A 139,319-nucleotide genomic window follows, 5' to 3' on the forward strand; every position below is an offset into this window, starting at 1 on the left:
TATATATTTAATGTCTTATAACTTCCGAATTCAAACTCAAATATTTGAATGTCTTATAACTTCCTTATTCAAACTTAAGGTAAAGAAATTCTTACTATTATATAAAAGTTTACCATCTTTATCTTGTTTAGGATTAGTGATATATTGACACCACTCTTTCCAAAATGTAACTACTTAACAATTTTTTTTATCAATACAACTACATGTTATCTTATTGTTTATTTATATTTATTATTATATTAATAAAAGTGGTTAACAATTCCTTTTATTAATACAACTACATCTATCCTATTGTTTATTTATATTTATGATTATGATTATTATATTAATAAAAAGGTTGTTAATTACTTGTATTTTGAAAAGCTGATGCCTTAGATATACTTTTCCTATTGTTTAGTGGCATCTTGGTCTACAGACTAATACACAGATTAAGGAGGGTATGCTGGTGGCGATGAGCCAAATCTCAATGGAATGTTTTGGTTTAGGAAAGGTGTCATGGGTTGATGGAGAAATTATCACAATCTATCATTATGTTTTGGCGCAACCAGAGTTTTTTACAAGCATGCTGATAATCAACTTACACCAATGTAACACAATCAGTACCTAAAAGTCTTCAAATGTTAATGCAAGGAATATCATCTTTACGTAGTTGCGAAGGAAAGGTGCAAGTGCAACTTCTCCCATTCAAATCATGTTGTACAAGCAATACTTTGGCTTTATTTTATAAAAAAAAAAACTAATACATTTAAAAAAAAAAAAAACTCCATGATTATATGAATTTGTCCACAACTAAATAGTAACAAGCAAAAAAGTAAAAATAGTTTCTTTTGTACAGAGATTTGACTATTGATTGCGAAGGGTACATGGCTGATGGCTAAACCATTCTGACAAGAATTTCCATCAGAAAAACGAACAAAGAGCATCCAAACGAATGCAAATTCCTTACGGACATTACATGACGAATTTCATCATGTTGAGGGAGTCCAGAAAGTTGTTGTGGAAAGGATCGGAGATGTGATCAATGAGGTTCTGAACAGGACCTTTACCCGTCAGTGCTGCTTGCACGTAAAAGCCTAACCAGGCAACCATTGCCAAGCGTCCATTTTTAATTTCTTTTACCTTCAGCTCTTCAAAGGCTTCGGGATCGTTGGACAGATTCAAGGGATCAAACAAAGCTCCTCCAGGATAATTTATATCACCGGGCAGGTATATCCCTAGAGGCTCCAATGCCTCAGTCCCACAATATCTAGCGTATTCCGGTCCAACCTGTTTAGAATCTCTAATTATTATAAATCTCCATTAACATTAGCATACATGTAGTATCATCTAGTGTCTGGAGAGTAACACCACAATCCATTTCTAAGATAAGTGTATCCAAGAAAAACAAACTTGATAACCTAACAAAAAACTTGTCTAAACTTGGACAAATATGACAAAATAGGTACAACCAAAAACAGGGAGAGAAACACAACATAACAGTTCATTTGGAAACACAAGAAGAAACCGGAAGAAAAATATTCTTTGACAATGTCACTCCTTTCAAATTGATTGTTGATCTCATTGAAGGAAACGAAAATAGATAAAAGTTCATATTGATCTTGTTAAATATAAGTTCATCAATAATGTGATAATATATGAACCCATAAGATGTAACACAACTTGGACCAAAATGTTAGAATGAAAGTAGAAAAAATAGAGCTACATCTTGTTACATTACAGTTTTCCGTGGAAAAGACCCAACATGTTTGTAGTCACAGTTTAACATTTGTAGTCTACTCAGTTAGACCAAGGACCATTTTCTTCGACTTTGACAATTTTGGTGACACGAGAGATCATGAAAAGGCTTTGGAGATGGAGTTGCAACATAGGACACAAAAGGACTTGTTTATATATAGTAGGCCATTGGATTCATATCTTATGTCATTCAGTCGACCATACCACATTCCTATATAATAAAAGAGTCAACATCAAATGTTACCAAACAATTTAATGATAAGGCTAGTCGACTTAAAGAAATTACATTCAAGAGACAAATAAGAATGAAGAGGACAATCTTCAAGTTTAATGAAGGGAAAGAGAGACTTGGCAACTCCTTTGAAAGCAACTTTAAACTCATTTCCTAAGGTAATGAGGCAATTTTTTGAGAATACATAGATATTATTAGATATTATTTGATATTATGATATATTATAGATATTGTTAGATATTTCTATCTATGTAATGGGCTTAGCCCATATTTTTAGAGTCCCTAAGATATTTGGTTCTACATATTACTACAACACAACTGAAAATCATGCTTCTACCATTAAGCACTGATTTTTGGGTAATACTTTCCTTTTTATTGATGATCATGGTATCCTTGATCAAGGAACCAAATCTAAACAAAAGAAAACCACAACATGTAATGTTTCCATTGAGTTTCACAATAGTGATAGTAGGAGCTTCAAAAAAAGGAAGAACAAGACCTATAAATGGCATTTCCATAACCAAAGAAATAAAAACTAAGTAAAGGATCACAGATCTCAGATCCAATATCCAAAGAAGATTACGGTGACAAGATAGGGATAGAAACGGGACCATGAAGCACCAACAAGAGTATTGGTGGTGTTGCATATAAATTTGGATGACAAAAAGACAACGCACTAACTACACACATGTGACAAAACTGCACAAAGAGGTAGTGCGTACATGCACATGAAAGAGTTCTTGCCTCCAAAACTCTTAAGATTGGGTCTCACTCAATAAGGTGCACTGGATTTGGGATTTGCCAAAGAAAATGGTGGCCAATGACGATAGACAACAATGGACGTGACCAGAAGAGGAAGAAAGATAGTGGACTTGAACCCATTCCAATATCAAGTTAAAGACTAAGATTAAGATGAACAACTTTTCACTCAGCTAAACTAATTGTGTGTGTGTGTATAACAATAGTCTAGATATGATTTACAGAGATAGAACAAGGTTACAACCTAGGACACCTACAACCTACTCAAGAGAGATAAATATAGAAAATAGACAACGAAAAACAACTTTATGACAAATATCACAAGAGCTTTTCTAACATTTCATTACGTTATGTCTCTTGACATATGAAGGATTCCAGGCCATATTTTGTAGAATTAAAATGAGAAGGCTCATCCAATACTACCTAGTTGACAATCTGAAATCATATATGTTACACTACTTCACCGCTTAATACTCTGTATGTAGTTCAAAAACCACCAGATGAAAAATATCACAAGAAAAAAAATATAAGAGCTGAGACATAATTGTTAACATAGCTCACAAAAGTAGATAGGGGATACAAGCATTACCATAAGGAGTGCTTGGCAAATAGCAATGACGACCACTCCCTGACTTCCAGCAAAGTGGAGGCCTTGGATGCCAAGGTAATCCAGAGTATCTCCCTATTGAAAATTAAAATATTCATAAGCAAGGAAGTGTCCATGACCTTTATTACAATTATCTTGGGCATAGTAATAACACAGTCATATATGAGAGCCTCCACTTATACTACTACTACTACCACCACCACTATCACTGTCATCATCATCAATAGCAAAACACATTGTCAATGTGGTAAGGGAGAAAAACATGATCAAAAAACCTATTACAAGATACAAAATATGCTAAAAGCTATAATCAACATCTTTTAACTTCAATGAAATTTATCATATTGTATGTCTAATGTATTCTTAGCAATAAAATCATTCTATTCTACCCTAATATTTGAGAGAGAACAAATTGTATCAACATTTTCAATTAATTAATAACACAAACTTCTAAATGATAAAGCCCAACAAATTAACAAGCATAATTGTACAGAAGACGGTTCAAGAGACAGGACATCCGAACCTTGAGCTTTGAATAACCAACACGCCACCATACAGGTTCTACAAAGTGAAAGGCTCCCAATAGGTCTAATATTTCTGGAATCAGAGCTCCAATAGACGCAAGCATAGCCCACCGAGCATGCAATATCTCAAAACTTAATGATGAAAGAGGTTAAGATGATCATATATAAAGCTTCACACAATATAGAAATATCATGAATAAATAATTTTGTGTTATACAATATGTTTTTTCTGTTAATTTGAAAACAGTCACTTCAAATTATAGATGAACTATTTAAAAGAAACAATAAATTATTGTCCAAACTATACCGTAATAATTAACAATTTTTATTTTATACATAAGTAAATAAAAAAATCAAACATTTTATCATATGAAAAAATACCAGACATGACAAAAAGCAAAAACACATGCATAATGGCTTCCATTAAAATATTAAAAATATATAACATACTTGAAGTATTTCTGCAGAGCCACAGGATCCTTGCCTAGCCCCGCAATGTCGAAGCCATAATCCCCAGGCAAGTCCCCAGTAAGATATGATGGGTATTCATACAATATAGGACCAAGCCAACGAGGCCGATCCTCTCCATACCAAGAGCTGAAAAATAGTTAAACATATTAATGAATGTTTAACGAAATTAGATTAAAATTGGACACACAAGTGTTAGTTGGAATAATAATCATACAATGAAATGATAATTTGAAACTCTCTTTTCTCTTATGTATTTTCTAGTACAACTCTTAAATAACAAAGTCAGAGATTAGTTAAACTAGTGCTCAAGGTATTCAAGAGATCCTGACCTCTCCCCATTCTCTATTCTCTGAGTACAAACCTTTCCCATAAGATAAGATCCCCCTCTTCACAATCCCTTTTTCTTATTTATATGCAACATGCCTTCTTCAAACTATCTACATAACTAACTCACTAATATAAGATATAACTAAAAATGGGTAAATGACTAGCCTATTGTAACCAGCTACTGATGGGGATGACCTAAGTACTCCTCCATTCCCCTAAATATTCACCTTGTCCTTGAGGTCCTGGTTGAAGCTTGATGATCAAGTCAATCCCCACCTTGCAGCCCAAAATAGCTCTACCCATCCTGGATCAAACACAAACAAGTAAGTGCTTCCAATCTCTTCAAGTGCTCTATTGTTTATTATGTTATTAACCCCATAGCAAAGCATCACTGCCATGTCTAACGAGAACCTGAGGCTCCATTGAGAATTTAACTATTGTAAATGGCAAAATGTGATCATCAAAGTCCTTCACTATCTTTTGCTAATTCTGACCTTTAAATTGTTGGAGTCAAGGTGAGTTTGAATCTCAAATTCGATAGCAATGGACAAGAAGAGTCGCATATAAGGAGAAAAGACAAGCAAACTTATTGTCTTAAGGTTTTTTTATTGAAGGTGATGTCATAGTTTTTTAATCATTTGGTGCCAAATCTCTCCGATTTCTCCCCTGGAAGAACCCAACATAATTGTTAGGAAAGGAGCAGTTTGTCTCTTAGTACTCGGACAAGGACCCAACTGCTCACATGTTCAGTTCCACTCTCACCTCCTCCTTTAGCCTTTTCAAGCACCCTATATTCTTGCACTGTACCTTCTTACTTAAGATCCAACAACATATTCTAAGGATTATGGATGACTAAAAATGACTAATTATAATGTTCCTAAACATTTATCCAAGTCGAATTCGGAACTCAAGAATCCCACCACTTAAACCATGATATTTCTCAACATGGTTAATTGGCATCAATTCCAGTGAACAACTGTACCCTCATCTCCTATCCTCCATTCTCCGACTTGTCTAATGCACTCCTTCCAACTGTACATTTGTCGAGGATCGGGTGAGATTTTCAAGAAGGTCTCCAGTCTTTATCATTCTCGCTTCTGACATCACACTACAAGATTGTCAAAACTACCACTCCCTTTCTACTATTCTCATGTCTTCTCTTTTCCATGGTTATAATCTTCTCTCTGGCCTCATTTCTTTGCTGAAATATGTACTGCTCCCTCTAGATCAAGACAGCTCTATATATGTTGGTTGATAGAACTGGATCAGGATAGAGTTCCATTTCGGCATGATTGATTTAGTTCTCACTTTTTTGTTTAAAAATTGTTTCCTAATACAATTCTATGTTATTCATCAATCAGTTTCTCATTCCAAATCTATTAAGTTTTTGAAATTTGTCTCTAAAACAAATGTTTTAAAACAAAAAAACACCACCAAGGGTTAGGATCACATGGTGGGAATTGTTTTAACTTAGCCAAATGTTTCAACCTCTAGTCCTGAGTCCGCAGTCTCCGGAATTTTCTTTACATAATACAAAATTTTCATTTTGAGTTGTGGTCACAGTTGAAACGCATACGATGGATAGTGTTGCTTACCGGGGATTACCTCTCCTTTCGAGCTTTGTTGGCTAATTCCTTGAATTTAGACGAGTTTTCTACAGCAAATTTCTTTTTCTCCTCCATTTTCCTCTGAAGCAACTCTCCTAGCGGACTATTAGCTATGGCTTTCACGGCAGTGAAAGGAATAGCTGAGAATAGTAAAACTCCGGCAAGCTTAAACGGAACATATTCTCGAATGAATCATAGGAAGAAAGAATGAAAGCAGTAACAGTGGAAAATAGAAAGTACGAAATGGAATAGCACGGACCTCTTGCCACGAAGCATTGCAGGAGAAAGAAGGCTGCTCTGTTTTGGAGCTGTTTCTTCGTTTCGGGGCAAAACTTACTGATCTGAAAAAGTCAGAGGAAGAAGAGGAAACTGACAAAGGATGAAGCGAAACCATGACCCCTCACTTCAAATGCCCTTACCCTTCTATATCCTCACACCTTAGTACTAATATCCTCTCCTCTCTCACTCATGTCTTACACAGAAAAATAACAGTTGTAAATAATATTATACCAATATAGATTTTGGAGTAATTACATAAATATTAAGATTATTTTAAACTATACTTTAAAATTATAAACAATGAAAATGCAATATTTTAAAACAAATTAAGTAGTTATTTGAAATTTTAAAAAACTAAAATTTTGATATAATTTTAAAAAAACTGAAGGATGCATTAATTTCAGTTAGTATGGTTTTTAATTCACCTTTTCAATACATTCAAATTTATTAAACAAATCTAGTCTAGTAATAATGAAAATGCAATATTTTAAAACAAATTAAGTAGTTATTTGAAATTTTAAAAAACTAAAATTTTGATATAATTTTAAAAAAAACGAAGGATGCATTAATTTAAGTTAGTATGGTTTTTAATTCACCTTTTCAATACATTCAAATTTATTAAACAAATCTAGTAATAACACGAGTTATTAATCTGCTTTTATTTTAAAAATTATTAAAAAATAGAATTAAAAAATATTATTCTGAAAGAAATGCACTTTTAAATAAACTATTTTTAGTGCCATTTTTTAATAAAACTTGTTCTTAATTAAATAAAAAAAACCACATTCTTAAATAACAACATTATTTATTATAAACTTGAAATCTCTCTATTTATAACACAACACTTTCTTTTGATTCTCATTACACACATTCAAAAATTATTTTATCTATTCAAAGTCAATGATCCAATATGCCAATTTTCTTGTAAGTTTCTTTTACTTTTCTATAATTCAAATAATCTAATAGGTTAAACATTTACAAAATTAAAAATAAAACACTCATTAATTTCATTTAACAATTTTAATAAAATACCCAATAAAATATCAGAATGTCAAATATTCATGAAAAAATTAATTAGTACTACTTGAATAAAAAAAATCAAATATAAAATTTCAAATATTAACATATATTTATTATCTAGTTACATTAATATTAATATTAGATAAAAAAAAATGTCGCAAATGTAATATATTTTTAAGCCTCTATATAGGTACTAGTCATTTTTTTAAGATATGAACCTACATAATTTATAACATTAATAAAGGAGATGGTATATACAAATTTTATTATTTTATTTTATAATTAATATTTTTTAGATTAAAATAACTATTTATAATAAAAAAAAACTACTTACAATAATCTAAGACATTAATAGGGGAATTTTATTTGTGTATTAAATTCTAATGTTATTTCACTCTTTAAGTGAATTTTTTTTAATAACTACCTAAAAAAAAGACTACATGTAATAAAATTATAAAAATTATTTATATTTATTTTTATAATTACTTTTTGTGATTTTTTTATAATTTATTAATAGTTTTATTTTAATAATTATTTATATCATCTTTATATAGAGAGGATGTATTATTTGGTTTTAATTGGAAAATTGTAATACTTTCATTAGGTAGATGTTTTATCAAAGAAGATAGCATAAAATACAAGTCAAATCTTTTACATACATTAGGTAGATTAGGTAGATGTATTATAAAAATCCTTTATTTTATAAAAGGCATCATTTGTTTATTCGTTGTGTTATGAAGAATAATATTACCATTACGAAATAAACTTTAAGTCTAACTCAATCCTATAAAACGGCTCATATCGATTTTTTATATTTAAATTATACATTTTTATATTTTAGTAAAAATAGACTATTATTTTATCATCTAAAAAAAAATAAACAACATAACATATTAATATTAATTCACTCATAATTCTTAATTGTATAGTTATTAAATATTTATAAGATCTTATTAATCAAAACTTTGATTACATATAAAAACACTATAATTAGTCTTTTTTTAATCCACGAGATTAAAAATTAAAGTATTTTATTCTCATTTTTTACTACAAAATAAAAGACATTATTTTAATAAAAATAATTCTTGAAAAGAAAATTTGTAGATAGCTTCCTCATCGATGGATCATTTCAATGAAAAATACAACGGTTTCACACACTCTCATAAACAATAAATTTATACAAAATTTAGAAGAAGAAAAAAAAGTGTTATCAAAATGTATATATGTTGTGTTTGTATGACCATCTAACAAATTTGTCTTTATATAGATATTTAGATATATAATTGTTATTATGTAACCTTCATGAGATATAATTTTTGTGAACTTGATTTGTGATTTTTTAAAGTTTTGAACATATATATAATTTATTTTCATTGCTGGTGTGATGGTAGATTAACCTTATGCAAGATAGCTTTCGACAATTTCCACCAAATGATTGATAAAACTGAAAATATAGAAGGGATCAGATATGAAAAAACATTGATTAACATCACACTAGAGAGAAATTGATAAGTAGAGGAAGATCCACCACTTTAAATTAAAAATTTTAATATAAGAATTAAAATTTATAAAGAATAACTAAAAGAGAATTTTCACTTTGAAAAATTATTCAAATTTCAAAATGTTCAAACTTTTAGTAAAAAATTCTAAAAAAAACCATTATATATTATGGATTTACATAAAACTATTAGTATTTGTCATAATAGAAGAACATATATACTTTTAAGGCAGGGACAATTTTGTATTTTATAGGACATAAATGTTAATTTTAAAGTCATGTCCAAGGCAACATATTTTCACAATAACTAAATTTATTAAAGATTTAGAACAAGACATAAGACTAAAATCTTATATGCAAACACTAAACACATCATTATGATGAAAGGACTACTAAAAACTAGAAATAAATCATCCTAGATTTAATTATTTAACAAATGATGTATAACTTCTTTGAATTTATGTCAATTGTAAAATAGATATAGAAAATTCAAAATTAATTAGCATAAAGTGTTATTTATAATAGTTAATTTTCTCTTTTTAAGATTGTACAATTTTATTATTAAGGGATCTCATTATAAGTATTGGACAACTAAATCTCTATTTATTTTTTTGTTCTTCTAGAATGCTTATTAAGAAGTTAAAAGGAAAAAAGAAAAAAATAATTATGATAAATAAAAGATTAAGAAATTGTTTTTCATGTATACTTTTAGATAAAAATAGTTTATTTGAACTATGTTCACACTATAATTTAATCAAAAATCACATTCTAGTATAAGGTTGTTAGTTTTTACAATAACCACTTTAAATGTTGTATAAAAGACAATTTCATACTGGTTGATAACATAGAAGTTTTTACAACATGTAAATATTAATTAAATCATAATTTTTATTATATTATTGTTCATGTTTGCCTTTTAATTTATTAATATTGGTTAGTATAAGTTGTAGCTACTTGTATCTCTTAACTAAGGTTCGGATCGTAATTACACTATTAAAAAAGCGTTTACATTTTAATTTTCAAAGTTGGATTTAAAAAACTAAGTCGTATTGAGGAGTTTTTGAACTTTTTAAATTCAAATATATTCAGTAAATAATTTTCATTTTATCTTAAAAATTGTATTATGTTAATCAAATTTAAAATAGTAATTTAATACATAAAATATTTAATATAGCATTTTTATATGACATTTGCAGTAACCTAGAATATGAATGGATATATTTTGTGGAAAGAAAAGAAAAAATATAAAAATATTGATATTCCTAATTTGATGTTGAGGAGAAGGGGAAGGGGAGCGGGATTTGAATTTCAAAAAAACAAGTGTCCGTTGCACAACGACTAAATTTATGATTTGAAATTTATTGTTATTCATTATATATATTCGAAAATGGGGGAAGGGGTTTTGTATTGTTTGAATTGAAATTGATTTGAATTGAGTTAAGGAGGAGACGAAGAGAAATGGAGAAAGCAGGAGGAGTACTGTCGGCGAAAGAGGCATTCGAGAAGCTTGAAAAGGTTGGAGAAGGAACGTACGGAAAGGTGTACAGGGCAAGAGAAAAGGCCACTGGGAACATCGTTGCCCTCAAGAAGACTCGCCTCCATGAGGACGAAGAAGGTGTTCCTCCCACCACCCTCCGCGAGGTTTCCATTCTGCGGATGCTCTCGCGCGATCCCCATGTTGTCAGGTACCCTTTCATCTTCATCTTCTTCTTCTTCTTTCTCTTCTGCAATTTTTCTGTTGTTTCTTTCTTTCTTTTGTTTGCTTATTCCTAATTCCACACACACACACAGGTTAATGGATGTCAAACAAGGTCTGAACAAGGAAGGCAAGACAGTGCTCTACTTGGTATTTGAGTACATGGATACCGATCTCAAGAAATTCATTCGCTCTTTCCGTCAAACTGGAGAATCAATTCCACCTCCAACCATCAAAGTAATACATATTTTTAATTTTTCAGATCTCCCTCGATATTATTCCCTTTTCTTTTTTTAATCAATTTTGTGAATTGTCAATTTGGTCACAGAGCTTGATGTACCAACTTTGCAAGGGCGTTGCTTACTGCCACGGCCATGGGATCTTGCACAGGTTGCTAACCCCTTATCCTTGTTTCCTTTCATTTTTCTCGCATTTGCAAATGTGTGAGTATATATATACGTATATTAAAAGTTGAAAGTAAATCAATGTTTATTAAGGGACTTGAAGCCTCACAATCTCTTGATGGACCGGAAAACAATGATGCTTAAAATAGCTGATCTTGGACTCGCTCGAGCATTCACTGTACCAATTAAGAAATATACGCATGAGGTAAAGAGACACGAAAAATAGCATCTTCTCTAACAGATAATATTTTTTTTTCTCTATGGCTTCGTTTATCATTTGTATGTCAATATCTCTGTTTTCAGATACTTACCCTGTGGTATAGAGCCCCTGAAGTTCTTTTGGGAGCCACCCATTACTCAATGGCTGTGGATATCTGGTCTGTTGCCTGCATTTTTGGTAAGGATATATTGTTCAACTTGTTGTTTGTATGTCAGGTAGAGGGTTTACTAATCTTATTTGTGTCTCAATTGTAGCCGAACTTGTCACCAAGCAAGCACTCTTTCCTGGTGATTCCGAGCTTCAACAACTCCTTCATATATTCAGGTGAAGCGTTTGACAATAATATACCTGGCGGTTTTTGTGTGTCTTTGTCTACTCTGTTTGCTTAATTTTGCATTTAATTCTACCCTTTTATGCAGGCTGTTGGGCACTCCTAATGAAGAAGTGTGGCCAGACGTGAGTAAACTAATGAACTGGCATGAATACCCCCAATGGAATCCTCAAAGTCTGTCAACGGCTGTTCCGAGTTTGGATGAGCTTGGAATCGATCTGCTATCTGTTAGTTATCTTTGGCTAACTCTTTTTTAGTAGTTCCTGTTGAATTTCATTTCATTGTATTTTTCTCCTTTTCTTTTCAGCAAATGTTGAAGTATGAACCTTCCAAGAGGATTTCTGCGAAGAAAGCAATGGAACACCCCTACTTTGATGACCTGGACAAGAGGCACCTTTAGGGAGAACAAATTGTTTGAAGATTTGGATGGTAGAAATTTAGGACCAACAATTTGCTCCTTGTATGCTTCTCTCGAGCGTTTGTACCCCATGGTGCGTTTTCGGACAAATACTTTTTGCTCGTGGAATGGGATTTATATGTAGTAGTATTGCTTCTAATGTTTTCTAGACATTCTAATGAAAATATCAAGATATCTTATTATGATGAAATTCTCCGTCTTTTTTATGCCAAATCCCTGATCTGGAGAAGGCCACTATTATCCTCATATAAGGATGGTCATTTAGAACTTGACATTTTAAAATGACGTATCGGCATCTAAAACTCCTCTTTGGAAAAGTTTCCATAAACAATTTTCTATCGGAAGTTAAAATTTAGGGAAAGTTAAAGAAATATTTATACCTCTTAACTTTTTTTTATTCTTTTATTCTTTTCTTAATAAAAATAATAATAAGTAACCGAGAGACATTTTATTTTTCTTATTTAGCTTTTAGTCTTGTTTTTTAAAAAAAGGACAACGTAATATTATATATATTAGCCCCCACTGGATTGTTAAGGTTTCTTCTAAAGGAGAAAAAAAAATAATGCTGACAACATTGCTGCATCACTTACTACTTTTTTTTAATACTTATTTTTATAACGGTAATATATTAATTAATAAAATTATGAAATTTTTCTCCCTCCCAGCTAATTAATTACTGTATATTTTTACTATTAAAAAATTATCAAATTTTATTCAGTTATCATCAAATGTGACAATATTAGTCCATCTTGTCTTCATTTCCCACATCCCACTGTCTCCATTTTCCACATCCCACCAACATGTACAAAACTTCTTCCCCTATCGAATCATCACCTCCCACAAACATTTTCATCTCCTGACGTGCATCCCTCCCGTTACCTCTTTTTAAAAAAATTCAACTTTCACTAACCATCGCTACAAAATGTTATATTCCTATTACTACTCAACAATATCGGTGTATTAAAAAGTTTCTCCATCAGATTCTTCATCACGTGCTTATTTGACACGCATCCTGCTGCTCATAATGTATCCTCGTGTTGTGAAGTCACATATCTTCTAGTCGACTGGGAAAGAAAACGTGTGACTTAGTACTTACGGTTATTCCATATAAATATAATTATTGTTAAAAAATACTACCTTGGGAATGTCGAACTTGTGTTAAAATCACAAATAATAATATTGCATTGCAACTTTAGATGTCACCTAAAATAGTACTTAAGAAGAGGTTCAGGAAATGTTTGAGAGTTTAATCATATCATCATTCATAAATTAGAAATGTAATTGAAAGAAAAAAATTATGTGATAAAAAAATATATTGTGTTATCTATTTGATGAGTTGTGTTTACAAAAGGTATAACATGAATTGAGGAAAAAGTGTTGTACTAAAGTCATTTGCATGTATCCATGAGTTCGTGAAATGGACCGCAAAGATGGATTTACGATTTCTAACAACTACGATGGATGAGGCACAATTTGGGAACAAGGTTGATGGAAGTTGAACAATCCAAGTCTACACTAATATTGTTGACATTCTTCGTTAGTTTGGGTTAGTGGGGATTTCTAAAAAAATGTAAAATAAAGGCAAAACGAAACAATAAAACACAAGGTCCATGGTCTATTTTGTGGATTTACAAAACAAAACAATAAAATGTTTGAGATGCCTTGACTAAGGTAATGTATGCACCTTTAGTAAATACTTTCATCATCCACATTTAAGTATATCTTTATGTACTTTAACATCTTCATTTTCAGGCAAAACCCTAGGTCACTAAATAAAGGGATAATTACATAAAACACTACAACTTGATGGAGGAATTGCGAGGAGTTGATCGTGTAATATGACATAAAGTAAAGACAGTCTGACGAGTCAGATGCCACATCCACAAACAAAGTTTCAATATGGATTTTAATGATGATAACATGAAATACATCATGGAGCAACCTGCATTTGATGTTGAATGAGAGGAAGTTCCGCAACATCTTTTAAGCATGCCCCCACAACATCATTTGGAGAGATTACTTAACATTGTCACTAATAGTGGTTGAGTGCCTCATTTGTACATTTTGTATTGAATGTTAGTTTTTTCACTTTATGACAATGTAATATTATATATGATTGTGTCACGTGACATGTAGTTGAAAATGAATGTTCATTGTTTTATTTTATAAAGTGCATATTGTATTGTCTACATTGTTACTAATTTTATTTAAAATGTTATGTAGTATTGTGAAATATGAAATGATTGATGTTTATCTTAAGTTTTGTAACAATACAAAGACAAGTGTGAAGTTGTGTAAAGAAAATGCCCTAACAGCTGATGATGGAGTCCCTACTATACAACTCCTGATTATTGAGGACATTCTAAATCAAACACGTTTTTTCGACAAGTGTGATAAGATGATTGAGTATGGGAAGAAGTTTTACACTAAGATAGTTTTGACACCTAAAATCATGAATTTTCCCTTGTTTGAATAGTTGGGTTTTACTTTATGTATCATTTGCATTTTGAAGGTTCAAAACAATTTCTCAAGCTAAAAGTTCCGTATTGGGATGTGATTAAAATGTTTTATTCCAATATGAAGATTACAAAAGTTGGTAACCTACGTACTAAGGTTAATAAGAATAAGATTAAAATCACACGCTCATATACGATCGTGATATGACATTGAGTTTCATGATTAGATGAGAAATGTGCGGTCGAAATATAAGGAACGTAGGTAGTTTGAATATTAATGACAAACTATTACATTGTGCGTTCGTGCACATATTGAGTCCGCAAACCAACAATTTTGTTCAATTATTGCATGAAGACATTTTTATGTTACGAACCATAAAAAACAATATAGTGATTAATTGATCTTATTACATCATGCAACAAATGATCAAATATAGAGACAACAACATGTATTTTCCATTAGACATTAAAATTACACAGATCATTACTCACTATGTCATGAACTTATTCATCGATGCTTTTGGAACTAACCTGATCACACTATTTTGGACAAAAAATCTTTAACAAGTTGAATATCTTTCAAGTGAACAACGTTTGACAATATGTAGGATGAACTATAATGATGAGCAAGATTCCCAAGTACCGAACGACCATGTTGAAGACATTGCATTTCAACCCCCAATCCCCCATTATAGTCAAATGTTTTCATAAATTTAGGAGGTTATTTGGAAGTAATAATAATAATTAAATATTTTAAACATCAATGTGAAAAAAAGTTTTTAAAAGATTCATCAAAGAATTGACCACTATAACAAATGCTTTATGACTTTTATAACTTTCTCGAATGATAGCTATGAAAGCATGATTATTTTTTTTCCCTGTCTAATTATTGTAATTTAACTATTTTTGTCCATTTTATTGTATTTGACTGTGTTATAATTTTAATTATAATTTCAGTTTATTTTATAAAGTTTGACCATATTTACAAATTTCACTTAAATCTTTTATAATTATAAATATGTTAATATTATTTAATTTTTTCCAAATATATTTTCAACAATTTTACATGTATTGTCAAATATTTTGTATTTTTTTTTCAATTGAATTTTTAGATTATATATTTTAATCACATACGATTTTCATATAAAAATAAGTAAATTACATTTATTTTAACTACAAAAACAAAATTATTTTCTTAAGAAAAATTATTAATCATATCTATCATAAACTTTTTTTTTTTATTTTTACTTTTTTTTCTTTAATCAAGATAATCTCACTTTCATCTCCATTGAATTATTCCGCTTTTCCTTAATAGAAACAAAGCCTAGAAAATAAAAGAACTAATATTTTCTAAACCATGAACTTAGCTGCCTAATGCTGAACCTATTTCCCGCCAAAGACTGAAACCTGTTTCCCGCCTAAACTTAAACAGTCCAGAAGTAGAGAGGCAATACAAACATCTCGTCTCATATCGTGAAATCTGAAGTGAATGACAAAGAAAAAAAATGGTCTCTGCAACAAACCCTAACCCTAAATCTAAAAATGTTTACCACATCGGAGGTCTGGAAGTAGAATTTCCTTACCAACCATATGGGTCTCAGTTTGCGTTTATGGGTAGAGTAATCTCTACCCTCAATCAAGCTCAGAGAGAAGGCCACTGTCACGCGTTGCTCGAGTCTCCAACCGGCACCGGCAAGTCCCTTTCGCTTCTTTGTTCATCTCTCGCTTGGCAGCACCACTATAAATCTAAACAAGACCACCTCAAGCCCGCGCCGGAGGCAACCACCGATCCTCTGGCTTATGGCGGCGGATTTGTTCTCGAGGATATTTCACCATCTTCTGGTGTGCCAATTACCTATTCTAATGGCCGTATTTCTTTTGTTTATTTTTCGTTCTCCTCACCAAATTCTCCTTATCACCAGAAAACCCGGACCGTACGCAAACTGAGGCCAACAATAAGAAGCAGAAGAAAAAGGAAGCACCGACTATTTATTATGCTTCGTATGTTTTTTTAACTCTATCATTTGATCCCCTTTTGCTTGTTGCATTAGTAACTCATTTATAAAATTATTATTTTTTTCTTTAATTATTATCTTAGTTTCAATCAACCAGCATTGCTATATATTTCAGACATGTTTAGATTAGATTGGATGGTTCCATTCCAGAGTTTCCACGTCACACAGGTATCATCACTTAACTGGCTAATTTTTTGTTCTATTGTACAAGGAGAACGCACTCACAGATTTCTCAAGTGGTTCACGAATTGCGTAAAACTGCATACAGGGTACCAATGGCTGTGTTGGTAGGTTGAATCCATTTATTATTTAGCTTTTATTTATTTATCTTAACTCGTTCAATTTTGTTGACATCTTTTCTCCTAAGTAATTCACCTTTTGTTTTGCGTTTTTAACCTACATTAATGGAGCTAACGCAAAACATCATATCTTTTTGATATCATTCTGAAGAATTTTATTATTCAGCATTTCTCCAGACTGAAGCATTTTTAATTTCCTTTGTTATTTTTCTAATAATTTTTTAATATTTCATAATAAGCTTTTCTTTTTGTTTGTGAAGCATACTTATGTTTGTTTTGAAACATTGCTGATGAGATACTAATCAATACCCAACTTCTATGATAAAGATTTCAATTTAGCAAAGGTTTTAGTAAAAAGTATGCATTTTCACGATATGCAAAAAGATGTTACATTCAGCGAAGGCACGTGGATTTGAATATTTTCCCTCACTTATTTTGCCAGGCGTCGCGGAAACATTACTGCACAAATAAAAATATAATTGGCAAAGAGAATATCAATGAAGAATGGTGCTTTTTACCTTGACATTTTTTACTCTATGAGAGTCTCTTTTCTCTATTCAATCTTCACACTGATGTTTTTCATAAAATTTTGTCAGTAAACTATTATTGAAAGATCAGGCAACAGGGTGTCCAGAATTCAAGTGAGTGTATGCTCATCCAGGCATGCTTCCTCTCTATCTTTTATGTTGCTCTTCTTGAAGTAACTTAAATGAGAAACTTACAATCCATGTAGAAATGCTCATAAAGTCAAAGGTCATCCATCCCTTCAGAAAGGAGGATGCAATGAAGTGCATGACATAGAAGATATTGTAAAAGTAGGACAATTGGTCAAAGGTTTGACTTTTTCTGTTATTTTGGTATTTTATTTATTTCTTTACATGTCTATGGCAAGCTTTGTAATGTACAACTCTTCTGCTGTCTCCACTTTCAGGGTGCTCTTATTATGCTGCTCGTTCTATGTCAGATGATGCACAGCTGGTATTTTGTCCATATAACTACATCATTAATCCAGTCATCCGGGCAGCAATGGATGTGGATATCAAAGGAGCCATAGTGATTCTTGATGAAGCTCAGTGAGTTGCTGTTCTCTTTCTTTCTATTTGGTTGCCAGATCAATCAGACAGTTCTACGAGTCCAGTTAAATTGAGCTGGCTTTATTTTATTTTTTAAGATAGTACATAGATTCTAGTTGTCTATCATCTGTTGTATTGTAAATGTACAGTTGAAAGACAAATTTGTATAATTTGGTTGTAATATAATCCTGTTTTTCTCCATGAAATGGTCCTCACATACTTGCACTCTGCAGCAATATAGAGGACATTGCTCGTGATGCAGGAAGTGTGGATATTGAAGAGGATGTTTTGGATAGTATGCTATGAAACCTTACTCTTTTATTTTCATTGTCACTAATAATTGAGGCTTACTTTGATGGTCACTACTAATGATGCTTAACTAAATGATCATACCTTTGAAAGAACTACAAATGGAACTCCAGCAACTTTGCTCAATCAATGCTGCAATTTACCAACCGCTATATGAAATGACACAGGTAATAGGATTAGATATTGGGTTTGAAATGTTTGACTTATAAATTTATCCTCACTGACTGTATATCTTCAACGTGTGCTGTATTTGTGTAGGGCCTTACTAGTTGGATGGAACAGAAGAAACATAAGCTTGAAAAACGTGATTTTCACCACTATGTATCGTGGTAAGTTAAGGATTTTGCCATTTTGTATACCCCTATTTATTATTAGTTTGTGAATACAGTTTTTGCTTTGTAATTTGATTGTCGAGGTTCTAAAATTGTTATGCTTTTGATTTGATATAAGCATGCTTTATAGAGTGATATGCGACTGGTAGTTGATTGGGATTTCAATAATCACACTGAATCAACGGGTATTGGTAAAGGGAGACTCTACTTGGGTTGGGATAATGCTGTTAACTGTAATCTTGTTGCATGTTACATAATTTCTACTCTTAATAAGGTACATGAACTTTTTTTTTCCATAGTGAATCTTCATTTTTTTATTCTGATCAGGAGATTATCTATTATTATTTTTTTTCATTCTTTTGAACCCATTTCACGTGTTAATAAGAATTGGTCTTCTATCTCGTCAACTTTGAAAATTCTGGTTGATTGCCTCCATTCACGTATGACATCTACTAGTGGAGAGCTGAAGTGTTGCTTTAAGCTCTATGAACTTTTTGTGGTTATATTATTTTTCCTATGTTGCAGTTGAATTGAATTGATATTTTTAAAAATTATTTAACTGTTGCGTCCTTTGTTGGCTAGAGCCTCAATAAAACCCATAACTTGTGAACTAATCTGGGATTTAATAACATAAGCTTCCTATTTGTATAGTTGGACTGGTGATAATGCTTTAGGAGAGCTTGAAGAAGCAAATATTTCGAAGCAGTGTTTCCCTATCTTGCTAGAATGTGCTACCAAGGTATCTAATTTGTTGGCATTTGTATTTATTCTTATGATTGCATGCTATTCATCAACTTGATAATTTGTTCAAGGCAATCAAAGTTGCTACAGACTTGGAGACAAATGAACCGCATATAAGTGGCACGGCAGTGATAACATTGGAAGGTTTGGAGTTATGGTTTTAATATTTGTGGAACTGTATTCAGTTATCGACTTAGCTCAAAATATTCGTGCCTACCAATGATATATATTGATCTCATTTCAGGCTTATTCTCGTCTCTAACTTATTTCTTCTCAAGAAATGGATCTCACATGTTGGATTACCAGCTTGCTCTTCAGCGACGTGTTAGAAAAGATACTGGTAAGTGGTTCCCATTTTACAGTAACAATAATATGCAGTAGAACTGTGAATGGCATGGTTGCTATCCATACACAAGCGAATGGGAAATGGTTTGGAAACCTTTTGGTTATATAATTGAATTTTTTGGAGTCTCTAATTTGAAATATTATAGAATCTAAATGAACAAATTAAAATTGTTTATGCGGAGAAAACAATTTAAAGATTTACCTTAAACATGAAAGATTAAATTGTTTTAAATTTTTGGATAAATGGTTGGTGTTGGAGTGCTACAGATTGTTACTGTTTTCAGTAAGGAGACATGAAATGAGATACAAGATAGTGTGTATTTATTTTGTGAACTGAAGATAAATGAGGATCCTTTTCCCTGTAAGATTGGGCGACCAATTACAGGTCAATTAATCAATGACATTATAAAAGGTTCCAATAGGTAGTATATAACTATATATTTTATGTTCATGCTGGAGTTGTCACTGCATTACTACAATTAACTTTCAACTGTTCTGCCAGGAAGAGCTACTGGAAACTGGACGTGCGCTTTTAGTTTATGGTGTTTGAATCCAGCGGTTGTGTTTAGAGATGTTGCTGATCTTTCTTTATCAATCATCTTGACTTCAGGGTAAGCATAATGTGTAGCTAATGACCAACGAAGGCCTGGTTTATACTTGTTCATGACAGATTTTTTTTTGTATTTTTTTCACCTGATTAAAAAATGCATCTCAAAATGTATTTCCGAACAGTGCGTGCCTATTAATCAGTGCAATTTCCAGAGTCTGGGGTCTACGGAAGAGCAAGTGGGCTGGTTGGGATTTTATAGTCTGACCTCATCATCTAGACTGATGATTTAAGGCAGGGAAAAGCGGGTCTTTTAAGCCTGATTTCATATAAGCATATAGTTATGACCGGGCCTGTATTCTTTTGGATATGGGTGGGACGCAGTGACCCAGTCCTTTTTTTTTTAGTTTTTGGCAGAATTAACATGAATTTCCAGACTAATTTTCTTAGAAGCATCTCTGTTGGAATACATGTTCCTTATTCCAGTGATGTATTCATGTCTCAAATGTTATGTTAAAATCTCCTAAATTAACTTGGCATCTTATTTGAAAAACTCTGTGCTTTGTCAAGTTCCCTCCTATTCAGTTCTTCACATTTCATTATAATGTCTGTACTGTAGATATGTCCAAATATATGTCTGGGTTATAGAAATAGCCTTTTCACTGTTATATTTTGTAATTTTTTTTTGTTGAAATACAGTTCAATAGAGGCATTGCTACCATAACCATTCTTATTAAAGGTAAACTGATAAGGACTTGAATTTAATGGTGTGCCTAAATTCCACATTAATTAATGTGGGATGTTTGATGGAGTATTTAGGTATTTGCTTCTCTCTACATAATAGTTAGCTTTTGAGTGTGGGTTCCAAGTTCTTGGGTACTTATCATAAACTTTCACCTAATAATTCATAATTATATGTATGTGTGTCAATGTCGTACAAGTTTTTATTGCTAAAATGAGGGGGAGTCTGCAGTTCTTATTTTTAATTTCCATGACACTCTGCATGTGGGGACCAAGAATTGTTGAGAAATGAGCTTTGTTCTCATTGCATCTAAACTTCCTCACATCCTTGTAGTATTATTTACATACTTATTTTGGTGTTTCAGAACACTGTCACCAATGGCATCCTTTACTTCTGAGCTTGGAGTTCATTTTGAAACTAGTCTAGAAGCTCCTCATGTAATTGATGTTGACTCACAGGTCTTGACTACTTCTCCACTTGTCCTTTTATCCCTATAAGTGTTTGTTCAACAAGTTATAACTTATAACCTCTTGAGTGTAGGTGTGGCCGGCTGTAATCTCCACTGGTCCTGGCAATTATCCTTTGAATGCAAGTTATAAAACTGCAGATGGATATGCATTCCAGGTATGCTTTCCCTACTCATATTTTTCAGCACATGTGTTATTCCTGCATTTAGAATACGTCTGGTTATAGTAAGCTATGATTTAGGATGCAGTTGGAAAATCTTTAGAGGAAATCTTCAAGATTGTTCCAGGTGGATGCCTTGTGTTCTTTCCAAGTTATAAATTGATGGACAAATTACGCAACCGTTGGTCTGAAACAGGTCAATGGTCTAGACTAAATGCAGAAAAGCCTCTTTTTGTCGGTGGGTTATCCTTATTTTCCAAATGCCTATTGTGCATGATCAAGATGAGTTTCTCTTGATATGTTTGCTTTTACCTTTTGCTATCTTTTTTTTTCTGCTAAGTGCAAATGTTTAAGTAGAGATGACATTACTCTTGTATTTATATCTATGGAAAGCATTACTTGTAAATGTGTGATGAATATACATGGGTACTCTTATTTATAATGAAGAAAAGATAAAGTAATAAGGAACAAAATCAATACCTAACATAATAAGAAATATTTGATAAGATAATTTCTTATCAAATCATATCATATCTTCGTATTTAATGTAATCAAATCATATTTCTAACACTACCGTTGAAGTAATATAATATTAGAAATCTGATTACTTGTAATTGTGTGATCTCTTATTTATATATCTAATAATAATGGGAAATATTTGATCTTATCTCCTTGTTTGTAATCAAATAATAAATGATATCTCTAACATTATCTAAAGATGACTTTGTTGTCCTTGCAATTTTTTTGATTGTATTAAGAATTTGAATTATGTTTGTGGTTGATTTGTAGAACCAAGAGGAGGAAGCCAAGATGATTTTGAACTTGCATTAAAGGGGTATTATGATTCAATTCATCATGAAAAAAGACCTGCGCGGGGAAGGAAAAGAAGGATTAAGACAATAGATCTAAATCATGTTCACGCAGTTGATTCCCTACAGAATTCTAGGAAAGGAGGAGCAGCTTTACTTGGTGTTTGCCGAGGAAAGGTGTGTCAGAATTTTACTATTATCTAATTATTTTAGATGCTGCTTTTTTCTGGTAACATTTGGCATTTTCTTATATTCCAAAATTTCATTAAATGGTTTATTAAGCCATATGTACCTTGTTCTCTTACATTCAAAACATCAACAAAATACTACCAGGAACTACAGTTTTACCATTATAGAACTTCCTAAGAGTTAATTTTCCTCCAACCAAATTTTGTGGTAATAAGCTAACTTTGTTTGCCTTGGATTTATAATCTTTCTATATTACAATTCAATCCTTGCCCATCACCAACAAGCTTACAATGATAGTTCTTCTATGTCTCTTTTGTAATTTAATTGATTATATTTTAATTCGTGTGTTTACATTTCATTAAGTTCAATTTGGAAATGACATTATAAGTAATTAGGGAGTGTAAATAAACAATTAGTTGTGTTAGATTTCATCATAAAACCAATTGGCTTCAAGTAAAGTTGTTCAACATGTATATGAGTAGCACCTTAAGAATTGAGTAGGTGATGTGAGACTTCTTAATACCTCCCTCCACAGATATCTACCAGAAAAGGCTATCCTGTTAGAATAGGTGATTTACCAAGATTGGTAGAGGCTCTACCATACCACGTTGAAAGAGAAAAAGAATGGAAAGGATGCTGAAAATAGTGTATTCAGGCTACACAACAAAGTTCATTTTATCTAAGTTGATGACAATAAATACATGAAATGATATGGCCATAAATCATATTCTACTAAATATCATTCTAATAAGACATTCCTGTAATTATAAAGATCGTAATTAAATAAGGAAGCAAATAAAAAATATAAAAGTAGAATACATCTCAAGAGATTGTCTAAGATACTGTAAAATGTACAGATAACATCTTTAGATATTTCTTATATTTTATAGCATTGCTGTTATTTAAAATGTTTTAATCTGTGTAGATGATAACTGCCTTAAGATACAAGAATTCAATTTTCCTTTAGCATAGTTATTTGTGTATGTGACCTCATAATTATAAGCTTATGTTGCAGGTTTCTGAAGGAATTGATTTCTCCGATGATAAAGCTAGAGTAGTTGTATCCTTATTTCTAATTATAATTGACTGTTTCATCATTCTGTGGGGAGGAGATCTTATCTACGATGTGGCTATGATATATTTTGTGAGAATTGAAAGTAGGTATGCTCTCAGATTATCAAGATAAAGATTAAAAAATATGATTGTGAAATTTAACAGCTTCAAGGTAGCCTTTAGTTTGGGTGCTCTTTACTTTGGTTTTCTTAATATGTTATGGTAAGTGTAAAAGGGTTGGGATACCCCTTTGTATCCCCTTAATTTTATTTCATTCTTTGCTTACCAAAAAAAAAAAAGGTAGCCTTTAGTTACAATGACTTTGATCACACAGACATTCCAACGTCTAATAACCAATGTAAATGTTAACTATAGATTGTACGTCCTTCACAATCCTAGATCATTGTTGGTATTCCATTTCCAAATATGTAAGACTCCTTTCTTTTCTCCTATTAGTTTTGAAGGAATCATGCTACGGGAATAAAATTTTCTGATTACCTGATTTATTAAACTATCAGAAATGATATTCAAGTTGCACTGAAGAAGAAATATAATGACACCTACAAATCAGTCAAAAATCTATTGAGTGGAAATGAATGGTACTGCCACCAAGCATTCCGAGCTTTAAATCAAGCATCTGGTAAGGCTTAAGTCCATTTAAACCCAAAGCTGATTGTTTTTCAAATTTTTATTCTGATTTCCTTTTATTTTCTGTAGGGCGCTGTATACGTCATAAATTTGATTATGGAGCAATTATCCTATTGGGTATGAACTGCGTTCTACTTTGGTTCTCTTCCTCTTTATACGTTGTTCTTCTCCTTTTAGATTTAGAATTTAAAAAAACTGAGTTTTATATTTGAAAGGGGGAGGGTGGAGTTTATTCGGTTTTCCAGAGTATGCAAAATATTACACTGATGGTTGATGTGCAAGAGTTTACAGCTTTAAAGCTATTGTCTTTTTCATGAGTTGGTTTGGAACTAATCCTTTAAGCTTGCTTTGAATGCTGGTAGATGCTAGCATTGGAAAAGATTTTCCTATGGAATGTAAAACTTATCATGAGTCATCACAGTTATTCCCATCTGGCAACCATAAAACCAGGCAGTTCTGTTTTATTATGAGCTACCTATTTTTTTAGACTATAATAATCTGGTGTTTTCCAATTGTGTTCTGGATTGCTAGGCAGTTTATTATTGGATTAGGGTTTATGTTAACATTGTTCTTTTTATAACTATCAACTCTACACTTCCAACCTGATTTTCTATCATAATTGGTGCAATTATTCTTATGGAGTTAGATGAACGTTTTCAAGAAGAAAGAAATAGGGCATTCATTTCAAAGTGGCTAAGAAGACCGTTGAAAGTATATGACAGCTTTGATTTGTCATTGAAGGGATTAAAATCTTTCTTTGAGAATGTGAAGGTACATTGCATGTTAGTTTATTATAATCTACCTCGATCTCCTTCGAGGTTTAGTGGAAAAAAGATTACTAATGCATGGTCAACTTGCTGCAGGAACATTATGGCATAAATACAGTGCATGCCACACAGAGTTTGGATATAAATGGGGATGATGTCCATAAGAAGGATCAGAATGCAGGTTCTACAAGAAAAAAAAATCAGAAGCTGAAAAGGTCTGATAATGGAGGCGGGAAAGAAACAACAATGATCAAGAATAGCATTTCTTCTACGGCCCTAACCTCTCAAGATCTTGTCAAGTGTCAGCCATCAGCTCAAAACAATAGTGACACTTACAGTTGTAAATATCTCCCACAGTACTTTACTAAGACAGACCCAAGGTATCTCTATTTCCATCATTTTGTTGTAATTTGTATAATTTTTATTTTTTAGTAACTAAACGTCTAAACTTAACGATAAACACATCTGATTTTGAAGAATTGGGACAGTTAAATCCTTCTTTGACCTCCAAAATCAAATTTCATGGATATTAATTTCCTTTATTCCGTGTTTAGGTTGTGTTCTTTTTCTTACATATTTTGGTTTGGCCTCCCATGTTTTCATTTCTTTTCTCTTTTATGTTATCTTTTATGATATGTTTTGGTTTGGTTCCCAGGTTCAGTATTCCTTTATTTTCTTTTTATGTTATTTTTCATGTAATGAGTGCATTTTGAGTAGATGTCAAAATTCATAATGATGTCTAGCATGAGTTTTTTTTTTTAAAAAAGGAAATGCAGAACACAGCTGATTCTGTGATTGTTTATTTAACAAATAACATTTGCCTTTCGTCATGTCAGCTAATCTTCCTGCATATGTAGCAATCTAAAAGTAGATAATTTAAATAAGCCTTTCCCTTATGCTTGAACATCTTTCTATTTTGTTTTGGGTGGGTTCATTCAGGGTTTTCAATTCTGTAATACAGGATCACCTTAATATCTTCAGCGTCAGATACATCTGGGCATTCATTTCTTGCCATAAAATAGCAATCTCTAAACATAAATATAATTTTCAATTATTTTTACATTATGAAGCAACCTCAGTGTAGTTACTTGTTGAAAAAAATGTAATTCTTGCAGGTTCACTATCGAATCATCTGCTGCAATAATGCACGAGGAAACTTCCATTGTCAAGGAAACCCCTTGTATAGATGTTGACTATGATCCCGGTAGCCCTCATTACTCCAAGGATGACAACTCTGGTTCCTTCATAATTGAGGCCCCAGCTCAAATTCCAGATCACTTGTCAAGTCTTTCAATGTCTTCAACTAATGGAAGCAACAATTCTTCAAGGGCCCAGTCTTCAATTACAATTACTCCTAAAAAGAATGTAATTACAAATGATATTCCAGAAATGGAAAGTGTTAATTCTTACCATCATAAAAGGATGAGGGCCACACCGTATATAAACCTTGTTGAAGAAGAAAACTTTATTGCACCTTGTGCCAGTCCTCCTCTTACGCGGTACAGAAAGAGCGCTGTAGTTGTTAGAGAGATAACTCATGGAAGTGAATATGATTTGGAGAGGAATTTGAAGTCAAATTCTCCACCATTACTGACAAACAATATACCCGGTTCATGTTCACCAATTGCCCCTCCACTAGACCAAAGATTATTGATACTTTGTTCACTCTGCAAAAGTCCATTGGGCCGACCTGAGAACCGCCTATATCTTACGTGCTCGTTGATTTCATCATCAAAAGTTCATTTAAGATCCCTTTTGAAACAGCGGCTGAAAACTTGCACTACTGATACTTCAAAGAGTATCCCAGTTATCATGACTGATTCTGCATTTGTTGATCAACGAATTTGCAATAGAATACCCAAAAGCGCACCGGAACACAGTATTTGGTGTCCAGAAGATGGGTGTGTTTTCAGCACTATTTTCTGTCCCTTTTGCAGTAATGTCAGCAATTTGCTCGGAGTTCAAATCATGGCTACCGACTCATCAAATGTTCAGTTACTTGACAAGGTAACTTTCCACCAGGGTCAGGCAACCTTGTTTCATTTATGCATGAATATTAACATCCTTATTTGCATTGTACATGCTGTTCCAGTTCCAGCTGTGTCAATTTTCTCTGCTAGTTTTCTTTGTATTTTTTTCTGACATTTCTTCTCCAGATATTGTTTTACTTTGATTCATTGGAAGTGAAGAGCAGTGAGGAATCAGGGAACATTGCTTCAGGAAAAGGGGTAAGATTAAGTCATATGGCTTGTTAGTCTTTTCCATGAAGCAAACACCTGTTAAATATTTTTTTTTAAAATTTTTGCTTTTTTCGTGACAGTGACACTCTGTTTTCTAGCATAATACCAAAAGCAAATGTTTTATGACGGGAAAAATATATAAAACTGAAATTTAAAACTTCCCCAAACACTATCTTTTGTGTGTACTTTTGAAATTGTTCTTCATGCATGTTGAACTAAAATTTATAAACAAGCTATATTTATTAAAACATCTCCTAAATTGCTACAGGATCTGTCGCCAGTTAATGACTCTGACGAGGATAAAATTACCGTGTTAAATTTGATTGAAAAATATTCTTATCTTCCCCGGCCAGGGAATGCAGAAGTCTGGAAGACTAGAAAATCAAAGGTAAGAATTCAAGTAATGCTTCAAGCATTTTTTGTTGAAAAGTGTACTTTTGTCTTAGAGCTGTCTTGTTTGAAAATAATGCAGCAAAGTCTAAGAGGCTTGAGCTGTGCAGCAAACCAAAGCTGAAAGATTGGATCTGTGACGCAGTTTTGGTAACCGTGTTAAGCACACAATTTGACATGAGTACGCTGGTTTTTCAAAAATTGAATCAAAGAGTATGTTTTGGTTGACATCAATCACATTTAATGTAATTAAATTTACTACGTGAATATATTTTTATATGTTTCTTATTTGATAGAATTCACAGAAGAAATAATTGAGAAATAGTGTATATTCTTATTACTCAAAAACAGTCAATACATTGATTATATAGACAATCTAAGCGGTGCTGAAAACATGCACCGCATACACAGAATGATTACTGTCAAAAGCATAGCTGAAACCAAATTTTTTTCTTATATCATCATTCTTTTGCATTTAAATGAGTAGATACCAAAAGTTGGGAAACCAGTCATTCTGGACCTTTCATTTCTCCCCCACTAACATTTTAGAATCAAATACTTAATTGATCCCAATCAGTAGTTTTTTCAATTTTTTTCTTCAGCATGTTGAAGTATCTACAATTTATATAAGTAGTTCTTTTGCTATAGGTAGGTGCTGATTGAGCTAATTTTCTATCTCTGTATTGTTTTTAGCACGAAATACTTTTATTGATGGTGGTTTCATTACTTCCAGGATTAATTGGTAATATTTTCCGGTCTTCAAAGTCTGCCGCCATCGCTCACTACCCGCAAATTACAATGACACTAAGTAGGAACTAGTGTGTTGGTAGTATCGGAATATCTCAGAGTTGCCGCCACGATAACAATGACCCGAATTGTAGTGTGGTGCTTCTGTACAGCAAGTTACAAAAAATTGCTTTCCCTTTTGTAAATTCTGGAAGATGATTTCAAGTTACGTATGTTGAGTTCTTCTGTAAAGCATTTCCAACAATACCATCCTGTCTGTACGTGGAACTATGTTCGAATATTTAATTGCAGTGTGTATGTTTTAGCATCTACAACACCAAGAGATGCTCATCTTTTCTTAGAATTATGTAGAGAATCTATATGAACATGATTTAGATAAATTCGGAATAATTCTCTTCCTTGCCATGATGAATTGAATCATAATACCCTTTAAATGCAAGTTCAATATCACCAAGGCTTCCTCCTCTTGGTTTTACAAACTAAGAACCAACATAATTCAAATTCTTAATAAAACCAAAAAATATTTTGCCAGGACAACATAATCATCTAGATATAATTACCAGAGTAATGGTCCTCTATACTTACATCAGGCCATACCTACATTCAAAAGATAACCGTGTTGGACAAGTAGTTTCAGTTCAGGTCCTAAAGGAATAATGAACTTTAAGGATAATGGGTAAGGTAATTACTTTTTGATCAAATTTATATAAAATGATAAATTCGTTCTCAAATAAAACGAGTGTTAGATCAAAATATATTTTGGTTTTTTTGGAACATATTTTTAGATTTGAATTATCGAAATTATCGATTTTTTTTTTTTTGGATTTTTTTTAAAATATATTTTTATTTTATAATTTATTATTTTTAGAACGTACTTTTTGAATTCCAAATTTCGATTTTGGAATGAAGGATAATTTTATAAATTTAAAAGGTTATCGAGTGCAATAAGGAAGAATTTGCCAACAATCCAAGATCGGGAAAATCAACATCAATTCGATGAGGAGCATTTAGACTAGTTTCAAGTGAACTCCAAGCTCCAAAGTAAAGTAGGTAATTAATGACTGTTCTAATATGCTGAAGTACCTAAATGATACTACAAGGATGCTAGGATGTAAAGAGGCTATATTATAACCATTCTTCTAACTTTAAAATTATTTTTTTCCTGAGTATTGATTAAAAAATGATTAACCATAACAATTAAATAATAGTCATTAATTTGAATGTCTTATAATTTTGAGGTTCTCATTCAGTTATTCAAAATATAAATGTAAGAGTAAATATAAAGTATTCAGTGAAACAAATTTATGGTATTAGAATGAGCACGATCGTGTTGCATTTGAGTATGTTTGTGCTGATTTTTATAGAACAACATTTTTTATATATTGGACACTATTTAACTAAATTGGTTTTACCACTTCATATATGACTAAATTAGAGAGAAGGGTTACACTTTTGATTAGGTAATAATTTTGCGTTCTTCCTAAATTTAAGCAATGAAAATGCAAAATGATTCGACATTTTGTATATACTTTGTCTTAGCTTTCATAGAAATTGTATATACTTTGTCTTAGCTTTCATAGAAATTGTAAATACTTTGTCTTAGCTTTCATACAAGACAAAAGAAAAATGGGTAAAATATGTTTTTCAAACTAATAAAATCTTTTAAATTTTTAAGATTTTGTAGCTTTTCTAAATACATTATTGACAGAGTTGAAGTATATTAATGACTTTTAGATAATTTTTTTTTATCCTTTTAAGTTACAAACTTTTTGTCTCTAAATTTTTTAATATTTTAGATCCTTCAAAATTATAAATATATTATACTTATTGATGGACTTAAACTTCATTAGTGACCGTCCATAATTTACTTAATTAATTATAAAACTCCAAATATTCCATAATATGGTACAGGTTTTAATTTATACCCAACTCCAGATTGTTACAATCTTTAGAATTGTACAAATATAAAATGTTTCTACCAAATGTAACCTAAAAGAACTATTGATTGTAATAAATGTAAAGTGATATTGTAAAAGCATTATTCTTACTGTAACGAATTATATTATATATATACTCCAAACTCTAAATTTAAGTTGTGAAGAAAAACATCAAAGTTTCCAATCAGTGTAAAACCATTATTTTTAGTGTAACGAATTATATTATATATACTCCAAACTTGAAATTTTAAGTTGTGAAGATAAACATCAAGAGTTTCCAATCAGTTGTTTATCTGTTCTCTTTACTAATGTATTTCGATTTGACAAGAGTGTAATTTGAAAATTTTGGTCTAAAAGTGACAAAATATTCTACACACACTTACCATGTTGAAAACAAAGTAATAAAAATAACTAAATCTGCTTACAAATTTGATAAGAAACTAAAATCAAAATTAGTTATATTTCAACGGATAAAAATATTTACGTTACATTGTTATTGTCATTTTGTCCTTCATTTCCAAAATTTAGACCAATTTAAGATCCACAACATTTGTAATCTTTCTTTCTTTCTTCCATACTTCTATTCTTTTACATGTTGTGGTCATTTGAGTAAGTCTTTTTATGCTGACTTTTTTCTTAAATATATTTTTGGTCTCTAATAAATAACTATCTTTTTTCTCCCAGATAAATTTTTATTTTGTTTTGTCCTTAAAGTGTTATTTAAATTAGTTTATTTTACTGTGCAGAACATATTTAGATTAGTTTTAGGCCTCTGCCTTAATCTTTACCTTATCCAAAAATCAAGTGGAAGAATGTTAATGGTTTCTTTCCAAAAAGTTTAACCCAATGATAGAGAAGTTAAAGAAATTAAAGCCCAATGGCAAGTACATTCCAAAACGAACAAAGAAAATCCTGAGTGATTCTCTAGCGTCTAGAAAATTTCCTAGCACTTAGATAGTTGAATTTATTGGTAATTGTAGTTCCATTTTGACATGCAGTCAGACAGAAAGAGAATTGATTTCCTAACATGTACTGTAATCGTACAAGTAATCTGCAAAAGGGATGAGACTCAATACTTATGTCCTCGCTCTTTTCAAAAGGAGGCGCAACGAAAACATCCCAAGAGCAAAAGTTTGCCAAAACCATCCTCTTGCATTGGCAGGATCCACCCTTTGAGCCAGGTACCATGCATAAATGGCCTCAGCAATATGTGCAGTTGTAGCCAGAAGAAACACCAGCCTTGTCACCCACATTGATCGAAAGACAAATAGACATATAGCTCTGAGAAGAAACACGATTCCTTTGTCAGGTAAGAAAGCACCGCAAAAGAGTGAGATCATTCCAATGACACAAAACAACCACGCGTAGATCGTTGGTCCATCCAAAGTCGCTCTTTTCCTCTGTTGCCAGTAAGATATGGTCAAAGCCATCCCCTCACGCGAGGTCACCATGGGAACATAGCCAATCTCCTCTCTGGCTTTAAGATAAGAGAAATAATGAGTGACGCCCACCTGTCGAAAAAACAAACACGGAAGTAGATAATACATACAACATTCCCAAATCATCACATACAAAGTTGATCTATGCAACCTGAGGAGGTTCCAACTATTAAGCTAGCTAGAATTAGAGAAAAGGACAGACTAACTGACAGACCTTGTGTACTTCAGAGGGAAGGATGAATGGTTGTGGAAGCCACCACCGATTGAGCCATGGATATAGGATTGTATAAACAGCCCAGCAAATCCTCCCAAGAACAAGAGCCCGATCCACCGGTAGGGAAGTCTTTGGTAGTTCATAATCCAAACTCCTAAGTAGAGGCTGTAGGAATTCAAAAGAATTGACCGGTGAACCTGAAAAAAGAAGACTCACTCAGCCAACAATCAGAATAGTTATATATATATCTGTTAGGAGAAAAACTAAGAAAGAAAGAAAGAAAAGAATCATGGATTACCATCAGATATAAAGTAGGCCTGGCCAGCAGCTACAGGGCGTTTTGCCTGGCTACGATTGTCATCCAAAAGTCCCATGCTGGCCAATATAAGAGCAAGGACAAGGTTGTCCACAAAAAGCCAATCTGATTTTACAGTTTGGTCGCCAATTCTGAACAAAAGGAGACCCAACTTTGCCATGGTTACGATCCTTGGAAGGTGCCCGTCTTCTGCAGGTCCATAGATTGCAGCTGGACGAATAGCACAAGTGTAAAGACGATTTCCCGAGTGGTTCCTGGAGGAGGAAAAAGTAGTTACTAATTAGTAAGCATAAATACGTGTAGGAACGAGCTCAAAAGAATTACATACATACTTGAGAGCGCGGGCATTGTTCTTTAGAACGAACTGCTCAGCAATTGATTTACTACGGCCATATGGATCGGCATGGTGATCAATTGGGAAATAAGGTAATGCCTCATTTCCATTGATGATCTGTTGACCACCGAAGACAACATTGTAAGTGCTACAGTAGACAAGCCTTGTGATGCCGAGGTCGATACAAGCGTCGAGAACATGGCAGGTCCCATTTATGTTGACTTCATCAACACGACCAAACTGGAGCATCTCTTTACCCGACATTCCAAAGGCCGCAAGGTGGAAAACACAATCGGCACCGCGGAGGGCCCTTTCCACGTCTTCTTTGCGGCCAACATCACCTTGGAGAAATAGAGAATTGAAGAATTAGGTTTAGCTAAGCTAAACTTGAAATTGAAATTGAAATTGAAATTGAAGCTAAGCTAACCTTGGATGAAGCGGACTCCCTTGTCACGGAGAGCAGGGGAAAAGGGAGAAGAGGAGCGGAGGTCAAAGGCTCGCACCTCTCTTGCACCTCTTCGAATGATCTCCAAGCAGAGAGCAGACCCCACGAATCCGAGTCCACCCGTCACCACGAAGGTCTTCCCCTCTATCCCTTCGTTCTCGCTCAAGTGCATTCTTCTCTTCTTCTCTTTCTCAGATTCTAGATTCTTTAGATTCCCCTTCCCCCAATTTATCACATCTATTCTATACACAGGTGAAGCTCACTTCTTTCTTAATTAATAAACCCTAATTACCAAATTATCAAATTATTATTATTTATTTAATTATTATCTTAGTTTCACTCAACCAGCATTGCTATATACTTCAGACATGTTGAGATTAGATTGGATGGTTCCATTCCAGAGTTTGTTCTACTGTACAAGGAGAACGCACTCACAGATATCTTAAGTGCTTCACGAATTGCGTAAAACTGCATACAGGGTACACCAATGGCTGTGTTGGTAGGTTCAATCCATTTATTATTTAGCTGTTATTTATTTATCTTAACTCGTTTTCTCCTAAGTAATTCACCTTTTGTTTTGCGTTTTTAACTTGTATTAATGGGGCTAATGCAAAATATCATATCTTTTGACATCATTCTGAACAATGTTATTATTCAGCATTTCTCCAGACTGAAGCATTTTTAATTTCCTTTGTTTTTTTTCTAATAACTTTTTAATATTTCATAATAAGCTTTTCTTTTTGTTTGTGAAGCATATTAATTATATGTTAGTTTTAAAACATTGCTGATGACATACTAATCAACAACCAACTTATATGATAAGAATTTTAATTATTTTAGATTTTTATGTAAGTAGAAAATAAAATCATTTAAGATTTATATTTATCTAAGATTTTTAAATTTTTTAAAAAAATTAAATTTTTTATTTTATTTTATTTTATTTAAATAAGACATAAAATAATTTAGAATTTATATTTAATTTGAATGATTTAGAAATTTTATTTATTTCATAATTTTGTTTAAATAAAATATTAAATAATTTAAATTTATATTTATTAAGATTTTGAATAATTTAAAATTTTATTTATTTCAAAATTTTATTTAAGTAACATATTATTTAAAAAATTTGAGTAAATCTCTGTGTACGTGAATGGTGGGTGAGTGAGGTGGCAAAATGAGAAAGGGAAAAAATGAGAATGAGGGGGTACGAGGTAATAGTGGGGTGTCTAAGTGGAAAAGCTAAATAGGTTGTGGGGTGTAAAAAGTGAATCAGGTCGTGGAGAGGAAGCATGAGATGGGTTTTTTTTCTTTTGTGTTTTTTTAATTTCTTTTTGTACCTCTTTTATTATTAGATGTACGGAAAATTTTATTATTTGTTATTTTATTTATTTATTTATTTACTTTAATTTATAAGATTTTTCTTCTCTCTTTTTTCATTTTTTTCACAAATTAATTTAATGCAAAATTTTATTTATCCAAATCGGGGTGTTGACAGTTGACCCTTTACTTAGGTTTTATTAGATAATGTGAAAATGTTGTTTTCGTATTATCGTATTAAAAATTAAGTAAAGATAGAAATACTGATTTTGTTCGGGTCTCAAAAACAAAAGAAGTGAAGGTGGTGAAGACTTACGCATGAAGAAGTGAGATGTCAAAATCCCGGTTCAAGATGTTAGAACCTTGAGAAACAGATCCAAAGTGTCAAAATTTTATTGTGGAACCAAGTTGTTAAAACCTTGGTTAAGGTGTCGAAACCTTACTACAAATTTTAACCATTCATGCGAAAAGAGTCTCTATTTAAAAGATATAATAGGTTCAAGGTGTCGAAACCTTGACCATCAGAACCATGATATCAAAACCATGGTGTAAGGTGTCAAAACCTTGGTGGTAAATCTTGCTATGGATTCTAACCATTCTTGCCGAGAAGCCTCCAAAATATACAATAAGTTTAAGCTGTTAAAACCTTGATCAACAGAACCAAGGTGTTAAAACCTTGGCCAACAGAACCAAGGTGTTAAAACCTTTGAGTAAAGTGTTAAAACCTTGTTGTGGATTCTGTTCATTCCTCCAAAGAGGCATTTATCCAAAAGATAAGATATAATTATTGGGGTTGATGACCAAAGTTGAGCATGATAATGCAGATGAACACCATGTTGAAGCTAGCTTTTGGGTATGAGAGATGTAGATGCATGAATGCGCAAGACTCTCATGGAAGGTATTTTTTTTTTCTTTTGTGATATATATTTGTATTTATATTTTATTTTATACAAATACGGCATTCAAAAGGCAAGGTGTCAAAACATTAGTGCAAGCAACAAGGTGTTGAAACCTTAGCGCTAGGTGTCCAAACCTTGTCAAATGAATGCGACGGGATGGAGAATCTTAAAACTATAATAATAATAATAATATATTAAATTAAATTATTGAACTAAAACACAAATTAAATTATTTAATATAAAATTAATAAAAAAATTGTAGAGTGGAATAAAAAATTTATAAGGTAGTGAACGAATGAAGTTCTTATTGAAAATCTTGTAAATTTTAAAATCACATAGGTGTGAGTGGGAGGATTGCGGAGATGATGAGCATGAAAGAAGAAAGCAAAAAAGTGGATGAAAGAGAGGTTATACCGCTGCTCACCCCATACAAGATGGGAAATTTTAATCTCTCCCACAGGTACCCTTCACCTTCTTTTCTGTAGTGATGTGCGTGCATAAGCATGTTAATCATAACTTTGCTCCTGTGTGTGTAGGATTGTGTTGGCACCGTTATCACGATCCAGGTCTTACAACTTCGTCCCTCAGCCGCATGCTGTTCTCTATTATTCTCAGAGAGCAACTAAGGGTGGCTTCTTAATTGGGGAGGCCTCCGGGGTGTCTATTACAGCTCAGGGGTACATATTCTTCACTACCTAATTTCTTTTCCCATGTTTTCTACAGTGATGGTTCTGAACCATACAAACTTTATCTTGTATTCTACGGTACTTGTTCTGACACATATGCGTGGTTGGATTGGATTTGACCAAAACCAAAGGTACCCTAACACACCTGGGATTTGGACAAGAGAACAGGTGGAAGCTTGGAAACCCATTGTGAGCGCTGTTCATGAAAAGGGAGCTATTTTCTTTTGTCAACTTTGGCATGCTGGAAGAGTCTCTAGCTGCGGTATACCTTCCACTCTTCTACACATCAGTTAAAACTTTCATTAAATTAATCACGAGACCTAAATATTTAGTAAAAATCACGCACACGAAATACTTAATTTCAAACACTATGTATATATTGATGATTATAACATGCTAATTTTTTTACTAAAAGTTAAATGAGAAAATTTTTGCTAAAAAATATTATTCCCAAATCTACCTTTACAAGCATAACTGTAAGTCTATGTGACGTTGATTATGAGTTTATTTGTAAGTGTATGTATACAACTGTAGAATACCAACCAGATGGCGAAGCCCCGATATCAAGCACAGATAAGCGACTTCGTAAGGATATTGCCAACAATAAAGCAACAGCTGATAGATACGCAACTCCTCGTCGGGTGAGAACCGATGAAGTCCCCAACCTTGTCAATGACTTCGTAATTGCTGCTAAAAATGCCATCGAAGCAGGTAATTGTGATCGTGTGAGGGTGAAGGATGTTGTTGCAGGGCTTTTTCACAATTTGAAGAATTGTAATATTTGACTCTTGAGCATAATCATCTTATGAATAGCACAAAAAATCATACGCTAAGATACGTGTAGTTGGATTGGCTTAGATGATCGCTTATTGTATACTGATCAATGATTATGAAGTATTATAGTTTATGATTTTTTTTTATCATTAGACTATCTAGCTTATGTTTCTTCCAGGGATCATTGTCTTAATACTCTTAATGGTTTCTTGTGTTCTCTTTTTGATATTGTTGAGGGTGATGGTGGTGCATATACGTACAGGTTTTGATGGAGTGGAGATTCACGGAGCGAACGGGTACTTACTGGATCAGTTCCTGAAGGATGAGGTGAACGACAGAGATGACGAATACGGAGGTAGCTTAGAAAATCGTTGCCGCTTCCCACTGCTAGTGGTGAAGGCAGTGGCTGATGAGATTGGAGCTGACAAGGTTGGGATTAGGCTCTCGCCATTCGCTGATTATAACGATTGTGGAGACTCTGAGCCTCAGGCATTGGGGCGATACATGGCTGAATCACTGAATGAAATGGACATTCTGTATATTCACTTGATTGAGCCTAGGATGGTAACACAATTCCAGAAGTTTGACACCAATTGGTCCCTAACACCAATGAGGGAGGCCTTCAAGGGGACTTTTATTGTGGCTGGTGGTTACGATAGGAGTGAGGGAAATCAGGCTATATCTACCGCTGCCGCCGATTTGGTCGCTTATGGACGCCTCTTTCTGGCCAATCCAGATCTCCTCACAAGATTTGAAGTCGATGCTGAGTTGAACCAACCCGATGCCACCACCTTTTACACGCATCATCCTGTTCTTGGATATACCGATTATCCTTTTCTTCATCATATATAACCTATATATTGTTTACTGTTATTTGTCTTCCACTATAATCATCCCTTTACATACAATTACTTAAGGGTTAGGTGTGTTTTATTGAAAGTTCTAAGTTTACTGTTCTACTGCTTTTCTTTTTCTCTCATTACCATCATTCTCTTTTCTCTTCACTCTCTCTATCCCATTTCTCCAAAACCGTCCCAGTTTATTACTATTCCCATTTGCATCATCATTTTAATCCTCTTATTTTTCGTCCTCCTCCACATATTTTTATATGGAATAATTTTGTATCTTTTTTATATTATTAACCATCTTATTTATAAAGGTGATTGTTATAATGTGAATATATTTTTTTATTATTGATCATTAATTTTAATTGTCGAAAGAATTATTAACTGATAAAAATAATTTATTGATATGAAAAGAATCATTCATTGATACCGATCAATGCATATAGATCAATTCAAATTATAAAGTGTAACGTGATAATTCTTCATTAACACGTAATATCATTGAAGATATTTATAATTATGATGACTCCGCTTTTACTATTCTCCGGGATACGTCCATCGAGTGCTTTCCTTATATATCATTTTACCCCAATCTTAAGTACGAGAAGACTTTTCAAAATTTAAAGAAACTGAGATGTACCTGTATGGATATTGGGGACTGAGTAATGTTGATCCACGTCGATACAAGGTGTCTTCTTTACTCTTGGTTGTCCTATTCTTCAAGTCTTCTTTCTCTTCGCGTGCTTCGGTCGGCCGGCGGGGGTACCTGCGATTGCACTCCGACGCTCAAGTCAGCGATGGTGCTCAAGTGTGAATTCTCTGATAGTATGGAAAACGTACCTTTCCCCCTTTTCAGAAGTCCCTTTAGTAGGTTGACCTGGGCCTTGGCCATGTGGGCCAATCAGTTGATGGTTAGAGACATGCTTAGTGGTCTTTGGGTCGTGCCTGGTGGTTTCCTGAAAACCAGGGGAGTGGTCTAGAGAACGTGTTTTTACTTCGTCAATGGTTGTCATAACTGCTCTTTTCTACACGTGTTTTTACTTCGTCAATGGTTGTCATTCGGTCGTCCGGCTAGAGGTCACGGAAGGACGAAGAGTCGTATAAGACGCAGGGTTTTGTGATAATTTTACCATGAGTACCTGGGTCGTCCGTGCCGACCGGTACACTTGCCCCCCAGGCTCGAGGTCATGGAAGGACGAAGAGTCGTATGAGACGCAGGGTTTTTGTGATAATTTTACCATGAGTACCCTGGGGTCGTCCAGTGCCGACCGGTACACTTGCCCCCCAGGCTCGAGGTCATGGAAGGACGAAGAGTCGTATGAGACGCAGGGGTTTTTGTGATAATTTTACCATGAGTACCCTGGGGTCGTCCAGTGCCGACCGGTACACTTGCCCCCCAGGCTCGAGGTCATGGAAGGACGAAGAGTCGTATGAGACGCAGGGGTTTTTGTGATAATTTAACCATGAGTACCCTGGGGTCGTCCGGTGCACAAAATCTATTCTATAATGCCGCTGGAAGCACAAAATTTCCATTCTATTGGACGGAGAATCCCACCTCTCTTGACCATCGGCTTTGGGAATCTTTGTCTCCCATCGACCAAGAAATTTTGATGGTCGTGAATCAACTACCGTGTAGGCTCCCTACGCGGGAACTGATAGCTCTTTATGGGTCGTCCAAGCAGTAGGCGGAACTAAAAGGTGAGCACCTTCTTCTTGCGGTCGTTCGGCTAATAGCGTATCTGTTTCTTACTTTCGTGTTTATGTTACAGAGATTGTTGTGAGCATAGATCCGGGTTTGAAGAAGTATATGATTCGGAGAGCCGTAGTTATATAATCTCGACCGAATGAACGGTTAATTAATAAATTGATTGAATTTCTGACCAAGGTTGGTGAATAATTGTAATGATATAATTCTGATGCCGGACGAGGCATAAATAATTCGGATTACCTTAAAGTAATAAGATAATTCTGATGCCGGACGAGGCATAAATAATTCGGATTACCTTAAAGTAATAAGATAATTCTGATGCCGGACGAGGCATAAATAATTCTGATTACATTAAAGTAATAAGATAATTCTGATGCCGGACGGGGCATAAATAATTCTGAATAATTCTGATGCCGAACGAGGCATAAATAATTTTGATTTCTGACCAAGGTTGGTGAATAACGTTCAAGTTATAATTCGGATAACTTTCGTTATGTATTCCGACCGAATGAACGGTGAATTAATTGAATTTCTGACCAAGATTGGTGAATAACGTTTAAGTTATAATTCGGATAACTTTCGTTATGTATTCCGACCGAATGAACGGTGAATTAACTGAATTTCTGACCAAGATTGGTGATTTAAAGTGCCTCGTTAAAACCTTCTCGGTAGAAAACCCTCCTTAGGGATAAAACTACCGAGCGAGGAAAGAGTGCACTAAGTTTATTCATCAACTGTAATAGAATTTGAGATGCGTGGCATTCCACGTTCTCGGTGCAGATTTTCCTGACAAATATTCTAAGTAATAAGCTCCTCCTGTTGCTGTGTCGGAGATGCGGAACGGACCTTCCCAATTGCTTGAAAACTTTCCTCCGTCCTTCCGGGCGTCGCTGCGCATGCGCCAAACTAGATCTCCTTTCTGATAGCTTCGTGGCTTCACTTTGGAGTTGTACCTTCGTGCTGCTCGTATCTTGCATGCTTCTTCCCTTATCTTGCATTTGTCCCTTAATTCATTGATGAGGTCGAGGCCGACTAGTAGACTTTCCTTGTTTAAGTCTAGGTCTAACGTCTGTCGGCGTAGTGAAGGCTCGCCGATTTCGACCGGAATCATGGCTTCTGTGCCGTACGTCAGGCTATAAGGTGTTTCTTGAGTTGTTGACTGGGGAGTACAACGATAAGCCCACAGAACCTCTAACAATTCTTCAGTCCAATTTCCCTTGGACGGGCCAAGTCTCTTCTTTAACTCATTGAGAATAACTTTGTTGGCGGCTTCCGCCTGACCGTTGGTTTGAGGGTGTTCGACCGAACTCGTTATATGTTTGATGTGAAGTTTCTCATAGAATTCAGCTAGCCCACGGTCGGTGAACTGTCGACCGTTGTCTGTGATAATGATCTGAGGTAGGCCGAACCTGCAGACAATGTTTTTCCACACAAAGCTTTGTACGTTCCGGGCGGTGATGGCTGTTAGTGGTTCAGCCTCAATCCATTTGGTAAAGTAATCTGTACCCACCAGTAGGAACTTGCATTGCCCTTTTCCGGGTGTGAAAGGTCCGATAATATCCATTCCCCATTTCACGAACGGCCAAGGGGATAGGATGTAGTGCAAATGCTCTGGTTTTTGGTGCAATAGGGTGCCGAACTCTTGACATTTCACGCACTTTTGAACGTATTCAGTGCAGTCTCCTTGTAAGGTCGGCCAGTAGTATCCTGCTCTCAGAATTTTGGCGGACATAGTCCGCGCTCCTGAATGGGTTCCGCATATCCCTTCGTGTAACTCGGTCATTACATAAGTGACTTGTTCTGGACCAAGGCATTTTAGGAGGGGACGGGAATACCCTCTCCTGTAAAGATCTTCGCCAATCAGTATGTATCGGGCGGCTTGTAACTTCATCGTTTTCTCCAAATGTGGATCGCATACACCATCGGTAAGATATTGTTTTATGGGAGTCATCCAGTTAGGTTGGGTGTCAGTCGCCATGCATTCTTCGGTACCAACACTTGGTTTAGCCAGGGTCACGTGTATGGCCGACCGGTGGGCGCCTTTCTTTTTTAGGGTAGCCAATCTCGATAGAGCGTCCGCCCTAGTATTATTTTCCCTCCGTACGTGTTGGAAGGAGATTTCTTTGAACCTGTTTAGAAGATTTTTTACGAAATGAAAATACTGTTGGAGTAATGTTTCTCTTACCTCATACTCCCCTGTAAGCTGTCCGACGACTAGACGGGAGTCGCTTTTACAAGTTATATTTGTTACCTCCAATTCAATCGCCAGATGCAAACCTGCGATTATAGCTTCGTATTCGGCTTGATTATTGGAAGTTTTAAATTCAAATTTCATGGCTTGTTCGACAACAATCTCCCCTGGTCCTTCAAGTACAACTCCTGCTCCGGACGAACGACTGTTAGATGACCCATCTACGTAGTGTCCATCGGGGAGTCCGTTCGGTCAGATAGGGAGTGAGTTCTGCTGTGAAGTCGGCGAGGGCTTGGGACTTGATGGCTCCCCTGGGTTGGTATTCGATGTGGAATTCTGACAGTTCGACTGCCCAACCTATCATTCGTCCGGCGATGTCAGGTTTGGTGAGAATCTTCATAATGGGATAGTTAGTCCTAACAATGACCTTGTGATTTTGGAAATACATCCGCATCCGTCGTGCGGTGATGACCAAAGCGAAGGCAACTTTTTCGACCATTTGGTACCGGGTTTCTGCGTCATGTAAGACTCGACTTACAAAATATACCGGTCGTTCTTCCGCTTTAATTTCTTGTACCAGAGCGGAACTCACCGCTTCATTGGAGACGGCGAGGTAGACCACAATGGGTTCCCGTGCGTTCGGTTTCTGGATGACCGGTGGAGATGCCAGAAATGCTTTTAACTGTTGGAAATTTTGTTCACATTCATCTGTCCATTCAAATTTACTTGTCTTCTTCAGAAGTTTTATGATGGGTCTCGTTCGTTCGGCAAGCTTAGGTACGAATCGAGACAACGAAGTGAGACGGCCGACTAGTCTCTGGATCTCTTTGAGTCCGTTGGGACTTCGCATTTCGGTGATTGCCTTGCATTTTTCTGGATTAGCCTCTATACCCCGATGTGTGAGCATGAAGCCTAAAAACTTCCCCCCTTCTACGCCGAACGCGCACTTCTCCGGGTTTAAACGTATGCGGTATTGACGCAAGGCTTGAAAAACCTCTTTTAAGTCAGAAACATGTTGTTCGCAAGAGTCTGATTTGACGACGATGTCGTCAACGTATACTTCTACATTCCGACCGATCATGTCGTGGAATACGTGATCCATGAGTCGTTGGTATGTGGCTCCTGCATTCTTGAGGCCGAACGGCATGACTTCATAGAAGAAATTATCAGAATCTGTTCTAAACGCGGTTTTTTCTCGATCACGGTGGTACATTTGTATTTGATTGTAACCTGAATAAGCATCAAGGAAACTTAGGATTTGATGACCGGCTGCACCGTCGACCAGCCGGTCGATAGTAGGTAGAGGATACGAGTCCTTTGGGCACGCTTTGTTAAGGTCTGTGTAGTCTACGCACATTCTCCATTTTCCATTCGTCTTTTTTACCATCACTACATTGGCTAGCCATGTCGTATAGTGGGCCTTTTGAATAAAACCAGCTTGAATTAGCTTGTCGGTTTCTTCTCGTGCGGCTTTCCGCCGTTCTTCACCTAGTTTCCTTTTCTTTTGAGCGATCGGCCTGGCCTCCGTATAAACAGACAATCGATGGGTAATCACATCTGATTTTACCCCTGGCATGTCTGCAGCCGTCCAGGCGAAAAGATCAGCGTTCTTTGTTAATGTTTTACCGATCGTCTCTCGGTCGTCTGGTTTGAGGGATGTTCCCATGTATGTTTTCCGGTCTTTGTCCCGAAGGAATATGGGTTGAAGATCTTCTCCTGCTTCCATTCGGGGATCATCCAGTCGAGGATCTAGATCGACTAAAGCGACCAAGTGTCTTCTAGATTCTCTTCCTCTGGAGCGTCTTTCTGTTGACCGACCTCTTCGCTCTGTGGTCCGTTCGGCAGACGTGGTATAAAGCCTTCGGGTCGGCTCCACCTTCAGGCTAGCTACATAACACTCTCGTGCTGTCTTCTGGTCTATATGTACGGTTGCTATGTCTCCATTGACCGAGGGGAACTTCATAGCTAAATGAGGAGTTGAGACAATGGCTTTCAATCTGTTGATAGATGGTCGACCGAGCAAAATATTGTACGATGTATTGGCATTAACGAGTAGATATCGTATGTTGATGGTCTTGCTGAGGTAATCATCCCCGAACGGACTTTCGCTTCTTTTTCTTCTGCTTGAACGATAGTGGTTGTCACGGGTCCGGTCGTCTCTTCGTCCCGAACGTTCGCGGGGATCATGATCACGCTGGGGTGACCTGGGTGCAGTGATGGTGGTTTTCACGAACTTGCGCAGATGACCGGCCTGGACGAGCTCTTCAATTTTATCTTTCAGTGCTTGGCATCCTTCGGTCGTGTGGCCATAGTTACGATGGTATTGGCAACGTTTACTGGTGTCGGCATTGGGAGGGGTTTGTGATGGCCTCAATGTCAGAATCAATTCAATCTGCAGTGCTTCGTCGAGAACCTTACCCCTTGGTACAATCAAGGGAGTGTAGTTGTGGAAACGGGGTCCCCTATTGGGGCGATGTCGTTCTCGGTCGGTCGGTATTGTGGGGGGACGAATTCCTTTGCTATTGTCCGTGTTCTCAGCATAAGTTTTTCGATGGTAGTCAATATGTTCTTCTATCTGCATGAACTTTGTTGCTCTTGTTCTTAATTCATCCATATTGCACGGAGGTCGTTTGATAAGGCTTTCAGTGAACCTTCCTGGTAGTATGGCCGAGACCAAATGATGCATGGCTATTTCTGGATTAAGATTACGAATGTTCATACACACTTTGCTAAATCTGTTCATGAATGTTCTCAATGATTCTCCCCTTTCTTGTTTGACATTTAGAAGAGACATGGAGGATGTCCGATGAGGTCTACTTGTGGCGTATTGCGTGGTGAACTTCAATTCCAAAGCGTCGAAGCTTGCAATGGAATTGGGTGGAAGGTCCGAAAACCATCCAAGGGGGCCTTCCCTGAGAGAGGTGGGGAAGACTTTACACCATACCGTTCGGTCGGTTGTGTAAAGGGTCATTTGAGTTCTAAATATATTCAGATGTTCGTCTGGGTCTGTGGAACCGTCATAAAGGTTTATCGTTAGGCCCCTCCACTTGTCAGGGAGAGGAGTGGCTATGATGTCATCAGTGAACGGATGGCCTTTCGGGTTTGCTACCTCGTTTGGGGTTACTGGCTTTGCACTCTGACGGGTGTGTTGAACGAGTGACGTGTGAGGTATAGCCTGGGCTATTGTTCTTGTTCCTGATTGGAACGGTGATGGAGAAGGTGCACGTGAATGCCCTTCGCGTTCAGATTGCTCAAGTCTATCCAACAATCTCTTGTTCTGTTCTTTCAATTATGCTATCTCCTCTGCGTGTTGTTGACGCTCTTCTTCTCGTCTTTTCCTTTCTTCATCCTGGCGAAGTTGATCGATGACTCCTTTTTGGAGTAACTCCTGCATCTGAATCTGGAGGGTTTGGAGTATGGTCCTATGCTCTTCGGAGATATCATTGTTGTTGTTTGCCGTTGAGTCCATCTTCAAGCGTTGGGATCCTTGGGTCTGGGAATAATGATTACTCGGGCCCCACGGTGGGCGCCAATTGTACCTGTATGGATATTGGGGACTGAGTAATGTTGATCCACGTCGATACAAGGTGTCTTCTTTACTCTTGGTTGTCCTATTCTTCAAGTCTTCTTTCTCTTCGCGTGCTTCGGTCGGCCGGCGGGGGTACCTGCGATTGCACTCCGACGCTCAAGTCAGCGATGGTGCTCAAGTGTGAATTCTCTGATAGTATGGAAAACGTACCTTTCCCCCTTTTCAGAAGTCCCTTTAGTAGGTTGACCTGGGCCTTGGCCATGTGGGCCAATCAGTTGATGGTTAGAGACATGCTTAGTGGTCTTTGGGTCGTGCCTGGTGGTTTCCTGAAAACCAGGGGAGTGGTCTAGAGAACGTGTTTTTACTTCGTCAATGGTTGTCATAACTGCTCTTTTCTACACGTGTAACCACGTTCTGGATTAAATTAGATTTAATCGACATAAACCATTCGGTCGTCCGGCTAGAGGTCATGGAAGGACGAAGAGTCGTATAAGACGCAGGGTTTTGTGATGATTTTACCATGAGTATACTGCGGTCGTCCGGTGCCGACCGGTACACTTGCCATTAGTTCCAGTTACAAACTTGGACAACTCATTAACAAAATGTCTTTTATCTTGTTTTTAAAAACAGAAAACAGTTATTAATAGTAAGAAACAAACATTATTGTAACAAGTCCTTAAAAGATACTGGTTTAGTAATATATTAATTTAATAGTTAAATTACATTACCTATTAATAATTATATATGTCAACCTTTAGATACAATTATCAAGGTACAACTTTTAGAGGATATTTCATTATATTTTGAAAAATACATCATCTGTTAAAATAATTAAAGTTATTGATAAAATATCAAATTATATGGAAAATTTAATCAGTTAATATTATATATATATATTTAGAGAGAGAGAGAAAGGTAGGCGTGGTTATTTTGCTAAAGAAAGGAGAAAATGGTTATTTAGGAGTTAATATGGAAATAGTTAGGGTGTTGCAGTTGGCATGGGGCAAAATTAGTGTTCCAAAATTGGTGTGAAGGGAAGCATATATAGAATTTTGTATTTGATGAGTTATGAATGAAGGAGGCAGAGAGAGAGATTGATGTGATTTAAGATTGAAAGAGAGGGAGGGATGAAGTTGATGTGATTCAAGGGAGAGAGGGATGAGCTGCTTTTGTTCTGGGACTCGGGGGAAGGATGTGGGCATTGAGAGTTTAGGGTCAAACTCAAAGACAAAGCCGAAGAAAGCGTCTGCAACGAGTTACAGTTTTCGCGAGCTTGCAACGGCGGCGAGGGGTTTTAAGGAAGAGAACTTGATCGGGGAAGGAGGTTTCGGAAAGGTCTACAAGGCTCGTATCTCAACAAGCCAACTTGTTGCCATAAAACAGTTACGTCTAGATGGTGAAAGTCATCAGGGTAATAGGGAATTTGTGACGGAGGTTCTTATGTTGAGCCTCCTTCACCATTCAAATCTAGTTAAATTGTTTGGCTACTGCACCCATGGGGATCAGAGGCTTTTGGTTTATGAATACATGGCCATGGGAAGCCTGGAACAGTATCTCTCACAGAAAAACCCACTGGGTTGGAGGAATCGACTGAAGATTGGAGTGGGGGCTGCAAGGGGGCTCCAGTATCTACACTGTGTAGCGAATCCTCCTGTTATCTATCGGGACTTGAAATCAGCCAACATCTTGTTAGACAACAATTTGCACCCTAAACTCTCTGACTTTGGGCTGGCAAAGCTAGGACCTGTCGGAGACAATACCCATGTTTCCACCAGAGTCATGGGAACATATGGGTACTGTGCCCCCGAGTATGCCATGAGTGGAAAACTAACTCTTAAATCTGATATATACTGCTTTGGTGTCGTCTTGCTCGAGTTGATCACCGGACGCAAGGCAATGGATGTCACTAGAAAACAACGGGAGCAAAGCTTGGTTGCATGGGTAAATAAATATATATAACATAATATCATCATTATTATATCTATTATTCATCATCCTCACATATGACATATGGTGGTGTTTTTGATTCCAGGCTCGGCCATATTTGAGCGACCGGAGAAAGGTTTCGCAGATTGTTGACCCTCTTTTGGAAGGAAGGTACCCCTTACGTTGTTTGCAGAATGCAGTTGCTATCACTGCAATGTGCCTCCAGGAGCAACCCAATCTTCGTCCTTCCATAACTGACATTGTTGTTGCATTGGAGTACCTCGCCTCTGAAAGCTCTGAAGTCGTCAGGCACCGTGCTCGCACCCCACCACGCCAATCACACTCACACTCCGACACCCAATCCGACTCAACTAACTAGAATTCAATATCTTTTCATCTCTGTAATATATTCATCTTTTTTTTTTTCTAAATATTTTTATTAACTTTCTTTTTTATTTTAGTCCCTGTCCATATTTTCTTCTTCTTCTTCTACTTGTACCATGTCAATTATTTGCTTTTAATTTCTAACACTTCACTCTAAAATGACTAATCCAAAATCAAATAACTATTATTAAAAATAAAAGGTATTTCATGGACTAAAATAAAATAAAAAATAAATTTTACCAACATCATTTAATAAATTACCAAAAATATATATATTACGAAAATTAAAACATTTAAACCTGGGAACTAATTTTTGTCCACGTGATTTTAAACTAATTAATTTCCAAACACGGAAGGAACAGTAGACCAAACCCCTCCAGGAAAATATATTTTGAACTAAACATTCATATATATATATATATATATATATATATATAAATTTATGTGATAACATTATTTTTATATATTAAATCGGAGTCTTTTATTCTTGATTAATATGCTATTTTCTCAGTCTCGTTCTTCACTCTAATGCATTAAATATATGGTCAATTTTTCTCTCTCAATACTCTTTTTCATATTCTTATTCAATCCTAATTTATTTAGTTGCTGATATCGTAAGGTTTTATATCTATAAATTTATAATTTATAAAAGTCAAGTTTAACCCAAAATATCTAATTAATAACGTATTTCTTCAATCTATTTTTACATAAGAAAATAAATCATTCATTCTTGATATGGGGAATATAATCTACGCCCGAACTGGAAAAAGTTTTTATATTTATTCAATAAAAATATTATGTATAAGTTTATTAATTTTTTATTAAAATTATCATAAAAATTTGGACATCATACTTTTTTTGGTTGATAATATGTTTTTAATATATATAGCGAAATTATATTCTTTTATAAAATTGTTTCTTACTATAATTTTTTCTTTATTTTTTATTGATGGTGATATTTTTATTTCATATATAGAGAGATACTAAAATTATATTTTAATCTCTTGTATTTTAATTTAATTTGATTTTTTTCCTTGATAATGACATTAATTTTATCTCTTACCATTTAACTTCACTCGTATGAACTCGTATGATTTTACAAGCCAAATATAATAATAAGGAACTAGTTATAAAGAAGTGAAATAGACACGTGAGTTAAAAACTTTATATAACGAGAAGATCAATGAACGATTTTACAAAATCAACAAAAGCAAGTCATACAAGTTTTTCAAAGAGATTAGAAGCCAAGAAGTCTTGTGAAATAGTGGGTGGTTCCACCTGATCACAATGGACTTTGTATTATTAAGTTGAAACAAGTCAAGAAGTCGAGTTCTTGAAACAAGCAATATACAATATAATACTGTAATAACTAGTCCTCTCAAACTATTACACTGCCACAAACTTCTTAATTGTTCCTGCATTTGCAACTCTTAGAAGCTCTGGTCGTCACCACCAATCTTAGATGCTTGGCTTCAAATTCAGGTGAGATGCTATCTTTTGTCCAAGAGAACGATCAGCCTGCGCAGCAATACCATCCATGAAATATCACGTGAGCAACCAAAGGCGGATTTAGACTCTTTTCAGTTCAAGGGGCACATCACATATAATGTGGTCCCTACGGGTTAGTGTCCACAATGGAATGGGAATGGGCCAAGGAAGAAGAGGGAGGGGTATGATTACTGGGAAGGGCACAAGAAAGTGTAGGATCAAACCAATTACACTCTCTTTAATGCCCAATCGCATGACTAAATGTCACATGAAATGTGCCAATAAGGGAGAAATTGGGCACATTGTTCAGAGTGGCAATAAGGGTGTGTGAGAAACTCACCTGAGACCAGTATGATATCCAGATGCTGCGGATTTCATGGGTGACACGTGGTTCAGACAAAGCATCAACCCATCGGCGGAGAAATCTTTCTTGCCTGAAATCAGAAAATAGCAAAGAAAAGCCCATCAGTAGACAAAGCCAAAAGTACCTCATATTGATCATACCAGTAATTTATGAAAGGAACCTGTCAGAGGCCCAGGATCGGTATCTCTCTCCAGGTTGCTTAAAGTTGTTCTCCTTCTCAATCATACACTGGAAAAAGCAAGATGTTAAGACAGTTATTCACTAATTAAAGCGAGTTTTAACAGTTTAATTCTAAATCTTATAATTTGTTGAATAGAAACGTAATCATTAAACCCTTCTAGGCACAAGCTATGTAATACAAAAATCCTAACCTTTATACTTAAGAAAAACTAACCTTTTCACGCTTCCCATCTAGGATACGCGGAGGAACGGGGATCCTTTCTGCATGCCGAACAGGATCATACCTTGAAGGGAAGTAATTGACCTATAAACCAGTAGCGGTCAATTGTTATGGAGGGAAATGCAAGCAAGAAAAGAATAAGTTTAAATATCACGGTGGAATAATTTACCTCTTCATCTCTGTGCATGAAATTCATGAAACCTTCATGGTGATTGTTGTGATGGGCACATTTGGGTGCATTAGCAGGAATCTGCAGATAATTGGGACCAAGCCTGTGTCTCTGACTATCGGCATAGGAGAATATCCGAGTCTGAAGCAATTTATCATCGGAATAGTATACACCAGGTACAATAATGGCAGGGCAAAATGCAAGTTGTTCGTTCTCGGCAAAGAAGTTATCTATGTTCTTATTCAAGACCATGCGGCCAACGGGCTGGAGGGGCAAAACATCCTCAGGCCAGATCTTAGTTACATCAAGTGGATCAAAGTCAAATTTGTCTTCTTGTTCAGGATCCAATGTTTGGATATAAAGTTTCCACTCAGGATAGTTTCCAGCAGCAATTGAATCGTGAAGGTCTTGGGTGGCATGACTGTGGTTGGATCCTCCAACCCTCACGGCCTCCTCGTCCAAGAGACACTTTTCACCACAGGTGGCTTTCCAATGGAATTTGACATAATGAGGCTTGCCAGCTTTGCTGATGAGGGTGTATGTGTTGACACCAAAACCATCCATGTGCCTGTAATCCTGGGGGATACCCACGTCATCGAACAAGAAGGAGAACATGTGAAGGCTTTCGGGGTGGTGGGAGAAGAAATCGAGGATCCTCCAATTCTCCTGGATGTGGGACTTGGGATTGGGTTTGAGGGCGTGGACCATGTCGGGGAACTTGAGGCCATCACGGACGAAGAAGACGGGGAAGTTGTTTCCGACGAGGTCAAAGTTACCCTCTCTGGTGTAAAATTTGACGGCAAATCCTCTGGGGTCCCTCAAGGTTTCAGGGCTGCCACGCTCGTGGATGACGGTGGAGAAGCGGACGATGAGGGGAGTCTGAACTCCAGGGGCGCGAAGGAAGTCAGCACAGGTGAGGTGAGAGATGTCATGTGTGACTTCAAAAAAACCCTTTGCACTGGCTCCCCTCGCATGCACCACTCGCTCCGGGATCCTTTCCCTGTCGAAGTTTGCAAGCTTCTCCACCAGATGATAATCCTCCAGAAGAATTGGACCTTGGCAAACAATTTTCGATTATTAATTCACTCAACACAATTCAACTGAACTGAATTGGATGAAAAGTGTATATACCTCTTGATCCAACCGTGAGAGACGAGTTATTGTTCCAGATTGGGGCACCGGAATTAGTGGTCCAGAAGGGAGAATTGAAGGCGGTTGATGGGCGATTCTGCATGGAATAGGAAAATAAAAAAGTTCAGATTTGAATGAGAATAAAATGTAAAATGAAAGAAAGGAAAACCTTGTAGGGATCCATGGCTGCCGAGAGGAAAAAGGATCAGATGAAGATGAAGATGAGAGTGGTAAACCAGGAGCATGTGTGTGTGGCACTAGCCATGGCTTATTGGTTGGGACTCTATTTTATTTTCCTTGTTTCCAGCTCCAGTACTAAATCATCATTAATTAATGGTCTCCGCATAAGATGGATAAATCATAAAATAAATGTTAATAAAAATAATAATTACATTTTACGAGTCTATGGGCACAATTTTATACGCCCACCCGCTTTTCCCTCTTTCCACTTCACCCACTTTTCTTTTCTATCTATTGTCTCCGCATTACAAGGATTTATAATATTCATAAAAAATAATAACATTAATATGTATGGTTATTATTATCACTGTTATCATCATGATGATAACTCGTTTTTGTAGAAAATAATTACACTGAACATATCATAAGTATAAACGATAATCTTGTAAATAAGAAATTTAAGACCTATATGTTTTATGGAAGGAATAATTAAAATTATTAATTATAATCAATAAAAATCAAGTACATGTTAACACAGTTAGAATCATGATACAGATAAATATTTTAGATAACTATATATCATTTTTTTATTTTTTTAATTAATATATTTCATCTGCTATTATTACTTGAAAAAAACAATAAATCATAATTTCTCATTATAAAAAAATATAATGAATGATGTTTCTCTTATTTAACATATTATTTACAAAATTTAAAGAAAAAATATATATTTAACAACATTTGTTTAAAAAATATATTTATTTAGTGTAAATTTGTTTAGAGAATATACTTTCGATACTTATATTGTACAATTACAATGTTTTGATTTAGATGTTGACAATTAATTATATATTTAGATATATACAATCTCTTGAAATTTGTCTATAATTTTGTTTTGGTTTCTCCCTTCTTGCTTAAATATTTGTCATAGTAGATAAGAACAATTGTGTTTTGAGTTTTTTCCAACATTTTTATCCATTTTTGTCATGATTATGTGAAACTTGAATTCACCATTTAATATTTCAGAGACTTTGTTAAATTAGATACACACACATATCTAATTTTCACAATCTGAAATCATTTATTCAATTTTCACAATCTCAATTCACTTGTACTAGTGAATTCCCATACTTACATAAGTTGTGATGATTGAATTTTCCATCCATCATATGCTCCATTAAAGAAAAATACTTAATAATAAGTTTATTATAATATTAACTACCAACACAAACACAAATTAGACAATAGAGAAAGACACTAAAATTGATTGGTTGAGGATAAACGAACAAAGAAATAAAAAATAATCAGACACAAAATTTATTATGAACCAAATATTATAAGTCGAAGTTTTCATTTTCAACTTAATCTATTAGTTAAACTGACAACTTTTTGTTAATTATTATAATTGTCATTACACATTCCTAAATAAAGTAATATACACTAGTAAAAAAAACACATTTTACATTATTTCAGACTTATTACACCTGTAAATACCAACGATATAAAAAATAGATCATATTTTACATTGGTTTTTTAATCGGGTAAAATATACAAATATTATACCGGTTTAAATAGTAATCGCTGTAAAATAAAATAAAAATTATGTTACAAAAAGTGAAGTTTTTACATAAAGATATTACACTGGTTCTATAGAACCATTACTATTATATGTGTCAGAATAGAGATATTATACTTGTTTATAATATGTGTCCAAATAAAAATATTACACTGGTTAACCACTATAATATCTGTCATAATAACTGTTATAATATATTATTTTTTTATAAATAATTTGGATTAATTTTATTAATTTTCCAACTTATAACATTAAACAAAATATTAGAATACGAGAAAATAATTTTTTGTATTTATTTAAAACATAGGAATAATAAAACTTGTTAAAATGAAGAGTTAAAAAAATAAAGTAAATCATAATCCATAATCAAACTAATGAAAATACAATGGCAGAACTTATATAAAATAATTAAAAAACAAATAAACAAAGAGAATATAAAAAGCTTTGTGTACTAACCACTTTCTAGATGAGCAGTGTCCTTTTCTTTTAATAGTATATATCATACCAATAAGACAGTTAATGGATTAAAAGTTTAATATAACTTAAATTTATAAGAAAATTTAAATTATATTTTATAATAGTGTAATTTTAATAAATTTGATTTAGTAATAGTAATAAAAATGTGTTAATAGTTTAATTTAGGAAAAGATGAAATGATCGAGATCTGACAGGGCATCAAAAGTGGGGGTGTGAGGGAATGATCGACAACGCAGTGACAGAGCCACAGCCAGAGGCAGGGTGATTGCGCGACGGTGCCATAGCTCCATAACAAAAATCCATGGCGATTGAGCAGTACGGAAGGTAATTTTGTTTTAACAAACTAACAATTAAAGTTTTGATGTGAAATATGAATGGTGAGGCTGAGACCGAGCAATTAGCTGACGAGGATGGTCCTACTCATTTCCAATCAGGCAAAGATACGCACAACATGACAATCAGTGTTGTTTACGAAATCATTTATGTTCATTTTCCTTACGAGGATCTTAGTCAGCATAGATATTTCATGCTTTTAGTTTGTATTTGTTTGGATAAGGATGTGGCGTAGGATTGAGAATGGGATCCATTCATCCACCCAACAACTCCTTCTATTTCTATTTTCCTTGTTTCTTATGCCTTTATTATTTGTTTGGGGTCAAGTCTGAAAACTTCTAGTAGCCTGTTTCTGGCAATTTATCTTTTATTCAGACAGTGATGTTTGTTTTGTAGTTAACTGTTCTCGTTCCTTCTCACACTCCAACATTACATTACCCATCCATTCCCAAATTTTGCATATTGGTTGCTACTTTGCTGTGTCGAAGAATAAACATGTCGGCTAAGTTTCTCACCGTGCCGCCATTTGAGTGCGCCTGGAGAGAGGATTTGAAATTTCGGGAAGCGGGTCGGGGTTGTGTAGCCTTTGAAGCATTCGCCTGCAATGATGTTACACTGGTTTTCCGGGAGAATGTGGGAAGCCAGGGCTACCATTATAAAAGAGATAGCAGTCCTCACTACACAATCATATTGGGGAGTCACAGGAATCGCCGACTCAGAATTGAGGTCAATGGAAAAGCTGTTGTCGACATCGCAGGGGTTGGCCTTTGCTGCTCCTCCTCCTTTCAGAGTTACTGGATAAGCATCTACGATGGCTTGATTAGCATAGGCCATGGCAAATACCCTTTCCAGGATGTTGTTTTCCAGTGGCTGGATTCTTGTCCCAATTGTAATGTTCAGTATATTGGCCTCAGCAGCTGGGACAAACATGTTAAGTATAGAAATGTTAATGTCTTGTCTTTAACACATACTCATATGCCCCTTTCGAAGCATGTTGTTTTTGGTGATTATCAAGTGGAGGATGAGCTTGATGCCGCAGACTCTTACAATTACAAACACATGGATTATGACAAATGGGGGCTCAAAAATTTTCTTGAGAGTTGGGACTTGTCTGATGTGTTATTCATAGTTGGTGAAGAGGAGAAGCCTGTTCCTTCTCACAAGGCAATTTTAGCTGCATCTGGAAACTTTCCTGTATGCTCCTCCTCATTTGTCATCAACATACCCACAGTACCGTATCCGCTTTTCCATGCACTGCTTCACTACATCTACGTTGGCTGGACCCAGGTAGAGGTTCACACCTTATTAGTTTTGTATTTGCTATTGTTGATGTTAAACGTGGAAATTGAGATCATCAGTTTTCTGTGTACATTCATATTTATTTTTTTATCACCATGGTAAGTTTTTGACTGTCAAACTGGTTATCTCACTTCTTTCTTGGTGATTTTAATTTAATTTGATATGTTGTACCCGTCAAATTGCTGTTCATATTTATATTCTTAAGGTAGTTGTGTCTTTGTATCATGTAGATTCCACAGGAACAACTTGGTTCTTTGAGGGCTTTAAGTATACAGTTTGAAGTGATGCCACTGGTGAAGCAGTGTGAAGAGACTATGGAACGGTTCAAGCTAGATAAGACGTTGTTGGGCACGGACAAGAATGTGGAGCTGACGTATCCATCTATCCGACCTCATTGTTCAACTTTGCCCTCACTTCCTATCAGCATTCATCAACTGAGACAATTGAAATTAACAGGCCAGTTCAGTGATGTAAGCATCTACATTGAGAGTTATGGGCTCATTGCACGAGCACATAAAATTGTTCTGAGCTTATGGAGTATCCCCTTTGCTCGGGTGAGCCAATTTCACAATCTTGTCAGATTTAATGTTAGATGCACCCTCTGGTGGGGGTGTTTTTTTAAGATTCTCAGAAGTAAGATTTTACCTAGGGATTAAGTTTCTACTTTTATGGAGGAAGTATTAACTTAGTTAAACTTAATTATAAGAGAGTTAAGTTTGTAAGTGAAGAACTATATACTCAGCGAAACCTTGAAAGAGTGTTTCCAAATTCCAAGTCTCCTAATTTTTTTTCTACAGTGGAGGTATATCTTCTGGTAACAACTTGACTTTCTGAGGTCGAAGGAATGACTAACAAATACAATCTGGTTAATAAAACGATTTTCAATTTTTAGCACTGAATCAAGTTATTCAACATGCCCTGTTACAAATTTAATTCTGTGAGGTTAATTAATGTACACCTCAATACTGTTGTAAATTTATTCATTGTCCAGTGTGTTCTACGTGTGTCTTTGCAATGCAATTTAAACAAGTATTTGTCTTATCTTTATGCATCATAAATTTCTCTCTATGTAAGTAACATCTATGCTATGTTTTACGTAGTGGTTATGTATTTTTGCAACTGTCAATGTGAGCTATTAGTTAAAGATCCTGTTACTTTATCAGATGTTCACAAATGGAATGAGTGAAAGCATGTCATCGGAGGTTACTTTAAGGGATGTGCCACCAGAAGCTTTCAGGGCTATGCTTGACTGTTTATACGATGGGCAATTGCATGACAATGTTATAGATTCTGGTGCTTTGTTGCTCCAACTCCTTTTATTAGCTGATCAATTTGGAGTGACTTTTCTTCAACAAGAATGCTGCAAAATGCTTTTAGAATGTCTCTCAGAGGTAGTTTGGTAATCTTCACTCAACGGAAATCAGTACTTATTTGGAAGTTAGAATCATTTATCCTGTGGATGCCACTTGAAATAACTGTTTGGAGAAGAGAGTTGCGGTTTCAGAGTTGTGAAAACGAAAGAAGAGATACATTTTATAGTAATCAATTCTAAGATATTGATACTTCTCGTCAACATATAATATGCAGGGATGAAGTTCTTCTATTGGGTGAAGGTCATACAACAAAGTTTTTCTGTTACACACAAATTGAATGGAGGAAGCAGACAAATTTGGCAACTAATAATACCGTGGCCTTTGAACCTAACCGTTGAACTTTGTTGCAGGACTCTGTATGTCCACTCCTCCAAGTGGTTTCTTCAATCCCATCATGCCGAATTATTAAAGAATCATTGCAGAGGAGAATTTCCATGAACTTTGACTATTATATCAGTGCGAGTACTGACTTTGTTTTGTTAGATGAGACAACTTTAATCAATATCATTAAGGTGTGTTTCTTGTCAAGTTGCTCATTTTTTGTTAAATTCAAGGAATACACATAATATTCTAGAGGCCATGCATCTACATTGGCTTAATCTAAAGCAGAAAATTATTGTCAGTAGCGTGGCATACAGAATAAAGGATTGAAGATCTACTTATCTATACATGCCATTGAAGTTAAAAACATGATTTTATTGACTTCCAGCATATGAAATTTTGAGGAGGCCTAAGCCATTTTATCTGAGAATTTTAGATATAATTTCTCTTCAAATCCCCTGAATACTAGATTAGATATAATTTATACATCAGCAAAATGTCTATCCCAGGGGTCTAATTTTGTAATATTAGGTCATTTGACTGATAATTTCTTGATCCATATTTGGATTTTGCAGCATCCAGATCTGACAGTAACATCTGAAGAGAAAGTCCTTAATGCAATTCTAATGTTTGGCATGAATTCTAAAGAATTATTTGGGTGGGAAGTGGTGGATCAGTTAATAGTAAATTCAAAATCTGAACTCCTTTTTGATGAGAGGCTTCAGTTAGTCCATGACTTGTTGCCGTTTGTGCGATTTCCACTACTACAATATTCCTTACTTGAGAAGGTTGGTAATCTTTGCATCGAGACATCTATGAACACCTTAAATAAATAGTATTTGCTTGTTCTAACTATAATGTTATATTGTTGTAATTAATGTGCAGTTGCAGAATAGCAACATTGGTCAGCATATCCCTGTTTTCCAAACTCTTGTAAGCTTGCTGTCTTCGAATCAATTCAGGCTGTATGTGTAATGTGATTTGTGTAAATCTTAGTTTGAATAACTATTCTGTTATGTTATTTGTTACAGGTTAATGAGGCAATCAATTTTGTTAAATGTGGGCTGGCAGGGCTAGAGAATGAAGAGAAGTAAGTTCTTCACCTTAGTTTGCTTCCTCAGCTTCTTCATTGGGGACCTTTTAACATCTAGATTGTAACCTTTCTAGAAAATAACAATAGCTTATTTGGTTGTGAAAATCATCTTTACTCTATTAAGTATTGTAGTATGAATTTGGATTCATTAATTCTGAGTTATTCTCATTTTTTTTAAACAAACTTATTGGTCCATTTCGATTATAGAGGGGATTTCTATTCAAGATTCATACAAGAATTTTGATGACAGTCTATTGGATGACACTCTCTCTCTCTCTCAAGCTTCATACTCTATCCTTCCTCTTCTTCTATCCTTGTTTTCCTCCTCCAGATAGCCGTTCTAGGGCCCTTGCTGGTGAGTTTGGAGTAGGGACAATAATGGATATGGGAAAGAAATATTAGAAGAGTGGACTATGGAAAACTGAAAATAAATATATGATATAAGTTTATGATATGAGGATGGTATTATAAGGTACTTATTAGTTTGTTGGCCACTTAGGGCTTTCTAAGTATTTCTAAACTAAATTGGCGTTCTTATCCGAAATGGGATTACTTGGATAACAACTTGGGAGTATTTGGAGTTGTTAGCTTGCTTTATAAGTTTTTGAACTTTTTAGTTGTGACTAATCACTTTTCTATTTACGTTATGAATTATTCTCAGATTTTTCTTTTCCTAGAGAAGAACACGTCTAACAATAGTTAACTTACACTACATTTCATTTTAGTGTTCGATTCCAACATAGACGGTCCAGTTACAAGGAACTCCAGTATATTTGCGATGGGGATGACCACGGAGTTCTGTACTTTGCTGGCACGTCCTATGGTGAACACCCTTGGGTTAATCCTCTCTTGGCAGAGGTAGAATTCTAGTTTATCTTTTCCCCCCTCAATTTTTATTTGGTTAAATAACTTATTATATCATATACAATCTTTATGTTTTAGTTTTCATTCCTAAAAACTACTTATTTTCGTCTCTACAATGAATACACTTTTTAGTTCCTTTTAAGTCCTCTTGTCCAAAATTGTAGGGACTAAAGCAGATTAAAAGACGTATGTGCATAATAAAACATGTTAAAAAGGTTTGTGTGTAGGAACTCAAAAGGAGTACCTTTTAGGTACAAGGACATAAAAACCTAGAGATTGTATAGTTAGAGGAACCAAATGAGAAATTAAGTCTTCTTTTCTCTAGGAGTCTTTATGCTAAGGTCTTACGAATGAACTGTTTATGCATTCCCTTTCCCTTGTGTGGCAGCAAAGAAAAATTACCATAACAGCCAGCAGCCCCCACTCAAGATACACTGATCCCAAGGTTTTGGTCTCTAGAACCTACCAGGTATGCTAAAAATTTTAACTACAATTGACTATTGAACTCTTATTTTGTTGTATGGCATCTAACTTCATGTGGCTATGGCAGGGAACATGTTTTGCTGGGCCCCGCTTGGAAAATGGGCAGAATTGTACCTGGTGGATGGTTGATCTTGGCCAAGATCATCAGGTATGCAATATACTGATTATGTATGTATGTTTACTACTATTCAATAATAGTACTCGCATTTGGTCATGCACTTTGAGCAAGTGGATGCTTGAAGATTTTACTACCACTCTCCAACCTCATTTATCAATATGAATGGATCGTTACTTCTTAGATGTAATGAACATTCTGAATAAAATCGATGGATGCAGCTTATGTGCAACTACTATACTCTAAGGCAGGACGGTTCCAAGGCCTTCCCCAGATTTTGGAACATTCAGGTAAACAGTCTCTTGCTCTGTGGAGGGTTTCTGTCTCATTATTGTTATCTGTTGAAGGGAAAGATTAAATAGTTATGGTGTGTAAAAAATTCAGGGCTCACAGGAGGGGAAGAGCTGGACGAATTTGTGGGTCCATGAAAACGATCGGAGTGTATGTAAACCTGGTCAGTTTGCCTCTTGGCCGATAGTTGGCCCCAACGCTCTGCTTCCCTTCAGGTATTTCCGGGTAGTTCTCACTGGACCCACCACCGATGCAACCAATCCCTGGAATTTCTGCATTTGTTACTTGGAGCTCTATGGCTACTTCCTCTGAAACGCTTTTGGTTATGCCAAAACACACCATACTTCCCCAAAATACATACGATTCACCTCCTCGTGTACATTATGGTTTGCTTAAGTCATGGAAGAGAAATCAAGTTTCACAATTTAATTGTAGTTTTTTTTTTTATTTCATCATTTAAATTTGATTACAAGAGAATTAGTTATAGAAGTTGCCCTTCTTCGCCGCGTCTTTTAAGAAAATAGCTGGAGAAGAAACTTCGATTTTCAATAACAATGAAGGTAAATTAAATTGATAAATTTTATATTCAATTGATAGCAATAAATCACGCAAATATGTAAATTGAAATATTTATTTTAAAGTTTCGATAACTTACCTTATATATGAGTTAATGTTAACTGCACTGAGTCAATTGTATTCTCTCTTATTGATATCGAAAATAAGGATAAATAGTGATTTTTTAATTGAATTGGTTCAATTTTATAAGAAAATTGAAATCGGTGGATTTTGAAAAGATTATGCAAATGGATAAGTTGTGTCAGCATGATATGACTTTACGGTAAAGAAGTTGTACATGCATGAAACAAGTTTGGATTTTTGGAAGTTTGGATTTCTGGAAGTTAAGTCATGCTTTGACATGACTTTAGTGTGGAAGGAGATTTAGTATGGAAGGAGAAGTCGTGTTTGATCCACATGACTTTTTTTATTAATTCGATAAAATGGAATGATATCGTAGATGTTAATCGATATTTGTTTGCTTTTATATGAGATTGTGTTATGTTGGTATAACTTTTGTTTTTATATTAAACTAAAGTTGTGATATGTTTACACGACTTTTATACGAGATTATTAATGTTAATATTAATACATACGGTTTTATAATATATATGTTGTTTATATAAGGTGGTCTTGTAAATGGTAAAAAATGCAACATCCACTTATTGAGTATAATGAGTTTAATAAGGAAGACCTTTGATCAACAATAGTCCAAACATGTTCTTAATGAAATCAAACTTACATCCAATCTTAACAACATTTTTTATCTTATACTAATGACAATTTTTGCGGTTTTAGTGGTCTCTTTCTAGTAGAAACGACATTGCTCCCTTAATCATTGTTGAAGCTTCTCCTATTATTAAGGTAGTAATTCATCTTATCTATTTTGCCACCAATGAATTTCATCAAGTTGATTGGGTAATGCGACAATTTGGGTTTCAATAAGGTACGATCCATTAAACTTATATTAGCTGTATAAAGAATATGAAAAGTAAAACAAACAAATATTGACCAGAATTCCATCAAAGGTGGATAGTAATGTGGACTGATCAACACAATGTCTCACTGAAAGTATTTAATTTATTGGTAATGGTCATTTGTGTGACACAACAACATAAAGACAATGTTACATTGATCATACTATTTGGTACATATCGCTTCTAGAACCGACATCTGACAACAATGTAACTTCACTTCATTTTACTTTTCATGATGTAATTTTATGGAATTGGAAATTCATAAGCGAAAAAATGCATTTTGGAATGTGATGCTCCAAAAGGGAAAGTTGTCTTCTGGGAATGGGGTTTCCAGAAGCGAAAAAATCCATTCCATATGCTCCATAATTCAAAGTTGTTTCCCATAATAGACATTCTGGAAGAGTAAAAACCATCCCAAGATCATTTTCTTTATTTCATGTTTTTGATGGGGTGCAGGAAGAAACATCCCAAAAAATGTCTAAAGGTCCGAGCCCAATAGGAAGGAAATGGATGAGTGTAAGTGTGACATAACAAGTAACAAACTATTTGTTTTTGCACCTCCCTAGCTCTTCCTAGCACCCCATAAATTGGAAAAAATCATTTTATCCTTAAAAAAATGCTTTTCGGACTAGAACGAGAGAACAACACGCCCATAAACTTTTCTTATTCCAAAAATACCCTTTTCAATATTTCGGATTACATAATCCAGAAGTCTTTTTTTAGATTCAAAATTAGCTTTCAGATTATGTAATCCGGAAGTCTTTTATGATTAGCTTCCGGATTACATAATCTGGAAGTCTTTTCCATACATAAGATTAGCTTCCGAATTATGTAATCTGGAAGTTTTTTCTAAATATGAATTTGACTTCCGAATTATGTAATCCGGAATTTATCCAGATTACATAATCCATAGACTTATTATTTCAAATTCAAGGGGGTGAAAAAAAAGGATAAAATGGTATTTTCATATTTAGTATCGGGTGGCACATGAAGGTATGGAGGGTAGGAAGAAAGAGTCCGAGAGAACACATCTGTGGGCCGGCAGCGGGCCCAGAGCGGGCCCAGAGCTACCTTTACTGGTGGAGATCAAAGCATGAAACCCAGACGCAGTGGAAGTTATGAAGCAGAGGGATTTCCTCACTCTGCTGCTTAACAAGTGAAAGCGAAAGCGAAGCATGCATATGCATAGATTCAGAGCAAGGGTTTTTCTGCGCTCAATTTCACTTTGTAAATCTAAGTGGCATCAACATCATGTACATCTTTTTCCGCCATTTTTATTTTTTCTCTTTCCAATTCTAACCTAACCAAACGCTTCTTTCCGCTTATTCAATTGTAGGGTGCTCAATTTCTCTTCTCTCAAAATCGCACCTCCACAACAGGTATGTATTCTCCATTTCACCACTATCTTCATTTATTTAAGATACATAGCTTTTCTGTTCACATAGCAGTTCAATTGCAGCTCAATCACTTTTTTTTACGTATCTTTTCATAAATGTTGCACTTGTATATCTTCATAATTTGTCACTCGATAAATTTCATTCGCCTAACACGTGGTATCGTAGTATATAACAAAATGCAGGTCCAAAATTTATGGAATTTGCAGCAGAACCATCTATGCAGTTGCAAGTTCTTAAGGCACTCTGCTCGGGTCAGAGAAAGAAGGCTTCGGACTTACTTTTGGATTTTGGTTCCAGAACCCAGTCATTAACAGCTGACGATTTTCTTCATATTTTTAAGTTTTGTGCACGCTCTCCTGATCCAGTGGTATGCTATTTCCTAAATAACCAATTCTTTATTTCTGGATTCCTAATACTAAAATTTCATTTTTTTATTCCCCTGCCGCTTTTTATTTTATCTTTTTGCAAAATCAACATGTTAAAGTTTGCTTTAAGCATTTCTTTATAAATGTATGAGACCAAATATGATTCTAACTAGAGTTCTAGTATTTATATATATCCTTAACACTTCCACAACTTGATCCAATCCCGATTCTCGTCAATGTATCATTAGCTTCTACCTGCACTATTACTGAAAGTCTCTGTCATGTGAAATTAGCTAATAACAAATGTATGTGTTCTCCTGTGTGAGTTGGATGCACACTTTCCTTGAAAGTCTCTGACCATGAGTTATGGTAGAACCTTTTGTGAATGTCAAATTTATTCCTTCACTTTTTTATATTTTGCAGTTTGTAATGGAGATTTGGAGATTCATGGAGTTAAAAGGTGTTAGAATGAACGATACATGCTCATCTCTTATGATGCAGGCCCTTTGTAAAGGGGGTTACTTGGAGGAGGTAATATTAGTTTTATTCATGAAATATATTTAGTAAAATTTCCCTTCATGCTCCTTTTCTTCTTGGGTGTCGTATTGTGTAAAGGGGTTATGCTAAGGGCATTGATTTTGGATTAACCCACTACATTTTCAGGGTTTTTTTAGAAAAAAAAAGTTTTTCTTTCTTTCTGAAAATACAATTCCATATGATATATGGATGCTTTATCATGACATTAAATTGTATGTCAAATGATGTATATGAGGCAGTTATTAGTAAATCAGCTTCATCTTAGCTGCGAGAGTTTTATTTTTTTCTCATGTCTACCTGTTGTATTATGTTCAGGCCTTTGATATCATGGATTTTCTTGGAGGAAGTCAATGTCTCTATCCAGTTCTCCCACTTTACAATAGTCTCTTAGGATCCTGCTCGAAAATGCAGAGTCTAATTCTAGCAAACAAATGTTTGGACTTAATGGAAAAGAAGATGGTAGGGAAGAGTGAAGTTACATACACTGAGCTTCTCAAGGTGCGCAAACATAAAGTGCTAGCATCATTCTATTATAGTTGTGAATAGAAAAGAAATTTACTCTTTTTGAGAAAAGTATTGTCTGTTTAGCTGTTAAAGTTGTTTTATTTGACAGATTATTGAGTCCGAAAGCATTTATATGTAGATATGTGATTCAAGGTGAACCACTTGATCTGGACTAAAGAGAATCTTCTTGATTTGATAGTATTAGTTACAAAACGTGCTAGTTTGCACCAGGACCTGTTCTTCTCTGGTTTAATGTGCTTGAATGTTTTCTCTTTTTTTCATAGGACATCTATCACTGAACTTACCCTGTTTCTCAGCTTGCAGTTTTGCTGAAAGACTTGCCAGCAGCCCATCTTGTTTGGCAGGAGTATGTGAAAAACTATAGCATGAGTATCATTGCTCTGCGTAGATTCATTTGGTCATTTACAAGGTTAGGAGATTTAGAATCTGCTTGTAAAACTCTACAACAAATGGTGTCATTAGCGGTCAGGGGAAACATTTCTATTGCTAAAACAGTTTATGGGAAGTTGTATTCTACTAGAATGGACATCCCTGTGCCTTCAAATAAGGGGCTAGGCTTAACCATATCAGACTTTAAGGAGATAAAAAAATTGGACTCTTGTATGAGTGCTGAATTAGATGGGCTGAATGGAGAAGAACACTCACTACTTGTGAAGGCGTTGAGGTGGTCCTTTAATGACATAATACACGGGTGTGCAAACCAAAAGAATTATATACTTGCAAGGAAGCTTATCTTACAGGTATATATTTCACTGAGCTTTTACATGTTCCGTAATGCTCCATCTAACACAGGTCATGTAGATTAAAATATTTTTCTCCTAGATTTTGTAATTGAAAAAGGTTATGAAGCAATGACACCTCTCCTCTTTGAAATGTCTCATGTTTCCGACATGGACCCTAAAACCTTCCTGACACCTGTTAAACATGTGCAGTTTTGTATTTATCAGTTTGTGCTTCATAGGTGAAAGGTTCTCTACATAGTCAGAGAATGTTAAATTTTAAATTCTAAGACTTCAGATCCCCTAAGATTTCAATTATTGAAAGCTTCTGTTAGTTGATTCTCAATAACATATGAATATCAATATTACCATCTCCTTATATATCCTCCTTTCACAATTTTTTAGTATAAATAAATTTCTTGGGTTATGAAAGTTTAAGGGAATTTTTTGAATTTTATCCATTGACAACGTTTATATTAATGTATTTTAACATCTTGAAGGGCGCTTCTCTGTTCAGATGGAAAATCTCGGTTTGCAGCCATCCTGCCATTCATATAATGGCATTATTAAAGCAGTTGCTTCCCATGGAAGTCTTGGGGATGCCATAGAAGTGGTGAGTTCAGCGACAATCATTATGTCCAGAATCACTTGTTTTTATTATATTTTTTCTTAATTTATTCTTTGAGCAGACTGCTATCTGTGGGAGTTCTGTCCAGAAATTTTGATCACTTAAGTTTAGGTCAAATAGAACCTCAAATCATGTCCAATTGGAATCTGATGCGAGATCTAGTTTGTCAGTTATATGGTCTCGTGATTGCGGATACTCAAGTTAATTACTGAAAATTTTTCTTGGCCTTATATTATTTTCGTTTAATATGCAGTTGAAAAAAATGCAGCAGAAGAATTTGAAGCCAAATGATTCAACTTTAGCAACACTTTCAATCACATGCAGCAAAACACAACAGTTAGATTTAGCTGAGGCTTTTCTGAATCAGATTTCCGAATGTCTATATCCACATCCTTATAATGCTTTACTAGCATCATGCAATGAATTGGTGAGCACAAATATGAAATTTCAAACAGAATTCCCATATACCATTTTATTGTCTGTAAGACTGTAATTAGTTTACCTAAAGTCCTAACTATATTCTTTAATAAGACTTTTCAAAAATAGCTAATTCGGGTGTTATATGTTGAGTGAGAGGAAGGGTCGGTAAAACCCTAAAATATGTGACTGAGTCAGTCCAATACATGTACTTTCATATCCTATTTAAAGTTTTGAATAATTTGCTTGTAAAATAGGAGGTGATGTACGATAGTACCGTAATTATTAAATGTACATAAAAATGAAATGAGGAAACTTCATAATCCTGAACAAATTTTTTTTCTAACACAGTTAATAAAACAAGATCCTTCAAACAATGGGTGTTTTATTTTTACCATTATGAGCTTTGTTACTGTTTGGTTTGGACTTGTGGCAATGTGATGTGAAGTTATTTATTTCATCAATGGGCTGTTGAGCACCAATTAAGATGAGCAACTGAATTTATACATGCACATTTTGTTTATCTGATAAATTTGCAGAATCAACCTGAACGTGCTGTGCAAGTGTTTGCCAAGATGAAGCAGAAAAAAGTTTTGCCTAATATCAGGACTTGTGAGCTTCTATTTTCGTTATTTGGTGTTGTAAATGCCCCTTATGAAGACAGTAATATACTGTCACAGGTGGATGCTGCTAAAAGAATAAATGCTATAGAAAAATATATGGCCACAAATGGCATTCAGCACAGTCATCTTTCAATAAAAAACATAGTAAGTTTCATTGATATCTCCTTTTTCACATATCTGGAGGGTTTTTCTTCTGTTCAAATCTATGAATAACTTGTATATGTGATTGAGAAAATGAGGAGGGATTCAACTCAGTGGTCAGTAACATGTTCTGGGGTGCAATTAATGTTAAAATTAAAAAGGTTTTGTACTAGAATATGGATTTGTTAGTCCCTCTGTGTATCATAACCATGCCAATCCGTTTTACCTGTTCTATTTAGTAATTAAGAAAGTTGAAAATCACAGGATTCAAGCTGTCTGAATGAAATGAAGAAATGTTTTAGGTGTTATTTGTGATCAGAAGGGCAGCAAATACTGAAATGCCACATGCTTTGTAGTGCTGATTAATGGCCAGCAAATACGAGAATACTAGATATGGAAGATTTGAACTTAGTATTACTAGAATACCTCGAGGAAAAAACAACAGAATTTTTGCCTTAAATGGTGTATCAAAGAAATAAAAAGAGTTCCTGTGATTACACTACCCTTTAAACAGATGTGTAGGAAATTAAAGGATGAATCTTTTAGTGAAATCATTAAGACCTATATGCAGATGAACTTTTAAAAGAAGTGTTTTTGGTAAAAGTGATGGTGTCACCCAATCCATGAATCCAACCTCATTTAATAGGGAAATGATTTTTTTGGTGACAGTACTCTTATAAGTGATCCAACTATAATGTTGATATTATGAGTAAAGCCATAAAGTTTAAGAGATGCAAAAGATCACTTTGATTAGGGTAAGATATGAGTGGTATCTTGTTCATTTACATTGCTTATGTCTTGGCCATGTTCATTCTGTCTTTTCAGGTTAGAGCCCTTGGAGAAGAAGGGATGATAAGAGAGATGATCCAGTATTTACACGTGGCAGAGAATCTTTTCATTTATAGAAATCCTTCATTGGGAACACATATTTACAACACAGTGTTACATTATCTTGTCAAAGCCAAAGAAGTGAGTGACTCATACATCATTACTTTGAATTTCGACACCTACTTTGTGAAGTGAGTTATTATGCATCCCTGGCTGGAATATGAGGTTTTCCACATGATACAGAGTGATTTGGCGATTGCAATTTTCAAGAAGATGAAGTTATGTGGCTGCGACCCTGACTCTGAAACATACAATATAATGATTAACTGTTGTACCATCCTAAAAAGTTACAGATCTGCTTGTTTGCTGATTTCAACGATGATACGGAAAGGGTTTTGCCCAGTGATATGTACATATACCGCTATCATTAAGGTTCTTTTCATTTTAATCTCTGATAGTCTGGCCCATATTATTATTTTGTCAAAGATTTTGCATTGTACTTGATTTTATGTCAAAAGAGTGAAATGCGCAGATTTATGATTTTATAGTAGTCTTGATGCACTTCCTAATCCCTTCAACCAACAAGTTTAGTTAACCTGCAAGTGACAATTGACAAAGGCGTGCATTTGGTGTTAAATGTTTCTACTAGTTCATAATTTGCATGTTATTTACGTCATTCATGCAGAATTAGTAGCATTTACTTAATAAAGCGATGACATTTTGTTGAAATGGTGCTTCAGGAGCCTTTATGCAGATCTCTCCTAAGTTACATTCTTTATGTTCAAAGTGCAGGATGCATTGTCTTTTTTATACTATACCATCAGACAATGAACATCTTAGGCTGGATGGAGTTTGAAAGTACAAAATACACTAAATCACTTCTCAGATATGTAATGGCTAAGGCATTGGGATTAAGAATAATATGTAGTAACTACCTAAGGAAAGCATGGATTTCTTCTAGATCATCAAGCTTTGGTTCAATTTGATCCTATAACTAATTTTACTTTGTCTTGAGAGGACACTAATTTACTTACTGACATCATGCATCTGACTGCTGGTCATCATGAAATTTGGGTTATAATTAATGGCTGTATTACTGTAAAAAGAAAAACTAATGGTTGTATCACCTGTCATTCATTGTGCATGTGCTGATATATTTACTCTTTTGTTCATGAGTTGCCACGACATCAGTCTTATTCAACCTGTAAATTTATTTTAGAACTGTGTATCCCAACTTGATACGGAGTTTGTTTGCTTCAGATTTTGTTGGAAGATGAGAACTTTGATGAAGCCCTGAATCTTTTGAAACAAGTCATATTGGATGGCATCCAACCTGATATACTGCTGTACAATACGGTTCTTAAACAAGCATGTTACAAGGTACTTCATCTTTCATATTAAAATCAATAAGGGGGATAAAGGGTGAAAGAAAAGAAATCTGTTCCAAAATCCTCGGTTAAGGGATTTGTAATGCTACATGATTGACTCATGATATTTATGGTTCAACTAGAGGAGGTGAGTTAAAGATAATATGGAGTGATTTGATTACATCAAAGAATATTCATGTGTCCACAGCTCGCAATTACAAACAATCCTTTCAATACTAACTATAACTCAAGTTCATTTCTGCACACTTAGCTTGCTCAGGAAAAGAAAAATTCTATCCTTATTAAAAGTCTGATGTGTATTTTATCCATTTTTTATGGAAAATTTAGAATGTGACCTAATGTCATTTAATTTCTTCCATGAATTAGGGAAGGATTGATGTAATTGAGTTAATTGTGGAGGGCATGCGCAGAGAAAAAGTTCCCCCCGATCCAAGAACATGCGGCTATGTGTTCTCTGCATATGTAGATTCTGGTTTCCACAATACAGCAATTGAAGCATTGCAGGTTTTAAGTTTGCGTATGATGTCTGAAGATGGCAACCTACTTGGAGAGAAGAAAAAAATTGTGAATGAATTCATCCTGTCTGAAGATTTGGCTTCTGAGTCACGGATACTCAAGTTATTTGAAGATTCTGAAGATGAATTTGCTGTTGGGTTGTTGAATTTAAGATGGTGTGCCATAGCTGGATTCCCAATCTGCGAGTCAGCTGATCAAAGTCTGTGGGCTAGAAGACTGGAAGGAAAACGATTGTGAGCCCGAGTGTTACGAAGACACCCGGTTAGATAGTTTTAAAAGGGACACCACTGTCTTTGGGGAAGCCTCCATAAAAAGGTTCTCAGTTCAGTAGTGGAGAGACGCGGGCTGAGGCTGTATCATACATGTATGTTGTCAACCGTGGCCGTCGTCATTGCTCCGGCTCTGCGCAGGAATTAAATTTTTTAATCATAAGGATACAAGTTCCGATCATTTTGGAACTTAACTTTTCTGAGTTGCACCAAATTTGAATCTTGTTGACGTTTGGTGCTCAATACTTTTTAACAATAAGTTATAGTAAACTATCGGTCTTTTCGTGATAAATAAAAATTAGTTTAACATTCGATTTGACATTGAAATACTTTACCATAATTCAGAATCATGTATTGTACCTAAACATGAAATGGCTTTTAAATTCTCTTCTCGCTGATTGCTTTGCCACCTCTTGCTGGTCTGGTATATGAAAATAGTATGAAGATTTAGGATTTTATAGTAACTTAACGAACTTCCTAAACCCCTTCCACAAGTCAACATGCAAGAATGCACGCATTTGGGATTGAATGTTTATACTGGTACATATTTTTCGTTGCTAACATTTATCTTCTAGAACTATTGGCATTTACTTTGAATGTTATATTCGGCTCAAAAAAATAATGCAACTAAAATTTGGAGATAGCTCTGAATTAAAAACTTCCACGCCTTTTAAAATTGAGACCCTCGTGATATTTATCTATGTTACAAAGTCTATGTATTATCTGAGACAATTATGTTTATGTTGGATAAGATTACTGTTAAGACTACTTTAGTACTTTCAGGAGAGGTTTTAGTTCTCAGCTGAGTATATTATGGTTTAATGGTTTGAACAAGTTTCGTACAGAAGTAGGTTCCTGGACTTCTAAGAAACTTCAAAAAGCTTTTTAAAGAACAAGTGTAACAGCAAACCCTATTTTTTTACAACTTGTATAAATAGGTCTTATAATTACTTTATAACGACTTTAAATAATCAGAAAATATTAAGTTGTGATTGTTGCAGAAGCAACCAAATGGGGCATTTTGTTTTGAAACTGTTTAATTTTGAAGTAAAGAAACAATTGGTGTGAGGAAAAGTCAAAAGGAATAGGAGTGGCTGTTAGTGGATTAGATTTAGAGGTGCGCTTTTATTTTAAAGAGAGGAAATTATGACATTTGGGTGCAATCGTTGTCTTTAGAAACATCATGATAAATGCAGAGATGAAGGAAATAAAGTTTAGTAACTTTATGTTGTTATCATCGACCCACCAAAAGATAAAATGTCTCCCAATACTCCCTAGTGCTTGGATATCATGTTTGTTCTTCTCTTCTTTCATCAACTTCATAACCGCTTGCTTAGATACTGTTTTGCATCAAGAATGGTTCCATGAGGTTTCAAAATTAAAAGTATTACGAGTACATGTGGATCAACCTCAGTTTGCTGGCTTATAACACTTGCACAGTAAGGTCTGAGTTTACAGAATAACCTCCAATGATCTGTCAGATCCAATTATCCTTACCTTTTTGGAGGGTTTAAGAAAACAATAAATTCAACGGTGATGATGATTACCATGGATGAATAGACCTATATCATCATATCATAATAAGAAGAAATAGTATCAGATAAATAATGGACATGCAAACAGAGTTCAGTGAGTTGGAATTCCACCAAATCTTCTTTAGAGAGAAGAGTGACTTGATGTATGTAATAGATTTGTTTCCATTATGCTGCTTTTCATCGTACGTTAATCACTTTTATATCATAGCATTTTGATTAATTCATTCACCGTCCTTATGGTCAATCAAAAAGTTTAAGATATTTGCTTTGTCAAGTAATGATTAGTTTTCATAGCTAATTTGAAAGTTAGAGAAAATAAATGGAATTGTTCCCTGATTTTGTCTATGAATATAGATATTTAGGTATTAGATCTGTAGGTCATACATACATATATGTAGATAATGTTATAAATATTAATAAGGACTGGTCGGTAGAAATAATAATATTTATAATATTAAAAATGATATTAGTAAGAATATTGATAATATTAATTATTATATTAATAATATTGATAAAAATATTAATATTTATTGATATTATTATTAAATTAATAATAATGATATTATTAATAATGTTAATATCATTAATAATATTAATAACATTATTAATATTTAAATTAATATTATTATTATTATTAATGAAGGTATAATAATTCATTATATATATAATGTTAAATTTAGTATATAGTGTAATCTATATGTAATGCTTTAAATAATATGTAATATATAATACTGAATTTATCTCTTAAGTAATTTTAAAGTTTTTTTGTTTTGTGAATCTTACCATTGATAATTCTCACATATATTATAATACCGAAAAAACAATTAGCTTGATACATGAGAAACTTAATATAAATAATTTCTTTAATATCACTTCTTAATATGTTTCTTTGTAAAAAAAATTCTTACTACACTCATTTAATTGTTAATGGTGAGCAATATTTTATTGTAGAAACAAAATCTCTATTTTTTAGTTTTCTCCAACCCCGATCAAAATTGGTTATCATTGATTTTTTAAAAGATAACTTCTCATATTAATCGATATCTATTTTTATCTTATTAAACTCATAATTATATAACTAATTTATCTAACGTTCACTCCCTTGAATGCATGGAGTTGCCATAGACATAGAGAAAGCCCTGGCACGTGGGAAGGGAAAAAAGAGTGTGAATATGGCACGTGGGATATTTGTGATGGCATGAACGAATGAGGTGCAATTTCATTAAAAAATGAAGACACTCCGATCATAAGCAAAACGTGTAGTAAAAAGAAGAAGAATAATACGATGTTTGTTGTGAAGTGTTGGACGGAAAGAAACAGACAAAGAAATGAAAAGAGTAGGATGCTCTATTATTGGTGTATAAATTTTGAGAGTTGGAAAAGTAAGAAGAAGAAGAAAAAAGTGATTTTGAAGAAGAAGAAGAAAAAAGTGATTTTGAAGAAGAAGAAAAAAGTGATTTTGAAGAAGAAGAAGAAAAAAGTGATTTTGAAGAAGAAGAAAAAAGTGATTTTGAAGGAGAGGGAAAAGAGATGGAGGAGCAAATAGACCCAAGGAGTGGCTTCTGCCCCTCCAACTCAGTTTTCTACAGCAAGCGGAAGCCACTCCCACTCTCTCCCAACAACGCCCTCGACGTCACCACCTTCATCTCCTCCCGAGCCCACCGCGGAACCACCGCCTTCATCGACGCCGCCACAGGCCGCCACCTCAGCTACAGCCAGCTATGGCGAGCGGTGGAGGGCGTGGCGGGCTCTCTCTGGGACATGGGGATCCGAAAGGGCAACGTGGTCCTGCTCCTCTCTCCCAACTCCATCGACTTCCCGGTGGTGTGCCTGGCCATCATGTCCCTGGGCGCCGTCATCACCACCACCAATCCCCTCAACACCACGCAGGAAATCGCCAAGCAGATCGCCGATTCCAAGCCCCTCCTCGCCTTCACCACCCCTCTCTTGCTCCCCAAACTCACCAAGGCAGCACCCTCTCTACCAATCATTCTCATGGACACCACCGCTCACCCACCCCTTCCTCACCCCAAAATTGTAGCCACGCTCCATGAAATGGCCAAGAAGGAACCCCGGGCTGAGCGCGTGAGGGAGCGCGTGGAGCAGGACGACACGGCCACGCTGCTCTACTCCTCCGGCACCACGGGACCCAGCAAGGGCGTGCTTTCCTCCCACCGGAACCTCATAGCCATGGTTCAAATCGTTCTCGGTCGCTTCCACGTCGAAGACAACGAAACCTTCATCTGCACGGTCCCCATGTTTCACATATACGGTCTCGTCGCCTTCGCCACCGGCCTCCTCGCCTCCGGCTCCACCATCGTCGTCCTCTCCAAGTTCGAGATGCACGACATGCTCTCGTCCATACAGAGGTTCCGCGCCACCTACCTTCCCCTGGTTCCACCCATTCTGGTTGCCATGCTCAACAACGCAGACGCCATCAAGGGAAAGTACGATATCCGGTCCCTGCATTCGGTCCTCTCCGGTGGGGCTCCCTTGAGTAAGGAGGTTATAGAGGGGTTTGTCGACAAGTACCCCAACGTCACCATCCTTCAGGGTTATGGTTTGACGGAATCCACCGGCGTTGGTGCCTCCACCGACTCCTTGGAGGAGAGTCGCAGGTACGGCACTGCGGGCCTCTTGTCGCCGGCCACCCAAGCCATGATCGTCGACCCTGACTCCGGCCGCTCGCTTCCGGTTAACAGCACCGGTGAGCTCTGGCTCAGGGGTCCCACTATTATGAAAGGTGAGGAATCATTCAAGTATTCAACTTTTCTTTTTCTTCTACTTTTTCTTTTCAAGCATTATTCATAGTCATGCAAGTGGATTTGCTGCGTCACTCTCTGCTTTTCTTTCTCGGTGAAATTTTTTATTTATAAAGTTTTTTTAATTAATAGTGCGCTGTTGTTGAAAACTAATAAGGACAAAGACTCCTCCTATTACAAATACTATACACATGTTCCAGTGTCAGAATGTGCATCAAACAACTTCATGTGTTTGGTTTTATTCTCTATTCTATTCTATTATATTCCTACTTATTTAGATGGCTCAAGTGTCCTACACAATGTGAATGATTGGTTTAGGTTGATGTATAAACAATCAATTAAGAGTTCACTAGCTGAGCCTTAGATCATTATTTCTATTCAATACTGTTCAATCTTCAGTTACTTGGGACTTTTTAGCTGTAGATCTTTGTCATTTAGTTGTTTGTGTGATTAGATATGTAATTAACATTGAAAAGGTGGGGATGGCAGGTTATTTCAATAACGAAGAGGCCACAACATCAACACTTGATTCAAAAGGATGGTTAAGAACAGGGGATGTTTGTTACATTGACAATGATGGATTTATATTCATTGTGGATCGATTAAAAGAGCTTATCAAATACAAGGGATATCAGGTAAGTTATATTATGAATTGTGGCTAAGTTAGTTAAAGGAAGGATTATTATTGAGAAAAGGTGTTGTTGATGTTTGCTGCAGGTGCCTCCAGCAGAACTGGAGGCCTTGTTACTGACTCATCCTGCTATATCAGATGCAGCTGTTATCCCGTAAGTGTTGGAATTTCATCCATCCATGAACATATATTTGTAAAAAGAGTAGTGAATGAATGTAGTTTGGTAATGATCAGGTATCCAGATAAGGAGGTTGGGCAGTTTCCAATGGCATATGTGGTGAGGAAGGATGGAAGTAGCTTATCAGAAAGCCAAGTTATGGATTTTGTAGCAGGACAGGTTAGTAGTTTTACTGTTTCTTTGAATTGGATTTGTGACTGCTCAACTCATAGTATTAATTCAACATTCTGTAGGTGGCTCCTTACAAACGGATTCGAAAAGTTGCGTTTATCTCCTCCGTACCCAAAAATCCATCTGGCAAAATTCTTCGCAAGGATCTCATCAAGCTCGCAACTTCTAAACTTTGAGGAGATAGACGCATGCATGCACATGCATGGCTCTTTTCGTGCTGGAGTATCTGTTCTTTCTTCAACACTCTGTTGTCATTTTTAAAGAGCACCAAGTCTCCATACATTATTCTTAGAGGGAATCAAATTGTCTTGCTAATGGAAATAATATTTTCTGTCATCAAAACTTTGCCAATATTAATACAATTTTAATACATTTCGCCCTGCCACAATCTTTACATAATGACATTGTTAGTAGTTTTTTTAAGAAAAGTTGTAAAATATTATTTCTGTGATTATTTTAGGAATAAAATTATGGTCAATTACAAAATGAGAGTGATATTGCCAGATAATCAAAAGTGTATCTCTCAAGAACAAGAGCATGTAGTTTAGTGTGTATATATATATATATATATATATAATTTTTTTAGTAACTAATTAAATTATATAATGATTAATAATATCATGTAATAATTGATATATTTTTTAATAATAACTCAAATCCGAAAGTTTGTAGTGACTTAAGCACAAGCAGCTACCCCAACTGTGACAGTGCTGGCAGCAACCACCGAAGCAAGGATCACAAGCGGCAACCCTTCAACCATGGCTCCAAACTCAATCTGCGAGAGTGAATGAACATAGAAAATAGACTTGCGAGAGTGAAAATAAACTACGCAAATGAAGGACAAACCAAGTAGACGAAGGGTAGAAACCAACGTCGAAAGAGTAAAAAATGTGTAGGTTAAAATTTAAAAACCACTATATTACATCGGTTTTTGTTGACACTAAATATATTGTTGTAAAATTCCTATTTCGCACTAGTGATAGATGGATTATCTTTTGATATTTTTTATTTAGTCATTGCAAGATGAAGAATGAAGTCACCTTTTAGCAACCACACATTAAAAAATTTCGTAATTGTCAAAATACTTTAATACTTTAACTTAAGAATCTACTTAATATCTTTAATATATAATTATCAATATATAATATCAATATCAAATTAAGATCCAACATTGTTTGTTAATTTTCTTTGTCCTTTAACTTTATCTAATCTTAATACTGACGCACACTTTGATTCCGAGTAATATGTTCATCATTGTTATTGCACTTTCTTTGTGATAATTTTGGTTAAATAACACATCACTAATTTTACCTTATTGCTAAAGTTAAACGGATGATATGCAACTAAACTAAGCTTTAGTAAAATGAACGAGGTAGCAACATGTTTATCGTTGTTGTCACACGTGCTTACTTAACAGGTAAACTATATTTTATATTTTCATTACATTCAATCTTTCTTAAACTGATATTATTTCAACTATAGTTTTATTAACTCGAATTCGTTTAGTATTAAGTATTGATTTAAAATGATATTATGTATATTGAACATGTAATTTTAAAATTACGTAAAATATTATTTTGTAATAGTTTTTATTTATTTAATTCTTTATAAGCTCAAAATACCTTTTTTTAATATTTCGGATTACATAATCCGAAAGTCTTTTTCTAGATTCAGAATTAGCTTCTGAATTATGTAATCTGGAAGCCTTTTGTGATTAGCATCCGAATTACATAATCCGAAAGTCTTTTCTAAATATGAGATTGACTTCCGAATTATGTAATCCGGTATATATTTGGATTACATATTCCATTGGCTTATTTCAAATGCAAAAAAGAGTTCTGGATTTTATAAGTCTCAAGAACAATTCCGGATCCAAAAATAGCTTCCGGATTATGTATGGAGGTGACACAAAAAAGGAAAAAACGGTATTTTTACATTTAGTATGGGGGTGGCAGAAGAAGGTATGGAGGTGTAGGAAGAAAGAGTTCTCTGGGCATAGATGAAAGGCAAGCAATTGGGCCAGAATGGGCTTGTTGGGAGGGAGCGAGCCCAGTCCAGAAGGACTTGCAGACGACCAGTTGGTATTCGTGAAGTCTATGCAGAGAAATGAAAAAGTTTGGAAGGAAGGCATGTGTGAGTGTGAGGTAATGTGCATACGCATATAACAGAATAATATTTATATAGGAGATTGAGAAGCAGAAGCACATAGCAGTATCATCATCGTCGTCGTCATCATCATCATCATCATTGCCTTCTGGAAAGATCATAAGCCTGCAATCCATCTCCGGTGAGCACTTATTCTTCCTTTTGTTTTCCTCCTAAGCTATCTAGAATCTTCCAAACTCAGATCTCTTATCTTTCTTCGTCTCTCACTCCTGCTCGCCTCTTTACTCTACCCACGCCAACTTCCTCTACTCAACCTAGGTATCACCTTCATCTGCTAAAATCTTTTGCAATCCTCAATCGCACTTTTATATGCTATTCCTAATTTAATTATGGATTCTACTTTTTCTTTTTGATTTTTTTTTCCAGAATTTCCCGATTCCTCTGTCCAATTCCTTTTCATATTTGATTTTTTCCCGACTGAAATGGGCTATCAGAATCTGACCAATCTTTTATATACCTAATTGCTTTAGCGAATCCCGAATATATTTTGTATCTGTGTTGCTTTGTGTTTATTTTGATTGGATGTGAACATAGCCATGGTCACGTGTCATTGCATGGGCATCAGACAACATTATTTTGATTGTTGCTAGATGTTTTTATCTTTGGATAAATGTATCACCAACATCTGTTAGTTCCCGAAAACCTAATTGATGTGTCCAATGGTTGATGAGTAAAGAGGCACTGCATAGTATAATCACATTTATATTGAAATTTCTAGGATAACTTGTTATCTACTTTGTTATTAATAGTTTGATTTAATGACTGAATATGGAGGTTTACTGGGTTTTATATTACATATCTTTTGCACACTGATGTGGTTTAGCGTTGCCGACCATACATAGTGTGTTCGTGCGGTTTTTGCTTCAATGTCCTGTTGGTTCTACTGATGCGTCAATGAATCTCTTTCACTCTTTGGGTGATTAATATGCCCTTCATCTGCATTGTGTTGAGTTGCAGCTACTTTGGTATCTTTTTTGTCTGGGTTAGTTCTGTCGAATTCCTTGGTTCAACACTTTGCAGCTGAACCGACACATGGCGGGTCAGTGCTCCAATGAAGGCTCCAGTACTGGAAATATTTCAGCAGAGTGTTCAGATTCAACTGTTCAGCTCAATATCAAGACTCTGGATTCCCGAATCTACAGTTTTCAAGTGAACAAAAATGTAAGCTATAATATCCGATCCTGTCATTCTTGTGTTTTTTGAGTCCTATTGAGGTAAATATCAATAGCTTAGTGTATAACCCTCAAACTGGTCTTCAAAATCGTTTCAGATGCCTGTTTCGTTGTTCAAAGAGAAAATTGCAAATGAAATTGGTGTTCCAGTTAGTCAGCAACGACTGATATTTAGAGGAAAAGTCTTGAAGGATGAACATGTTCTTTCTGAGTATCGTATCCTTCAAATTGTTTTTTTTCCTGACAGCTTCATGCTTAATGGACCTAGATTTTTCTCTGTTTTAAATAATTTGTTTCATCATGAAGTGAGTGCATTATTTATGTGCAGTGTCTTTTTTTTTTTTTTTCTTTTCTTTTCAATATCCTTATTAGTTGGCTTTTGGAAATTGGGATTGCTTGGCAGAAGGAAATGCTGTGACCCATCACAGAATTTTTTCATATATGGTGAAATGAGTTAGTATTTTATTTTGAAATCATACTGTGATATTAATCTCTTTGTTTTATAACCAAATCCTTAACCATTTAAGATGTTGAGAATGGACATACATTGCATTTAGTTGAAAGACAACCAAATCAGCCGCAGGCTTCTGGTACAAGTGCTGATGAGCCCACTGGTACGAGTAGTAACCGAGGTATAACTTCAGGCTGCAAGGACGGTCCTTTTTATTTTTTTTTCTTTTCAGCTTTTTAGACATTATCCGACATCTGTTGTATTGTACTATGCTATTGATAAATTCATCGTTTGGAAGGAAATGATGTGGGCTCAGGTCCTCCTCGTAACCGTGTTGGGCAAATTTCACACAGTGTTGTTCTTGGGACATTTAACGTGGGGGAACAGGGCGAAGGAATTGTTCATGACCTCACTCGGGTTCGTTATCATATTCTTTACATCTATCTTATGTAGTTCGTGTTCATGCATTCTATTCAGTTTTCAGGTAGGTATTGGCAATAATGATTTGCTTTGATATTGCCTGAGAGACATTACATACCGCTTTATTTTATTTTTTTTCAGGTTATTGGGCATGTTTTAAATTCTATTGGAAACGGTGGCCAGAGTACAGTTAATGGTCCTAATGCTGCGCAAACTTCTTCAGTTAGTACTGCTTTCGCTTGAATACATGATCATGCATTGTTTTGTTTTCTATCATTTGTATGATTTCCTGGGGTATTGTATTGATATGATTAATTTTCTTAACCATGAGTGACTGAGTTAGTTTACATCCATTTTATTGTCTGATTTCTCCTTCATATTTGAGTTCTCCTTGCAACCTTGCATATTTAATTTTGCTTGCCTTTTTCAATTTCATCTACTTAAATCATGAAGCAATATCATGTTGTGGTATTTATTTCAGGTGGCTTGTGTTTCATAGCATAAAAATATTTACCTATTGTCCTTACAGTGTCAAATCTCAAGTACCTCATGAATGCCTGATAAAAAAAGTACCCTGTGAATGATTATTTATCTTAATTTTGTAATCTTTTTTTTTCTGGTTCAATGAATATATATGTACTTTTCCTTGCAATACTAACACAGACTTGTACTGATACACATTGAAGGAATTCTGTTTCACTTTGTTAAGCCCTCTTATTTGTTATTATCAGTTTAATTTGTGAATAAAATCGATACAGAACACAGACTTGTACTGGTACACTTTGAAGTCAGTAAATGTTGTTTTTCCTACATGCATTATGCAATATATATCCTTTTGAACTAGGTTGGTGTTTATATCAGGCTCATCCAGGCAATGAAACTGAAGGAATGCATGCTGGAAATCAAAACCCAGCAGGAAACCAGGCGCCATCTGGACAAACATTTCATGGTCCGACATTCCAATCTGTGTCTCATGTTGTTCAGATTCCTGCAGCAGCTGGATCCATAGCCCTCCCATCTCTCAATGCAGTAGGAACATGACCTCTCTTTTGGCACTCAATTTGTTGTGGAAATTTAACACATTCTTCATGATGTTTAACTTTCTTTCTTTCCCCTTCATTTCAGCCAATTCCTGATTCATTGAACACTCTGATTGAGTTTATGAATCAAATGGAACACACACTGACACAAAATGGTGATGATTTTGTGATTGCTGCTCCTTTATTTTTAATTTAAAAGGAAATTAAATGTTTATAGTTGCTTAATGCTTATGCAGGTTATCAGTCAAATTTTTCACTAGCTAACCCTGGAGATCAGCGAGTGGAATTGCCTTCTAATTCGCAAGGGTTGCCAAATCTAGAAGCATTAAGTATTGTCTTACGTCATGCAGAACGGTTACTTGGTGGTCAAGCTGTTGCTGCACTATCTGTAATTAACACATCCTATTTACAAATATTATTTTTCCCCTAATAATAAATACACTTTTCTATAATCTGCAAGTATTAGATGTTTACTGAAAGTGCAAGACTTGTACGTTATAGATTTGCTACATAAGTTTAAATTTTGGGTAAAATAAAATGGCATAATTCTTTTATTAATACCCTGAAAGCATGAATGCACCATGTATTTGTCTTTGGAGAGATTATTAAGTGTTGTTAAAATGACTGGCATGTTGAGTATGCTCATTTTAGAGGCCGATGGAGATTTTTTATTTATTTATGTGGACTGAAAATAATTGGGGACTCTTCCTAGTCTAGGGTCTAGTGTAATAAACTTCTTGAATTTAAATAAACCTTTACTTTGATGTTGGGGTATTTACTAATCTTAGCAGGGTTGGTATTGGTGAACTGTGACAAGACATGCAATTTTATCTATCTTGTCAGTTAACCAGTTCAAGGATGTGCACACAGATCTCATTCTGCAATGTCATTTAAACCTGGTTAATATATCTGGGATACTTAGTCAAACTCAAATCCATTTGAGATTTAATTTTAAGACAAGTCGAGCTGTGTTTGGGTTATTGTTGGTCAAAGAAGGATATCCTTGGTATCTTTTAGTCTGAACATACTTTTAGAAGGTTTGCTCTTTACAACAGTTAGCGAATCATGCACTCATATTTTGAGACATGTATTTATTGCATACTCTTGTTATAAAACCTCAATTCCACTGGTATATTGCTGTCCATCTTTGACCATAACCATATAACAAGATGTAATGATACGTAGATCTTACTTCTGTTAACCCTGAAATGTTGTTATTATGAAGTGCATATTTCATTGTAGGATTTGTTTGTGAACCAATCTTACTATCTTCAGCATTTATCTTATCTGATTATGTTTTACTTGTAATGTGCGACTCTAGCATATTGCAGGACGCTTGGAAAGAGAAAGAGCTTCTGCTGATCCTCGTATAAGAGGTCAAATACAGTCAGAGTCAGTGCAAATAGGACTTGCTATGCAGCATTTGGGTGCACTTTTACTTGAACTTGGCCGGACAATGTTGACATTGCGAATGGGACAATCTTCTGTATGTTTTGGTTATTTTCTAAAGTGATTTGGTTTACTTTATTGTGTGAAAATATCGTTCATTAATGACTACTTTCAAATTTCAGGCAGAATCGGTTGTTAACGCTGGACCAGCTGTTTACATTTCTTCATCAGGGCCAAATCCTATAATGGCGCAGGTTTGTCAGCTATTTTTGATATATTTGAAGTTCATTTATGGTGATGCCTCATGCCAAGTTTAATTATTTAAGTACTGGCTGATGTTTTGGTTAAGTTGATTGTTCCTTAATAAACTATACCTTGTTGATACTTAATTTTAGTTGCCTTAATTTTAGTCCAAAAACCAGAAGCCCTATCAGTGATGATCCTGTTCTGGCTGTATATGAGGATGATTTTAATTGAAAGTTTTTTTTATATTACATCCTTAGCAAATGGTTCCTCCAAGTTTGACAAACATAATTAAAAGGCACTACTTTAGCTACCAAGTTTGATTAATCAGATACCAACACAACCATGTGGGTTCAGACTGCTAGACACAACTACAGAGCATTTTGTGTCTCCGTAACTCGTTGATGTTGGAATTTCAGTTATCTGAATTTAAACCATGTGCAATCCAGTTGTGGTTCACTAGGGGTGGGTAATTATGTGTACTCAGCAGTTCAAATTACCAAAACTCACCTCTTATTTGGTGATCACGTTTCTATCTGTGTGGGTTTTGATTGTTTAAATTTGCTATTTGGTCCTAATTATCTTCTGTTATTTTCAGCCTTTTCCACTTCAGACAAGCTCCCTCTTTGGTGGTCCAGTTCCCTCCTCAACTCCTGCTACTTTGGGTACCATTGGTATTGGAAGTGCTCCTAGGAACGTAAACATTCATATACATGCTGGTAAATAAAAACTAATTGTACTTCAACCCGTGAAATATTCAACTCTTATTAATTTTTCTTCATATCAGGTACCTCTCTTGCACCAATTGTTTCAGCAATTGGTTCTAGGACAAATAATGGAGAAGGGACAAGAAGTGAACTGCATAATGAGCCTGGTTCTGGTGGTTCAGGTTCATCACGGGTACTACCTGTTAGAAATGTCATAGCCACAGCTATCCCATCACACCCTTCTGGTGTTGGAGTCTGTAGTAGCTCACAAACTGGGTTTGGTGTTTCTACTTCACAGCCACCTGATTCAGCCTCATTGTCATCTGTTTTAGCTGAAATTGATTCTCGCCTTAGGAATGTTGTTGGTAGTATGCAAGGGGATAACACAGTTCGATCAGGTGATTACCATTTATGGTTTCGTTATATGTAGTCTTTTGATAGATTAGCATTTAATTTCAAAACACTTATTTGCATCCTTTCAGGGGAAATGGAATCAATCAGCAGGGACTTGTCTTCTGGATCTGAATCAAGACCTTCTGCACTAAATGCACAGCAAGATACAACGGAAATGAATGGTGTTGGGGCTGCCAGTGCTTCCTTAGTTGGCTGTACTTCTGAAAGTGAGGCACAGAAGGTAATACTTTTCACATCCCTGATTATTCGTCTCCTACATGCATAGCTTTTTGTTGACTGATATTTACCTCTCAATCACCTCCAGCTCCAAACTGAGGCAGGCCAAACCTCTAGTAATGATGAGAGAGATGTTTTGGTTGACAAATTTGTTTCTTCTTCAAAACAAGATTTACAAAGTTGTTCTAGTGGAGAAGCAATAGTAAAACCAGAAAATGACATCGATGTTCCAGCTGTTAGTGACAGACAAGATGTAACTGAACCTGCCAAAGCTGCTCCACTAGGATTGGGTGTGGGTGGCTTAGAGCGTAAGGTAAGATTATTGGTTATGGTTTCGTGCGTAAGAAGCCTGAATTTCCCAATTGTTGTGCTATGCTACGCAAATTGACTTGTTTTCTATAATGTTAGAACTTGGAATAGTATTTTCATAATATTTGACAGGCTGCTGAATGAGTCTTTTATTTGTCTTAAAAGTCATATATTTGCCTTTTGAAGTTATATTCTCTTAATGATTTTTCAGCATACACCATTCCTCTATATTTTTTCAATGTGAACACATTATCCAGTATGTATTGCTCCAAAGTAATCTATTTGAAAATCTTTTTAAAATTAGCATAGGTGGTGTATAGGGCTTTGGATATTGTGTCTAAGCAATTGGAGAATTTTTTTATGTTATGTACTAGTTAGAAACTGAAAATAATTTAGATTTAGGTTTTGGTTGTTTTGTGTTGCTTGTTCATAAGATGCCTCATTTAATGTTAGTATATATCTATGGTGCACGTGGGATATGATACGAATCTAATAGAGTCTGGTTATTCTTGAAATAACATGATATGATACATGCAAGATATATATTTAAAAATGTATAAAATTTCATAAAACACTATTTATATATATCACTGCAATTGTACAAATACCAATTAAAATCACATTTCTTAGACATTGTCAAAATAAAAATTTATAAATTATTGCCATCATACATTACTTTCTATTATTTACATGTAGGAATAACATTATCTATCTCATTACTTTCTTAAAATAATTCATAGAGAACAATTTCCCTCTTTGGTCTATGAAGAAACAATGTTTATATGGTTCTATGTTACACATGTATGTTTCTTGTAGTTTTATTGGATATAAATGCTTTAACTTCTCCAATGCGTATCTGTGAAGTATCCAAAAGTATTGGTATCTGATATGTGAAACAAATAGAAGTACTTGTACTTCATAGGTTTGGATACTTTATTCACACACACATATAGGTGAAGTATCCTAGAATATTGGTGTATCCAACATGGACACGAGGCAAATTGAAGAATAAGCGTTTCTAGGTATATATATATATATATATATATATATATTCACTTTAATGTGTCACTGACATTTTGCTATGAATCCCATTTTTGAGGCAAACAGTAGGTGTTGATGTAGCATGATAGCTTCTTAAAAGTGATTTTTTTTCATTGGATTTCGTAATTGGCTGTTAAGATGAAGCAATTTTAGAACATTCTTTTCAGAAGCTAATTTTGATATAGATGCAAGGATGTAATTAATGTGATGTTTGGGGATGTTATATAAAACTTTGTAGAAATTATTGGAGCCATTGGTTTGAGAAATTATTTTCTATTTTCGTTTTCTTTTAAAAAAAAAAATGTCAACTTGTTCTCCTTTGTTTTGTTTTCAAAGATTTCTATTAGGAAACAATGATAGCAAAGTTGTTTCACGTTTCTTCTAAATTTTTTGAAATTAGGAAACAGTGAAAAAAATTGCATATTCTTTCAAACCAAAAGTTTACCATGATAGGAGCAGGTTTGCCATTCTACTCTTCCAACAAAGTTGAAGCATCCCTTTCCTGGCACCATCCACATGATGGTAGTGAAAGTATACCCATTCCTTTCCTTCTCCAATGTTTGTGTAGGGCTTTCATGTGTTGTTCTGGAAACATTTATATTTAACTAATTTACTTCCAGGGGTGTGGAATGAGAATATTAGTATACTTATAAATTGTAATACGGGAACATGTATTTCAATGGATGAAAACTCAAAAACAAGTCATTCGGTGGCAGCAAAATATTGTAAAGAATTTGAACTGTGGAGTATTACGTAAAATGGCACATTATTACCTCGTAAAAGACCAGTTTAGTCCCTGAAAGATTTAAGGACAGTCACATTAGTCCCTGAAATGAAAATGTTGGCCAGTTTTGACAATTTCAGTGATCATATTGGTGTTAGTAAAAGACTTATTCGGTCAACCTTTTGATGAAAAGGTTATTTTCATCCTTTAATGACTATTGTTACTGATCCCAAATCTTTCAGCGACCAAAATAGCACTTCAATCCATTGTTAGCAATGTATTTTTCACAATAACACATTTGTGCATTAGCACAGATCCTTGGTTGTGATGATTTTGGAATTCTATATATCTCTGGTCTTCCTGATGATTATTGCATTGTATAACTACATTCTTGACTTAACTGTTGGAAATTTGCATGCCAAAACAGAAAAGAACCAGACCTCAACCTCCTGTGAGTAAAGTTGCTGATGATGGATCATCCAGTTCTTCTGTCAATCAAAATCAGCAAACCAGAACAGATGGTCAACATATATTGCAAAGTCTTGCAAGTCATGGATCTGCTTTGAATTCAAGAAATGCTAATGGGCCACCCCAGCGGCCCTTGCCCTCCAGTAATCCCTCAATTGATGTGGCTGGTTTAATGTCTCAGGCCTTACAAAGTCCTGCTTTGAATGGTTTGTTAGAAGGGGTTTCGCAGCAAACCGGAGTTGACTCACCTGATGGTTTGAGGAATATGTTGCAGCAGTTCACACAGAGTCCACAGCTGATGAATACAGTCAACCAAATTGTCCAACAGGTTGGCAGTCAGGATGTGGGGAATATGTTTGCTGGAGCAGAAAGAGGGCAGGGTGGCGGTATTGACATTTCAAGGATGTTTCAACAGATGATGCCCATTGTATCTCAAGCTCTTGGTGGGGCAAATCCTTCTTCACTGTTCTCTGTTGAAGAAGCTGAACCTGGTGCATCCTACCAAGATGGAACAGTTAACAGAGATGAATATTCTGATAATCAAACTTCACAGGTTTGTATCCATTTGGTAACAGAATTTGTCTGGCTGTATTACTGGAAGTCAATGTTTAGTAATTTCTGTGAATTTTTTAGAACCATAAATTTTCTTACATATTTTGGCAGTAGATGGAAGTCCTCTTCTACTATTATTGGTTTAGTGGAGGGTGTAATATTACTTTTTTTCTCCATTTATGAGGCGAGTTTCTTCTTTTGGAGAATTTTAAAATGAGAATACATGGAGTATCATCAACATGTCCGTCTTTGTGACTAGTTGATGCTGTATTTTTTAATTTGTTCTCTTATGATTTGTGCTCTCAGCATTATTTAGTAGTTTACTTTTTCTTATAGTGGGACTTGCTTGTCTTCATGAATGGTAGTTCCAGGTCCTACTAGGACTGTTGGACCTTACTCATCCCTTCGGACATCCCCAAAAGAGACTTTTGGCTGCAGTGTCTTAAAATGTAGTTATTAACAATGAAGCTGCTAAATAAGGGAATTATGGGGATGTTGTACCTTACTCATCCCTTTCAACATCCGCAAAAGAGATTTTTGTCTACAGTCTTTTAAAAAAGTAGCTATTATTTCATGAAAATTTCACTGTAACTGCTGTTTATAGCCTTCCTTATAAAACTTAGTTATATATTTGTGAGATATGGTGTTTTATGTTCTAATGAACTGGTTCTAAGCCTACCCCAGCCCCCGGGCAAAGAACCTTAACAATCCATGAGTAAAAGGTATCATCTTTGTTTTATTAAACCTGTAGTGTTTGCTCCTGTTGAAAAGATGGAACAAAAGGACTCTGGCAGCCGGGCCAGCCGGGATGACCCAATAATCTATATGAGAGGGTGATAAACTTAGGCTAGTCCGTGTTGCCTGTAAATCAAGCCCTTTTATGTTTTTAATAACTTTCTTTATTATTAAGTAGTTAAATGGGCTGTGCCACCTACCCCTTAACTTTGTGAGTGAGCATAGATTGCTTCTTAGAATAAACACTTTTGGCAATGCCTAGCAATATTGCTAATTTGTTTTCTAAGCTGTAATAGTAGTCCTATTGTGACATTTTCCTTGTGTTCTCCAGCTCGACCTTCAACCACTGGCTGAGAGGATTGGACATTTGAGTCCTTCTGTAGATATTTTCCGTGCAGTAGCTGAAAATGCTGTCCAGCTATCAGGCTCTGGAATTGCTTCTAATGATCTTCTGGATGAGTTATGCCACAATGAGAGTCTTGCCAGGGTAAGTAGTCCTTTATGTTATTTGTTCCTTGCTAGCTGAAAGTTGTTTGGTGCACTGCCTTAATATACAAGCAACTTCTAAATTCTCGATGCCCAGCCTTGTAAAAAAAAATATTTTCTTGGTTGTGCAGGAATATGTAGATATGTTGCGATGTGATGTAAGTAAGCTGCTCGAGGGACATTCTGAGCCGGACAAATTCTAGTTGTAGTGTATTAGTACACATTTTCTGCTCCATTGCTTCTATTGTCACAACTCTTGACCTTCCCGAAACTTCTAGAAAATGGGTTATGGCGTGTAGTGTTCTAAATAATTGATTGATCATTAATTGATCTGGAACATTTTGACGTACTTCCAGATCAAGTGTGAAAATTAACTTACACCACATGCCAGACGGATGTTTCAAATGTAGCATTGAGGCGATGACTATTTTTTCGTAGACCTCACTATTTTCTTCTCCCGCCTCTTGTTCATTAACAATCTGGAATGTAAGAATTCGAAAAGCTTGTTTTATATGAATGGGAATGAGAAAAAAAAATTAGGGAGATGGAGGAAGTTGGAACCTGTTTAATGGCCTTCCACTGCCGCATTGTCTGCTCTGACTTACCCTCTTTTGGGCTTAATTCTGACAGTGGATGTTTCATCAAATAGTCTTGTACTTCTTCCATAAATGACTGAATCTGGTTGCATTGCTACTGTGTTTACCCAGGATTGAAGTATATTTTAAAGACCGAGGACTATTTTTGAAAAAAATTCAGCACCTCTGTACCATGTACTTCTCATTAATCTCGTGAGTTTTGGTATGTAAGATTATTTATTATCATTTAAAAAAAATTATATATCAATGTTAAACACATTTACTCTCCTTACGCGTCAAATATGATATATTTTTCTTTGGTCAATTCATCTTGAACTAGTTTTTTCTCTCACTTTTCATTTCACTTCATTCTAAACTTCCTTCATTCTAAAATGTAGCCTTTATTGTTCATTTATTTGATCAAGTTAAATAGTGAAGGGAAATAAGTTAGATAAATCAATAAAGAAATGTTTATCTTTGCATACTATTACATTTTCTATTGAAGTTTATACTTTTATAATAGTGCAGTCTTGTATTTCGTGTGTTGCAATTTCCTTGACCCCAAATGGCATACTTCGAATTTACTTGTTTCAGAGTCGATACTAAAAATATTTGCACTGTGGAGTATGAACGAAGAATTTTAAACTACGAATGCATATTATATTAGATAAACTTTCTCTCGTTCCTAATCTCCTTCCACTTGCTTTATTTTCAAACTTATTTAATATTTTTTATATAAACTTTTATGTTAGACATCACTAGCCAACTTAACATTTTGCATTTTAGGAAAACTGACACTTCAAGTAATAACAATCATCTATCACATATAAAAAATTTAATAATAAAAAAATAAATATAAAAAGAAAATATAGAAAGATTAGGCTAAAACACTATTGTTAATTAGACGTCGTTTTCATTCTTTTTGACTCGTAGAATGATTAGGTGTTGCAATTTTTAATAATATCTTCTTTTTCAAGTGAAGATGGTTGCTTGTGGTGATTAAAAAACGTTGTTGGATTATAATATGTTTTAATGTGTTTTTAGCAGTGTTGGTACAAATTAAAATATATTTTAAAATTATATTATGAATTGTACAAAATTCTGTTGAGTCTCACAAAATTTTAACAAAAAGTCCTTTTAGAAAATCTTTTCAGAAATTTTGGCCAATCTAAGTTTATTCTATTTTCAGATTTTTGAAATTTGGTCATAGTTTCTGCAATTTTTTCCAGAGTTTATATTACGTTGAAAAATAAAAAAAAAAATCACAGTTCTTTCATACTTTGAATCCAACTAAGGAGGCATGTTCAAAAATAAAATACCAAAAAGGTACCAAAGTTCTATTTTCAAATGATAAAGTAAGTCACAGACTGAACAAAATCGATTTTCTTGAAAATAAAACGTTCTGACTTTCTTCCTAATATCTCCTTTTTGTGATTTGTTTATCGACGTCCCTCCTTACCTGGATGAAAACAACATATGAAAGTACTTGTGAATTTCTTCAACACAATACAGATCCAGAATAAAATTGCATAAAGTAGGACGAAATTTCACAAGTTTCGGTAGAGGATAGATAGCCTTGGTTTTTACAAAATTTCTGAAAAATCCACCCGAAATAGTTTTTTCCCAAAATTCCAGGTAAGAATCTCCACTGAATTTGGGACAAAACGCGACAAATTTCAGGTCAACCTGATGAGTATTCACCTAGGAAAGAAATCAAACAGTTTCACACACAAACAAACCTTCCTTTCAGTCCTGGCACTGATCAATAAAAAATTTATTCCGAATCTTGTGGGACGAATTTGGGGCTCAAGTCTCAGCCAAAACTCAGTAGACACAATGACGAATGTCCGGTAAAAATTTCAGACCAAAATACCCTAAGAGTAAGGCGCAGTAAGTCCCAGACCGAGGGTGAACGAAACTGGTTTTCCGAAAACAAAACGTCCTGACTTTTCCTCCCCGTATCTTCTTTTTGTGATTTGTCTATGGACCTGCCTCCTTACCTGGGTGCAAACAACATATGAAAGTACTTGTGTGAATTTTTTCAACGCAATACGGACCCAGAATAAAATTGCAGAAAGTAGGACGAAATTTCACAAGTTTCGGTAAAGGATAGTCTTGGTTTTTACAAAATTTCAGAAAAATTCACCTGAAATAGTTTTTTCCCGGAATTCCAGGTAAGAATCACCACTGAATTTGGGACAAAACGCGACAAATTTCAGGTCAAACGGATGAGTATTCACCTAGGAAAGAAATCAAACAGTTTCACACACAAACGAACCTTCCTTTCAGCCCTGGCAGTGATGAATAAAAAATTTATTGCGAATCTTGTGGGACGATTTTGGGGCTCAAATCTCAGCTAAAACTGAGTAGACACAATGACGAATGTCCGGTAAAAATTTCAGACCAAAATACCCAAGGAGTAAGGCGCAGTAAGACCCAGACCGAAGGTGAACGAAACTGGTTTTCCGAAAACAAAACGTCCTGGCTTTTCCTACCCGTATCTTCTTTTTGTGATTTGTCTATGGACCTGCCTCCTTACCTGGGTGCAAACAACATATGAAAGTACTTGTGTGAATTTTTTCAACGCAATACGGACCGAGATTAAAATTGCAGAAAGTAGGGCGAAATTTCAAAAGTTTCGGTAGAGGATAAGCCCTGGTTTTTACAAAATTTCTGAAAAATTCACCCGAAATAGTTTTTTCCCGAAATTCCAGGTAAGAATCTCCACTGAATTTGGGACAAAACGCGACAAATTTCAGGTCAAACGGATGAGTATTCACCTAGGAAAGAAGTCAAACAGTTTCACACACAAACGAACCTTCCTTTCAGCCCTCGCAGTGATGAATAAAAAATTTATTGCGAATCATGTGGGAGGAATTTGGGGCTCAAATCTCAGCCAAAACTGAGTAGACACAATGACGAATGTTCGGTAAAAATTTCAGACCAAAATACCCAAGGAGTAAGGCGCAGTAAGTCCCAGACCGAGCGTGAACGAAACTGGTTTTCCGAAAACAAAACGTCCTGGCTTATCCTCCCCGTATCTTCTTTTTGTGATTTGTCTATGGACCTGCCTCCTTACCTGGGTGCAAACAACATATAAAAGTACTTGTGGGAATTTTTCAACGCAGTACGGACCCAGAATAAAAATGCAGAAAGTAGGACGAAATTTCACAAGTTTCGGTAGAGGGATAGCCTTGGTTTTCACAAAATTTCTGAAAAATTCACCCGAAATAGTTTTTTCCCAAAATTCCAGGTAAGAATCACCATTGAATTTGGGACAAAACGTGACAAATTTCAGGTCAAACGGATGAGTATTCAGCTAGGAAAGAAATCAAACAGTTTCACACACAAACGAACCTTCCTTTCAGCCCTGACACTGATCAATAAAAAATTTATTGCGAATCTTGTGGGACGAATTTGGGGCTCAAGTCTCAGCCAAAAATCAGTAGACACAATGACGAATGTCCGGTAAAAATTTCAGACCAAAATACCCTAAGAGTAAGGCGCAGTAAGTCCCAGACCGAGGGTGAACGAAACTGGTTTTCCGAAAACAAAACGTCCTGGCTTTTCCTCCCCGTATCTTCTTTTTGTGATTTGTCTATGGACCTGCCTCCTTACCTGGGTGCAAACAACATATGAAAGTACTTGTGTGAATTTTTTCAACGCAATACGGACCCAGAATAAAATTGCAGAAAGTAGGACGAAATTTCACAAGTTTCGGTAGAGGATAGCCTTGGTTTTTACAAAATTTCTGAAAAATTCACCTGAAATAGTTTTTTCCCGAAATTCCAGGTAAGAATCACCATTGAATTTGGGACAAAACGAGATAAATTTCAGGTCAAACGGTTGAGTATTCAGCTAGGAAAGAAATCAAACAGTTTCACACACAAACGAACCTTCCTTTCAGCCCTGGCAGTGATGAATAAAAAATTTATTGCGAATCTTGTGGGACGATTTTGGGGCTCAAATCTCAGCTAAAACTGAGTAGACACAATGAGGAATGTCCGGTAAAAATTTCAGACCAAAATACCCAAGGAGGAAGGCGCAGTAAGTCCCAGACCGAAGGTGAACGAAACTGGTTTTCTGAAAACAAAACGTCCTGGCTTTTCCTCCCCGTATCTTCTTTTTGTGATTTGTCTATGGACCTGCCTCCTTACCTGGGTGCAAACAACATATGAAAGTACTTGTGTGAATTTTTTCAACGCAATACGGACCCAGAATAAAATTGCAGAAACTAGGACGAAATTTCAGAAGTTTCGGTAGAGGATAGCCTTGGTTTTTACAAAATTTTTGAAAAATTCACTTGAAATAGTGTTTCAACAGAATTCCAGGTAAGAATCTCCACTGAATTTGGGACAAAACGCGACAAATTTCAGGTCAAAAGGATGAGTATTCAGCTAGGGAAGAAATCAAACAGTTTCACACACAAACGAACCTTCCTTTCAGCCCTGGCAGTGATGAATAAAAAATTTATTGCGAATCTTGTGGGACGAATTTGGGGCTCAAATCTCAGCCAAAACTCAGTAGACACAATGACGAATGTCCGGTAAAAATTTCAGACCAAAATACCCAAGGAGTAAAGCGCAGTAAAACCCAGACCAAGGGTGAACGAAACTGGTTTTCCGAAAATAAAACGTCCTGGCTTTTCCTCCCCGTATCTTCCTTTTGTGATTTGTCTATGGACCTGCCTCCTTACCTGGGTGCAAACAACATATGAAAGTACTTGTGTTAATTTTTTCAACGCAATACGGACCCAGATTAAAATTGCACAAAGTAGGACGAAATTTCACAAGTTTCGGTAGAGGATAGCCTTGGTTTTTACAAAATGTCTGAAAAATTCACCCGAAATAGTTTTTTCTTGAAATTCCAGGTAAGAATCTCCAATGAATTTGGGACAAAACGCGACAAATTTCAGATCAAACGGATGAGTATTCAACTAGGAAAGAAATCAAACAGTTTCACACATAAACGAACATTCCTTTCAGCCGTGGCAGTGATGAATAAAAAATTTATTGCGAATCTTGTGGGACGAATTTGGGGCTCAAATCTCAGCCAAAACTGAGTAGACACAATGACGAATGTCCGGTAAAAATTTCAGACCAAAATACCCAAGGAGTAAGGCGCAGTAAGTCCCAGACCGAGGGTGAACGAAACTGGTTTTCCGAAAACAAAACGTCCTGGCTTTTCCTCCCCGTATTTTCTTTTTGTGATTTTTCTATGGACCTGCCTCCTTACCTGGGTGCAAACAACATATGAAAGTACTTGTTGTATTTTTTCAACGCAATACGGACCCAGAATAAAATTGCAGAAAGTATGACGAAATTTCACAAGTTTCGGTAGTGGATAGCCTTGGTTTTTACAAAATTTCTGAAAAATTCACCCGAAATAGTTTTTCCCTAAAATTCCAGGTAAGAATCACCACTGAATTTGGGACAAAACGCGACAAATTTCAGGTCAAACGGATGAGTAATCAGCTAGGAAAGAAATCAAACAGTTTCACACACAAACGAACCTTCCTTTCAGCCCTGGCAGTGATGAATAAAAAATTTATTGCGAATCTTGTGGGATGAATTTGAGGGTCAAATCTCAGCCAAAACTGAGTAGACACAATGACGAATGTCCGGTAAAAATTTCAGACCAAAATACCAAAGGAGTAAGGCGCAGTAAGTCCCAGACCGAGGGTGAACGAAACTGGTTTTCCGAAAACAAAACGTCTTGGTTTTCCCTCCCCGTATCTTCTTTTTGTGATTTGTCTATGGACCTGCCTCCTTACCTGGGTGCAAACAACATATAAAAGTACTTGTGGGAATTTTTCAACGCAGTACGGACCCAGAATAAAAATGCAGAAAGTAGGACGAAATTTCACAAGTTTCGGTAGAGGATAGCCTTGGTTTTCACAAAATTTCTGAAAAATTCACCCGAAATAGTTTTTTCCCAAAATTCCAGGTAAGAATCACCATTGAATTTGGGACAAAACGTGACAAATTTCAGGTCAAACGGATGAGTATTCAGCTAGGAAAGAAATCAAACAGTTTCACACACAAACGAACCTTCCTTTCAGCCCTGGCACTGATCAATAAAAAATTTATTGCGAATCTTGTGGGACGAATTTGGGGCTCAAGTCTCAGCCAAAAATCAGTAGACACAATGACGAATGTCCGGTAAAAATTTCAGACCAAAATACCCTAAGAGTAAGGCGCAGTAAGTCCCAGACCGAGGGTGAACGAAACTGGTTTTCCGAAAACAAAACGTCCTGGCTTTTCCTCCCCGTATCTTCTTTTTGTGATTTGTCTATGGACCTGCCTCCTTACCTGGGTGCAAACAACATATGAAAGTACTTGTGTGAATTTTTTCAACGCAATACGGACCCAGAATAAAATTGCAGAAAGTAGGACGAAATTTCACAAGTTTCGGTAGAGGATAGCCTTGGTTTTTACAAAATTTCTGAAAAATTCACCTGAAATAGTTTTTTCCCGAAATTCCAGGTAAGAATCACCATTGAATTTGGGACAAAACGAGATAAATTTCAGGTCAAACGGTTGAGTATTCAGCTAGGAAAGAAATCAAACAGTTTCACACACAAACGAACCTTCCTTTCAGCCCTGGCAGTGATGAATAAAAATTTATTGCGAATCTTGTGGGACGATTTTGGGGCTCAAATCTCAGCTAAAACTGAGTAGACACAATGAGGAATGTCCGGTAAAAATTTCAGACCAAAATACCCAAGGAGGAAGGCGCAGTAAGTCCCAGACCGAAGGTGAACGAAACTGGTTTTCTGAAAACAAAACGTCCTGGCTTTTCCTCCCCGTATCTTCTTTTTGTGATTTGTCTATGGACCTGCCTCCTTACCTGGGTGCAAACAACATATGAAAGTACTTGTGTGAATTTTTTCAACGCAATACGGACCCAGAATAAAATTGCAGAAACTAGGACGAAATTTCAGAAGTTTCGGTAGAGGATAGCCTTGGTTTTTACAAAATTTTTGAAAAATTCACTTGAAATAGTGTTTCAACAGAATTCCAGGTAAGAATCTCCACTGAATTTGGGACAAAACGCGACAAATTTCAGGTCAAAAGGATGAGTATTCAGCTAGGGAAGAAATCAAACAGTTTCACACACAAACGAACCTTCCTTTCAGCCCTGGCAGTGATGAATAAAAAATTTATTGCGAATCTTGTGGGACGAATTTGGGGCTCAAATCTCAGCCAAAACTCAGTAGACACAATGACGAATGTCCGGTAAAAATTTCAGACCAAAATACCCAAGGAGTAAAGCGCAGTAAAACCCAGACCAAGGGTGAACGAAACTGGTTTTCCGAAAATAAAACGTCCTGGCTTTTCCTCCCCGTATCTTCCTTTTGTGATTTGTCTATGGACCTGCCTCCTTACCTGGGTGCAAACAACATATGAAAGTACTTGTGTTAATTTTTTCAACGCAATACGGACCCAGATTAAAATTGCACAAAGTAGGACGAAATTTCACAAGTTTCGGTAGAGGATAGCCTTGGTTTTTACAAAATGTCTGAAAAATTCACCCGAAATAGTTTTTTCTTGAAATTCCAGGTAAGAATCTCCAATGAATTTGGGACAAAACGCGACAAATTTCAGATCAAACGGATGAGTATTCACCTAGGAAAGAAATCAAACAGTTTCACACATAAACGAACATTCCTTTCAGCCGTGGCAGTGATGAATAAAAAATTTATTGCGAATCTTGTGGGACGAATTTGGGGCTCAAATCTCAGCCAAAACTGAGTAGACACAATGACGAATGTCCGGTAAAAATTTCAGACCAAAATACCCAAGGAGTAAGGCGCAGTAAGTCCCAGACCGAGGGTGAACGAAACTGGTTTTCCGAAAACAAAACGTCTTGGCTTTTCCTCCCCGTATTTTCTTTTTGTGATTTTTCTATGGACCTGCCTCCTTACCTGGGTGCAAACAACATATGAAAGTACTTGTTGTATTTTTTCAACGCAATACGGACCCAGAATAAAATTGCAGAAAGTATGACGAAATTTCACAAGTTTCGGTAGTGGATAGCCTTGGTTTTTACAAAATTTCTGAAAAATTCACCCGAAATAGTTTTTCCCTAAAATTCCAGGTAAGAATCACCACTGAATTTGGGACAAAACGCGACAAATTTCAGGTCAAACGGATGAGTAATCAGCTAGGAAAGAAATCAAACAGTTTCACACACAAACGAACCTTCCTTTCAGCCCTGGCAATGATGAATAAAAAATTTATTGCGAATCTTGTGGGATGAATTTGAGGGTCAAATCTCAGCCAAAACTGAGTAGACACAATGACGAATGTCCGGTAAAAATTTCAGACCAAAATACCAAAGGAGTAAGGCGCAGTAAGTCCCAGACCGAGGGTGAACGAAACTGGTTTTCCGAAAACAAAACGTCTTGGTTTTCCCTCCCCGTATCTTCTTTTTGTGATTTGTCTATGGACCTGCCTCCTTACCTGGGTGCAAACAACATATAAAAGTACTTGTGGGAATTTTTCAACGCAGTACGGACCCAGAATAAAAATGCAGAAAGTAGGACGAAATTTCACAAGTTTCGGTAGAGGATAGCCTTGGTTTTCACAAAATTTCTGAAAAATTCACCCGAAATAGTTTTTTCCCAAAATTCCAGGTAAGAATCACCATTGAATTTGGGACAAAACGAGACAAATTTCAGGTCAAACGGTTGAGTATTCACCTAGGAAAGAAATCAAACAGTTTCACACACAAACGAACCTTCCTTTCAGCCCTGGCACTGATCAATAAAAAATTTATTGCGAATCTTGTGGGACGAATTTGGGGCTCAAGTCTCAGCCAAAAATCAGTAGACACAATGACGAATGTCCGGTAAAAATTTCAGACCAAAATACCCTAAGAGTAAGGCGCAGTATTCTGAAAACAAAACGTCCTGGCTTTTCCTTCCCGTATCTTCTTTTTGTGATTTGTCTATGGACCTGCCTCCTTACCTGGGTGCAAACAACATATGAAAGTACTTGTGTGAATTTTTTCAACGCAATACGGACCCAGAATAAAATTGCAGAAAGTAGGGCGAAATTTCAAAAGTTTCGGTAAAGGATAGCCTTGGTTTTTACAAAATTTCTGAAAAATTCACCCGAAATAGTTTTTTCCCGAAATTCCAGGTAAGAATCTCCACTGAATTTGGGACAAAACGCGACAAATTTCAGGTCAAACGGATGAGTATTCAGCTAGGAAAGAAATCAAACAGTTTCACACACAAACGAACCTTCCTTTCAGCCCTGACACTGATCAATAAAAAATTTATTGCGAAACTTGTGGGACGAATTTGGGGCTCAAATATATGCTAAAACTTAGTAGACACAATGACGAATGTCCGGTATAAATTTCAGACCAAAATACCCAAGGAGTAAGGCGCAGTAAGTCCCAGACCGAGGGTGAACGAATCTGGTTTTCCGAAAACAAAACGTCCTGGCTTTTCCTCCCCGTATCTTCTTTTTGTGATTTGTCCATGGACCTGCCTCCTTACCTGGGTGCAAACAACATATGAAAGTACTAGTGTGAATTTTTTCAACGCAATACGGACCCAGAATAATATTGCAGAAAGTAGAACGAAATTTCACAAGTTTCGGTTGAGGATAGCCTTGGTTTTTACAAAATTTCGGAAAAATTCACCCGAAATAGTTTTTCAACAAAATTCCAGGTAAGAATCTCCACTGAATTTGGGACAAAACGCGACAAATTTCAGGTCAAACGGATGAGTATTCAGCTAGGAAAGAAATCAAACAGTTTCACACACAAACGAACATTCCTTTCAGCCCTGGCAGTGATGAATAAAAAATTTATTGCGAATCTCGTGGGATGAATTTGGGGCTCAAATCTCAGCCAAAACTCAGTAGACACAATGACGAATGTCCGGTAAAAATTTTAGACCAAAATACCCAAGGAGTAACGCGCAGTAAGTCCCAGACCGAGGGTGAACGAAACTGGTTTTCCGAAAACAAAACGTCCTGGCTTTTCCTCCCCGTATCTTCTTTTTGTGATTTGTCTATGGACCTGCCTCCTTACCTGTGTGCAAACAACATATGAAAGTACTTGTGTGAATTTTTCAACGCAATACGGACCCAGAATAAAATTGCAGAAAGTATGACGAAATTTCACAAGTTTCGGTAGAGGATAGCCTTGGTTTTTACAAAATTTCTGAAAAATTCACCCGAAATAGTTTTTTCCCAAAATTCCAGGTAAGAATCTCCACTGAATTTGGGACAAAACGCGACAAATTTCAGGTCAAACGGATGAGTATTCACCTAGGAAAGAAATCAAACAGTTTCACACACAAACGAACCTTCCTTTCAGCCCTGGCAGTGATGAATAAAAAATTTATTGCGAATCTTGTGGGATGAATTTGAGGCTCAAATCTCAGCCAAAACTGAGTAGACACAATGACGAATGTCCGGTAAAAATTTCAGACCAAAATACCCAAGGAGTAAGGCGCAGTAAGTCCCAGACCGAGGGTGAACGAAACTGGTTTTCCAAAAACAAAACGTCCTGGCTTTTCCTCCCCGTATCTTCTTTTTGTGATTTGTCTATGGACCTGCCTCCTTACCTGGGTGCAAACAACATATGAAAGTACTTGTGTGAATTTTTGAACGCAATACGGACCCAGAATAAACTTGCAGAAAGTATGACGAAATTTCACAAGTTTCGGTAGATGATAGCCTCGGTTTTTACAAAATTTCTGAAAAATTCACCCGAAATAGTTTTTTCCCGAAATTCCAGGTAAGAATCTCCACTGAATTTGGGACAAAACGCGACAAATTTCAGGTCAAACGGATGAGTATTCACCTAGGAAAGAAATCAAACAGTTTCACACACAAACGAACCTTCCTTTCAGCCCTGGCAGTGATGAATAAAAAATTTATTGCGAATCTTGTGGGACGAATTTGGGGCTCAAATCTCAGCCAAAACGCAGTAGACACAATGACGAATGTCCGGTAAAAATTTCAAACCAAAATACCCAAGGAGTAAGGCGCAGTAAGTCCCAGACTGAGAGTGAACGAAACTGGTTTTCCGAAAACAAAACGTCCTGGCTTTTCCTCCCCATATCTTCTTTTTGTGATTTGTCTCTGGACCTGCCTTCTTACCTGGGTGCAAACAACATATGAAAGTACTTGTGTGAATTTTTTCAACGCAATACGGACCCAAAATAAAATTGTAGAAAGTAGGGCGAAAGTTCACAAGTTTCAATAGAGGATAGTCTTGGTTTTTACAAAATTTCTGAAAAATTCACCCGAAATAGTTTATTCCCGAAATTCCAGGTAGGAATCTCCACTGAAATTGGGACAAAACGCGACAAATTTCAGGTCAAACGGATGAGTATTCACCTTGGAAAGAAATCAAACAGTTTCACACACAAACGAACCTTCCTTTCAGCCCTGACAGTGATGAATAAAAAATTTATTGCGAATCTTGTGGGACGAATTTGGGGCTCAAATCTCAGCCAAAACTCAGTAGACACAATGACGAATGTCCGGTAAAAGTTTCAGACCAAAATACCAAAGGAGTAAGGCGCAGTAAGTCCCAGACCAAGAGTGAACGAAACTGGTTTTCCGAAAACAAAACGTCCTGGCTTTTCCTACCCGTATCTTCTTTTTGTGATTTGTCTATGGACCTGCCTCCTTACCTGGTTGAAAACAACATATGAAAGTACATGTGTGAATTTTTTTCAACGCAATACGGACCTAGAATAAAATTGCAGAAAGTAGGACGAAATTTCAAGAGTTTCGGTAGTCGCCTTGGTTTTTACAAAATTTCTGAAAAATTCACCCGAAATTGTTTTTTCCCTAAATTACAGTTAAGAATCTCCACTGAATTTGGGACAAAACGCGACAAATTTCAGGTCAAACGGATGAGTATTCACCTAGGAAAGAAATCAAACAGTTTCACCCACAGACGAATCTTCCTTTCAGCCCTGGCAGTGATGAATAAAAGATTTATTGCGAATTTTGTGGGACGAATATGGGGCTCAAATCTCAGCCAAAACTCAGTAGACAAAATGACGAATGTCCGGTAAAAATTTCAGACCAAAATACCCAAGGAGTAAGGTGCACTAAGTCCCAGACCGAGAGTGAACGAAACTGGTTTTTCGAAAACAAAACGTCCTTGCTTTTCCTCCCCGTATCTTCTTTTTGTGATTTGTCTCTGGACGTGCCTCCTTACCTAGGTGCAAACAACATATAAAGTACTTGTTGTATTTTTTCAACCCAATACGGACCGAGAATAAAATTGCAGAAAGTAGGGCGAAATTTCACAATTTTCTGTAGAGGATAGCCTTGGTTTTTACAAAATTTTTGAAAAATTCACCCGAAATAGTTTTTTCCCTAAATTACAGGTAAGAATCTCCACTGAATTTGGGACAAAACGCGACAAATTTCAGGTCAAACGGATGAGTATTCACCTAGAAAAGAAATCAAACAGTTTCACCCACAGACGAATCTTCCTTTCAGCCCTGGTAGTGATGAATAAAAGATTTATTGCGAATCTTGTGGGACGAATATGGGGCTCAAATCTCAGCCAAAACTCAGTAGACACAATGACGAATGTCCGGTAAAAATTTCAGACCAAAATACCCAAGGAGTAACGCGCAGTAAGTCCCAGACCGAGAGTGAACGATACTGGTTTTCCGAAAACAAAACGTCCTGGCTTTTCCTCCCCGTAACTTCTTTTTGTGATTTGTCTCTGGACCTGCCTCCTTACCTGGGTGCAAACAACATATGAAAGTACTTGTGTGAATTTTTTCAGCGCAATAGGGACCCAGAATAAAATTGCAGAAAGTAGGGCGAAATTTCACAAGTTTCAATAGAGGATAGCCTTGGTTTTTACAAAATTTCTGAAAAATTCACCCGAAATAGTTTATTCCCGAAATGCCAGATAGGAATCTCCACTGAAATTGGGACAAAACGCGACAAATTTCAGGTCAAACAGATGAGTATTCACCTATGAAAGAAATCGAACAGTTTCACACACAAACGAACCTTCCTTTCAGCCCTGGCAGTGATGAATAAAAAATTTATTGTGAATCTTGTGGGACGAATTTGGGGCTCAAATCTCAGCCAAAACTCAGTAGACACAATGACGAATGTCCGGTAAAAGTTTCAGACCAAAATACAAAGGAGTAAGGCGCAGTAAGTCCCAGACCAAGAGTGAACGAAACTGGTTTTCCGAAAACAAAACGTCCTGGCTTTTCCTCCCCGTATCTTCTTTTTGTGATTTGTCTATGGACCTGCCTCCTTACCTGGTTGAAAACAACATATGAAAGTACATGTGTGAATTTTTTTCAACGCAATACAGACCTAGAATAAAATTGCAGAAAGTAGGGCGAAATTTCACAAGTTTCGGTAGAGGATAGCCTTGGTTTTTAAAAAATTTCTGAAAAATTCACCCGAAATAGTTTTTTCCCTAAATTGCATATTAGAACCTCCACTGAATTTGGGACAAAACGCGACAATTTCAGGTCAAACGGATGAGTATTCACCTAGGAAAGAAATCAAACAGTTTCACACACAAACGAACCTTCTTTCCAGCCCTAGCAGTGATGAATAAAAAAATTGTTGCGAATCTTGTGGGACAAATTTGGGGCCCAAATCTCAGCAAAAACTCAGTAGACACAATGACGAATGTCCGGTAAAAATTTCAGACCAAAATACCCAAGGCGTAAGGCGCAGTAAGTCCCAGACTGAAGGTGAACGAAACTGGTTTTCCGAAAACAAAACGTCCTGGCTTTTCCTCCCCGTATCTTCTTTTTGTGATTTGTCTATGGACCTGCCTCCTTACCTGGGTGCAAACAACATATGAAAGTACTTGTGTTAATTTTTTCAACGCAATACGGACCCAGATTAAAATTGCACAAAGTAGGACGAAATTTCACAAGTTTCGGTAGAAGATAGCCTTGGTTTTTACAAAATTTCTGAAAAATTCACCCGAAATAGTTTTTTCCCGAAATTCCAGGTAAGAATCTCCACTGAATTTGGGACAAAACGCGACAAATTTCAGGTCAAACGGATGAGTATTCACCTAGGAAAGAAATCAAACAGTTTCACACACAAACGAACCTTCCTTTCCGTCCTGCGAGTGACGAATAAAAAATTGATTGCATATCTTGTGGGACGAAGTTGGGGCTCAAATCTCAGCCAAAATTCAGTAGATACAATGTAAAAATTTCAGACCAAAATACCCAAGGACTAAGGTGCAGTTAGTCCCAGACCGAGAGTGAACGAAACTGGTTTTCCAAAAACAAAACGTCCTGGCTTTTCCTCCCCATATCTTCTTTTTGTGATTTGTCTATGGACCTGCGGCCTTACCTGTGTGCAAACAACATATGAAAGTACTTGTGTGAATTTTTTCAACGCAATACAGATTCGGAATAAAATTGCAGAAAGCAGGGCAAAATTTCACAAGGTTCGTTAGAGAATAATAGTCTTGGTTTGCACAAAATTTCTGAAAAAATCTTCCGAAATAGTTTTTTCATGAAATTGCAGGTAAGAATCTCTACTGAATTTGGGACAAAACGCGACAAATTTCATGTCAAACGGATGAGTAATCACCTAGGAAAGAAATCAAACAATTTTACACACAAACGAACCTTGCTTTCAGCTTTAATGGTGATGAATAAAAAATTTATTGCAAATCTTTGTAACTAATATTTTCACCGGACTATCGTCATAGGAAAAATAAATAAAAGTAAGAATATATTAACTTTTATGTCTCAAAAAGGCATTTAAAAGGACTAATATCCCAAATCACAAGATGATGTTTTAGCAACAATCTGTGTTCCGACTTCACAGAATCACATAGAGAATGGAAGAGAACATTGCTGGATAATGACACACACCGAAGAAAGCAAAGACAAGCAAAATGTAGAACTTTCTCCATCACCTCCATAGACACTTAGCACTTGTAACTGCATTTTTTTCTCAACTAGTGTTATTTATTTTAAAATATTTGAATAGGTTACAAAAGGGTTGTTTTGGTGAAAATAAAATTCTATGGAAAAATAATATTTTAATTTTGGTGGTGCTATAGTTGGCATGTGATACCTTCTCTGCAGTGTACAGTACCTTATTTTGCAGTACATGACCTACTCACTAAAAGACAGATTGAGCTATTCTTAATTTCTCATAATATACTTGGCTCACACAAACCAGACATGTGCATTCAAATCTCAACCCACAGACACACACACTGTAGCGGAGAAAGGATAAGAAGTAAACGATATTTGTTTAAATCAAAATGTTCTCTCTTCCCCTTTTCAATCTCATCCTTCTTCTTTATATCTGTCTTTGCCACCTTCCACATGGAAGAAAATAAGATAAAGAAAATGGTGTGTATGTGTTTTAAAATGAATACAGGAAAAAAAACAAGAGAGAATTAGAAAAATAAAATCATTGTTAATCGATTTTGGTAAAAAAAAAGTTGTTTGTTACAGGTGAAAATATGTTTGTAGTGGTTTTAAACAGCTAATAAGCAGCCACTAAAATTCATGCAGAATTTCCCATGGTTTTGTTTAGGCTCATTCTTTTACTTAACATAATAGAAGCATATTTGTAACTACATTGTTCCATTATTTTGAGTCCAGCAAACTACCCTTCAAAATTGGAAGTGGTGTGGAAGTGGAAAGGGGAAGGAAAATGTGTAGTGAGCAGTGGCTAGTAATTTAAGTTAGTTGCACATCTGGCAACACATTAGGTGTCTAAAGAAGATTCGAAGAACACAACAATCGAGGAAACAGTGTGTGTATTTGACTTTGAAGGGTGCGCATATTTTATTTGTGGGCAAGGAAATTTAAAAAACAAAATAGTGTAACAAGGTTGATTGATGAAAGAAGGTTTTAGTTATGCATGTTTTTAGATGTAGCTAATGTGAAAAGTACATGTTGTGTTTTGGTGATTGAAAAATTGAGAGTGGTTAAGGAGTTGAAGAAGGAGAATGGAATCACATTGGTTATAAAATTAGTTGTCACGTGAAGGTGTGTTGGAGGTGAAAATAAAAGCAATTACTAAGCCCCATGTGGGTTGGGGTACACTACAGAACAACACATCATTCAAATGTTCTGCGCATCCTAGGACCCGCCACCGACACCTATCCAATTTAACTAATTTAATTATCTATCACCATTTTTAGAACACACTTGATGCCTTTCAGCAATCTTTTTTCATTTTTCTTCACACTTTTCAATTTTTTAAACTCTTGTGTCTCATATAAAAAAAAAGTGAAGTTTTACAAGTAGGTGTTGATGGTGGTAGAGAAAAGAAAGAAAGAATAATATTAGCGTGTGCTACCAACTTTTCCTCTTTTTTTGATTTTACCCTTTACGGCTACACTGATTTGAGAGACGCCACGCTTCTTCTCTCTCTCACTTGAGTTTAAATGTGATTTTTGTATGCCACTCTCTCCACTCCTCTTTACTTTCTTATCTCTCTCTCTCCCTCAATCTCTCTCAAATCTCTCTCAAATCTCTCTCTGTGTTCATTCATACAGCAGAGGAGGCATAGAGCGAAGATGTCGCTCACCGTGGCGGCTCTCCTTTGTCTTTCTCTCTTCGCCGTCGCTGCTGTCGCTGAAGATCCCTACAGGTTCTTCAACTGGAATGTTACATACGGAGACATTTATCCACTTGGTGTTCGCCAACAGGTTCTTCTTCTTCTCTCTTCATACATATACTTCTGTCGTGTTCGTGTTCGTGTGTTCGTGTTCGTGTTTGAGGATCTCATTCATATATATATATATCACCCACACATACAGGGAATACTTATCAACGGTCAATTCCCAGGTCCAGACATTCATTCTGTTACAAACGACAACCTCATCATCAATGTCTTCAACAGCTTAGACCAACCCTTTCTCCTATCCTGGTACTCTCAAAACTTATTATCTTCCCATTTTTATGTTTCTTCACTCTCACACCAACTCAAAAACTTCTACCCTTCTCTCTTCACGGGTGCATGCATCCACATCTCCTCTATTTCTATTTATTATTATTTTTTATTCATTTCTCCTTTTCTATATATATATATATATATATATATATATTAAATTCCATTAAGCTAACTCTTCCATGCTTTAACACTACATTTTGGTTTTTCGATGAACTAGACATACACATACTTATATGATGTCACAACTAACATTTACCTGTATATATTTTTTTTTAAATTCATAATACATGTTGAATTGAACTCATTTAATTTAAAATATTTCAAGTTTTTTTATTACATATGAAGACTTTGTAAATATTTATAGACTTAACTACTACACAACTACTTTTAATTCAGATTAGCTTACTAGTTTATCATACATAACGTTACCAAGATGAATGATTTCAGATACGCACGAGATTTATTTTTGTTATATATCTTAAATCTCAATGATCTAACTATTAAATTTGTTTTTTATTAAATATATTAAGTCTACGAATTAATACTTGTGAAATTGATTTCCGATGTATATTCAATTTCAATCATCTAGATTGTGCAATTAGAAATTCCATTTAATTAAATCAAGTCTATATAAACGTTTTAGAAATTAAATTTATTTAATTTAACATATACTGTATGTTCTTTATAATATAAGTAAACATGACCTATACAAGTACTTGACTGGAGCATTAAATTTGATATGTATAATTGCTAAGATGGCGTCAAATAATTAAGTTATAAAAATTAAATCCATTGAAAAAAAGAACTCCGTGGATCATTATTTTCAGAGTAAGTTGATTTGAGTTAAAAGAAAATGATCGGTGGGATAGAAATAGGATTTTTTTTTATGTTGGCACCGAAAGGGCAAAATATATACGTGATTATATGGCAAATATGAAGTGATTATTCCATATAAGTGCGTTTGGTTTTCCAAATCGGGGAAATGAAGAAGACGAAATAGTGTATGATTCTGAGTTTGATTTTCTGTAATTGCTTAGCCAAGAAGCCAATAATTATAGTGTGGGCCCATCTACTTTATTCATGCTTTGCTGTTCTCTGCTGGAGATTGTGATGGAATGGATCATCACTTTCTGCCACCGAAAACAGAGAACTTTACTTTTTTAACATCAACTGCATCAAAAAAGAAATCTCTGTTCCAACGTCTCCCATTATTATTTGGATGTTTTTTTAATGTACTTTGATGTAGTAAAATAAAGTAATGTTGGAAAACACAGGAACGGGGTGCAGCAGAGAAGGAACTCGTTCGAAGACGGGGTGTGGGGAACAACATGTCCCATTCCACCAGGAGGGAACTTCACATACATACTTCAGGTGAAGGATCAAATTGGAAGCTTCTACTACTTCCCGTCTCTGGCATTCCACAAAGCTGCCGGTGGATTTGGAGGTCTCAGGATTCTGAGCAGACCCAGAATTCCTGTCCCTTTCGACGATCCCGCCGGTGATTACACTGTTCTCATCGGAGATTGGTACAAGTTCAACCACACGGTAATATCACAAAAAACATCACTTTTCTCTCCTCTCTCTTCCTTCCACGTTCTTCCAATAATATTCCACAACCAACACATGCCTGTCAATTCTCACGCAGCTGCCTTTCTGCCTTCAAGTCAAACCCCAACTAATTTTCTCCATGCATTATTCACACATGCAACTAACTGTCTCTTAAACAAATCACCATCTTGGTTAAATTAAAAAAAAAAATGTTAAATTCCTTACCTTATTATATGCAACTTTTCTGTTGTTGTTTGAAATATGATATGAACGAGGAATTGGATAAATGGTGACCCTTCTGTTTATATTATTTTAACAGGATTTGCAGGCTATTCTTGATAGAGGTAGTAAGTTGCCTTTCCCTGATGGAATCCTCATCAATGGTCGTGGCTCTAACGGAGCATCTTTCAATGTGGAACAAGGTATCAATGAACCTTCTCTTCTTTCTCCTTAATTATTTGCCAAGTAAAATGCTGATGACCCAATTAGCTTTGCTCATCTCATATCTGCATTGCATGAGCACTTTTGTCTTATTCATGATTAAGATCATCGTTGAAGGAAAAACAAAGTTGTACATAACATAACCTAAGTGAGAGTGAGTAACGAGGGAAATAAATGATTTTGTATGTTGGGGGCACACGCAGGAAAGACGTACAGGCTGAGAATATCGAATGTGGGGTTGGAAAATTCCCTGAATTTCCGCATACAAAACCACAAATTGAAGCTGGTAGAAGTGGAAGGAACCCACACGGTTCAAACAACGTACTCATCTCTTGACGTGCATGTGGGTCAGTCTTACTCTGTTCTGGTCACTGCGGATCAACCTGGTCAGGACTATTACATCGTCGTCTCCTCTCGATTTACCTCCACAGTCCTCACCTCCACCGCCATTCTTCGCTACGCCAACTCCGCTGGCCCGGTCTCAGGCCCACCCCCCGGTGGACCCACCATCCAGATTGATTGGTCTCTGAACCAGGCCCGCTCCATCAGGTACCTTTTTTTCTATCAAATTCATTGCTTTTGTGTATGCGCTCTGAACTGAACCATGAAACTTAAATGGTTGTTTCAGGACCAACCTGACAGCAAGTGGACCTAGGCCGAACCCGCAAGGATCCTATCACTACGGTCTGATAAACACCACGAGGACCATCATACTGTCGAGTTCAGCAGGTATAATAAATGGCAAGCAGAGATACGGAATCAACAGTGTGTCTTACGTTGCTCCCGACACTCCTCTTAAGCTCGCCGACTACTTCAAAATCCCTGGTGTTTTCCGTGTTGGAACCATTTCCGACAGGCCCACCGGTGGCGGCATTTACCTTGACACATCCGTTATGCAAACCGACTACAGAACATTTGTGGAGATTGTCTTCCAAAACGACGAAGACGTAATTCAGAGCTACCATCTCGATGGCTACTCTTTCTTTGTGGTTGGGTGAGTCATCGCTCGTCATCCATTATTCATGTGCTTGGTCAAATTCTTACTTTGTGAAACGTTTGTATTGTGTGTATGCGTAGTATGGATGGAGGACAGTGGACGGCTGCTAGCAAGAACCAGTACAATCTTCGAGATGCAGTTTCGCGGTGCACCACTCAGGTGCGAATGACACGCATTCCGTCTTAACAATGCAGTATTTGGTAATCAAAATGATTGATAATGTGGTTGTTGGTGCAATGCAGGTATATCCCAAGTCATGGACCGCTATCTATATTCCGCTTGACAACGTGGGAATGTGGAACTTGAGATCTGAATTTTGGGCACGCCAATACCTCGGCCAACAGTTTTATATGCGCGTTTACACAACATCAACCTCAATCAGAGATGAATATCCTGTTCCAAAGAATGCTCTGCTTTGTGGCAGAGCAAGTGGCAGACACACTCGACCCCTTTGAGCTGCCAAATCCTTTCAATCAATATCAAAAGCAGTTTACTTTTCTGCTTCTGATTTTTGTATTTATTAGTTTCCGTAATTCATGGTATGATTTAAGCCAAAAGTGACCCCAGCTCGAGGTCATGTTAATTCTTTTCCAGAAAAAAAAAAGAAACAATATTCTATTTTTACTGTTTGTATTGCATATGAATGTTGGCATTTAGCTCTTGGCAAGTGTAATTCATTCATCATTGGTAGTTCCTTTAGATTTTACCTCTCCAAACACAGAACTTCAATATTAAGTGTTCAAACCAAGATATTACCTATCGATACCATTGGAAGAGACTGATATATTCATGATCGTGAAAATAAGCATTTTCTCAAACTAAATTAGCATTAGTAGCCACTGATTACAAAGGCAATATTCATACTGGCAGAAATTACACTCCATCAAGAAATCAATTAATTAATTTAAATGTAAAAAATAAAAAGATATATATATATATAAATAATTGAGGATTAGAAAAAAATTATATATATTTTTAAAAAATTTGGAGATTAAAAGCGCAAAAAAAAAACAGAAAGACCAAAAAAATTACATATAAGAATTAAAATGAGAAAAAAAAATGTATAATTTAGCTTTTATCAATCTGGTGGTTTATTCCTTTTAAATTTTAACCTTTAATTTGTTGATTACTAGGCTTGTTTAATTCGCTTCATAAACTGAACATTCGAAAAAGATTTTTGAATCTGAATATAAATATAAATAAAATTAATTAACTGTTTATTTGAAAACAAAATATAAAAAGATAGGAAGAATGTGTTGGGAACAAAATATAAATAAAAGGAAGCAAAATAAGAAAAGGAAGTTAATTTAAAAATCTGAAGAAATAAAATCGAAAAATAGGGAAACCCGCGCAGTGCGTGTAGAGTGAGGTGAGTAGGTTATCAGCAATGGAGGAGCAGAAGCAGGAGGAAACCGTAAAGCGTTTGAGTGGTGAAGAAGAAGAACACAAATTGGAATCGGAATCGGAATCGGTGCAGGCTTTGCCCTCCGACGCTGTGAAGGAGTTGTTGTCGGAAGGGGTCAGTTTTTCTAATTCATCTTCATTCTCTTGTTTCTCTTCTGCTGAATGCTATTTCACATCACATCACAGGTATGTGCGCGTTGCATCTTTCGCCTCTTCGGCCTCCATGGCCGCGTCTATGCTTCTCCTCCTTCCCTCTCTTCTCTCTCCCCCACCACACATCAACTTTGCACACTTTGCTTCGGGATTCTGCAGTTCACGTGTTATTCAGACGACACCCAAACGCTCCTTCAAAATCACAACCTCCCACTTCTCATTGCTGACACGGTTAAACGACACGCCTATCAGTTCAATACCTTCTCCCTTGAAGTTTCCATCCCACCAATCATTCTCCACAATGATAACTCTCTTCGGTAACAAAGCTTCTTTACATTTTACTTCTTTTTATTTTGTATTTGTGTTTCTCTATTCCTCCTTATTACTGTTATTTTGTTAGGTTTATGTATATCTTATGCGTTTAATATTCATAGGAGTGTCTTCTATTTGTTTAATTTTTGTAGCTCATATATGAAAACCAAATTCGGGTCCCAACCTTGGTTCCAGGAAAACTTGCATACTGGATGCATATCTACAAAGGATGCCTTAAAGTTTTCTCTAATATATCCTCTTGAAAATCTTCTGGTCAGTCATTTTTTCGTATCAGTCAAGATGTTTATGTTTTGGTCCATTTTGTTTTCTAGTGACTCTTTACAGAAATTTATTTTTGCAGGAATGTAAATCGAGTATGGGCGATTTCCGCATTCGTTTGACTTACACTCACCCTAAAGCATCAAAGGGGGATCAGAAAGGGTCAGATAGTGCCCAGACTTGCAAGAGAAGAAAAATAGGCATGCCCAAGTTTATTAATGATCCTGTGTCTTGTATTTTCATTGGTCTTTTTATGAAGAAACTGTGATCATTAAATTGAGCTGTTATTTTCTCTGATTGCATACAGTATTGTGCTTTTCAGTGTGACTGTTTCAGTATTCAGAACAAAGTACAAACCAATGAATTCATGAGTATTCTTATATGTTAATAAAATGGTCTTCTCTTGCACTGGTATACCATTTGATTTTTATTTTAATATTTTATAGGTGAGTCCAATATTGATGGAGAAAGACCTTTTAGCAATTCACTTGAAAATGATTTCTCTGACTGCGGTGAATTCCTGCTAGAAAAGGTAATTTGCGATCACCCTCCTTTTTTATGACTAAATATATTGCAGATTTGTCAGAATGCAGTCTCTTAAATTTATGTGTGTGTATCATAAATCCTTGTTGATTTTCATGGTGGGTTCACAATGAGAATTATTTTTTGTTTTGCTTTATAGTAGAAAAAAGGTTGCTTACTTTGCCTTCATTGTCTATTTCTCTATTGAGATTATATATGACTCTATTGCTAACTTGGCTTTCCTTTCTTTTAAGCCAAATGAGCCTTGCCATTTTGCTTTCTTTTGCTACAGGACGCCTTTATATTTTGGTGGAAGATATCTGAAGGTAATGAATTTGTTATCCTCCCCCAATCTTTCTAGTTGGACATTTGGACTAACTTTCTGAAGTCATTACATGAATCAATGTTCTTTAGCATACATGTTTCTTCCTCCAGCAATGTTTTAAAACATCATAAACGTTGCATTTTTTTATCCAAATGCCACTCTTATAATTTACATGTTCTGATATGTCATGTGGCATGATAGACATATTGAACATGTGGAGGTAATTATGTGATACTTAATCTAAACTGTTAGTTTACTTTATGCACTTTCAAATATAGTTGAAATAAATTATGTATTGTAATTGATCAACTCACAAAAAAATAGATTCTTTATGTAATGGAATATAATTTACTTTGTTTGTTCTAGATGTAATCATATAACTGTAATTTGCAAAGTAATGATAGACAAAGAGTGAATATTTCTTGTGCAAATTCAAATTTATGTGTTTACTTTCATGGCAGTATTCACGGAATGTGAGTCAAACATGCTGGATCATTGATGATGAAAGAATGGGAGAAGCATCGGTTGAGGTACTGTCTATTTTGCCTGGCAATAGTTGTTGTCTTTTATGTTTCCTTTTAATGTTGATTGTGAAAAGTGACAACAATGTTTACAATCATTGTAGGAAATAATTGGTGGAAACATCCTCCAATCCTGCCAAGGTGATAGTTTTAAGTTTCATGCTGCAGGCAGAGAAGATATCGATGTACTAAAAATTTGTAGTTTTGTCCTTTTAAAAAGTTTATTGATGAATGAACTTGTCTGATACGGAACTGTTCTAGGTCCGAATGTTGGGTCCAGGCAGGCCCTTTCTTGTTGAAGTGCAAAATGCACGACATATCCCATCTGAACTGTTCGTAAAAGATGTAGAGAAAAAGATAAATAACATGGAGAAGAAATTGGTAATGTTGTAGCTGAACTGGTGGTGTATCTCTATCTTTTATTTATTTCATGATTACTAAATTCATTTTATCATGTGTTTGTGTAGGTTAGGGTGAAAAATCTGAAACTTGTGGGTAGTGATGGCTGGGACCTTATGCGTGAAGGTGAAGCAGAGAAGCAGGTCTTTCATTTTTATTCTTAATAACTAGTTACTTTTATTTCTTTGTTGATGTCTTATAGCTTTGATTCATCTACTGTTTTATCTAAATATGCATCCTAACTATTACAATCTTAAAACTGTGTAGAAACAATATGCTGCTTTAGTGTGGATTTCTCGTCCTCTAAAGGATGAAGATTTTCAATGTATTTCTTCACACAAGGATTTGGTAAGCTTCTATGTTGCGTATTACTTCCTATCAAACATGTATTTTGTATAAAAAAGTTTAACTTATACATACAAAAGCATCAACTGTGTTGTTTTCAGTATCTGCATCATTTGACTTTGGCTGACTAGCTCAAAGACATGTCCGTCTATTTTTGTAACGCATCCTGATTGTATATCTGTCATTTTAAGCCTTTGATTTATCCATTTCGTACTTCTATAGCCATGTCAATTGAATCCATATGTGTAGTGCGAATATTGATCTGTCATTCATCCCCTGTTAGGTCAATCTATCAATTATAAATCATGCTTTTTGTTTTAATTTATGAATGTGGTAATCACAATTTTTTTCTTATTTGAGCAGAAACTTTTGCAGAGGACCCCAATAAGGGTGCTACATCGTCGCAGTCCTTTAGACCGGGAAAAGATTATTCATTGGTAGGATTCTCCCATATAATGATTATATCCCACGTTTACTATATAAATGCTGCATTCAGACACGTAACTGAAATTTCACCATCCCTTACTGTTTCTCAAATCTTAGGATGAAAATAGAGGCAATTGCTGGAAGTTCCCAATATTTTCTTTTGCACCTATGTACTCAGGTAATTTTATATTATCTCTTTTTAAGTGGCTGAACTACTTTTTAAGCAGAACTTAAGTTACGGTTTTATGTTTAAGCACCTCTGACTTTACAGCTCCATGCTTCATAGACTTTTTACATTTTATTGGCAATTAATGGTGAAAATATGATGAATAATATTTGTCAAGAAAATCTAATATAAGTACTATTTATGGGTGAAAGTAAAAGGATTTATTACATAGGCCATGTAACTACCATTTCTGTCTTTTGAGTGCAATAAAACAAGCGAAGGACATACCATGATCTATTCTCCTCAGGTTTCACTCCCAATAATTGTTAGTGCACGTTTGTTAAACATATAAAATCCGTATTTCTCTCCGTTATGGGCTTTCCGTTTTAAAATTTGTGACTGAATTAAATTAGAGATACATCCGAGTTAACATTATGTTAAACATCCCTTATTCATTATGTACAATGGAATCTGTAATCAGTAATTACTTGAAAGTCTGAAAGATCTAATATGTTTATACTTGTACAGGCTGGGACCTATATCAAGGAATTTGTTCATGGGGATCTTGGACGCACCCATCCTAGGTACGACATACTTTCAATTTATGGGAAGTGATAAATGTATTACTTCCTTCGAAACTGCCTTGAATACGTTACCATATTGGTAAGTGCCTTATTTATTATGGTTTTGCAGCATTGGATCAATTTTGGGATGCAGGGCTGAAATTTTGCAACTTGATGTCACAGACATCAAAATGGAATGTTTCCTGACATAACATCATTGTTGCTAGACTCTAGAGTGGACAGTACTATGACGAGAGATAGACACATGTGCATCTTCAAGTAGAGCTACTTTTCTTCTAATTATAGCTTTATGATTGAGGTTTAGGTTCTATTTAGTTTGAATTTGTGTAGAATTGATCTTTTGAAAAGAACTTATGTTTAGGTTAAAGAATTGATTTTATGTAGACTGTAAATTACTTCGAATACAAGTTCTTAACATTTTAAATAACTTGTTGTGCAATTTAATTTTTCTGGTGGCTAACATCCGTAAAGGAACATGGCCGAAGATGTTGCATAATATCAGGATTAGATTGTGTTGGTCATGTTTGGTTTATTCGCTGGAATCACTTAAATAATAATATTATGAAATACAATTGAACCACTAGTGAATGGAAACGTGTTCAATGGACATGTTTTTCAATGATGTTAATGTTTAAAAATTCAGTTGTCTTGACAATCAAACAGAGGAAGGTATGTTCCTATGTGTTCAAGGGAGAAAGCTAGCTCCATTCAAATTAAACAGGATCATATAAAACATCAATCACATTTTTGTATGGCTATGATCCCTTACGTGGGTTGTTGGCCTCCCCCAAAAATTCAAATCTCAAGGGGCTTGTCCTGTTGTCCACCAATGCAGTTGTTTCACTACAGTCTATCTATCTACTCAATCCAATGCGCATCTAACATTTTGGCCATGAAACTGTACCGGTCAGCAGCTTCATCTATCTGCAGTAAACAACTAATTTAACTTAAAAACCAAATACAACAATCAACAATGGGAGTAGAAGCTAAAAAGGAACCAGATCCTAAATCTATTACCATTTTCTTTGTTGGACGCCCTGCACCATGCCCAGCCTTGCATTCAATGCGACCAATTATAGGGTTCGTCTGGGGACTTTCATCAAGACTATTAACGAGGACATACTGCAAGGTCTGAAAAAAAAATCAAAATACCAGTCAAAGAGGGCAGCACCACCCAGAATCTTCACAATGCAAGTAGTGATTTGATAACTCAAGTCTGCAACATATTTTTTAGTTAGCAAAAATAATTCAATAAATCAAAGTTGGAAAGTTTCTCCAACAGACTTACCGCCAATAGCTTTAATGAATGCAATGGCACAACACGATCATCATGATCAGCAGTCAACAGCATTGTCGATGGGTATTGAATTGACTGATTGGGATGCTTTTCCCAAGGTCTCTGGACGTTATGCAATGGAGAGTACCTAAGACAAGGTAATAGAAAACCATCACTACACTAAATAAAATAGTAACAGGAATATCATATTTCAACTTATAAAATATAAAAAATATTGTTATATTTCATGATAGATATAATCATACTCACTTGATTAGCCAATGAAATTCTTCCTCCTTGTCTGAACAACCATAATCTGTGGTCCAAGCATGACCTGAATAACAAAAACAAATCAATATGATACAAAACAACAATATAGTCGAGAAAACAGGACAAAACAAACCTATCGTAAATTTGTGGAACCGTAGCATGTCCATAACACCAACATGAGCCAGTGCACAACCGAAAAGGTCAGGTCTCTGTTCACAAATTTGGGGAGGTTAGAAATACAGCTAACTCAATAAAAGTGCACTAACAAAATTTCAGAGGACCAAACACCAAAGAAGCCCAGGTGCAACTCCCAAATAAATGGCAAATGAATCATACTTGATTTATGCAAGCACCAACAAGAAGTCCACCATTGCTTCCACCCTCGATGCATAACTTCTTTGGTTTGGTATAACCAGCAGATACAAGATATTCAGCTGCTGAAATGAAGTCATCAAAACAGTTTTGCTTGTTTGCAAGGGAGCCAGCTTTGTGCCAATCCTCCCCATATTCTCCACCACCACGAATATTTGCTATGCAGAAAACAACACCTAAATGTCTCGCCAGTACAGTACGACTGATGTTGAAATATGGTGTAAGACTGATGTTAAAGCCGCCATATCCATATAGCAGACAAGGGTGTGAACCATCCAAAACAATATCCTTTTTGGCAACAATAAACATTGGAATCTTGGTGCCGTCTTTACTAGGCACAAAAACCTGAAATTTGTAAGGTATATTAAAGAATAGAACATAATAAACAACACAGGTTCTGAAATAGACAAACAAATAATGTGAACTTTAAAATAGGAGAACTCATCTAAGCATCAGTGAATCTTTCTCTTTTTCATTTTTCCCTTACCTGATTGACTTGAAACTCAGAGCGGTCAAACCCAGGGACGACAATCTCACGAAATATCTTCATATCAGGAATTTGTGTTCTCAGGTCGCACTGATATATGATTCCAGGAGTCAAAAAGCTTGTAAAACCAATGAAAACCTCGGAATCTTCACGCCGCCCAGAAATTTCACTGACTGTGCCAATGTCAATTGGTAATTGATGTTGCAAGGAACCTGTTTCCAAGTCTCTGACTTGCAGAACATATTTCACATCACTCAAGTAGCTCACAATAAGTTTGTTACCATTTACAGCACGTGCTGACTCAAGCACATCTTTTTCAGACTCTTGGATAACATCAGTCCAAGCATTTGGTTCTTTCAAATCTACTCGAACTATTTTATATTTTGGAGCATCTTTGTTAGTTAAAAATGTAAACAAGGTGTCATCATTTGCAATGGCATGATATTGTCCATCGAATTTATCAACAAGCTTGACAAATGGAAGGAGGGAATTTTCATTTCGAAAACTTTCCAGCCCGTTTGGAAGTTCAGACAAGTCATAGTAGTAAAGCTTGTTAACTGGATCACACCCTTCTTCAATATACAGAAGAAGATACTGCGCAATCAACAAAAGAGACAGTTTTTTAAGAAATTTGATATCGTATGCATGCATTATCACAGTAAAGCTCCTTGATAAAGGAAAATCATATAAATTTAACATTAGCTCCTAAAAAAAATGTAAGAAAAAACAACCATAGTTCATTCTACCGAGGGTAGATATTACACGACAGTGGATTGCTCAATCGTTTTTTTTTACAATAATTAGAACATTGCGTAAAGGATCCAGGTAACGTGATAGACTTGGCATAAACAAAGAAACATCATTGGTATTAATAATACTAAAAGCCTTGAGGTAAATAAGAACATAACGTAGGGAGCACATTTTCGTATCTTATATGTACACATAATATTACTCAGCTTCAAAGCAATGACAAAAAAAGTACCTTCCCGTCCTCGGTAACACTTCCTCCAAACATATGTTTAGGATTTTCAGGATCTCTCCAACACAGAATGTCTTCCGATTGATCAGTACCCAAAAAATGATAATAGAGTTCATGATGAAGGTTCGCATTAGTTTCAGTCCCAGCATCTGCCACTTCTCCATTCCTACTCAGCAAAGCAATGTAATCAATTCAAAATTACGAATCAAGAAGATATGAAACTAACCCCATCATGATATCCCTGAGAATGTCTACGATTAAGTTATTTACAATAAATAACACCAAATATCAATTTGAAATTTCAATCCCAGAAAGAACACGAGAATGGAGATGACATACTTTGGAGCTGGATAGCGACTGTAAAAGAAACCTTTGCTATCATGCGTCCAACTAATGGAGGAAAACTTGACCTGAAACATTAATCATTGGCATGATCTTGATTTGAATTCTTTTCGGTCAAGAGATTCAACTCAACATTGTTCTGCGAATCAGATATGGATACTAACCCAAGATAAAGTATCAGACTGAACACTCTTGTCCTGAATACGCATGAGTTTTATTGTGACCCAGTCGCTACCACTGGAACTAAGTCCATACGCCAAGAACTCGGCATTTTTGCTCACGGACAGCGTGTTGAGGGAGACAGTTCCATCTTCACTGAACGCATTGGGATCGAGCAAAACCTGAGCCTCAGCCTCCAAACTGTCCTGCAAGTAAAGCACGCTCTGCGCCTGAAGACCCGTGTTGTGGAAGTAAAAGTACTTATTCCCTCGCCGGAAGGGAGCGTTGTAACGAGGATTATCAAAGAGCTTCGTTATCTTATCCGCCAGCTTGCCCCTGCACTCGCAACTCTGCAGCACCGAATCCGTCAACGCCACCTGTTTCTGCACGAACTCTTGCACTTCCTCCGCCTCCGGATTCTCCAGCCTAACAAAACCAAATGAAAACGAAAATGAAAATGAAGATGCAATACAATGGTGAAGTTGGCTGCATTTCCATACCATCGGTAAGGATCGGTGATGTTGACGCCGTGGAAGTGGTCAACGACGGAGTGGTCTCTGCGAGCAGTGGGATATTGGATTGGTTGGTGCCGAGCGGAAAGGGAAACCATTGTTTTGGTCTTAGGTATTGAAGAAAACCGAAGAAGAGAAGGAGAATGCGATTTGAAGAAGATTAAGGTTGTTGTGGTGGAATTTAAGGAGGCGAGATTTGAATGTCTGGTACAAGGATTTAGAATATGCCGACTTAATGACAACATTGTTTCGTTATGTCACTTTTTACACCCAACACACTCTCCTTATATTCTCCTTCTTCTCATTTTATCCCATTCTTTTTTTTCTTATTTTAAATAAATAAATAATAAAATAACTCCTTCCTTCAAAATTTGTGGAGAGGTCATTGGTTCCTTTCCATGGATGACGCCATTTTGTCTATGACATAATCCATATTCTCAAATTTCCCAATATATTATAACATAAATAAATATATTTTAAATTATCAAATGTCTCTTCTCCTAACTCACTATTATGGTCAACTTTTTAAAATAAAAGTTAACTTATTCTTCTCATTTGCTTTTTAATTCCCAGAGAATATACTTCATCATACTTTTTCATGTTTATACTTTATTATAGAAAACATTTTCCAACGTAAATATAAAATATAGTCCCAATAATGATTTTCAAATTTATTTTGAATTAATAAACATACAAATCCTTGAAATAACTGAACAGAAATTAGAGATGGTATTAGGAAGAAAACAAAAATAGCATGGTAATTTTATAAATATCCATTTATATAAGTACGAGTGATGTAATAATTTCATATATGAACTTCGTGCTTCTTTTCAGTTTGATATAGTTAAGATTGGATTATTTTTAATCAAATTTAAAAATTTAATCCAACAAAAAAATTGTTCAATTTCATATTTTTTATTGGATTTATTTTAACTTACAAGATAATTTTATTTTATACTTTTTTTTCCTTATCTTATAAGTTTTATTCTAAATTTATCAAAACAAAATCTAAATATTTCATTAGTTAAGGAAACATTGATATTGATACATAGAGAAGAAAAAAATTGCTTCTTCGATTTGTAAATTAATGGGTGAAATTGAACGTTGGGCCGGATGGGCTGTTGGTTTTGTTCACTACAAACGCATACAAACACTGATAGTCTTTATTCTCACCTCCTTTTTTAATAAGTTCACATCCAATATTTTCAAAAGAAATACAAATGGACAAATATATTTTTGGAAAAAACAAGTTTCCTTGAATAAATTTTATTTATATATCCTGATACATAATGAAAATATATTTTTGTTTATAAAAATAAAAAACATGCTCCTATTGTTACCATATCCCTGAAAGGAATTAAACAAATTGGAGAGATTCTTTTCTAAATACAAAAAAAACTTTAGCATCCATTTTTATTAGTTATAAAAAAAATATGAAAACAAAAAGAAACAATGAAGTAGAAATAGATTACCAAATGAGAGTGGAAGAGAATGAGGATTATAAGATTGGAAAGAGAAATAAGTGAATGATAATTAGAGATGTGGATTAACATATAAGAACAATGTTATTATTTATTGATTCAAATCGTTTAGTGATAAATTAAGAATTGAAAATTGGGAATCAAATATTTATTATCAATAAAATATATTTTTATTACTTAGTCTTACTTCATGTTGGAAGAGGTTTTTTAGTTTCATTAACAAGTCCATATAAAATATTACTATTCACACCTCAAAAAGGTAAGGCTGTGTTTCTCTGAAAAAATGGTTTGAGTTAATTTATTTAGTAAATTGATTTTGAAAATAAAAACTTATTTGCAGAGAAGAAAGTTATTAATTAAGAAAAACAAACAAGTCTTAATACTAATGATGGTGAGAATCTGATGATGTAAGTTCCCAGAAAGGGTTGGCATGAAAAAAGAAGTAATGATTGAATGAAGACAATAAGTGATTTGGCAAACGCATTAATGCAGAAGCAATTACTCCTCTTGTCACTGCCAAACGCGATAATCATATAGTGCCTTACACCGATGCATTATCATTACTGCTCCTTTCTATGTTCCAAAAAATATCTAAATAAATTCAAAATACTTCCTTTAGTAACTATTTACACTACTCTCTTAAGAACATTTGTTAAATTAGTTCATTATAATTAATAATGTAATAAATTTAAATTTTATTTAAAATATATATATATATATATATATATATACAATTAAATATTTTAGATAGTGGTAATGACACTCATTAATAGACTTAACTATAAACTACACTGCAAAAAAAATGTACTCTAACTATATTAGTTAAAATCAGAATATATTTTTATATTGAAATTCACATTAGAAATGTATTTAAAATCACAATAAAAGAAATTTTAGTTAATTTTTTTATTTGAAAATTTTAATTAGTGCTCTTATATTTTTTTTATGAGTGTCCTTATTATTAGCGTTGGTTATTTGTTTTGGAAAAAATATCAATCATCAATTAATATATTTAAAGGTAATCTTATATTTCTATAATTTGTTGTGTGCAATCTAGTTTAATTTACTGAGAAGAGGTTTTGGGTGGATGAAAATTTCTTAAAAGTTCAATTCTAACTAATACAATTTTTTGTCTTGCTTTTTATTGTGTAAAAAAGAAAAAAAAACTAGTTTTAAAATATGTCATATACATGAAATAGATATATAATATGATATTAGAGAGCACTTTTTTTAATCCTAGTAGATAAAATTTTGTTATTACCTTTTTTAAAATGCTCCCACCAAGGATATTAGATCTATATATTATTTCAACTTTATTGGGTCATTTAAATAGTTAACGAACTCATTTAAATTCCATTCTATTCGCTTATTAAAAAATCCATTTTATTCATATTTCAGTTGAAAAATTTAGTTTTAAAACAACTTCATCAGTTTGATTCTAAACTAGTTTGAAACCGATTTTATTTTTAAAACTTTGAAAACAAGTTTAATTAAAGAATCGGCTTTATAGGCAATCAACAGTTTTGAGTCATTTTTATTATTAATTATGTTGATATAATGTATCTCTGAGTCACTTATGAGATTTACATAACTATACTTAATTTTGTAGAAAGGAATGATAATAAAAAATTTACCCATACACAACCTCTTGTAAAAGATTAAGTTTATAAGAATTGGGTGACAATAAATCTCGACGAAAATTACGCTATTTAAGGCAAAACATTACATGTAATCACCAAATATACAATAATAATGCAATTTCTGATAAATGTTAGATAATTCAATATTTAAAATCCTTTTTCACATACTATGATATCATCTAAGTGAATGTATAATAAAAAGTTATTTAATATCTCATTATATAAATAAGACATATACCTTTCAAATATACCAAATCATAATTTATTTTATTATAACTACTTTATTGTTATTATTATTTAATTATAAAAAATGGGATGAGTAATTAATATAGTTAGAATTACATGGAGTTATAGTTGAAGAGGAGCCAAAAGAGGAGCGTTGTTTTGGCATAATGATCGAAAAAGCACGCGTTTATAGAGTTGCATGCGAAAGCCATGATGATTTGATTTCATAGCTTATAAAAGTGTGTGAAAAGGTTGTTTAAGTAAAGGTATGGTGTGATCTTTAGGGTTCATGATTGGCTGCAATGCAAAGCCAATCCTGAAGAAAAAGGTAATGCAGGCAACTTTCTGAATCCATGGTCCACCAACTCAAAACCAGTAGAGAGGTATTAGGTTCAGATTTCAGAATAACACAAGAAAAATGAACAAGAACAAAACCCTTTGGGGTGTTATGTTGTGCCACTGTTACCCCTCATTATAGTATAGCTGTGAGAGGAGTGGAAAGGGAAGGTCCATCATCCATGCCATAATAATGAAATGGTCCCATAATTAAGATAAATTCCTAGCACACTGTGCAATCGTACACAGTTGAACCCATTTTCAAGATCCATTTTTCCTTAGCTGTGAGATGTGAGATGCATTCTACACCTCCCAACTCTGGGGGGCCACCCTCCCTCCTCCCTCTTGTCCCGTCTTTCCACTACACTACACCACCTACAATTAATCACACACATTTTTAATCCTCCAACTTTATACATATAAATAAACTTCACACTTTAGAGTGTTTCAACATTATACATACACGTTTTAATCCTTATACATACACGTTTTAATCCTTACAGATCCTTACAGAGTGTTTCAATCCTTATACATACACGTTTCAATCCTTACGGAATGTTTCAACCCTTATACATACACTTCAGAATGTTTTAATTCTTATGTTTCCAACCCCTTTAATTCTTATGTTTCCACCCTTATACATACTTAATTCTTATGTTTCCAACCTTATAATTACACTTCAGAATGTTTCAATCCTTAGTGAGTGTTTCAACCCTTATACAGAGGTGTCCTTACACTTCAAGTAATTTCAATCCTTAGAGAACCTTACCTGACAATGCCAACCTGCTGCTCAGTATATATTACATGGAAACAAATCAGAAGCAATTATTTTCCTGGGTATCCACCATCAATAACTTCTCCAAACTAACTTCCCTCTTCTTCATGCTCCACCTCTATGTTTATATTCTACTGTCATTTCATTTGATGTTTCAATGATGTTGTTCAGAATACAATAATTAATCTCTCAGAAACCAACCCAAGTATGCATGGAAAGAGAGAAAGAGATGAAATACCATATTAAGTCTAATGAGCTTTTGTTGTTCATAGTTTTACAGTAAACTTTGATACTAAATTTAAACAAGAATACATAGTGTAGTGTAGTACAAGAATACAGATTGTTTTGAGAGGAAACAGACAAGAGTTACTGACTTTGGAGGGAGGTCACGCGCCATGGAAGAGTGAGCTTTGCATTGAAACAAGAGCAAGAGGGTTTTAATGTCAATATGCAATCATGAGCCTAACTTAACGTTCAGAGAGCTCGTGGAGCCTACAAAGAAATAAACTTACTGAACACTGAATTAGACAGACACTAGGGAAGGGAAGGGTTTGGCATCATTTTTAATGCTGACACCCATCTGCTTCGTCTGATGCTGCTTACTGCATATGCTGTGTATTATTTACAAATAAGCAACACGAATAACCCAAAGCACCTTGAATTTTCTCAGTCAAAATGGCAACAAGACAGGGATGCATGGAACTCCAACCACACACGGACACTGATTTATATACAATCTCTTTAATATCCACTTACTCATAAATAACACAACCAAATCAACAAAACATATAAATATATATAATTATGACCTTGCCAGATCAAATATCCCCTGAAATTACATGTAAAACAGTTTCTGCACCAAACCTAAGAACATGTCATTAAGATCCATCCACTGTACAAAAAAATTAAAACTTTGAGCATTAGCAGAACAAATATAACAAGGAAGAGATTAGGGTTTCCATCTCCCACCCAAAGAAGCAAATTAGGGCGTGTTAGCACTATATACCTACCTACCTCCCTTTATATTTGATTCAATTTCCATGAACCTGATGAAAGTAAACAATAGCTAGGGTCCTCCCCAAACACAAATATGAAAAGGAGAAAGGAAAGAAACGACACGGGAGAGGAGAAGGGTTAGATTATAACAGATCCATGAAGCTAGTATCTATCTATGTAAAGAACATAGAAAGGAGAGAAAATTAACAAGGGTGGATGTTTTTACCTTGTGAAGTGAAGAAATGATGATAAAGTGCGAAATGAATATCATGAAGGATTTACAAAGAGTAGCTAACAGAACTGAGTTGGCAGTATGCCCACCTCCATGGATGGATGGTTGACGTGTCTCTTTGAGAGAGAAGAGAAGAGAAGAAAGTGGAGGTGGACAGAATGCCAATAAACTCTGATAGAAACCCTTTGATAATCCCACATGAAGAGAACACCATGAAAGCTGTGCAGAAGAAGAAGATGAAGAAGAAGAAGAAGGAGAAGATGTGAATTGTGATGGTTTGAGAGTTGGGTGAGAGAGGTATTTAAGAAGTGATGGAGCATGTGAGAGAGAGATTAATCAATTTCTTAATTAATTATTTAATAGTGTGATTATAATAATAATAATAATAGTTTATAGTGTGGAGAAGACGTAGTTGCTGGAGCAAAAGAATGAGCAGAAGGGCATATTTAGAAGGAAGAAAGATGATGATAGTTATTCCATCTTACCCTCGATTCTGATGACATTTCACCTACAAAAACACACTTCTGTCTCTCATAATTGTTACTCTTTCTTTGCCCTTGCCCACCATACCAATACCATACACCTACTTACTTCCCACCATGGGTTAGGTTTAACTCAATAATCATTCAATTAGGAAACAATTACAATTTCCTAGAAATTTAACTTCATTTTAAAATAATATTTCTTGACTATATTTTTAATTTTTTTATAATATTTTATTTTTAAAATGTGGTAGCAAACTTTATACAGTATATTCCAATAAAAAAACAATTATTTAAATCTTTGGAAGATTTCACGTTAATTAGATATTAGAGTTTTTCATTGTATAAAAGTGGGTATAATTTTTAATCTCATCAACCGGTTTTATGAAGTTGAGTTAGACTTAAAATTCATTTTGTGTAATTATTTTTATTAAAAGTTCAGTATATTTATTTTGTTTATTTAAAACTAAAATAAAAGTATCTTTTAATTATCTAATATAAATTAAATTAAAATGATCTATCTAAACTAATACACAATTCAAATAATCCATTTCTAACTAACCAGATTTGTGTGGCCTACCCAAAACAAGAATATATATAAGTCTTCATATATAGTTTTTCTCAAGATTTTGATTTTGATTTTGATGATGAGGGAAAATAACCTTATAACTTTTTTTATTAATTTTGACATTATCATTCCAACTAATTACTGAATGTATCATTTTTAATAGGTTTTAAAAGCTGAAACTCAAAAAATGGATGAATTTGTTTGAAGTTCGTTGTAACTTTTACCCAATGTCTAAACATAGCATTATGTATCATATTTTATATTCTTATTTTGTCATACTACTCTTCCAGTGAATAAGCTTTAGATTATATATAGCAATGTGGGGTAGTATAACACTATCCCGATCCTGTTTATGGTCAACCTTTTTTTATATCTCTTACTAATAAAAGGGAAAAAAAACTATAGTATATCTGATATAGATTCAACATATACTTAAAAAATATTGACCTTTTTATTAGTAATTAGAAATTTGTAACGTAATTATTTTTCACCAAACATTATTTTAACATTATTAGAATTGATTTTATAAGCACAAGTCCGATGCTCTAAAAAGTTCTTATGAATTAAGAAAATTGACTTAATCTCATCTTCATTTTAGATTTTTAAAATATAAAAATATATCTAATATATATTCCATCTATATTCAATTAATTAGAATGGACTTGAAAAATATATATTTAAAAAATATATGAATTTTATATTTAAAATTATTTTATTAAAATATATTTAAAATAGTATGAAAGAAAATAATAATGAAAAGATAACAACAAACATAGTTTTTTAATATTATTTTTACAAAAATATACTTTAGATTGTATTATTTTTCTATTTTTAATTAACTTCTCATAAAAATAATAAAATTATATATATTTTAATATAAAAATATAAATTCGCGTAAAGGAAATGTGTGTGTTTTAGTTAGTAATATAAAAGAATAAAAACATCGAATATTACGTACCAATGTCTAATTAGTATAAGAATTCTGTATCAAAATCAAAACTAGTTTAAATAATATTAAAAAAATAAATATATATTTGTTATCCCTAGTCGGAAAAGAATAATAAGATAATATATAAAAGTATTCTAAAAACCTATTTTTTTAAAAATAATTAGGTGATTACTTTTTGGCCATCCACCATATATCAACACTTCTCCTTTATTATATTTATTAAGGTTTAATGTTATGTAAACTCGTTGTAATTTATATTTAATGAGAGAAATGAATATTGGATGTGATTGTTAATGTTAGCCGTAACTTTTTTATAAAAAAAAGTGATTTATATTTATAAGTGAATTTCGTAAAAGTAAAAACTGTTTTGTGTTTGGTTACAATTGTAAAAGGAGTTTTTCTAAATTAAAATTATTTTTAACTGATTACAAAATTACTCAAATTATAAGTAATTATAAAATACTATATTTGTTTAGAATTTTTTTTCTAAATATTAGCTATTGATAAATGTCAATTTTACTTTGTTAATATTACTATTAAGACAATTATTTTCTGAAGTTAAAAAAGGAATGTAAAAGTTCCTGATTTTATTAAAATATTTTACGTTAAACAGAGTTAACACGTAAATTACTGAAGTTTTGATATATTTGTTTATGTAGATAAGAGAATCTATAAAAGTAGTATAAAAATAAATTATTTTATTATATCAACCAAATCAACTGTAATTTTTCACTTATTTTTCTTTATTTTTTCCTTCAATCTAAACAATCATAATTTTTACTCTTTTTTCTTTTCTTTCTTTTTTCACTCTTCTTTTAATTCAAACATACCTAGTTAATTAAAAATATTCGCCCAATGAATTATTTAAGCACTTAGTGGATAATTTTTTTATAATTTCTCAATTCGCATGGATGGTTATTGTATTGCATTCTCTGCTTCATAACTAAAAAAAGAAAATAAAATTCGTACATGTTCATATGTAATTTAAAGTTGTCAAAGAATGAATCAAATCACATTAGTTATAGTTTAATTGTTGTGTTTATATGTTAAATGTATATTGTGAGAACATAATCATACTACTTAAATGTATTTAAAATTGTAGAAATTTTACTTAGGATAATAAAATTTAAATAGTATTTAACATTTAGTTGATTTTCATTAAGAATAATACTTTATTTGAAATTATGCTAGTTGCAAATGAAGTCATAGCGAAAGTAATATGAAAAAAAGATAGATGTATGATAGTCAAATCAAAATGGATTTTGATAAGGCATATAACTCCACAAATTGGGAGTTTATATATTATATGATGAGCAAGTTAAAGTTTTTCATAAGTGGATTAGTTGGGTATAGTCGACGTTGAATCCACAATTTCAATATTAAGCTCAACTAAAAATTTAGGCTAACTAAAGGACTAAGATAAGAGGACTCAATGGCCTCATTCTTGTTTTTGATAATTGTAGAAGGGTTGTTTGAAATGGTCAAACATGTTATTAAGAAACAAATGTTAAAAGAAATAGTGGTGGGAAGAGAGGTTAAGATCCATTGCATTTTGCAAATAATATAATGTTTATGTGTAAGTCATAAATCAATAACATATCGGTGATCAAAACCGTATTCAGATGCTTTGAACTAGTCTTGAGAATGAGAGTGGACTTTCATAAAAGTAAGATAGGTGAGGGTAAGGGAGCATGACTTAAAAAGATTTTTGTTTAATGTTGAACTATTAAGTAATGAACATACCATTCAAATATCTAGGTATACGTATGAGAAGAAATTCAAGAAAAAATAGTTTATGGCAACTGATAGTGATTTTTTTTTTTTTTACTTGACAAACAATAAATAAAATAAATAAAGAAGAATTCGTAAGGGGTATCTTAACCCTTATATAAGGTAGAGTAGCTTATCATACTCTATATCGCCCTACAAAAGCATAAAGTGCTTATAATATGGGACCAGTTTGCACCAATCCCTTACCAAAGATAAAAGCAATCAAAGCACACAAAACTTCAATAAATAGATCACATCCAGCTCCTAAAAAACATAGAAAATAGAGGAAAAAAATAGCCCATAATTACAACAATGACACTAAGACACTCTAAAGAAGAGCAAACTAAATCATTTCGCAGCAAACAAGTACAAAAGATTTAAAGTTACAATGAGTGATTTTTTCTCCTTGAACATGAAGACATCTGCATTTTCTTGTTCAGTTGTAGTGTCAAGTTTGTGCCAACAACAATGAAGAAGAATCTCATAATTCATTTGCTTCCGATCATCTACAAATCACGTGGTTCCCAATATAATCGAAGTTTCCCTTCCCTATAACAACTCCAACCTGCAAACCTGAGCATAACATTCACAAGACCAAGTAAAGTGTAAAAAAAAAAACCAAGAGATGAAGCCCCCTTTGTTAGAGAAACCCATAATTTTAGTGTCATATTAATACATGTACTCAGGCATTGGACCCAATCTAAAAATGAAAAACATGCCCACAAATGCATCTGGACCAAGAAAAATATTTCAACCACATCCACTTTTGCTTAGTTAAATACTGTACAAATCCTATGCTTCCAAATAGTGAATAAAATAAAGAAAAGGTTATGTAGGTGGAGAGGGAAAGTATTATCATTACATGGAGAATATGTCTACTTATGTTAGTGCTTACGACTATACCACTGTACTACATGTCAATCTTTAAAGCGTTGGATTGTGTATGTCATGAAATAATGAGAATTGAAAGAAAATTTATGGGGATGGGGTTGGGAGGGAGATGCTATGTAAAGATAAAAATAAAGAGGGACTCAGAGATTAAAGATATTAAGTTATTCAATAGAGATAAAAGATATTAAGTTATTGAATAGTGTGATGTAGCTAAATGGATATGGAAGTTGAATGTAGAGGCCAAATACCATGGAAAGAGAAGGAAGAAGAAATAGGTGGTGAAGTGGGAATCTTTCAGCAACAAAAACTAACGTATATATTAACAAGTAATAACATTTATTTATATAAATCGAAATAAGTGTTTGTTTTTTAATTTGGAAACAGATGCAGGCATTATTGAGGTGTATAAAATGGTGAAAAGGTTTACAAATATGTTTACTTAAGCTGAGAACCAAAATAGTATAGTGGTCCACCCTTTTTATGAATTCAACAACAAAGATGAAAAAACGACAGACAACAATTGGATACGAGTGCTGGGTTTTCTATATATGTCTACCATTTATGAGACCAACTCATTTTCCTTCCTTCATTTATGGCTACCCATCCAACCCTTAAATCACTGTCTACATTTTTCTGCCCTTTACCTTTTCAAAAACTCTATCAATATAACACTATCTTTGGGTCCAAAGAGAGAAAATAAACATCCCAACAAATTCAATATTCTTATTCAAATATTGTTTTCTTTGATTTTTCTACTATTTAATAAATTGTTTTTTCTACTTTATTTATTTACACTACCAGAAAATCATGAAATAGAAACTGATTTTTAGAGACCAAAATAATTAGTTACAATAGGAACTAAAATAGAGACTATTTTAGAAACTAAAAAAAAAAATTGGTTTCTAAATTAGTTTATATTATTTTCTATTATTGTTAAATAATTTTTAAATTGGTATCTAATTAGCAACTAAGGTTTTAACTACCAATTATTTAGTTTCTAAATTTGGTAACAAAAACCTTGGTTGCTAATTAGATACCAATTTAGAAACTATTTAACAATAATAGAAAATAATAGAAACTAATTTAGAAACCAAATTTCTTTTTAGTTTTTAAAATGGTCTATAATCTAGTTACTATTGCAACTAATTATTTTGATTTCTATAAATTGGTTTCTATTTCATGATTTTTTTGTAGTGTTAAAAATAAAATCAACTTAATCTACATATTCTACATATTCGATTATGCATTGTAAGAAAATTACTTCATGATTTATTGTTGGTTATTGACAAAATCAACAATATTGATAATATTATATATGTAACACTATGATTCGATCATCAAAAGAAAGAGAAGAGTTATCTTATGAGTAAATTATAATTAAAGTCTTTGGATATTATAAATTAACAACAGATTGTGGGCTGATTTTGAACTCAGTCTTTGCATCTTGACTTGTACGTTCCATTAAAGAAAGAGGTGGTGTTGAATTTGATAGTTGATATCTAAGAGAAGAAGAAGATGATGTTACATAGAATATTAATGAATAATTTTGGTATTATATAAAGAAAAAAAAGGTTGAATTTGGTATGCTAAGCATGTTGTGAGCAGTGAGCTATGTGGAGGATATATTATTCACCAATCATACATGCACCATCCAACGCGGAGAAAAGGTGTTCAAAAAGCTGTCACAAAGTGAAGACCAGATCTCATAGTCCATCCTTTTTTTCTCCCTCCCATGCATGCCAGAGCTTTTCCTACATAATAGCCACCAATTCAAAACACCCATTATCATACAACTATAATTTCTTGTCTTCATGTCAAAATTATCTGATCATCACCCACAATAATGATGTGGGAAAAGAAAAAACACACAACCTAATCAACCTTAATTACGTGATTTTCAAGCTTTATCTCATGTCTAAGAATTTAGTAAGACTTTAAACCACAACCAAAAGCCTTTATGACTCAATTAGTGTCCTTTCAATACTAAGAAATTAACTTTAAACTTAATTCAATCTTATAAAACTGGCTTATAAAATAAGTTTGCATTCACTTATATATTTTGAAATATCGTTATCTTCAACACACTTTTTTCACATCGAGGTTCTCCAATTCATGCATAACACTATATATTATAGGCTATTCGGTATCTACTCGAGTATAAATGACCTGATAAGCTAAAAAAACTCAATTAGAATAGGTTCTAAATGATTCAGATATCATATTAAGAAATGAATTTTGAGTCTAATTCAACCTTATAACATTGACTTAGAGGTTTACATACACTTATATACTTTGAAATATCTTTATCTTTAGTCAAGGTGATGTTAAACAAGCTTTGAGATTGGGAAGAAATTTTATTGAGGAAAAAACATTTTTTTATTAATCTATGAGATTTTAGCGTGTATATTAGGTTGATAAAAGCCTTGAATTGGTAAAAAGTTATTGGGTTGTTCCCTATGGAGTTAAGTGGTATGTAATATATGGATGTATATGTGTAAAGTTGGGACGAAGAGCAGAAGGGAAAAAGGGTGTTATCTTTTGGTATACTTTGTTATGGTGCACCAACAAGTTTAAACTTTTATAAGACGGAAAACAAAACATAATGGGAACACTGACTTAAACGGGTCGTTAGGGTATTTATGCAGATTTGATTGAGCAACTATTGAAAACTAAAGTAATATTAAGTGGGGAACCCTAGAAGGCCAAACTTTACCTACACTTGGAATCAGAGCTAGGGAGAGTCCACCATCTTCATCATTATGCTCCGATTGGTATCCAAGTGCTTCATCCATCACATGTCGCATGTCGTTTCTGCTTAATTAGTGCTGCTCAATCAGGTGATGAACACAGTGATTATCACATTCCACTTTCCACCATTTTTCATACCATGAATTTGCATGTGCGGTCTTCAATGTTTGCAAGACTCAGCTGGCAGAAACTTGGAAAATCAGTTGTAATCAAAACATGGTTGAAATTTGTTTAAATAGATTAAATCATGTAACTGTTTGATAAGATTATAGAAAAGATGTGTAAGAGAATAAGTTGATGTTATATATTGTAGTCAAAGTAGGGACACATATCTATGGTAGGAAATAAATGTACCTGATTTTGAAGAGAATAGACCTGGGTTTCAAAAACTAAATGATGAAATCTATGACTAATTTTGTATTCGATGGTGATGTTGATGTGGGTGAGTCCCTTTCCAGCCACAACTCCATGTGACTCTCTGTGGCTATCTCTCTCCGTATCTGGTAAGGCATGAAGCTAGATTATTATAAAGAAAAAGAGAAATCCAACAAAAAACAGCAAACATTTGTTCAACCATGTGCTACTTATTATCATTATCAATCTATATTTCCAATGCTTAAGATCTACACATAAACTAAATCTTTCAATAATGCACTTTTACTCTTTCCTTTCTATTAAATGTTTTTCTTCAAATTCTCTATCTCAAGAATAATTACTGGACTTATATAAAGTGAGGTTTGTACACATTACCGTATATGCAAATATATGTTATGGATGATCCGATAACGGGTGATACGATAAATCCAACAAATTTTTGTTTGGATAGGTTTTAAATAACTCTAATATCATGTTAAGATGTGAACTTTAAGTCTAACTCAACTTTATAAAATCGATCGACTTATAAAATGAGGTTTAGACTCAGTTATCTAATCAATGTGAATATCTCTATTATTTTTATCTGTACATGCTATTAGTATTATTTTTTTAGCCCAGTTCTCTCTGAAATCATAAAATTCATTGATCTTAGCCTGTTATATATGTTTTTCTAATAGGGTAAACTTATGGTCTTTTACCATCTTACCTTCTTCTACAAGCTGAAACTTATATACTACCATGTTACATATATTTTCATTCACAACATTCAAATTTCATACATTATTTAAGAGGATCCCTGTAACCAGTAACTTGTTAACAACAATTATATAAATAAATGAAACAAGTTAATAAAGGGAATAGTTAATTTAAACGTAAAAAAGAAAAAATATCTTATATATTTATTTTGTGACAAAAATGCACATATAATGTATTTTTTTTTCATTTATGTTATTATATATATTACAACAATATTAAAAATTACATAATAAATATTAAGGATTAGATACTCAATAATAGTGACTGATAGTCATACAAATATATAGAGTCTGATTATAATTGGCTTAGTTAAGTCTAATTCAAAATTAAAATTAATAAATTAATAAAATCGATTACATTAAAGTTAGTGTCAGAAATTTGACGCTAATATAATTTAATTTAAATATTTATAGTTATTTAAGAGTTTAAATTGATATTAATTTAATTTAATTTAAATATTTATTTTAATTAATGTTGATTTAATTAACATTAATTTTATTTATTTTTAATATTTATTTAAATTATGTCTAACTGACATTAATATTATTTTAATATTAATCTTTAGATTACACTAATAGTAAATAAATCATAATCCAAATATTTAAATTTAAACATGATAAAATATGGTCATCCTCCAACATAATTTCCACCAAAAAGATTAAGTTCTCTTATTTTCTATGTAAATATCCTCAAATTCAACTTCTTTTCTCACATTTTTTTTCACACAAACCGAAAACTTTTTTTTCACAGGAAACTCTTTCTTACAAGCCACAAGAAAGATGTCTCTCTCCCACAAGAAGAAAATTCTCTTACTTACTAAGAGTTTCTTTTTTTATCTTTAATCAAGATTATTTTGTAAAATGTTCTTGCTTCACATGATTCTCTCTATGCATAATATGCTTGTTTATATAAAAACAATTATATTATATGTATATGTAAATAAATTTTCTAGGCGGTTCTCGATGGCACTTCAAATAATTAAAATGAACACAAAGATCTTGTAGGGTAGGGAGGATTTAGACACAACATTTTTATGTCATTCACAAAGGGATTAGACAAAAATAAGATATGATAGCTACTTACAAAAACTCTTATGGTAATTTAAATTGAATACTAAATCTAATGTCAATAAAGTGAAACAATTTGCTGAAGGATGTTATAGGATCAATTTATCTATCTATATACTTTAACTAATTGTAAATATTTTATTCAAATTGGTAATAAAAAATTAAGAAATAAATCATTGTATACCTATATGTGAAGACTTGAACTTATTAGGAGAGGTTTCCAACTGGGCTAGTTCATATTATTATATTTTTCTTTAACTAGCTCCTCTAAACTTACATTTTATAAACAATTATACTTAGAAGCAATGATTTTATAAATATGTACTTGAATTTAAAATAATTCATAATATTTTATTTTAATTAATAATTACAATTAGAAATTAAAATTGATTTGAAAATACAGAGTATTAAAATTTATAATGGCTACAATCTTCATCACATTTTTTATATATTACTCTAAGGCATATTAGTTTTAATAGTTTTTGAAATAATAGTGTAAAGATTTTTTATACAATCATTCAATCATAATAAGTTTGTTGATTTTTAGAGTAATTATTTTAAGGAAACGTTTGATAGAGAGAAATTTGTTTATGTCTAGAAATCATGATAAGAAGCAACATAGGTAAAATCTTTCTCAAAAAAATAATATTTTCTAGAAATGTTATTTAAAAAGAATAAAGGAAATATGAGAAATAAACATTCGTAATTTCATATTTTTAGAAAACTAACAAAATTTCTTATGTCAAATACCCTGTAAAATCGATACCTTGCTATATTAATTATGCATAAAACTAAACTTTAAAAAATAATATAATAATACGTTTTAATTATTTATTCTGAATATATTCAACAGTAATTAGTTTCTCTTGGGATATATTATTTTCATAGCATTCTTTAAGATTTTGCATACACATGAATGCGATAATTGCAAGAATGATGCCTAATAACACCACACTATTTATAGGTACCCATATAAAATGTATTATTATTCATTTATTTTGTATATGATATAAACAGAGGTACTTATTTTTGTTGTTACATATTACATAAATAAAGCAGCTATTGATATAGTTTGATAACACAGATACATGAAAGGGGCTATAAATGTGGGTAACACATAATTTGAAGGGACGAGCTTCCAAAGGCAACTAGGTGAGAATTAGAAGCACTTAATTCCCTTCTCTTCCATGTCAAATGATCACTTTTGCCACACTGCATAATTGTGGCCTGAAGTTGCCAATGTCCATTCCCTCCCAGAGGGACACCATGAACCATTTCCAATTTTCATGCACACTTTTTCTCCAATTATTGCAGAATAGAGATCATGTCTGGCCTCCACAATCCTCACACCTGATCTACTTTGAATACCATGACGCTTGCGAACATCAATCTGCAGTTTCAGTGTAAATTTGTTAGAGGTTCCTTCATAAAACAAAGAAATGTGTGTATTTTTTTAGTACTAATTACCAATTTCACAATCTGATCCCGAATTGAATTGCCCCAGTCATAGAAGTGGTCATAGAAAACTGTTGGTATTCCGGGATGAGTCAGTATATATGCATACCCCTGTCATATAACAAAAGTTTGAATATATGAGGTTAAATCTCATTTTGTTATCATGCAACTCACAACAACTTGATCAAGAAAGAAGAAGGCATAATTTTGAATGATGGACAGAACCGCATACATTACATATTCTTCATAAAACAGAAAGAAGAATATGCTTGAAAATTTTCTAAATTTTCCTAGTCTTTTTTCTGAGAAAGATGATGTAACAGTTAAGTGTAGTAGTATAAGAGCAGACAATACAGAAATAGAAAATACATGTAAGATAGTGATGCAAACAAAAAATACCTCCATAATATGGTCTTTGGGGAATGGCCAATGACCCTGCACAGAGTGAAGAGCACAAGTTAAAGATCTAGTAGTTAAGTGATAGAGGAAAAGTATTATGCCAAATGAAATGAAATCTTTGAAATGCAAAGAGCTAGAGCTTAATTATTAAAGGTTTCCCAATATTGTTGAAGAAGTATCTGTGGTGTACCTGGGTTGAGCCTGTGTCATGATTATCAATAAATGTGACAGCTCTTGATGACCACCAGCCAACCACACCTGGGGGCTTTCCTTGAGCATCACGCAGGCGCCAAAGCTCTCCTCTCACAGCTTCCTACAAATGAAAGAAAGATCAACTGGCTTGTAAAAGGATTTCTTGTGTTGTGTGTGTTGAGTTTCAAAAATTCACTAACAACTAAGCACAAAGTATGTCGAACACCTGAAGAATCCCTTTTGTTGTGAAGTCAAATGCAGTTGAAAGTTGTCCAGTGCCATCTATCCAATTCACTATACGTTGTCTATGACCATCTGCAAACAATGAAAAATAAGTAACAAGCTCAAGAGTGATACCATAACAAATAAACAAAAATGACCAATATTCTAAGCGATGTTTTAGTGATGTCTTGAAATGACTCAATGCAGCATAAAACTGTATCAACTTTCCTCTAAGAAAAAAAGAAAAATAGAGATTTGAGAGCTTCTTTTTGTCTTGTAGAATTTGTGTATTTTCTTAAGGTTCAATCGGTGTACCTTGATTATAGTCCAAAGAAGAGCCCTTATAGTTGCAAGTATCCCAGTACTCCCCGACAGAGAACAAAGGCTTAGCTCCCTCAATATATTCTCTCACATATTTTGCTGAAAACCTATAGATCAAAGGTATATAACATGATATAAAAAAATACAGAAAAATCCAATACTCCAAACCAAAGCCATAGAATATGTCTTACCCCTTTGCAAAATCAAACCGAAAATCTTGAAAGCCCACATCATGGCGCAACCAACGGAGCCAGCCAATGATATCCTTTCTCACAAAGTCTTGAGTGTGGTCAATGTTAGGAAATCCATCGAAAACAGCTCCTGTGCTTCGATTACCCTGAAATAAACAAGTGGTGAATAACACAATAGGACCAACATAGAACTTACAAAAAATATATTAGATCAAATGCATCTAATGTTACCATTCCTCCAGTACATGATGTCACTGCACGTTCATCCCACCCTAATGGAATTCCATCAAAACGATTATATATCCCTCCACGTCCTTTAGTGGTCCCAGTACGATGATTGATAACTATGTCTGCCATTGCTCTGACTTTATGCTGCTTCATCTTCTGAAGCAAAGCTCTTAGCTGACGCTCAGAACCATATTTGCTGTTAAGAGAGTAAAGGTTCTGCGGAGTGTAACCTGTTTGTGTGGAAATGTTTAACAAAAAGTTATGATACTGTGTTGTAGGAAGTTTGAAGAAAAAGATAAAAACATCACAATCAAACTACATACCTTCAGGTGAAAACGAGTGAGTTGGTGGTGGCAACCACACCGATGTAAATCCAGATTTAGCAATCTCAGGAACTTTGGTTTCTAAGGTATTCCACCAGTTGTGTTTGTGAGACTCCCAGTTGAATCCCTGCAAAAAATTGTTAAATGTTAATACTATATTTTATGGTACACAGTATCAGTTTTCTAAGACAGTCAAGTCTTTACAATTAAAGAACAGTGTTGGATCACAAACAACAAAGAACATTATGTCTCGAAAATTCTTCAATTATACACAGGGAACTAAGCAAATAAGATGAGTGTAGACCAGAGCGATTGAAATTTACCTGAAGAAGTATTTCTTTTCCATCACGTAAAAGTGCAGCTGGTCACCAAAGAAGGATAAATTAGATGAAGCCATAATCTATACTAAGATCACGTGGAAATTTGTTGAAACTGTGCTGTTGATGAGGTGTATTAGGAGTGAAAGAATACCTGGATCAGTTTGTTGATTGGTTTGTTCCTGGTGGTAAGGAGAAACAAAGGAATAAATAAAAGAAAGAGAGAAATATAAGAAAAAGAAGATAGAGAGAAGGAGAATGGTGTAGCATAGAATAGAACCTTCAAGAAACCCATATCAAGAATATGAACAGTTGAGTTGTTGGATTAAAGAATTGAGGAAGAAGGCAGAAATCTGCAGGAAGAGTTAGGAAAGAATTGATTATTGAAATGGAAACTAGAAATGAGGAGGAAGAAGAGAAGAGAAGAGAGAAACGCACAAGAGAAGAGAAGATGATCTGAAGAGAAGAGGGTGTGAGGCATTGGTATTAGTAGAGAAGGAAAAAGGGATAAAAAATCAGTGGAATTAGAATCAGAGATGAGATTAGCCGGGAATGTGGAATATGAGGATAAAGGGGAATCTGCTTTTGAGCCAAAATTCACATTCTATGTGCATCCAATTGGCGCAATAGAGAGGCATGGGGAATTCAACGCCAGCATTTCATTTCAACAAGTTTCAATTATTTCTAGAGCCGTCTCTTCTCCGCTACAATCTACACACCTTACACCATAAGCTACCACCACCACCAAACAATTAACACAAACCCTGCATTGCATTGCATTGCTTTCTTCCTTTCCTCTGCCACCACCATCACCACACAACCTATTCTGCTCAAAAATTACCTGCATCTTCTTTTCACACCATCAAATCCTCTATTTTCATACAATGCACGATAAAAATCCCATTTACTTACCCTATCATCAAAATCGATGAACGATAAAAAAAATAAACTTTAATAATTAAAAAAGAAAACTAGCTCTGATGTGTAGAAGGTCCCAAAAATCTCGACCCAGTAGCTCTGATGTGCAGAAAGTCCAAAAATTCTAGAACCAGACCTCGTGTCCTGTTTTAAGAAGTTGATAACCCGTTAACGGAATCCGAGGGGTAAGAGTTTGGCAGAACAGGACAAGGTGTTAAGTTTATTTCTTTTGTCATTATTGTCAGACAAAAACAAACTTCAGAAAATGAAATTTATCCCATTCACATGTTGTCCTGTTTTTAAACTACAATTTTAGAGGGATACATGACGTCAAAAGAAGCCTTTCAGGTTGGAGAGCCTCACAAGTTGGGGGTTTCCTTCATTTTTAACTCCCATTCACTTATACTTCTTCATTTCATAAAACATGCCTAAATTAATGTGGAATTTTTCTTACAACATGTAACATATTCTTTACATTTCCTAATTTTTTTAATGTTACTTCTGCTTTCTTCTTTATCTCACACCGTTCTTGCATTATTGTTTCCTTGTTCTGCACATGTTGTTCTGCACATATATGATTTATTATTGATACTAGATTGAACAGAATATCAATAATGTCACATATGTGTCACCATAAACAGTATAAGATCAACACCAATAGTTCTCAGAATGTAATTATGGTTCTTGTACAGAATTTCTCAATTATATTAATGTATTCCCTATTTGTAAGATTTTCTTTTGGGTGGACAAAAGAATGATAGAAAGTAATGTAAACACAGATTATGCATATAGAGACAAATCACCAGTCATCAAGTAATGATTCTTGCTAAGTGGTCATACCCATATTCAAATGGCATCTAAAAAGCTTAATTTATGTGATAAGCTACAAACGACGAATAATCGATGAATGAAACCCTTTGGTAAGATACGGTAATACTTTTGAAGAAAAAAGCTCTCAAGAATCAGCTTTTCTTGCATGATGACACTGTTGAAGAAAAAAAGAAAAAACAGAGCCATGTTGGGCATTACTTTTAGTTTTATGCTTTGGATTGTGAATAAAATGGAAAGAGGAAAATTCTGTGAAGAAAATAACAAGAATAAAAGATAAATAGGATTAAAAAGTGAAGATTTTTCATTTAAACTATTTGGACGAATTAAAAAGTAGAAGAAATTAAGTAAATCAAATGGAAATTATTTTTATGCTATTTAAAGACTTTTTTTTCCCTTTTTTTCTTTTATTATTAAAAAGAGCCTATTATTTATGATAAGTATGCTATACAAAGTACTTAATTCTGTTAAAAAACGATTTTATGTCTAATGATGGAACCAATTTGCCTAAAGGGGAAGGAAGCGATTTCTCCACGTTGTACCTAGAAAAAACATGTTCATTACCTTTCAAAGATAAACAAAAGAATGGGTTAGAGGAGAAAATAAAAGTTTAAGTATTTTTTATTGAGAGAAATAGAGAAAAAGATAAGGAAAAGGATAGAGAAATCAATGGGAAAAAAAAAGTATTATCATGAATCCAAAATTATTTTTTCCTTTAAACTAAAACGGCAATTTATGACTTTCATTTATTCAAAATTATTTTTTATCTGATACACCAAAGACGACTCTACCAAAATAAGAGATTGAATAGAAGAAGCAAAATTAAAAGAAAGTAGATAATATTGTTTAAAAGATGAGGAAAAATATTAAAATTTTATTTTTGTGGATAAAAGAAAATAAAACATTGACTATGAGGAGGAGTGTAGATAGCACAGTGACGTGGGAGATGTTGAATTGAATTGGATGAGATAGGATAAGACTGAAGAAAGATAAAGCAAAACTTCACAAGTAACTGTTCCTTCCTTCCTTTCTTTCTTCCTTCCTTTACTAACACTCACTCACACTAACCCTAACACTCACACCCACTCAACCAAATCGGAAGATGGCGGCGCCGCCAGTGAAGGTGTACGGGCCACCCATGTCCACTGCCGTCTCCAGGGTATTGGCCTGTCTGCTGGAGAAAGACGTCCAATTTCAACTGATTCCGGTGAACATGGCCAAAGGGGAACACAGAAGCCCTGAGTTTCGGAAGCTTCACCCCTTCGGACAAGT

At 34.7% G+C, this 139,319-nt stretch overlaps 16 protein-coding genes and 1 long non-coding RNA gene across 31 annotated transcripts in view; 11 read left to right on the top strand and 6 right to left on the bottom strand.

The window, feature by feature from the left end:
* Positions 1-697: 697 nt before the first annotated feature.
* LOC137816275 (chlorophyll a-b binding protein 7, chloroplastic) lies at positions 698-6,705 on the bottom strand. 2 transcript variants are annotated; one of them, XM_068619352.1, is made up of 6 exons: positions 6,521-6,705; positions 6,260-6,426; positions 4,307-4,453; positions 3,856-3,988; positions 3,315-3,407; positions 698-1,266 (listed from the first exon to the last, which is right to left on the bottom strand). In XM_068619352.1, the coding sequence occupies exons 1-6, from the start codon at positions 6,653-6,655 to the stop codon at positions 952-954; spliced, it is 990 nt and encodes a 329-aa protein (XP_068475453.1). In that variant the 5' UTR covers positions 6,656-6,705; the 3' UTR covers positions 698-951. The 2 variants fall into 2 exon arrangements, with proteins under 2 accessions (XP_068475453.1, XP_068475454.1); XM_068619353.1 differs by lacking the exon at positions 3,315-3,407 and having other exon boundaries at positions 6,521-6,690.
* A 3,599-nt stretch (positions 6,706-10,304) lies between these two features.
* On the top strand, positions 10,305-12,317 carry LOC137816276 (cyclin-dependent kinase B2-2). The gene is made up of 8 exons (XM_068619354.1): positions 10,305-10,743; positions 10,850-10,991; positions 11,083-11,144; positions 11,252-11,363; positions 11,462-11,555; positions 11,633-11,702; positions 11,798-11,936; positions 12,017-12,317. Exons 1-8 carry the CDS (start codon positions 10,517-10,519, stop codon positions 12,107-12,109), a joined length of 939 nt encoding a protein of 312 aa, XP_068475455.1. The 5' UTR covers positions 10,305-10,516; the 3' UTR covers positions 12,110-12,317.
* A 3,725-nt stretch (positions 12,318-16,042) lies between these two features.
* On the top strand, positions 16,043-28,859 carry LOC137816277 (uncharacterized). 3 transcript variants are annotated; one of them, XR_011081786.1, is made up of 29 exons: positions 16,043-16,425; positions 16,506-16,584; positions 16,810-16,885; positions 17,340-17,404; positions 17,494-17,538; positions 17,631-17,731; positions 17,829-17,970; positions 18,204-18,265; positions 18,373-18,446; positions 18,538-18,608; positions 19,263-19,350; positions 19,424-19,496; positions 19,597-19,692; positions 20,200-20,308; positions 21,351-21,444; positions 21,527-21,610; positions 21,695-21,851; positions 22,403-22,599; positions 23,627-23,671; positions 24,064-24,092; positions 24,183-24,304; positions 24,382-24,429; positions 24,959-25,083; positions 25,176-25,459; positions 26,195-27,086; positions 27,236-27,307; positions 27,588-27,707; positions 27,792-27,954; positions 28,443-28,859. XR_011081786.1 is itself a non-coding variant. In XM_068619356.1 (28 exons), the coding sequence occupies exons 1-28, from the start codon at positions 16,089-16,091 to the stop codon at positions 28,446-28,448; spliced, it is 3,693 nt and encodes a 1,230-aa protein (XP_068475457.1). In that variant the 5' UTR covers positions 16,043-16,088; the 3' UTR covers positions 28,449-28,859. The 3 variants fall into 3 exon arrangements, 1 of the variants encoding a protein (XP_068475457.1); XR_011081785.1 differs by having other exon boundaries at positions 27,792-27,922; XM_068619356.1 differs by lacking the exon at positions 27,792-27,954.
* A 2,392-nt stretch (positions 28,860-31,251) lies between these two features.
* Positions 31,252-33,628, bottom strand: LOC137816278 (uncharacterized). Its single transcript, XM_068619357.1, has 5 exons — positions 33,124-33,628; positions 32,695-33,037; positions 32,345-32,616; positions 32,047-32,243; positions 31,252-31,904 (listed from the first exon to the last, which is right to left on the bottom strand). The coding sequence occupies exons 1-5, from the start codon at positions 33,311-33,313 to the stop codon at positions 31,470-31,472; spliced, it is 1,437 nt and encodes a 478-aa protein (XP_068475458.1). The 5' UTR covers positions 33,314-33,628; the 3' UTR covers positions 31,252-31,469.
* A 1,691-nt stretch (positions 33,629-35,319) lies between these two features.
* Positions 35,320-37,776, top strand: LOC137816279 (putative 12-oxophytodienoate reductase 11). Its single transcript, XM_068619358.1, has 6 exons — positions 35,320-35,356; positions 35,697-35,817; positions 35,894-36,034; positions 36,175-36,305; positions 36,578-36,754; positions 37,080-37,776. The coding sequence occupies exons 1-6, from the start codon at positions 35,335-35,337 to the stop codon at positions 37,667-37,669; spliced, it is 1,182 nt and encodes a 393-aa protein (XP_068475459.1). The 5' UTR covers positions 35,320-35,334; the 3' UTR covers positions 37,670-37,776.
* An 8,402-nt stretch (positions 37,777-46,178) lies between these two features.
* On the top strand, positions 46,179-47,476 carry LOC137816283 (probable serine/threonine-protein kinase PBL21). Its single transcript, XM_068619362.1, has 2 exons — positions 46,179-47,031; positions 47,123-47,476. The coding sequence occupies exons 1-2, from the start codon at positions 46,249-46,251 to the stop codon at positions 47,393-47,395; spliced, it is 1,056 nt and encodes a 351-aa protein (XP_068475463.1). The 5' UTR covers positions 46,179-46,248; the 3' UTR covers positions 47,396-47,476.
* Positions 47,477-48,637: 1,161 nt separating this feature from the next.
* LOC137816281 (catalase-3) lies at positions 48,638-51,421 on the bottom strand. The gene is made up of 7 exons (XM_068619361.1): positions 51,122-51,421; positions 50,953-51,049; positions 49,822-50,876; positions 49,647-49,736; positions 49,413-49,480; positions 49,229-49,322; positions 48,638-48,918 (listed from the first exon to the last, which is right to left on the bottom strand). Exons 1-7 carry the CDS (start codon positions 51,134-51,136, stop codon positions 48,859-48,861), a joined length of 1,479 nt encoding a protein of 492 aa, XP_068475462.1. The 5' UTR covers positions 51,137-51,421; the 3' UTR covers positions 48,638-48,858.
* A 1,909-nt stretch (positions 51,422-53,330) lies between these two features.
* LOC137816280 (BTB/POZ domain-containing protein At2g30600) lies at positions 53,331-59,786 on the top strand. 3 transcript variants are annotated; one of them, XM_068619360.1, is made up of 13 exons: positions 53,331-53,509; positions 53,915-54,805; positions 55,048-55,371; positions 55,981-56,208; positions 56,541-56,702; positions 57,087-57,299; positions 57,397-57,444; positions 57,543-57,601; positions 58,330-58,462; positions 58,857-58,937; positions 59,019-59,099; positions 59,288-59,356; positions 59,451-59,786. In XM_068619360.1, the coding sequence occupies exons 2-13, from the start codon at positions 54,014-54,016 to the stop codon at positions 59,667-59,669; spliced, it is 2,409 nt and encodes an 802-aa protein (XP_068475461.1). In that variant the 5' UTR covers positions 53,331-53,509; positions 53,915-54,013; the 3' UTR covers positions 59,670-59,786. The 3 variants fall into 3 exon arrangements, 2 of the variants coding, with proteins under 2 accessions (XP_068475461.1, XP_068475460.1); XM_068619359.1 differs by lacking the exon at positions 53,331-53,509 and having other exon boundaries at positions 53,725-54,805; XR_011081787.1 differs by lacking the exon at positions 53,331-53,509 and having other exon boundaries at positions 53,832-54,805; positions 59,251-59,356.
* A 1,733-nt stretch (positions 59,787-61,519) lies between these two features.
* LOC137816284 (pentatricopeptide repeat-containing protein At1g76280) lies at positions 61,520-69,569 on the top strand. 3 transcript variants are annotated; one of them, XM_068619364.1, is made up of 13 exons: positions 61,520-62,142; positions 62,226-62,268; positions 62,452-62,653; positions 63,075-63,182; positions 63,504-63,686; positions 64,010-64,453; positions 64,950-65,045; positions 65,314-65,487; positions 66,017-66,244; positions 67,067-67,210; positions 67,313-67,501; positions 68,330-68,449; positions 68,824-69,569. In XM_068619364.1, exons 3-13 carry the CDS (start codon positions 62,480-62,482, stop codon positions 69,208-69,210), a joined length of 2,247 nt encoding a protein of 748 aa, XP_068475465.1. In that variant the 5' UTR covers positions 61,520-62,142; positions 62,226-62,268; positions 62,452-62,479; the 3' UTR covers positions 69,211-69,569. The 3 variants fall into 3 exon arrangements, with proteins under 3 accessions (XP_068475465.1, XP_068475464.1, XP_068475466.1); XM_068619363.1 differs by having other exon boundaries at positions 61,935-62,142; positions 62,469-62,653; XM_068619365.1 differs by lacking the exon at positions 64,010-64,453 and having other exon boundaries at positions 61,984-62,142; positions 62,469-62,653.
* Positions 69,570-71,881: 2,312 nt separating this feature from the next.
* On the top strand, positions 71,882-74,907 carry LOC137816285 (probable CoA ligase CCL5). Of its 2 annotated transcripts, none has more exons than XM_068619367.1 (5): positions 71,882-73,520; positions 74,029-74,174; positions 74,257-74,324; positions 74,405-74,507; positions 74,582-74,907. In XM_068619367.1, the coding sequence occupies exons 1-5, from the start codon at positions 72,308-72,310 to the stop codon at positions 74,693-74,695; spliced, it is 1,644 nt and encodes a 547-aa protein (XP_068475468.1). In that variant the 5' UTR covers positions 71,882-72,307; the 3' UTR covers positions 74,696-74,907. The 2 variants fall into 2 exon arrangements, with proteins under 2 accessions (XP_068475468.1, XP_068475469.1); XM_068619368.1 differs by having other exon boundaries at positions 72,030-73,520; positions 74,405-74,547.
* Positions 74,908-76,551: 1,644 nt separating this feature from the next.
* On the top strand, positions 76,552-87,754 carry LOC137816286 (uncharacterized). 5 transcript variants are annotated; one of them, XM_068619369.1, is made up of 18 exons: positions 76,552-76,806; positions 77,643-77,846; positions 77,956-78,073; positions 78,385-78,489; positions 78,607-78,725; positions 78,870-78,950; positions 79,590-79,757; positions 79,854-79,923; positions 80,005-80,156; positions 81,090-81,254; positions 81,340-81,411; positions 81,999-82,119; positions 82,188-82,505; positions 82,590-82,741; positions 82,826-83,050; positions 85,239-85,832; positions 86,898-87,053; positions 87,184-87,754. In XM_068619369.1, the coding sequence occupies exons 2-18, from the start codon at positions 77,718-77,720 to the stop codon at positions 87,253-87,255; spliced, it is 2,817 nt and encodes a 938-aa protein (XP_068475470.1). In that variant the 5' UTR covers positions 76,552-76,806; positions 77,643-77,717; the 3' UTR covers positions 87,256-87,754. The 5 variants fall into 5 exon arrangements, with proteins under 5 accessions (XP_068475470.1, XP_068475473.1, XP_068475472.1 ...); XM_068619372.1 differs by having other exon boundaries at positions 76,616-76,806; positions 77,706-77,846; XM_068619371.1 differs by having other exon boundaries at positions 76,676-76,806; positions 76,944-77,846.
* Positions 87,755-103,786: 16,032 nt separating this feature from the next.
* On the top strand, positions 103,787-108,228 carry LOC137816290 (L-ascorbate oxidase homolog). Of its 3 annotated transcripts, none has more exons than XM_068619377.1 (9): positions 103,787-104,045; positions 104,146-104,298; positions 104,410-104,519; positions 105,818-106,088; positions 106,411-106,513; positions 106,736-107,081; positions 107,161-107,526; positions 107,610-107,688; positions 107,772-108,228. In XM_068619377.1, exons 2-9 carry the CDS (start codon positions 104,167-104,169, stop codon positions 107,982-107,984), a joined length of 1,620 nt encoding a protein of 539 aa, XP_068475478.1. In that variant the 5' UTR covers positions 103,787-104,045; positions 104,146-104,166; the 3' UTR covers positions 107,985-108,228. The 3 variants fall into 3 exon arrangements, with proteins under 3 accessions (XP_068475478.1, XP_068475479.1, XP_068475477.1); XM_068619378.1 differs by having other exon boundaries at positions 103,798-104,036; XM_068619376.1 differs by lacking the exon at positions 103,787-104,045 and having other exon boundaries at positions 104,067-104,298.
* Positions 108,229-108,831: 603 nt separating this feature from the next.
* LOC137816291 (uncharacterized) lies at positions 108,832-113,392 on the top strand. Its single transcript, XM_068619379.1, has 15 exons — positions 108,832-109,048; positions 109,120-109,403; positions 109,551-109,671; positions 109,760-109,877; positions 110,124-110,209; positions 110,454-110,525; positions 110,986-111,054; positions 111,150-111,230; positions 111,307-111,426; positions 111,513-111,587; positions 111,712-111,792; positions 112,153-112,226; positions 112,333-112,393; positions 112,910-112,965; positions 113,075-113,392. Exons 1-15 carry the CDS (start codon positions 108,917-108,919, stop codon positions 113,154-113,156), a joined length of 1,512 nt encoding a protein of 503 aa, XP_068475480.1. The 5' UTR covers positions 108,832-108,916; the 3' UTR covers positions 113,157-113,392.
* A 157-nt stretch (positions 113,393-113,549) lies between these two features.
* LOC137816289 (uncharacterized) lies at positions 113,550-117,641 on the bottom strand. The gene is made up of 11 exons (XM_068619375.1): positions 117,351-117,641; positions 116,856-117,276; positions 116,689-116,759; positions 116,353-116,515; positions 115,371-115,964; positions 114,848-115,228; positions 114,645-114,720; positions 114,512-114,575; positions 114,254-114,389; positions 113,983-114,096; positions 113,550-113,889 (listed from the first exon to the last, which is right to left on the bottom strand). The coding sequence occupies exons 1-11, from the start codon at positions 117,605-117,607 to the stop codon at positions 113,824-113,826; spliced, it is 2,343 nt and encodes a 780-aa protein (XP_068475476.1). The 5' UTR covers positions 117,608-117,641; the 3' UTR covers positions 113,550-113,823.
* Positions 117,642-120,876: 3,235 nt separating this feature from the next.
* Positions 120,877-123,444, bottom strand: LOC137816287 (uncharacterized). Its single transcript, XR_011081788.1, has 2 exons — positions 122,194-123,444; positions 120,877-121,419 (listed from the first exon to the last, which is right to left on the bottom strand). It is a non-coding gene; the product is annotated as an uncharacterized lncRNA (long non-coding RNA).
* Positions 123,445-133,610: 10,166 nt separating this feature from the next.
* On the bottom strand, positions 133,611-138,300 carry LOC137816288 (probable alpha-amylase 2). The gene is made up of 13 exons (XM_068619374.1): positions 136,740-138,300; positions 136,582-136,654; positions 136,456-136,483; positions 136,308-136,345; positions 135,985-136,111; positions 135,665-135,891; positions 135,434-135,579; positions 135,237-135,349; positions 134,926-135,014; positions 134,698-134,820; positions 134,508-134,543; positions 134,121-134,219; positions 133,611-134,043 (listed from the first exon to the last, which is right to left on the bottom strand). The coding sequence occupies exons 2-13, from the start codon at positions 136,594-136,596 to the stop codon at positions 133,852-133,854; spliced, it is 1,233 nt and encodes a 410-aa protein (XP_068475475.1). The 5' UTR covers positions 136,597-136,654; positions 136,740-138,300; the 3' UTR covers positions 133,611-133,851.
* A 664-nt stretch (positions 138,301-138,964) lies between these two features.
* The window catches only part of LOC137816292 (glutathione S-transferase-like), a 1,101-nt gene continuing 746 nt past the window's right edge, over positions 138,965-139,319 (top strand). The window contains exon 1 of the mRNA XM_068619380.1: positions 138,965-139,319. This exon is cut by the window's right edge and continues 38 nt beyond it. Coding sequence (XP_068475481.1) covers positions 139,150-139,319 — 170 coding nt within the window. The 5' untranslated portion in view covers positions 138,965-139,149.

The sequence above is a fragment of the Phaseolus vulgaris genome, chromosome 1 (assembly GCF_000499845.2).
Source record: "Phaseolus vulgaris cultivar G19833 chromosome 1, P. vulgaris v2.0, whole genome shotgun sequence".
Lineage (NCBI taxonomy): Eukaryota > Viridiplantae > Streptophyta > Magnoliopsida > Fabales > Fabaceae > Phaseolus > Phaseolus vulgaris.

Excerpts from the sequence above, each read along its gene's own strand:
- LOC137816278 (XM_068619357.1), bottom strand. The coding sequence starts at position 33,313 with ATGCACTTGAGCGAGAACGAAGGGATAGAGGGGAAGACCTTCGTGGTG. Across the intron at positions 33,038-33,123 it reads GGGAGTCCGCTTCATCCAAG|GTGATGTTGGCCGCAAAGAA; the intron begins GTTAGCTTAGCT and ends TATTTCTCCAAG. Across the intron at positions 31,905-32,046 it reads TTCCCTCTGAAGTACACAAG|GTGGGCGTCACTCATTATTT; the intron begins GTCTGTCAGTTA and ends TTTTTTCGACAG.
- LOC137816286 (XM_068619369.1), top strand. The coding sequence starts at position 77,718 with ATGGCGGGTCAGTGCTCCAATGAAGGCTCCAGTACTGGAAATATTTCA. Across the intron at positions 77,847-77,955 it reads GTTTTCAAGTGAACAAAAAT|ATGCCTGTTTCGTTGTTCAA; the intron begins GTAAGCTATAAT and ends AAATCGTTTCAG. Across the intron at positions 82,120-82,187 it reads AAACATTCATATACATGCTG|GTACCTCTCTTGCACCAATT; the intron begins GTAAATAAAAAC and ends TCTTCATATCAG.
- LOC137816285 (XM_068619368.1), top strand. The coding sequence starts at position 72,308 with ATGGAGGAGCAAATAGACCCAAGGAGTGGCTTCTGCCCCTCCAACTCA. Across the intron at positions 73,521-74,028 it reads GGGTCCCACTATTATGAAAG|GTTATTTCAATAACGAAGAG; the intron begins GTGAGGAATCAT and ends TGGGGATGGCAG. Across the intron at positions 74,175-74,256 it reads TCAAATACAAGGGATATCAG|GTGCCTCCAGCAGAACTGGA; the intron begins GTAAGTTATATT and ends TGTTTGCTGCAG.
- LOC137816283 (XM_068619362.1), top strand. The coding sequence starts at position 46,249 with ATGAGCTGCTTTTGTTCTGGGACTCGGGGGAAGGATGTGGGCATTGAG. Across the intron at positions 47,032-47,122 it reads AGCAAAGCTTGGTTGCATGG|GCTCGGCCATATTTGAGCGA; the intron begins GTAAATAAATAT and ends TTTTGATTCCAG.
- LOC137816290 (XM_068619377.1), top strand. The coding sequence starts at position 104,167 with ATGTCGCTCACCGTGGCGGCTCTCCTTTGTCTTTCTCTCTTCGCCGTC. Across the intron at positions 106,514-106,735 it reads ATCTTTCAATGTGGAACAAG|GAAAGACGTACAGGCTGAGA; the intron begins GTATCAATGAAC and ends GGGCACACGCAG. Across the intron at positions 107,082-107,160 it reads AACCAGGCCCGCTCCATCAG|GACCAACCTGACAGCAAGTG; the intron begins GTACCTTTTTTT and ends TGGTTGTTTCAG.
- LOC137816288 (XM_068619374.1), bottom strand. Across the intron at positions 136,112-136,307 it reads GAAAAGAAATACTTCTTCAG|GGATTCAACTGGGAGTCTCA; the intron begins GTAAATTTCAAT and ends AATTTTTTGCAG. Across the intron at positions 135,892-135,984 it reads TCACTCGTTTTCACCTGAAG|GTTACACTCCGCAGAACCTT; the intron begins GTATGTAGTTTG and ends CCACACAAACAG.
- LOC137816276 (XM_068619354.1), top strand. The coding sequence starts at position 10,517 with ATGGAGAAAGCAGGAGGAGTACTGTCGGCGAAAGAGGCATTCGAGAAG. Across the intron at positions 11,145-11,251 it reads GGCCATGGGATCTTGCACAG|GGACTTGAAGCCTCACAATC; the intron begins GTTGCTAACCCC and ends ATGTTTATTAAG. Across the intron at positions 11,556-11,632 it reads GTCTGTTGCCTGCATTTTTG|CCGAACTTGTCACCAAGCAA; the intron begins GTAAGGATATAT and ends TCTCAATTGTAG.
- LOC137816281 (XM_068619361.1), bottom strand. Across the intron at positions 49,481-49,646 it reads TAGATGGGAAGCGTGAAAAG|TGTATGATTGAGAAGGAGAA; the intron begins GTTAGTTTTTCT and ends TGCTTTTTCCAG. Across the intron at positions 48,919-49,228 it reads GGATATCATACTGGTCTCAG|GCTGATCGTTCTCTTGGACA; the intron begins GTGAGTTTCTCA and ends ATTGCTGCGCAG.
- LOC137816277 (XM_068619356.1), top strand. The coding sequence starts at position 16,089 with ATGGTCTCTGCAACAAACCCTAACCCTAAATCTAAAAATGTTTACCAC. Across the intron at positions 18,266-18,372 it reads TGAAGAGGATGTTTTGGATA|AACTACAAATGGAACTCCAG; the intron begins GTATGCTATGAA and ends TACCTTTGAAAG. Across the intron at positions 24,430-24,958 it reads TGGAGCAATTATCCTATTGG|ATGAACGTTTTCAAGAAGAA; the intron begins GTATGAACTGCG and ends TTATGGAGTTAG.
- LOC137816284 (XM_068619363.1), top strand. The coding sequence starts at position 62,065 with ATGCATATGCATAGATTCAGAGCAAGGGTTTTTCTGCGCTCAATTTCA. Across the intron at positions 65,046-65,313 it reads TTGGGGATGCCATAGAAGTG|TTGAAAAAAATGCAGCAGAA; the intron begins GTGAGTTCAGCG and ends TTTAATATGCAG. Across the intron at positions 67,502-68,329 it reads CATATACCGCTATCATTAAG|ATTTTGTTGGAAGATGAGAA; the intron begins GTTCTTTTCATT and ends TGTTTGCTTCAG.
- LOC137816280 (XM_068619360.1), top strand. The coding sequence starts at position 54,014 with ATGTCGGCTAAGTTTCTCACCGTGCCGCCATTTGAGTGCGCCTGGAGA. Across the intron at positions 54,806-55,047 it reads TCTACGTTGGCTGGACCCAG|ATTCCACAGGAACAACTTGG; the intron begins GTAGAGGTTCAC and ends TGTATCATGTAG. Across the intron at positions 57,300-57,396 it reads AATATTCCTTACTTGAGAAG|TTGCAGAATAGCAACATTGG; the intron begins GTTGGTAATCTT and ends ATTAATGTGCAG.
- LOC137816291 (XM_068619379.1), top strand. The coding sequence starts at position 108,917 with ATGGAGGAGCAGAAGCAGGAGGAAACCGTAAAGCGTTTGAGTGGTGAA. Across the intron at positions 109,404-109,550 it reads CACAATGATAACTCTCTTCG|CTCATATATGAAAACCAAAT; the intron begins GTAACAAAGCTT and ends TAATTTTTGTAG. Across the intron at positions 109,878-110,123 it reads TTGCAAGAGAAGAAAAATAG|GTGAGTCCAATATTGATGGA; the intron begins GCATGCCCAAGT and ends AATATTTTATAG.
- LOC137816289 (XM_068619375.1), bottom strand. The coding sequence starts at position 117,607 with ATGTTGTCATTAAGTCGGCATATTCTAAATCCTTGTACCAGACATTCA. Across the intron at positions 115,229-115,370 it reads CTGAGTTTCAAGTCAATCAG|GTTTTTGTGCCTAGTAAAGA; the intron begins GTAAGGGAAAAA and ends TACAAATTTCAG. Across the intron at positions 114,576-114,644 it reads GTTCCACAAATTTACGATAG|GTCATGCTTGGACCACAGAT; the intron begins GTTTGTTTTGTC and ends TTTGTTATTCAG.
- LOC137816275 (XM_068619352.1), bottom strand. The coding sequence starts at position 6,655 with ATGGTTTCGCTTCATCCTTTGTCAGTTTCCTCTTCTTCCTCTGACTTT. Across the intron at positions 3,408-3,855 it reads TTGGTTATTCAAAGCTCAAG|GGAGATACTCTGGATTACCT; the intron begins GTTCGGATGTCC and ends AATTTTCAATAG. Across the intron at positions 1,267-3,314 it reads TTTGCCAAGCACTCCTTATG|GTTGGACCGGAATACGCTAG; the intron begins GTAATGCTTGTA and ends GATTCTAAACAG.
- LOC137816279 (XM_068619358.1), top strand. The coding sequence starts at position 35,335 with ATGCGCAAGACTCTCATGGAAG. Across the intron at positions 35,357-35,696 it reads GCGCAAGACTCTCATGGAAG|GTGTGAGTGGGAGGATTGCG; the intron begins GTATTTTTTTTT and ends AAAATCACATAG. Across the intron at positions 35,818-35,893 it reads AATTTTAATCTCTCCCACAG|GATTGTGTTGGCACCGTTAT; the intron begins GTACCCTTCACC and ends CTGTGTGTGTAG.